This window comes from Cyprinus carpio, chromosome B4 (genome assembly GCF_018340385.1).
Source record: "Cyprinus carpio isolate SPL01 chromosome B4, ASM1834038v1, whole genome shotgun sequence".
Classification (NCBI taxonomy): Eukaryota; Metazoa; Chordata; class Actinopteri; order Cypriniformes; family Cyprinidae; genus Cyprinus; species Cyprinus carpio.
The window spans coordinates 25,848,579-25,992,757 of NC_056600.1; the positions used below are offsets into that span (position 1 = coordinate 25,848,579).

A 144,179-nucleotide genomic window follows, 5' to 3' on the forward strand; every position below is an offset into this window, starting at 1 on the left:
AGGTAATATTTGGTCTTTATTCAATTAATCTATTTCTTCCAAGCAAGATCCTTTTTATTCCTGTTTCTGTAAAAGTATGAAGAAGTATCATACAGCTTCGGGTATCCACATACAGCGACGATGACTTTGTCCTCCATTGTTGTTTCGTATTTTCCCTCCGCTCACTACGTCGTAATCACGTCACTACTAGAGCAAGCTCCTTATTGGTTAACGCGGCGCAAAATTTCGGTAAAGTTCACATTTTTCAACTTGCGCAAATCACGCGTTTCACGCGTCAAAAATGCCCGAAACACTCAATTTGCGCCGCGGGATGTCTTTTTGCGTCTTTGCATTGACTTAACATGTAAATCATTCGCGCTTAACGCTTCATTCGTGTCTGGTGTGAACTCACCATTAGGCTGGTTCTCTGCGTTCTTATTAAAAGTTAAGACAGAGCGTTTTTTGTCTGTCGTTCTTCAAACATTACAGTAGACATATTTTGGTTTACAAACTGTGTTGTTTCATCAGGCTAACGTATCCACCAAGTGTTCACAGTTTAGCAGCTTAACTTTAGCTGTGGGCATGATTTGCCAGCATAAGTGTTTTTGTATTTTATGTCATTATTATAAGAACGGATTGGAGCACTATATTACTGTTTTATGTAAAGGTGCTTTGTCAATGCTAGCGCTGGCTAACTGGCTCAAGGACTCCTCTCTGTGCCAATCACAACAGGCTTGGCCAGCTGACCAATCAGAGCAGAGTAGGCTTAAGGAAAGGAGGGGTTTGCTCAGAACTTGCTTGGAATGAATTGTTTCGAAATCATTGGTAAATGACTCTGTAATTTTCTCCAAATATACATTTAATATTAATGTTTTCTGACCTTAGATGCATTTAAACCTGTTGTTTGGGACTCAAACACAATATTAGGACACTTTAAAATACCATATGACCTTCTCTTTAAGTCACTCTCCCACACTTTAACTTATATTTAGGCAATGTGATTAATTGAATATACAGTCATACATTCAAAATCAGATCAGTTATCACACTAGAAACCTGTCACTCATGAATCATCTCATCTGTCTGCTCTGCTGATCCCTTGTGATTGGCTATAAGTGCAGCTGTCAACGTTAACATAAGTGCCTCTGCAGTGTGTGTGTGTGTGTGTGTGTGTGTGTGTGTGTGTGTGTGTGTGTGTGTTTAGTAACGTCTTAATGACTGTTTGGATGCAATACATGCACACTCGGGTTTGTTTGTTAACCAATAAGTCTATACAATTTAGATGTTTGAAAACTGCCAAACTGACCCCAAACCAGCCCAAATTTTGTCCACCCGCCCAAGCCAATTTTTACCCACACAAACAATTAAAAAAGTGCCCAATTGGGCAGAAATCCCACCCAATCTGGCAACACTGACCCCAAGGTCAAGGTCAGTTTATTTATATAGCACATTTAAAAACAGATAGTGTATGGCAAAGTGCTGTACATATACAAATGAAGTAAATATAGAGATTAAGAGAATAAAAAGAAATAACTCAAAACACAATCAATACAAAAAAACATTAACAAACATACATTTCATCCAAATGCCAAGGAATACAGATAAGTCTTCAGGTGGGATTTATAAACATTAAGGGAAGGCGCAGATCTAATGTCTAGAGGTATGCTGTTCCAAAGTCTAGGACCGGCTACAGAAAAAGCCAGATCCCCCTTAAATTTCAAGCGAGAGTGAGGTATATGTAAGAAGAGTTTATCAGAGGATCTGAGAGAGTGAGAGGATTGCTGATAGCTGAGAAGTTCGGACAAGTATGATGGGGCTAGATCATTTAATGCTTTATACACAAATAATAAAATCTAAAAATGGATCCTATGCTGCACTGGTAACCAATGCAGAGATGCTAGGACAGGAGAAATGCTTTCTCTCCTCAGTACCAGTCAGCAACCTCGCGACGAGATGCGCACGACAATCGAATGCTATTAATTGCACAGCCCTAGGATAAAATCAGATCCAGTGTGTGGCCATGGTCATGAGTTGCGCCAGAAAAATGCTGTGTAAGATTAAAAGAGTCAATGAGCTTAATAAAGTCCCTAACCATTGGCTTGGAGGGGCATCAGACATGAAAATTTAAATCACAGAGAATAATAAGACTGTCTGTAGTAGGCACAATGTTTGACAGAAAACCAGCAAAGTCCCGAATACAATCCTTATTGTAATTTGGTGGCCTGAAAATTAGAGCACAAAGTACTGGACAAGGCAACTGTAACTGGAGTAGTTGAACTTCTAAGGTATTATAATGATCCGTGGGCAGCAATCGGCACTTAAAAGTGTTTCGCCCCATAGTCCTAGGCAAACTAAACAACTGACAGTCATTTAGGGAAAGTTCAATTATAGGATCCAACTCACCGCTGCGAAGCCAGGTCTCCATTGTAAGTAAATAATCCAGGTCATGAGACGTAAAAAAGTCATTTAAGATGAAAGTTTTATGAAGAGATCTCAAGTTTACCATAGCCAGTTTAGTAACATGAGTAATTTCTTCAGGGGATATGATCGATGGCTTCGTATAATCCAGTGACCGGAGATTTAGTAGATTAGCACATCTTTTGATGATCCACTGTAGCGCAAACAGATGTAGCCACATCTGGTAGGATGGGCAGTAGACAGGTGTAATGGGGGGTCATAGTGCGCTGAAGAGAGAGGTTTTTATCCCACCTATCGACTCCACACAGATCCAACGAGCAAGACATGGATGTGTGCAAGGATCTTTTCAAAAATGACAAAAAGTTCCACACTCTTTTCCACGCCTTCTATTGCCTATTAATTTCAGATGAAATGAACAGCCGACATGGCAAGCGGCCTTCGGGAATGCTGAGAAAAACCGGGTGTAGAAGAATTTCTCTCCATTCGGATTTCGAGCACACATATCCATGACAGCGGAATATATTTTAAGAAGGGTTTGGGGATCATAGGAAATTAAGGTACTGATTCCTTGAGCACACACATACTGTAGATAGCACCAAAACGTACAGGAAAGACAGCAGAGGACAGGAGCGACGGCAAGCCAACAACCACAATGGCGCCATCTTTTTTCCAAAAAGGGGAGAGTACACACCCCAGAGCGAGTGTGGGGTGTGAGACTGGGATTCTCAAACCTGCAATAAAATCATTCAGGTCTTCAGCCAGTTTTTGATTTGTCACAATGCAGAGGGATGGTGTCTTGTAGCTGGTGATTGCTTTCAGGCCTTTCCGCACTGATGCAGGGTTGGCTGAAAACTGTATCTCTGGTCACTCTGATATCCTTTGTCGGTGTGTTTCTGGCCTGTTGTACAAGGTTTTTGTCCCCAATCCTGTATACATTCTTTTTGGCTTGACAAAGCTGTTATTTTTGCGGTTAACCATGGTTCATTATTGATATATACTAAATAAGTCCTAGTGGGAACACACGTCTTCACAGAAACTGATGTAGGATGTCAGTGTGTGAGTAAGCTCATGCAGATTAGTGGCAGCAGCTTTGAAAACACTGCAACTGGTTCAGTTGAAATTAGGGTTGGGCGATGTCTAGTCTACAATGAAACATTGTGATGGACAATGGCATCATGGGGTGGGGTGGAAGGTGTACCCTAGGCATGAAACAAATAACGCGTTCTGCGGAGCAACTAAAAGGTTAGCCGCTTCGTTACAGTACATGAAAGCTCACTTACCACATTCACAGAGTAAGGAAAAATATCTGATAGGACAATGGCAAATGATTTGCAGATTCTGAGGACCAGTGACAACCATCTAATCTTGTCAAATGTGTGGTAAGTACTGCCACTCAACATCGTGAACTCTATCAGCCATCGGCAATGGATGATGGCATAGTCTATAGGCCCAACCCTAGTTCGAAAGCCTGTTCAATGATGTAGTTTCCTGACATCCATCAACTGAACAGCATTTTGTTGACATGTTTCCGTGTTGTTGTTGCTCAGCAAAGGTGTAAAAAGTACTAAAAAAATATTTACTCAAGTGAAAGTACAAGTACTTAGTAAAAATGTTACTCAATTAAAAGTAAAAGTATCTGGCCAGAATCATACTTGAGTAAAAGTAAAAAAGTACCACATTAAAATTGTACTTGAGTATTAAAGAAGTAAAAGTAAAAACAAGAATGAAACCTAGAGATTCTTGTTTAAGCTTTTAATCTCTAAAAACATGAATGCACCACATATAAGGTGAATGAACCACATACAAGGTTTTATCCTGCTTTAGAACTGTTTGTATTTAATTGAATTTAATTATCAAACTATAAGACTACTATCTAATGACAGTATGCAACATGCTACTCAAAGTTGTAAAACCTCGGATTTAACTTGAGCAGAAGCTGATTTTCAAAATTGTGAGTGTCAAGCCTAGCTCTTTTGGGGCTGAAAAGCAATCCTGCAGTGCTGAAAAGCCTCTCACAAGCAGCCGATGCAGGAAGAGGTGTATTAGTCTTGATAGAGAGACTGCAAATAGCAGGGAACGTGAGCAGAGACTCCCTGGTGTCTGAAACACAGGCCAGATATCCATCCAACTCTTTTCTGGTTTCATAAGTTGTTGGTTTCAAAGAAGCGAAAAAATCTTCATCAGATGAACTGTTGGCCAATTCCTTAGTGTGATGCAAAGGCTCCAGATGCAGTCTGATGCCTACAAGATTGAGCAGATATAGAGAAAGGTTTGGGATTCTGGGAACAAATTTTATGGGTTGTGTCATTAACTACATTTACGTGCTGTCATCCACATCTAAATGTCTACAATCATGCAAATAACTTACTTTAGCATAAATTCAAACAGCATTTCTAAGCCACATGAGACATTAGAGTTTTGTTTCAAGAAACACTGAGGGATAACTACAACCTGTTGCATGAGTACTATACATCAATATTCATATTGAGATCACAGCCAAAGATAGTCTCATAATATTCCTAAAAAGTACCAAAAAAAACATTGGTATGGCTTAGGGCTGGGCGGTATGTTAAACGATATGGAATTAGGCAATACCAATTAAGTATTAAGTATAGGCAATGAATATCAATACTACAGTATATTTTGATACGAGCACATCTGAAAAATATCAGAGGATGCAGTGTGAGCTGCTGCAGTGAAAGTACATAGTACAATTTGTCCTAAACATGTTAAATAAATAACTGGTACGATATAGTTAAGTTTAAAGCAGCTTGTCTGGTGTCAGATGCTCTGACAGACTGTTGCTGACTGACAGACTTGCCCTATTGAATGCATTTGAGATGTGGTGCTTTCCTCAATGCTTAACTTACATTTTACAGGTATATTCTCCATCTGTAAATGTTAGAAAGTCAAACAAATGTCTATTTCACTGTCAGGAGAGGACAACGAGCTCCTGCAAGTGGATCTACGCTAATATTGAAGCTTCCGTGAACGCGCGCCGCTGCTTGCATGCGCGCCAAACAGACAGAGCACTATAGAATAGTAGCGCAATAATTCTGACTAAAATATACATATTGCTAAAATATTTGTTGGTGACAACAAATTTGCTATATGTGGAATTTTTAACCTACAAATATATTGAGTTTGTGCTTTTAATATTTTTTTAGTTTTAGTTTAGCCTTTAGTCAATAAAAAAAAAAAAAATTTAGATTGTAATGTTTCAATGGTAGAATTTAATGTGATTTTAACCTAATTTTTGCACATAATATTATTGCATAGCCTACATAACATTCACTAAATTTGTTTCCATATCCTTCAATATTAACATTGTTTGTAGGATATCATTGGGCAGGATGTGAAATAACATTTATAGAAAAACATAGAAAGTACCGAGATACATATTGCATATCGCCATTTAACCAAAAAAAAAAAAAACAAGATATTAATTTTTGGTCATGTCGCCCAGCCCTATGGCTCAAATGTTGCCCAGATTGGAAATCGTCAAGTGTATGTTGCTTGCATTAATTTACCTTGTTTTATGATGGTTTCATCATTTGTCCAAGAGGTCCGAAATTTAGGGAGAAGGATGGCAGCTGCGATGATCTCGGGATCTTCAAACATACGCTTGAATTGTGTTTGGATTCCTTGTTGTAGGGCATCCACAAGTGGGCCACAGTACCTGAGAGACTGGCGGATTCGCATAAGTTTCAAGCTCAACTGATGGACACTAGGCAGCAGCCACCCCAGCTGTGTATTCATTTCCGCTTGCAAGATGTCGAGTACTTTTGCAACAGGATGCATTGTGTTGGCCCACTCTGTCAAGAACAGCATTTCTGCTGGATTAAACCTAAAGGAGTAATTGGCATAATCAAAGAGTATACAACAACAACAACCCAAATTTGCATCAATAGAGAGGAAAAATACTTACATTGGAACCTCAAGAAAGGTGCATATATTCCTAAGTGTGCCTTCTCCTGCATCTTTGCAAATTTGAAAAATTCTGTCAACAGCTATGAAAGTTGAATTCCACCTAGTTTGGTTTGGCCTTAAAAGCTGAAGCCTGCTTTCTGCTTCAACAGCTTCAGCTGCTAGAGCCGATCGGCTGCTTTTATTCCATAAAGCTTGACACTTGCCAAAGACAGAAGAGTAGAGTTTCTTGTAGTGTTCATTTGAGAGAGCTTTTTGGGCATCTACGCTTGAGACTAAATTAAGTATGTGGCAGGCACACTTTTGATGTTTTGGTAGATGAAATTCGAAGCCATCATCATGGTCCAGAACTTGAGAGTCGTCTTGGAATTCCACGCCATCACTTCCCTCACCACAGCCTTCAGAATCAGTGTCATCATTTTCACACCTTCTTGCCTCAGTTTCGATATCATTGTTTTCCACACCAAAAACTCTGAAAGCCTTGAGGAAGTTGGAACCATTGTCTGTGGTTGTGCAAACAACCTTGTCACGTATTTCATACTCTGAGTGGATATCATTCATAGCACTGGCCAGTACCTCAAAAGTATGAGAGCCCTTTTATCTTTTGCAGGCAAGTGCAGCGGAATGTCTTTCAAGACTTTCAGGGTTGATCCAGTGAGCAGTTACACCAATGAATGACTTTCTACATGCAGTCCAACAATCCACTGTGGTTGCAATCCATTTAACTTCACTCATGGCAGCAGTCACTTTCTGTTTCATGATCAGAGCAGCTTCAGCTATCTTGGAACGTAAAGTAGGCCTTGTAATGACAGAAGTGCCAGACTGCAGTGTACTAATCAGCTCTTTAAATGATGGCAGATCAACAGTGCTGAAAGGATGAAGTCCTTGAATTATGTACCTTAATACAGCTTTTCAAGTGATTGGAGACCCATGTTTAACTGGGAAAACTGAGTCAACTTTCAGTTGCTTACTGCTGGAAGCATGGGTGGAGGTCCCAATCTTTCTCTTCTGTGCTGTCAATTTAGAGTAGTTTTTGAGGTAATTTGGGTGCATTCTCTGTAAAAACAACAAATAAATATTTAAAAAGAAGTCTTGTATGCAATATAAATGTAACAATTACACTTATACACTCTCTGATTACAGCATTAATAAAACTGCCATTTGCAAACTTTATGATGTTAAATACTTGTTGATTTTAGAAATACAGTAGCATTTAGTGACTATCAAACATGAATTTATTTCTGATTATACTGTCAAAAACACAGGACTGTAAGGCTGACATGACAGGGTGAATTGATTTCATTACATTAGTTTTGACAACAATACAACATGATTTTTGGTAATCCAGGTCTTGTAGCAGAAACACTTTTTTTTGCTTGGTCGATCAGTTCACGGATATCTTTTCTTGTGTTGTGCATAAAATCAAACACAATGAGAGTGTGGAACGATAATGATGATAAAAGAAATACTGCTATAGGCGCCAAATTTCCTGTGGACCTACTTACGTTACCATAGAAAATAATTTACAGACAATTACAAATGCATTCCTAACATTTTATTGTGTGAGCCTTATATTGTCAATCGCATGCATTAGTGAGAATAGGCCCACTACACATATAAAAGGTGTGCCGTAAAGGTAAAAACATGCACACACACACACACACACACACACACACACACAAATGGATCAGTAACACAAAATGCTTAACGTACTTACCTCAATATGCTTCCTTAAGTTTGATGGCAAACTTTTGAAGGCCGATATTTCTTTATTAAGCGGGAGACAAAGGACACATTTCATCTTGTATGAATCCTTATTAATACAACTAAAAGAAAAAAAATCACTAAGATACTGTGCTCTTGTTCCTGTAGCTGATTCTGGACTGTGTTCACAGCTGAATTGCGTTCTTCCTCCATTTTCTTCCATTATAATTTCTCTAATTTCCAGGTCAAGGTGCTGTGCATTGTGGTAATAGATGCGACATGACATCGCAAGGATCAATGAACATGTCTGACCAATTCAATGGAATGTGAAAACGAATCTCATTGGCAGAATAAATAACATTTAAATTAAACTGGGTATCAGCGCAATTCAATTGGCTTTGTAATAGCAAGGGAAAATAGAATGAAGTGATCTCCAAAAAATAAGTACTTTTTGACTGTAAATAAAATTGTAAGGAGTAAAAAGTACTCTTTTTTTTTTCCTTAAAAAATGTAATTATGTAAAAGTAAAAGTATTGATTTTTAATAGTACTCAAGTAAAGTAAAAAATCCCCCAAAATAATACTTAAGTACAGTGATCAAGTAAAATTACTCAAGTACTTTACACCTCTGTTGCTCCGCAAAGGCATGGACGTGATGTTGTCTGGGGGTTTGGCAAGTCCTTGGGGTGGTGACTAAAAGCGGTGACTGTTTAGTTCTGACGTCACCTTTTTACGGAAGTCACAATGGTTTGTGAAAAGGCACAGCTACTTTATGCAGGCTGTCTGCATTTGTCTGTGGATCGATTGTTTTGAAACTTATAATGTAGTTACATAGCCCTTAGACCTCAGTTATCATGAAAAAAGCCAGGAAATTTCAGTTTTGACAATATGGGACCTTTTAATCTTTTTTAAGCTTAAAGGAGCAACCGTATCTAAAATGCTAGAAAAGAGAGAGTCCATAGTTTCTGTTACATCATCAAGTTGTTCTGAGCTGTTGGATATGCTGAGGAATTGAGATAAATCAGGAAGATTACTTACAAAGCAATCTTTTGTGGTAGAAGTGATGTTTCTACGTAGTGTTGTCAAAAGACCCGGTACTTCGGGACCAAGTCGGTACTAAAAAAACGAAAATGTTACGGTACCAGTTTTTTATTAAGTACCGGTGGTACCGAGTACCTGGTCAACCCGGTTCTTGGTGCACTATCCGAAAGGTGCACAGATGCACTCATCTCTCACTGAGATGAGGCGACCTCAAAAGGAGGAAAAACACCAAACTAACAAAATAATTTAAAGACAGACATCCAGATCAAATTAAAGAGTTCAAGCAGGTAAGTTTCAGTGTTTCCCATACATTGGGAAATATCAAAACTGACCGCAACAAACAGATTTTCCAAAGGCGTTGACTTTGTTGAATAAAGATGAGCACTGCTCGTGTCAAAGTCTAAATCCGGTGCGGGTGTATTTATATCACTGTATTTCTGAAGAAAACCGACTGTCTTAAGAAAATTATGGATGTCATTTTCACTTAATCTTGCCTGTAATGCCTGAGCAGCGTTTGTGAGCGCAGTGCGGCTCAGCGCTTATTTGATTACAGCTGTTACTGGGGAAACCTCTCTCTTGCGCGCTCTACAAGCACCTCCTGCTGGCAGAGAATGAATTTGCATATGCCGCCGTGGAAAGCACCGCTTCTGTTATGAATATGATGAAATATTTTAATTTGAATGTTGGATTGAAATTAACGTTGTTATTAGAGTAGTTAATCTTTAGCATAAGTGCGGCTTACGCTAATATAATGAGCATTAGAATTAAGTTTCTTTATTAACTATTTAATGCTCCAATAACTTTTATTAGGGTAAAAAAAACTGGATGACATATTTACTATTTTTACACCAGATGCTTTTTAATGAATTGTGAATCTAAAATATACTTGTTAGAGAATGTACAAATTAACATTGTTTGTGTCATATCAGTCAGAAAAGCAGTTCTGGGCTTTTTTTTTAATTATTTTTTAGCTAACTTAGTTGTTATTCTTGGCTTTAAAATTCTAAATTCCTTTAAAATTAAATATGTACACAGTTTGGATTAAATGAAAGTATAGTGATTTTTTTAATTAGCATGTTTTTGTGTTTTGCTTTGTACCGAAATTGGACCCGAGAACCGTGGATTTTCACTGGTATTGGTACTGAATACTGAAATTTTGGTACCATGACAACAATAGTTCTACCATACTTGTAACAAAGATTAGAATTTACAGTTTTAGATATATAAAGTTTACACATGAGTAGATAATGATCTGTGATATCATCTTTTGGCTGCATAAATTCAACACCATCAACATCAATTCCATGTGACAGTATTAAATCTAGTGTATGATTTCACAATGAGTAGGTCTTGACACGTGTTGTCTAACCCCATCAGAGTTCATAATGTCTATGAATGCTGATTGCAATGCATCTTTTTCATTATCAACATGGATATTAAAATCACCAACAATTAAAACTTTATCTGCAGCCAGCACTAACTCAGATTGATACTTGAAACCTTCCCCTTTACCTTTTGGACATGGCTCATATTTACAAAAGTAATCTTTGGGGGGTAGACTCTTTTAAAATATTGTAATCATCATGTTTTAGCCTGGTTTCTGTCAAACAGAGCACATCTAGGTTATTATCAGTGATCATAAAATTAACAAAAAGTGCTTTTGTAGAAAGGGACCTGATATTCAATAAGCCAAGCTTTATCATTAGTTTATCCATATAACATATGTTTGTTTATTCATTGAACATCAATTAAATTGTTACTCTTAAATTGGTTTGGACGTTTTTTGTATTATCTAGTTCGGGGAACAGACACAGTTTCTATAGTGTGATATCTAGGTGAAAGGGTCTCTATGTGCTGAGAATTAACTGATTTCTGTGATGTGAGGCAGCTAGCAGACGTTCCCTTTAGCCAGTCTGTCTGCTTCCTGACCTGGGCCCCAGTTAGCCAAGTGCAAACTCTAAAACTATGTCCCATGTTTTAGATTAGATTAGATTCAACTTTGTTGTCATTGCACATGTAAGGTACAAGGCAACAAAATGCAGTTAGCATCTAACCAGAAGTGCAATAAGCGGTAAGTACAGAATATACAGTGTCTACAATATGTAACAAATGTACAATAAATATACAAATAAGGCAGTATTATGGACATAATTTACAGATTTTAAATACTATCAGCATGATATACAGATAGGTGTACTATGAACATACTATATAGATGGATTATGTATAAGTGTATGTACACTGTAAGCAGAAACTATGAACATATGAACATCATTTACACTAGTGCAATGGACAGTAAAAGTGCATAGAAAATATTTCAGTGTGCAAATGGATTACTCAGTATTCTGAATGAACAGACAGTAGTGCAAGTAATAACAAGTTTACTGTTTTTTGCTTGTTTGTAAATCAGATGTAGTGATGAGGAGGGGTGAGGAGTCTGTGTGTGTGGTGTTGGGGAGTGTCAGAGGGCAGAGTTCAGTAAGGAGACAGCTGTAGGGAAAAAGCTGTTCCTAAATCTGCTGGTCCTTGTCCGGAGGCTCCTGAAGCGCCTCCCGGAGGGCAGGAGGTTAAACAGTCTATGGTCAGGGGGAGAGTCACCAGGATGCTCTCGATCGCACAATGGTAAAAGTTCACCAGGATGGCTGAAGACAGCTGGTTCTTCTTCAGTGTCCTGAGGAAGAAGAGGCGCTGGTGAGCCTTCTTGACCAGGCTGGAGGTGTTTGTGGTCTAACATGATCTAACATGCTGAGGTCTGTTGGTCAGAAAGTCCATAATCCAGTTGCAGAGGGAGATGTTAATGTGCAGATCTCCAAGTTTTGTGGTCAGCTTGGCGGGAATGACAGTGTTAAATGCTGAGCTGAAGTCAACAAACAACATCTGTACATATTTGTTGTTATTGTCCAAGTGTGTGTGTACAGAGTGCAGCACTGTGCATACTGCATCCTCTGTGCTCCTATTTCTACGGTGAACAAATTGGTGTGGGTCCAGTGTGGGTGAGAGGCAGTCTTTGAGGTGTGCTAGAACCAGTCACTCGAAGCACTTTATGACAATAGGTGTGAATGCTACGGTAATCATTCAGGCACATTGGGGAGGAGTGTTTAGGCACTGGCACAATGGATGTGGACTTAAAGCATGTTGGCACAGTTGCTTGGGTGAGGGACAGGTTGAAAGTGTCTGTGAAGACCCCTGCAAGCTGCTCTGCACATGCCCTAAGCACACGGCCAGGAATGGCTCCACACGGTTGATGAGGGGTGAATACTTAGGGCTGAGAAACAAAGAAAGGTGATCAGACTGCCCGAGGTGGGGGAAGGGGGTCGCAATGTAAGCTCCATCAATGTTTGTGTAAACATGATCCAGAGTTTTGTCTCCTCTGGTGTGGCAGGAAACATGCTGATGGAATTTGGGGAGCACTGTCTTTAATTTGGAGTGATTAAAATCACCCGTGACAATAAAAGTAACCTTCGGGTGAGCAGTCTGTCGTTTACTAATGAAGTTCGTTCAAAGCAAGCTTGGCATTAGCATCCGGTGGAATATAGACTGCAGTTATAATGGTGGAAGTGAACTCCCGTGGCAGATAAAAAGGTCTACACTCAACCATGAGAAACTCTAGGTTAGCTGAGCAGTCTCTCCCAACAATGACAGTGTTCGTACACCAAGCTTTGTTAACATAAATGCACATTCCACCACCTCTTGTTTTCAAGATTCAAGATTTTTATTTGTCACATACACAATTATATAGAGCATATATAACCAGCAGTGAAATGTGAGTCAGGTCCGCTCCATGGACAGTGCAATAATTAAAGAATACAACACAGATGAAAATATACATAAATATAGCTATAAAAGAATGAAATAAAAGTAAACAATAAAAATATAAGAATAAAATATAAAATATATAAAAAGATGTATACTGTAGAATTAATTATATAGTGGAAAATAATGTGCATGAAAGTAAACTGTAGTCTTAAATAGGGTTGTCAAATGATTAATCACGATTAATCACATCCAAAATAAAAGTTTTGTTTACATAATATATGTATGTGTACAGGGTATATTTATTATGTATATATAAATACACACACATAAATTATATATTTAGAAAATATTTACATGTATATACATTTATATATTTATATTCTTATATTTTATATTATATATAAATATATTTAATATATAATCATAACATATTCTTCTTAAATATATACATGCATGTGTGTATTTATATATACATAATAAATTTACACAGTATACACACATATATTATGTAAACAAAACTTTTATTTTGGATGTGATTAATCGTGATTAATCATTTGACAGCCCTAGTCTTAAATATTAAGATACACAGGGATGTACAAGAGGCAATGTACATATGTGCATTATACTGTAGTCTTAAATATTAAGATACACAGGAATGTACAAGAGGCAAATGTGAAAACAGGTTGACAATGTCAGTATGTCAGTGTGAGGTAGTGAATGATGAATACCTTACTGATAAAGTGAATATTAAGTGGAGACATGAAGATGTTAAGAGGCTGGTTTTGAGTTTAGGAGCCTGATGGCCTGGGGGAAGAAACTCCCCCTAAGTCTCTCAGTTTTTGCCATCAGGCTACGGAAGCACTTACCAGATGGCAGCAAAGTGAAAAGATGGTTACTGGGGTGGTTTGAGTCCTTGATGATTTTAACAGCTCTGCTTTTGCAGCGTTTAACCCTCTGGAGCCAATTAACGCGTATACGCGTTTTGGGGTATTTTCTCCTGTTAACCCCGAAAAGAACTTAAATTACACTTTCAGTTTTGATCGTACAGATAAGAGCAATACATCAATCGAATCTGTAAAGGGTCTACTTTTTTTTGTATACAGACATAATAACAACAAAACTTTGTGCACTTATAAAATAAAGATAACAAACAAGGAGTGCTGTCTGCAGCCTTTGTCTGCGCTGATCTTCAGTTACAAATGCGTAAATAAAATGAATTGTAACTCAGTGAATACTCAACGAAGAGACATGAGAGAGATATCTATAGAAAGCCTGACATGTCTACTTTTAAACTAAACAATTGCTCCCAAAAACAAATATTCTGTGATAAAGTAATCCATATGAAAACAAAGTGATGTCCGTTTTTCACGAATCCCTTCATTATCTTCTAATGAGACCACGCCCCCGCGCCGAGCGCGCTATTCAAATTATGTTTCACTGAAGCGCGCGCCTTGAATACGCCCACACAACAGAAGACAACAGCGAGACTGTTCTTCAAGTTTTTTTATTTTACTGTTTGCTTCACGATGAGAGGAATAAGACATATTCACCCCAAAAAGATGTGATGTGAACAAGGATTTGAGATTTGGATTTCCTCAGAAAAAAGAATGAAGCACTTTATTCAGCAGATATCATAAAAATGAGTAAGTCTCTTTTTATTTATTTATATACTTGTACTAGTTTTCACATAACGTGTAAACATTTTACTAGTTAGACTTTTTCCAAAGACTTTTTCCAAACTATAATTCCTGACTAAATGTATAATCAAGTGAAATATTATGAAGTTTCAATAACAATATACACTACTATACCATTCAAAAGCTAGATGTAAATAATATAAAAGTAACAATAAATGTAACTGTAACAAAAGTAACAATCATTGCTGTTCTTTCAATTTATCCCCCCTAAAAAACCTGAAAAAAAAAAATTTTCAGCTCTTTTCAACATTAATAATAATAATAATAATAATGATAATAATAACAATAAATGTTTTTTTTGTAGAAAATAAGATTGTTAAAAGGATTTCTGAAGGATTGTGTGACTGGAGTAATGATGCAAAAAATTCAGTTTGAAAGTCAGCTTTGATTGTTCCTAATAAACTGTTTAACTGCACTCACAAGTGAATATTAAATTATGTTGTGGGATAATAAAATATATTTTAAATAAACTACAAACATAAAATTATATACATTTATTTTGTCCTCACATTCTTTCTTGTAACTCATCCCTCTCAGTGACACAGCTGACTGAATGGCTCATTATGCAGCTCATTATGCAGGCCTTTGTCTTCTCAGGTGTGAATTCATGATAGTTGACGCCTACTCGCATATGACTTTTTACCAACAAAAAAAGTGTCTTAGAAAATTTAAATCAATATATTGTTTTCTGTAAGTGAGTAAACAAGATGATTTTCACATCATTTAGAAAAAAAAATTCTAGACTACAAGCTCCAGTTCTCAAAAGTCCTGTGAACCAATTTTCTATATGTGTTTTATTGCCTTATTCGAGTGATTTAACATTTTTAGTTTTTCACTAACCACGCATAACATTTTTTTTTCTCAAAAACACAATCATGTACATACATGCTGCTCACATATTATTATAGCCCAGTTTGTGCTGATTACAGTGAGATTAGACTTTAGCCATTTAGATATTTATAAGAAACTGAAAAAAGCACAAATGTCAGGGCATGACAAAACTTCTCCAGGCCCCAAAAATACCCTTAGGTGAAGCTTAGACAAAGCCAAACCGGTGTCAGCTTGTGGTGGGATGTAAACAGCAGTAACGATGATCGATGAAAACTCCCGGGGCAGATAGAATGGGTGGCAAATAATAGATAAATGTTCCAGATGAGGCGAGCAGGAGTGCGAGATGTTCCTGGAGTCACACCATTTCTTGTTGATCATGAAACACACTTCTCCACCTTTGGATTTACCGGCCTCAGCTGTCCTGTCCATCCGTAAAACAGAGAAGTTTTCAGACGGCGTTACAGCAGCGTCCGGGACCGAGGGCGTGAGCCATGTTTCAGACAAACAAAGTATGTTACAGTCCCTAATGTCCCGTTGGAAACTTATCCTGGCTCTAAGATCGTCCATCTTAATCTCCAGAGACTGGACATTGGCGAGCAGAATGCTCGGCAGAGGAGGACTGTGAGCTCTTTTTCTCAGTCTGTTGTGGATCCCAGCGCATTTCCCGCTGTGTTTCTTGATCCGTTGCCTCGGGTGGTTATTCAGGTGGCCATTGTTCATCTCGGCATTCCGGAGAATCTCAGATGGCCACGATGGGTTGAGGGATAAAGTGTCCTGAAACAGGTTAGTGAAGCGGTATCCAATGTCCAAAAGTGTTCCTTTGTCGTAAGTGATCAGTGCAGAGGTTATGTGTGTAAAAAGAGAAAGCAAAAGCAAGTAAAAAAGTTAGAGCCCTGCACGGGCCTCAAATCTAGGCCCCAGACCGGCCCTGGCCCGAGACGCTCAGGCCCTAGCCCGACCCGTGTCCGACAGCTCATCAGAATTATCAGCCCGAGTCCGACATGAGCCCGTATATATATATATATTTTTTTTAATTACACAGCGGCAGCCTGCCCTATTTGCAGCCATTAAAATAGGTAAGTTTTGTTAGTTACGTTTCTTTTCATTTCTTTATTAAGTTAATTTAGACAAATGTTTGGAGCATTTTTATTTAAATGACGATTAAGCAGCCGAGCCGACAGCGAGTAAAACATGTTTGATCAATTTAGCCTCTCAAATCAACGCAATACTTTACTTGGCTACAATTAAATCCATAGATATAAAAACACTTTAAGCATATCACACAGACAGTTAGTTTAATAAATGTTTATTTATTAAACCACAGTGAGTAAAACAACATTTTTGAAATACTGAGGCAGGCTCAGGCTGCTCGCAAACGAAATGAGCAATAGCCTACAATCTATACAAATTAAATAGATTAAAAACATGCAGGTTATCTTACCTCAAAAATGCACCACGGAACATGGACATTATTTTTTCCATTAGTTTCCAACAATTAAACGAAAATAAAGTCAGTTAGAACAGTCTCTTACAGAGCATCGTGGAGAAAAAGAATAGCATCCACAGTGGAAGGTTTTAACCCAGTCATCCTCTCTTCTATCACTCTTCCCGCTGCGCTGAAGACACGTTCGCTGCTGCTGCTGCTGACGGGACACTAAACACAGAGCGAGCCAGTCTTGACAGTTGCGGTAGCAGGGTCTCGTGCTGTTTCCACCAGAGCAGCACATCTCGTCCATCACCTTCCGTGTTGTGATTGAGGCGCATGTATTGCTGTACTTCGTCGTCATCCTTGTCCTGCTCCTCAATATTTTCCCACTCTTCCTCAAACTCGGCCAGCGCTCTCTTCTTTGCTGCGTAGCCCGCAGCAACAGGTGCAGACACAGAAATGCTCGCGCCGCTGCATGAATCATCATTTACGTTTTAAGTTGGCCATCTAAGATTTTTCTCTTAATATTCTCCATTATTTGCACATGAGGTGAATCGCGGGTCCCGCTGACGGAAAACCTTCTGTGTCGTGCGTGCGTGAGACTGTCATGTCAGTCATATGTCAGTGTAATTATCAGATTATGAAAGTTATGAGGTTATGAGACGTCTTTCTATGTTTGTTTTTCTATCATCGACGTCAACTTCTCTCTCTTTTTTTTTTTTTTATTAACGTCTTACAAAAATATAAAAAGAAGGATAACCCAAAAAAGGCCCGAGGCCCGGCCCGCATTTGAACTATGACGTGAAAATTGGCCTGAAGCCCGGCCCTAGGGGCGTAAATAAGTCGGGGCCCGTCGGGCTCGGGCTGAAATGCAGGGCTTTAAAAAAAGTAAATAAAAACACAATCTAAGCGGAGCGACCTGGACGGCGAGCGAACTCGGCGGCTCCATCTTGATTACCATCCCATCGCGAGGCTTGGCGTTTTGCCGGAGTCATCTGCCGTTCTATCTGCCCGGAGCGTGTAGCGTCCAGCTAGCTCAATAGCATTATTGGGTACATCGCTGTGTAGCCATGTTTCTGTGAAAACCTGTGAAAACCTTGCAATGTCTTCTGTGAAGACATTGCAATCCAAATGTCTCTTACTGTGGGTGATGCGAAGTCGTAACTCATCCATTTTGTTCACCAGTGACCACACATTAGTGAGGAAAATGCTGGGTAAAGAGAGCCGGAGCGGTGTTAGCTTTAGCTTAGCTCTTAGACCTCCGTGCTTCCCCCGCCTTTGTTTATGATCTCGACGCCGCCTGGGAGCACTTCCGCCCGGCCAGGTAGAGTGCGTAGCCTCGGTTGTTCTGGAGATCTCAGGAATGAGTCGAAGATTGGTGATAAAAATTATGGAAAAGTCCTCACCAATATCCAAAAACTAACATAACCTATATGATCATAAAGCAAAGCTGTTCAGTATGAACAGACCCGAGATGAGCAGGAAAAATACTGCAAAATTGCACAAACTGGGGAGACGCCAAGCCTCGCGATGGGTACGCGCCGCCATATGAATCATATATGGGGCCTGACTGGGGTTAATGTGGGGCCCAACTGGGCAACACATATAAAACCCATATTGGTCCCACTTATGACCCAGCCAACAAAAAAAAGGTGGGGCCTGACTGGGGCTAAAGTGGGGCCTACCTGGGCAACACATATAAGACCCATATTCGTCCCACTTATGACCCAGCCAACAAAGCAAATGTGGGGCCAATGTGGGCCCCCTATGGGCTGTAAACATAGGGCCTAGATGGATTTGTCTGTGGGTTCCATGTGGGCCCTGGATGAATTAACCCATAAAGTGTCATATAGAACTTAAATGGGGCCCAACTGGGCAACATTCATAATCATACATCTGCTTACAATATACAGCTGCTTGACTATTCCACTGGTCATTCATCTACAAAATCACAAAAAAAAAAAAAAAATCAAATTAAAATGTAAAATTTAAGTATATCAAATACTTTATTATAATTCAGACATTTTCAATAAAAGTTTTTGTAAAAATGTTAAACACCAACATTACCAGTTTATTTTAAAACAGGGTGATACTGTCCCAACAGCTGGTTTTACATAACCAAACCTACGTAATATTTAAAAATATTACTAATAAAAAAATTAAAACAGTCAAGAAATGAAAACTTTGTCATTACGCACCCTCATATTACTCCAAACCCATAAGAAATTAAATCATTTTTGGAATTCACTCGAACAAAAACCTGGGATTTTTCTGTTGCTTCATTAAAAGTCACCCAAACCCCTGATCCTTCCACAGTAATAATAATAAAAAGAATACATATAAATAGAGCTTTTTAATTGAAATAGTCTGAAAAGTCATAAATAGACTTTCAATGGAGAGACAGAAATTTCTTAATTTCATTAAAAACATAACTTGTGTTTCAGAGATGAATGAAAGTCTTATGGGTCTAAAGAGGGGTGTCAAACTCCTAGAGGGCCACATACCTGCAGATTTTAGTTCCAACCCTGTTCCAACACACATACCATATAATTTTCAAATAAACCTGAAGGATTTGATTAGCTGGATCAGGTACTTTTAATTAGGGTTGGAGCTAAGTTCTGCAGAGCTGTGGCCCTCCAGGATCAGAGTTTGACACCACTGGTTTAAATCAATAGACCAGAAGGAATAGATTTTTACATTTTGGGTAAATGATCCCTTTTAAAATGACAACATAAAACTCTGTTTAACTTGCAATAAAGTATTAAAATACTTGGTCTCAACACAATTTGTACAGATGGACACACACAAAAATTATCACAGTCCTGAAGACTGCTGTGTAGGGCTGTGCGATTTGGGGAAAATACTTAATTGCGATTTTTTTTTGACTGATATTGCGATTGCAAAATTAAAATTAAATCAAATTCAAATCAAATCGCAAAGTCAAGCAACAGCTTAATATTGTCAATAGTGTGCAGCACAGTATGAGTATCATTGCCCTGCTGAAAAAAAAAAAAACAATAGAAATTCACATAAATTCTTATGGTTTCCATTAAAACAATAACAAAATTCCTTTTTGTAGTGTTTTGGGCATTATTCCAATAGGAATTACTGTTGTTCTATTGTTTCGCATCAGACAAATTACATCCCACCAATAGAATCTATCAAATACCAGTAGACACTACTTAAATCCATTAAATTTTCTGTTGTATTTTGGGAGAGGTTCTATTGTTTTGTTCAGCAGGGAATATTATAATGGTATTACTACTTTTACAGAATGTACTTAATTACTGAATTTCACAGGAAAGATTAGTTTATTTTGTGTAAATAAAGACCTGTATTACTTTAATAATTAACCTATGTAATACTTTAATAATTAACTAAAGTATTACATAGCTTTTGTTCTTAAAAAAAAAAAGTTTACACATATAATCATCTGAAATTTCCAGCTACATACTTTGGTTACATCTTATTTTATAGTGTCCTTGTCACAGTGTAGGTGTACATATAACTACTCAGTAATGTTAATCAACAACATTTTACTTACTATAGGGTTAAAATGTTAGTTCACCCCAAAATGAAAACGGTCATTTACTTACCCTCTTGTTGTTCCAAACCCATAAAACTTGTTTGTCTTCTAAACACAATTGAAGATATTTTTAATGAAATCTGAGAGATTTCTGTTCCTCCACTGGAATATATATCTATATATATATATATATATATATATATATATATATATATATAATAATGATGAAAGTTTTCATTTTGGGGTGAACTAAATGAATGCACATTTTTATAATAAGTACATGTAAAATGGAGGCTTTGAAAATTAGTGAGGTCTGGGGGACCCCTACAAATGCAACTCTCATTATATACACTATAAACAAAATATATAATCAAAACTTGTTAATACTTTACTATAGTTAGGGGTGAATAATTTTATCAGCTGTTTGTGATTCATGCAACAATATGTCAAGGGGTGATGAGCGACAGGCTTCTTGTCAAGGATGTTTCCATTTCGGAGTAGTTCCGGTGTGACACCTGGCCGGTTCCGGTTGCCACATGAGCTATGCTCAGACACCCGGATCAAATGAAGAAATGAGTAACAGGTGTGCGATGAGAGGGCGGCGATCGGTGATTGGGACAAGTAACGGGAATGTGGCTTATAAAAGGACTTTGGGGTGAAGGAAAGAGGAGGGGGTTGCGGGAGAGACTAGCGAGAGAGAGCGAGAGGTCAGGAAGAGAGGAAGCGTGACGGAAACAGATTTTCTACAGGCTGTGGATAGGAGGTAACGTCTTTTCTGCAAATAAGGATGTACAGGCACTGGAGAATGGATGTGCACATGTATACTTGGAACAAGTTAAGTACCATGTTTACCTTCTATATGGTTCTTTGAAGCTTGTTGTCCCCATTTGGATGTGATGATTGGATGATCTTTGGCTGGAAGCTAAATACTATGAAGGTCTAAACCCTTAATGTCAGCATGTTTGTGGTTGCCCATCACTCTCACTGTCTTTGAGTTGCAACTCTTTCGAAGCTGGATATTCTGTTCTGGTCTTTCTGCATCCGTGTGATGATTGTTTTGCTTCTAATCCATATTGTAATATTCTAACCTCTCGACGCAAGGGTATCTGTAGCTGTTCCTCTTCCCCGCTGCTTTATGTCTACAGCTGTTTATCCGTTGTGCTGTTTCTGAGTGGAAGGTGTGGAGGACGAAGATCTAGCTCCCGTATCCAGTGTTGTTCACTGACAACTATATTTCCGGTCGCCCACGAAACCTCCTTACCTTCAAGGATGAGGAACCGGGTTGGAGCCACGAGCAAAGGCCTTAATTCACTGTGAGTGTGTGGATTGTAGTGCTTATGGTGTAGATTTACACGTGTGAAATTCTTTGAAGTGTCTTGCTGAATACATGATTGTGGGGAGTGTAGAGTCCCGCTGGTGTTCGTGCCTTCGACCTGATTTGCCACCCATCCTGGAGGAGGGGGGCAACAGGTTTTATTAATCAGTGTTTGAGTGTATTATACAGAGCGGTGAGTTATGCATCCCCTGCTTTCCTGACTGCCTGGAAGAGGAGCCATACCCGCATACTTACCTTGTCCGGCCTGGAGCTGCCCTGTCAACGATAGGAGCCACACTTGTATACTCACCAGTATCTGGCCTGGAGCCAACTGTTGAACACGTGAAGTCATCCCTCCCTTGCTGTCCTGGTCTGCCTGGAAGAGGAGCCATATGCGCATACCCACCTTGTTCGGCCTGGAGCCAACTGTTGGAAACGAGAAGTCATCCCTCTCTCGCTGTTCTGGTCTGCCTGGAAGAGGAGCCATATGCGCATACCCACCTTGTTCGGCCTGGAGCTGCCCCGTTAATGACAAGAGGAGCCGTACTTGCATACTCACCATTATCTGGCCTGGAGCCAATTGTTGGAAACGAGAAGTCATCCCTCCTTCGCTGTTCTTGTCTGCTTGGAAGAGGAGCCATACCTGCATACCCACCTTGTTCGGCCTGGAGCTGCCCTGTTAACGACGTGAGTCATCTCTTCTTTGCTCTCCTTACCTGGTTGGAAGAGAAGCCACACTTGTAAACTCAGCCTTGCCTGGCCTGGAGTCAATTGTTGAAAACGTGACACTTTGCTTCTTTTGCTGTTCCGGTACGTGTGGAAGAGGAGCCGTACTTGCATACTCACCATTATCTGGCCTGGAGCCAACTGTTGGAAATGAGAAGTCATCCCTGCTTCGCTGTTCTTGTCTGCCTGGAAGAGGAGCCATACCCGCATACCCACCTTGTTCGGCCTGGAGCTGCCCTGTTAACGACGTGAGTTATCTCTCACTTGCTTTCCCTGAACTGTTTGGAAGAGGAACTATTACTTGTACACCCACCATTATTTGGCCTGGAGCCGATCTGTTGAAATTGAGAGACACCTCCCCCACCCCTCTGTTCCTTGGCCTGCTTGAAGAAGTTACTCCCTGCCTGCCTAACATTGTCCGGCTTGGAGCCGATCTAGTAATATAGAGGACTTGTATTCACGTTTTTACCACCGTACAGTTCAAAAAGGGGATCTTCCAGTCATATACTTACCCCGTGGTGTATACCTCAATTGGAGAAGAGGAGTACCAGGATTCTGAGGAGAAGAGGTCGACGAGTGATGATTTATTTAGGAAGTTACTTTTTAAATTAAAGACAAACTTTGTACCTTCTATAGACTTGTCTTGTCTCTGGTGTACTCTGATAGCTCCTCGAGGTGGTGCAGGGTATAGGGGCAGGGTGTAAGGTTCCGGTCCGCCCTGGCCTGTGACAAATACATACAGATGATAGACAACCAAAATGAGTAATACCGCCGCCGCAGGGCCGCGGCATTAACTGCAAATCAGTCGCGTGTTAAATTCATTCGCGAAACTACCGTCAGGTGGCGCAAAGAGACGGATTGCGAACTGAATGTAATTGTAAAATGAGATAAAAGGAGGAGGTAAAACAACAATAACATTATGATATAACATTGTACCATCTTTAAAAAACCATTAAAAAATGTACAGTGAGTTAATTTCAAAATGTAGGATAGTCTTAGGCTACAGTCTACTCATCAAAAATTAAAAGAAAGACCTTTACACAAAGGAACTTATGCTTGCAATTGTTATTAAACAGTCATTAAATAAGGCCTATATATACGGATAAAAAGCTAAATGTTTTCATTTCGGTTCATTCTTGGTTTAAAAAAATCCTTCAGGTTCCATTTGCAGATCGAAATGAGAACGGTCCAGCATTTAGCAATAATTATTATTAATTCTGTTATTATTCTTAATTTTTCAAACTGCTAACACTTTGCATTTTTGAATTATGCCTTTACTGTGTGACCATAAATTTTGTATTTTCTGTTTCAGCTGTTTGATCGCGCTGGTGCCTCGCGCACATTCATTGGAAACAGTATCCGTTCACCGTGCCCATTCGGCGCAAGCAGCTGTCCACTTTGGCATATTTTTGCTAATTATGATTTTTTTTTTTTTTTTCAGTCGATACTGAAACACGCTTGAACTACAAAGCCTATGTTTCCTAATGAATAATAGTTAAGCTTTAAATAGGCAACATCACTAATATGGAAACGTTTGGATTTCTCCCGAATGAGAGCCCAACCTTACCTTATGGTTCGCTTTAAATTATTATTAATTTTTTTTTTGTTTGTTTATAGCTAAACCTATATTATTATATACTGCAATTTTATTTATCCATTAGAATTATATATTTGTAATTATTGTTCTGTTCTGATAAATTTGTTAAATTTAAAGGATTTGTTGTAAAGTGAAGAGAAATAAAAATATCCTGTTGGCACATTATAACATTATTAGGCCAGCCGTTATTATTTCTGAATGTAATAAAATGCAACTTTTACATGACTTATATATATTTTTTCCTCTCACAAACTTTATTTTTTAGCCTGTTTTAAAAAATAAATAAATAAAATAACATGCAGCAAACGAAAATAGGCGATTAATCGGTTAAAATTTGTTACTGTGGGGTAATTATAATTATTATATACTTAGGAACAGAGTCTGGGCCTAATCTAGGCTATCCAGGGTTTTTTATTTTTTTTATTTTCTTTGCATCTGAAAATGACTTTGTGCAGCACATTCACTTCGCACGCTCAACCTGCCTCGCGTGTTGATCAGTTGTAGACGATTTAAAAATGTTTGATATAAAGGTTGCTGTCCCATTTTATACAGGAATTGTTCATTTAAAAAAAAAAATCGAATTATATTGTTAGTTCTAATTATATTGTTAACACAAGTTCATTTAGGCTATTTAACATGCACTGTGACATTTTACCCTTTTTAACTTATAAACTCCTTGAGATTTTAAAGTCAGTTTAATAGTATGGAAGTTCAAGTTTTTAAAAAAAAGTTTTAAATGCTTAAATTATTTCTATGAATTAATAATATGTTATCAGGTTTAATTGCTTAAATTATTTCTATGAATGAATAATATGTTATCATGTTTATTCTTGTAGAAAATAACTGTTTATTCTTTAAGAAAATAAGGGAAAAAATAAGGGACGATCCAAATATTATTCATATTTGTTTTGCTTCACCTATTTATTTAAGCTACAATTATTCTAAAAAAAAAAAGAAACATAATGTATTTAAAAGTGCCATCGGCCTGAGTAAATTTTACCATTATAGAATTGTGACTTTAAAGGTTAGTGATTTAGGAGGTGAAAATAGTGTAAAATTACAAATGTTATGGGATTTTAAAGCATAACAAATGAAGGTCTATGAAACGTTAGCCAATAAAGCATTTTTTTTAAACAATGGCACTTAAAGTTTTGAACTAAAATATTATTTCAACCATATAGCCTGTGAATAAACAAAATGCATACTTTTCAATGAAAGAACACTGAGAGTTTGCTTCTGGTGTTTGGATTCGTACTTCAATATAATGAGCTCCAAGTTTAGGAATAGCCAACACGGGTTTTTTTATCTCTCTCTCTCTCTCTCTCTCTCTCTCTCTCTCTCTCTCTCTCTCTCTATTTAACAGCATTAACTTACAATGAAATACATCTTCCTTCAGGTAGACTGGATGTTTTCCTGCCTTGCTAAATGTTGGGCTCATGATCAGTAAGTTGTATTCGCTCAAATTGATTTAGTTAAATCAAAACTTGCAGTTAGCGCGAGTCCCGCGCGCTGTGAAGCGGGAGCAGCTGATGGAGGACTCCGCTTGGTCTTAAAGCCTTCCGCAAACGCTACGTTCACAAATAACAATGATTTTCATAAAATAATGATTAATTATCAATTGATAATTTGTTATTAGTATGGTCTTTTGAAAACAATAATATGGGCTGCGGGAAAATAATGAATAAAAAGAGTAGGGCTGCTGTGAGTACAGGCATGTTTCAGCCCAGTAACATGAGAACACACCGTTCCTCACAGCCAAAAAACAGACCGAGTTCAGTTCAGCTCGAGGGGGTTGGGGTAGTCCTGTATAGCTTGTGGGGGTTGATATAAATGTGTGAATCTCTTGATCTTTCATATGCACAGTGTCTTATGGGGTATCAAACTTGCAGAACAGGTTTAGATAGGACGATTGCCTCGTCATTTTGGTTTTAGGGCAACTTTGAAGAAAGGTTTTGATCCACTTCAAATGTTGACTACTAGCGCAATATAGTTTATTGTTATTATAACTTAATTTCAGAGGTTCTTGCCTTAACTCAAAAAATAAATAAATAAATGAATAAATAAATAAATTTTATTTTGTTTCGTCTAAACAATATTTTTTAGACTATGAAATATAAATTCGCACAGAATGTAGCCTATACATAACCATTATATTGAACCATCTCTTTGTTTTTCTAAATCCCAAACAGAGTCCAGACATCAGTATGATCCGTCTATGATGTTTTATAGGCTTTTTTAGATTTGGGAATACACATGCGTATACAGACATGACAAAAAACATTTTGGAGTTTTTGGAGACATTATTATTATTATTATTATTATTATTATTATTATTATTATTATTAATTTATTTATTTTTTTGTAGCCTATTTACAATGCACAAACCAGAAGCAACAATATCTGCAGAGAAGGGCTGGCCATTCTCAAAACATAAAATATCAATTTTATTTCAATTTTCGTTTTTGTGTTTCAGAGGAAAAATCAATGTTAAGGTATCTCTCCATTACAGACCGTTCTGAAAGAAGAATTTATACAAACGCGTATAAAATGCTTAAAAAACTTTAACAGAGATGTCTAGAGGCTATTTAATAGGTCTGCCTCCCATGTAAGATTTTTCTAGTTACTAGTCATTCATTTGTCATTATTCAACTAATCGCAGGTTTATATTACATTTACATCTATAATCCATAATGAGCCTTAATATATTCCGCCCTCAAGCACATGCATTAAGTTTGCCCCCAAAGCACAGGCAGAAGTAGCCCAATAAATGTGAAAAAGGAGACATTTTAATTATTTATTAATAAACAAATGTTTTCTTGTCGGCTGCAAGATGAAATTCACAGTGCTGACTCTCTCCACATGAACGCCCCTTTAACCCTCTATGGTACGGAGTTGCCATATGGCAACAATTAATTTATACTCATTTCCTTGTTATTCTGAAAAAACTACGATATATCACATTATGGGAATTAAAAGGGTAGGCCTTAAGGTAGCCAATGATGTGCTGTTTTAAGTCACATGACAACTGAATGTCCTCCCAAAACTCCTTTTCCCACTGTCACCCTCACACAGAAGACACCTGTTGAAGTGCTCCAGAAATTGCTCTATTAACCTAATTTCTAAACATCTTTTCTCAAGGGGGATTTTTTTGCAACATCTTTAGTAAGTAAATTAGATATTTTCATTCATAAACCAATTTTGTCTAACATAGTTTTACTGTAAATTAAGAAAATATCAAGGTTGCCATATGGCAACTCTGTACCACTATGGAAAAATAGGTGTGTTGCCATATGGCAACACTGTACCACAGTGGAATTGCAGTAATGTATTTCCCCATTGGGATTTTTTATAGATAGTAGCATCAATAAAATTATCACAGTTATTTAATGATTTGAAGTGTTTATTGTAGTATAGTTGTATTTCTGTATAAATAACAAAATTATGTCTTCATTTCAGAAAATGAATACAGCTTTATTTTATGGAAAGGGCAATAGGAAGAGTGCAGACTTGGCCTGTCATGGAGAATAAAGGGAAGTGCAAAATACCCTGGCTGCAGGGGGATCGTCCGCATGAAGTGCAGCAAATGTGACTTGCACCTTTGCATCACAGCTGAAAGGAACTGCTTTTTGCAGTTTCATGGGATGTCATGAAATGTGACTTGAGTTTGGGACTGAGACATGTGCACAGTGATGGACTGGGAAAACCCACACTGAGGGGCAGCTGTGGCCTAAAGTCAGAGTGTTGGACCTAGTTACCCAAAGGTCACCGGTTTGAGTCTCGGTGCTGGTAGAGTTGTCGGTGGGTGGAGAGTGAATGAACAGCGCTCTTTTCCACCCTCAATACCTATGGCTGAAGTGCCCTTGAGCAAGGCACTGAACCCCCAGTTGCTCCCCGGGCGCTGGATATATAGCTGCCCACTGCTCCGGGTGTGTGTTCACGGTGTGTTCACATCTCACTGCTGTGTGTGTGCACTTGGATGGGTTAAATGCAGAGCACCAATTCCAAGTATGGGTTACCATACTTGGCAAATGTCACAACTTTCACTTTTCACTTTACTTCAGGGAGCCCCCTATCGTAATACCTGAATTTTATGTTTTTCATGTTCTACATGGTATTAGTGCATGTTCCATGCTACCATACATTTACTTAACTTGTATAAAATACTTTCAAAAAGACTTGTTTTGTTGTTGGAATCTTTGTGGATTTAAAACAATACAAAAGTTGATGAATTTGATATGCATATATGGTACAAAAGCGAATTTTTTGTCCGTTTTGCAAGCATTATTATAATACTTTTAAGTACTATTTTGAAGGTTAAATGATAGGAACCTACTTACTTTTGGTTTGCATGAGTCCCAAGTATAAAAATCTATCAATATCTAAAAGAAATGTCAATTTAAATAGAAAAGATAATCATAGTTTAATAAAAAACTACTTTTCTGGCCATTTTCCATTGTGGTACACTGTTGCCAAATGGCAACGTTTTCCTAAATACCCCCCCAAAAAAAATTTTTACATTTTTTTTTTTGGATTTGTATAATTGAAGCTATTTCATGTAATAAAAACTTATTTAAAAAAATATTTCATGGTTAGAACATAATGCGTACCATAGAGGGTTAAAGAGAAATACAACCTTCACAGATTACATAATGCTTTCGTTCTGAATTGATTCGTTTAAAAGACATTTCAAGCTTTCTGTAGATATATTTCTCATGTATGTGAGACACCACAATTTTAAGTTAATTCATTATCAGGAAAACATTCAAGTGATCTAGAGGGCGCCTCCCTGTCCTGCATGCGCATTAATAATTATCGCACAAACACTTAAATATAAATAATTATTCACATTTTGCGTATGCATTACAACGCAAATTATTTTTTACATGCAATTATCCAAAAAAAAACCAAACAAGATTTTTAATGAAGATAAAACAAATAAGAATAAATGCTGCGCGTGCACTCAGCATCACTCGCGCAAATCTGAATGACATAGCATAGACTTCTTCATGGCTAGTGTTTGCGCATTTAATTTCATTCTAATCTGTTGTACAGATCTGTGTACTAGTGTTAAATGCTACTGTTTTGACAACGTTGATTGTTTCTGACTGAATGTGTATCCCATCAGCAATAACCTGACCGTGGGCTTTTTGATTACTGTCAGTTTAAGATACAGTTGTATATTAGATACAATTGCTATATTGTTTTTTTTAACTAACCAAAAAAAGAAATTGTCAAATCTTTTGCAATTAAAATAATACAAATATAAACCTAAACTGCAACTTCCGACTTTATTAACTTTCTAAAGTGTAAAATTAAGTAGAAAAGACAAATCTTAAAAAGTGTATAATAGCTGAATCTGGCAACATGGAGGCTGCGCCAGTATGGCAGGCCGGAAGGTCCTAAAATAGGGCTACTGACTTGTCGCTGGAATACACCATACAATTGCCAGTAGCTACAGAGTTTACCACTGATAGGCCGGCGGTGCATCTGTATACACACTCTCCTCACGCAGCGAACGACTCACTTTCCTCACGCAGCGGACCACTGACTCTCCTCAGCCGGCGACTCACTTTCCTCACGCAGCGGACCACTGACTCTCCTCAGCCGGCGACTCACTTTCCTCACGCAGCGGACCACTGACTCTCCTCAGCCGGCGACTCACTTTCCTCACACAGCGAATGACTCTCTTTCCTCATGCAGCAGAGACCACTGACTCTCCTCAGACGGTGACTCACTTTCCTCACGCAGCGAATGACTCTCTTTACTCACGCAGCGGACCACTGACTCTCCTCAGCCGGTGACTCACTTTCCTCACACAGCGAATGACTCTCTTTCCTCATGCAGCAGACCACTGACTCTCCTCACCCGGTGACTCACTTTCCTCACGCAGTGAATGACTCTCTTTCCTCATGCAGCAGACCACTGACTCTCCTCACCCGGTGACTCACTTTCCTCACGCAGTGAATGACTCTCTTTCCTCATGCAGCAGACCACTGACTCTCCTCAGCCGGCGACTCACTTTCCTCACACAGCGGACCACCAATCCAACCCTCACCATTGATTTTGTATGGTGGGAAGCTGCGTCTTTGTCATTTCTGACTTATTATATAACAATATACACAACAATGTCTAAAAGATAAGCAATGAAAAAATTTAAAGGCACAGGTCAGGTCAAGGTGTACAGCAAACAGCTAAAACCACAGTACTACGTTTTTATAAGCTGTCGACCCCAGGAAACGTAATCAGCAACAGGAAATGTTACTTAAAAATAAATTATTAACCTATTAATCTTCACTTTAATTTATTTTATATTTATATTATATTATATATTCAAATTTATTTATATTAATTTTATACAGTGGTTGAATTGTAAAATGGTTTTAGGGGGGATAGTGTCAGTTTATTTTTCAGGGGGCGGGGGGTTGGTCCTGTAGCTTATTAAACATAATTACAAATTACAAAATCATAATTTTTAAAAAGGCTTTTATTTAATAAAAAAATTGCCTTATTAAATGAACTATTATTTATAAGCTTTTTTCCTTCTGGTGCCTGAAATGGATGAATTTGGTCAATATTTTGCTAAATATGTTTTTGTGCTGGTAGTAGTACTGGCACCTTGTCTGGTTTAGGCCTGTCATGGATAAATAATGATGACAATAAAACCGCCAGTAGGTGACAGCAAATCCATGTTTTAATAAATTATTTATTGAATCGTTCAAATCAAACTATTCATTCAAAACAGATGATTCAATTATAAAGGAAACAAGTGAGTCCATCTGAATGGACTGTTGAATCACTGGCTCACTCGATTCGTTCAAAATCTGATTCATTCAAGGAACGAAAAACACTAATTGTGCACTGTTGTATAAAATGAATAGCACATTTGTGATCGTAGCACATGTGCTGATATTCAAGTATTGCTTAATGTGCAATGAATATAAAAACGTAAAAACTCATACATGGGTATTTTTTTTTCTTTCATTGCTTGAATTATAAGGACATTCTAACTGTATTTATTCATTCTAACAGGCTTCATTGTGCAGTGAATGCTTTTGGACTCTCAGGACGTGTTTTTGTTTGGTTTTTGCAAAGTCTGTGACTCCAAATGTCAGATCTACTATCGTCTCTCAATCCGTCACAAACAGCATACAGCACAATAACATAATGTCTGGGAATGTCTTTAAATTATAATCAAGGAAAAATCATACATTTTCTGTTGTCTTCTTTTCAAAGGACTTCAAAAGTTGTACTTTAGTGATTTGTCATTCGTGAACGAATCGTTCTTTTTGAACGAATCTTTTAGGTGAACGACTCGTTCTCGTTCATGTAATCCACTGACTCATATTTCTCGTTCGCTGAAATTCCTCCCTCCACAGCAGCGCGGCGCTATTAGCAGCGCATGCGCAGCTCGCTGAACCGTAGCTCTGTGAACTGTTTCATCCTGTCAAACAGTTACTCAACCTCGAGCCAATAGCCTTCGAGTATGAGATGTGACTAAGCATGTGATTTGTTGAATGTAGTGAATTAATACGCCCTTCACTGAACGAGTTTCATATGAGTCTGAACGAAATCGAGAGATCTTATCGTTCGTGAACGAGTTGAATGATTTGGTACATCTCGTTCATGAATGAAATGACTGAACTGGTACATAGCTTATCTCGTTCGTGAACGAAATGACTGAACTGGTACATGTCGTTCGTGAACGAGTTTAATGAATTGATACATCTCGTTCCTGAATGAAATGAACTGGTACATAGCTTATCTCGTTCGTGAACGAAATGAATGAGAGTAAACCGGGTCAGTCGGCCATCTGTCAATCTCGCAAAAAGCAAAGTGTACTGTGCACATACGCTTGTTTTCATATTTAGCATACAGAACATAACTCCACGTTTAATCCCCGATTTATGAATGTGAATATATAATATATGAACTGTCTGACCAAAACAATTAAAATGTTAATTATGCAAGAAAACCTCGTGCTTTGTTCATCTGAACAACTTTAGACTTTATTTATTGAATGCGATTATGCACCCATTTTAATAAAGCCAAATCAGTTTTTTGTAACAAGTGAATACGTTCGTTGCCTTAAGACAACACATAAGACACTCTTTTTCGCCACCTGCTGGCGTATTTTGTGTAATATGAAGAAATGGTCACTGAACGAATCAGTGAACGAATCTGAACAAATCATTTTGGTGAACGAACTGAAAATGAACGAATCTCTTGAAAGAATCATAATTTCCACCACTATGGTACTTGAACCATTTTGCATGAAAAATGATGAGCAGCTTGTTACAGAACCAGGTTCTGATTGGTCATTCCCGGCTATTTAGTTTGTGAATTATCACAAGTAGAGAAACATTTCATTTGCATGGTAAGTTTCACACAATACACATTATTTATATAAAGGGGATGGTATGGGGGATGGTGGTTTTACCAAGGGGATGCATTTTTTCTCCCTTAACACAGTTCAATTTTAGTGATGTGGTGGAAAACAATGAGTTTATATCATATTTTTTAAACATGATATATTTCTTATTTATGAAATTGTATGAATATACATATGTTTAGATTATAATTCAGGTTTATTTTTTATTATTTTTTACAAAATATAGATTTTAAAATATAGCCTAGTGAGTCGCCCGCTGCGTGAGGAAAATGAGTCGCCGGCTGAGGAGAGTCAGTGGTCTGCTGTGTGGGGAAAGTGAGTCGCCGGCTGAGGAGAGTCAGTGGTCTGCTGTGTGGGGAAAGTGAGTCGCCGGCTGAGGAGAGTCAGTGGTCTGCTGCGTGGGGAAAGTGAGTCGCCGGCTGAGGAAAGTCAGTGGTCCGCTGCGTAATTCCCACGACAAGTCAAAAGCCCTATTATTGGAACTTCTGGCCCGCCATACGCCAGCGCCCTCCCTTACCACTCTCACAAGAGCTTCCGACATAAACGACATGCTTTAAGCCATACAGACATTTTTAGCGATTATGTGGTCAGAAAAAAATCATTATTTTAAAGGCTACATTATTTCTTAAGGTAATTTAAACGGTCAAAACAATGTTCCCAATACTTGAAACCTTGGATAACTAAATAATTTCTAGAAAATATACATTTTACCTGCTTATTTTCGCTCCGACTTGTCCTCTGTGAACTGTTAAAAAGTAGTGACTCCTGCCATGCTGCCGCTCCACTGTGCTTAGAAGAGACTGTATCTTTGCGCCAGCGCAGGAATTCCTTTTGTTCGAATATTTAAAATCTTTACAGTTATACATTTAAATGTATATTTATTTTTGGCCAAGATCAATGACATATAAAATATGATATAATATTATGTAAAAAAAAATCTAACTAAAATTTTAATGCAACAGAACTACTTGGTCAAGCGGAAGTTGTTGTCAGAAGATCATTTGAGAATATAGGTCCCATGTGAGACCATCTAGAGTTTGAAGGAAAAAAAAGAAAAGTTTAGCGTTTGTGATTGCCCATGCTAAAATGTGTGCAGTAAAAGAAAAATGCATTTTGATAAATGCATAGGCAGGGTAACACTGTAATATTGATAATTCACACATTTTCATTTAAAAAGTAGTTATTTTGATCAGATCCATAAAACATTAAGCTGTTATATTAATTGCTTAAAAAGTGGCTTAGTTTAAAGTTTAAAGGTGTAAAGATCTATTTTAAGTTTGAAATCATTTTGCCCACATAGATTCCATGAAGGTCCTATATGTTCAAACCTATATGGGACCCACATTGTGAAACACACATGGGACCCACATAAATTGCCCATCTTCAGCACATGCCCACATAGATCCCATGAAGGCCCCATATGTTCAAACCTATATGGGACCCACATAAATCAAGATGGTCCTCACTGCAGAACACAAGATCCAGGGGGTGCGGTTGGATCCAGATCCAACTCTTCCCACCTTACATATACCTAAACCTACCTGTTTCCACCCACTGATCCCTAAACCCACCCTTCTCCACCCCCTGGATGTGGATCCAACCACGCCCCCTGGATCTTGTGTTCTGCAGTGTGGGGGTACTGAATAAATTTCCCATCTTCAGCCCATGCCCACATAGATCCCACGAAGGTCCCATATGTTCAAACCTATATGGGACCCACATTGTGAAAAACACATGGGACCCACATAAATTGCCCATCTTCAGCCCATGCCCACATGGAACCCATGCTGGCCGGGTATAACCCATATGGGGCCCACATATCAATGCTGGCTGGGAAGTGTCCCCAACTAAGCAAGCCAGAGGTGACAGCGGCACGGAAACAAAACTCCATCGGTGACAGAATGGAGAAAAAAACCTTGGGAGAAACCAGGCTCAGTCGGGGGGCCAGTTCTCCTCTGGCCAGACGAAACCAGCAGTTCAATTCCATCATACAGCAAAGACAAATTGTTCATGTTACTGTGATTCCTGTGGTCTAGTTCCGTTGGCCGTTTAGGAGACAAGGTCTTCCCTGGGGATCTGTATCTGGGGCTCATCTAGTTGTCCTGCTCTCCACTGACATTCAGGGCTATACAGGTCCTCTCTAGGTGCTGATCCACCATCTGGGCTGGATACGTTTAACTACAGTAAACATCTGTTCTGATCTGAGCTGTCAGTCTGAAGGGCTGGCTAAGCAGCTTTAAGGGTATTGATGGAAGCAATCTTATCCATCAATGTTTTTATCATATTTCTGTATAGGATCCATACATACTCTTTGACTAAAATGCGATTATCTCTTATTTATTGTTCAAAATGTTGCCTTTCAAGTGTTGATAAAAATAAAAGATGCATGAAGCTAGAATAAAATGTTTATTTGTTTAAAAGCAGAGGCTCTGTTCTTTTGACATTTTGCATAATCAGATTTTCATACAACAAAGTATTTTGGGGGCCATGACAATTTTGTGAAAATTGTCTAAATTGCTGGCAGTGACTGGCAACTTTTTTAAAACATTGATGGGAAACAATGTTCTGGTGACATTTTAAATTGCAGAGCCAGATAAAACCTTTTTCCACACACACACACACACACACACACACACACACACACACACACACACACACACACACACACACATACAAACACAAAATAGAGTCTCACATCTGCATGACGTATTTATTTATTTGTGAATTTTTTATTTATCTTTTTTACAATCATTACAATTAAATCATTCAGATTAAAAGCACATGTGATTTTTTTAATTATTACTTTTTCTAAAACTCTTACTACACTGAGGAACAATGTAATATCTTGCCAGAATGAGTTTGCAAATGTTGTTTAAGGTCTCTTTGATATGTAAAACTCTTTTCACATTGAAGACATGAGAAAGGCTTCTCTCCAGTGTGAAGCCTTATGTGAGTCTGAAGGTTTCCTTTTTGTGAGAACTTCTTCCCACAATATTTGCAGGTGTAAGGGGTCTCTCCAGTGTGTGTTCTCATGTGGGAATCAAGGGATGGTTTATATGTAAAACTCCTTCCACACTGAGGGCATGAATAAGGCTTTTCTCCAGTGTGGATTCTCATGTGATTCTTGAGGCTTAATTTATGACAGAAATTTTTCTCACATTGATGACATGTAAAAGAGTCCTCTCTTGAATGAATCCTCAAGTGGTAATTAAGGGTTACCTTGCGTGTGAAACTCTTTCCACACTGATCACATGTGAACAGCTTCTCTCCAGTGTGACTTATCATGTGAGAATTAAGGTTGTTTTTGTGTGTAAAATTCTGTCCACACAGTTTGCACGTGTAAGGCTTTTCTCCAGTGTGAATTCTCATATGGACTTTAAGGTTTATTTTTTGAGTGAAACTGCTTCCACACTCTTGGCAGGTGAAAGAGCTCTCTCCAGTGTGAATTCTTGTATGGACTTTAAGGTTTTGTTTTTGAGTGAAACTTTTTCCACACTGTTGACAGCTGAAAGGTTTCTCTCCAGTGTGGACTCTCATGTGGACTTCAAGATTATTTTTTTGATTGAAACTCTTTCCACACTGACGGCAGGTGTAGTTAGATTTAGATTTGGTCTTCCGAACTCTTTTTCGTGAGGTCTTTTTAGCCTGCATGGATTTTTCTCCAGTCATGAAATCAAGATTTTTCTTATCTTTTTCTTCCATTTCACTCAGTTCTTGACTCTCCTCTTTCAGCAACATCAGGTCTAAAGCAAAAAAAAAATACAAGTTAATCCCAGTTTAAAGGTACACAGAAACAGACATCAAAACCAATAAAACCAATAAAGCAATGCAGTCATGTTTGCTAGATTCTATACTCACTAAGCTACTGAAAGAGGTTACCCAATATCTACCCAATAACTTCTTAAAATGAACTCTTCACACTTTTAGAACATGTCCAGAAAAAAAGTGAAATTCACTAGAATCATCTGTCATCTGAATATGTGTAGTTTAGAATACTCAGCTTCAAAAGAGAGACACGGTCTGGCAAGAAAATAGAAAAGTATTTTATGCTCATCAATGCTAAAAAAAAAAAAAAAACAAAAAACAAAAAAAACAGTTATCTTGCAAAATGTTATTACAATATAAAATAATGGTTTCTATTTTAATATCCTTTAAAATAAAATTTATTTCTGTGATGCAAAGCTGAATTTCCATCAGCCATTACTCCAGTCATTCTAATATGCAGATTTATTATTAGAATTATCAATCTTGGCAACAGTTGTGCTGCCAAATATTTTTTTTTTAAACTGCGATACTTTTTTCAGGATTCTTTGATGAATAAAAAGTTAAAAAGAACAGCATTTATTCAAAATATAAATCTTTTCTAACAATACAGATCTTTGCTATCACTTCTCAACAATTTAACACATCCTTGCTGAATAAAAGTTTTAATTTCTTAAAAAAAAAAAAAGAATAAAAATTTACCGACCCCAAACTTTTGAACTGTAGTGTATATTGTTAGAAAAGGTTTCTATTTTAAATAAATGCTCTTCTTTTTAACTTTTTATTCAAAGAATCCAAAAGTATCACAGGTTCCAAAAAAATATTAAGCAGCACGACAGTTTGCAGCACTGATAATAAATCAGCATATTAGAATGATTTCTGAAGGATCATGTGACACTGAAGACTGGAGTAATGATGCTGAAAATTAAGCTTTATTATCACAGGAATAAATAAGAATAAAATCCATAAAAAAACATAAAAAAACAATTTTACATCACAATAATATATCACAATATTACATTTTTTCCCTGTATTTTTGAACAAATAAATGCAGCCTTGATAAGCACAAGAAACTCCTGTAAAAAACATTAAAAATCATTCTGATCCCAAACTTTTGACCGGTAGTGTATACAAAGCCTTCAGGAGACCATCTTAAAAGGTAAAGGAGGGGAGGATCAAGGGGGATTGCATAAAAAGTGGGATTTATAAAAACTTGTTTGGAACATTTGCACACAAACTCTTTCATGGAGGGAGAAAATTAAACAATTTTAACCTCTGTTTTAATGCCGATATACACATTTATATTAATAGAGATAAGGACTGAAATTACATAAAGTCATTACGCATAGGTTAAACCAAAATTATATGAATTTAGACATATTTGTAGTGGATGCGCTTAATTTTCCTGTGGCATGCTACATTTTAATGACAGCAAGGAGGAGTGCTATTGGTGCGCAATAATTAATCTTTAAACTAAATTGCATTCTCATGTTATGAGAAATATTTTAGCGAGAACAATGATAAATGATGTGCACTTTCTTCAATATTATTTCCTTAGCATATCCAAAACCTCAGAACAACTTGATGATGTAACAGAAACTATGGACATTTTAGATACAGTTGCTCCTTTACACTTAAGGAAGATTAAGAAAAACAGTCTGACATATGGGTATAATGAGCACACTCGCACCCTAAAGAGAGCAGCCCGGAAAATGGAGTGCAGCTGGAGGAAAACAAAACTAGAGGTATTTCGCATTGCTTGGCAGGAAAGTTCTTTATCCTACAGAAAAACATTAAAAACTGCTAGATCAGATTACGTTTCATCTCTTTTAGAAGAAAACAAACATAACCCCAGGTATTTATTCAATACAGTGGCTAAATTAATGAAAAATAAAGCATCAACAAGTGTTGACATTTCCCAACAGCACAGCAGTAATGACTTTATGAATTACTTTACTTCTAAAATTGATACTATTAGAGATAAAATTGTAACCATGCAGCCATCAGCTACAGTATCGTATCAGACAGTGCACTATAGATCCCCTGAGGAACAGTTCCACTCATTCTCTACTATAGAAGAGGAAGAATTGTATAAACTTGTTAAATCATCTAAACCAACAACATGTATGTTAGACCCTATTCCATCTAAGCTCCTAAAAGAGGTGCTTCCAGAAGTCATAGATCCTCTTCTGACTATTATTAATTCATCATTGTCATTAGGATATGTCCCCAAAACCGTCAATCTGGCTGTTATTAAGCTTCTCATCAAAAAAACACAACTTGACCCCAAAGAACTAGTTAATTACAGACCAATCTCGAATCTTCCTATTCTGTCCAAGATACTTGAAAATGCAGTATCCTAAAAAATTCAATGACTTTTCGTCGATTAAAAATATTAAAGACTCAAATGCCTAAAATGTGACTAAGACTATTATGCATTTTCGTCTCTAGATAAAGACTAAGACTAAATCAAAAATGCCTGTCAATATTAACACTGCACCGGTGATTGATAGTTAAAGCAAAGCGTGGTTTAAACGGCTGCCCCTGCAGCTTAACTGGAAGTTTTGATTGGTTTTGCATCCAAGTCAGGCCTGTCTGTTATTGGCTGAAGCGCAGGGCTCCACTCCAGGAGTTTGAAAAGTGCCCGTAAAATGCTGGCTCGCTCTGTTTCTCCATCAGCGCCTTCTTTTTCCTTTTTTTATTTTATTTTTTGTACTTTGCAGTATTGGTGAAAAATGAATGTAGCGAAGTTGAATACTTTTGTTTTATTCTACTCAAGTAAAAGTAGCACAATTGAATTACTCAAGTACTGTAACGAAAGTATTTGTAATTGGTTACTTTCCACCTCTGGCTTTAATACAGTAAGGCAACTGCAAGCGACCATGTTAAACGCTTCTCATAGCTATGTGAAAATAAGTGTATAATTGGAACAGTTCATTGTTTAAGCTGAGCTGAATGAGAGAGAGAGAGAGAGAGAGATGCAGAGTGTGTTCAGAGCAGGGGGACGCGGGGAACAGTATTAAAAACCGCTGCTTTATAACATTTATTTTGAAACTTGTGAATCCATTAGAATCGTTAGAAGACAGAATTGCAATTCATATATTTGTACGTGCACCTCTAGTTTTCTTAAACCCAGGAAGTAACTTGCTGTAGTCCCTACCAGCTGTTTTTGTAGGCATTAAACTGCCTTAATTTTAAAAGAAAATATCTTCATTTGCATTGAACTTTCATCTTCATGACTTTGCAGATATTGTTTATACTCAAACGGCAACATTACACACTTACTAATGTTAAAAAAGTGAAATCGCAATCAACCACACCTTTACATTTTTCTTCCTCTAGTGGTGGTTGATGGTCTGTTAGACTGGATATTTGAACTAGATTCATTAGTATTAAATTATTGTTTACATCTATTTATTTACATATATGCCTAATGTGAATCATCAAATGTCTGTGCGAGTGTATGCTGCAAATGCAATTTCTCTACGGGGATAAATAAATACTACTACTACTTCATCCAACGCTGTTTTGTTCTCTGTTGTTTTCATCTGTGAGCATGCTCTTGATAGATGTATTTGACAATTTTTTTGAGGATAAAACGTGTGACACATTCATTCTGCTCGCTGATCATTTGGTCCTCAGAAAAAAATAAAACCTCTGTGCATACCCTTGGAAGAAATCCTGCACGCGCCCCTGACTAAATGTATTTAAAGAAAGAGCAACTTGTTCAGTAAACCACTGTTGTATCGAAATCATACCAAACCATGACGTTAAAACCGAGGTACCGTCATATTTGTGTTACATTACACCCCTAATATTAAAGGGGTCATATGATGCAATTTAAATTTTTACTTTCTTTTTGGAGTGTTACTAGCTCTTAGTGCATAAAGAAGATCTGTAAAGTTGCAAAGACTAAAGTCTCAAATCCAAAGAGATATTCTTTATAAAAGTTAAGAGTCAACCACACCCTCCTGAAACGGATCGTTCTAACACACCCCATATCTCTACTTCACTATGTGGGAAGATTTGCATAACGCCACCCAAATGTTTACCCAAAGAAAGAAGGTGTAAGTTTTATTCTCGCTGTTGTCCCTGCTGCCATGTTGTGAAGAAGCTGTGTGTTTTGTTGTGAAAGTGAAACTACTTTGTTTGGCCTTACAAAAGAGGACACAACTAGAAATCAGTGGTTAAGTTGTATCTACAACACTGTTCTGGAACAGTTCAACCCAAATATTCAGATGTGTGCAGCACATTTTATTGAGGATGAGGACTGTTTCCTGTGAGAAGCTGTTGCTATAAAGTTGGGCAGTTCCAACTCTGCAAGGACAGTCTGGCGCTTCTGACTCACAGCCTGTAAGTACGTTTTCATATTTAAATAATTTGCCACTGATGATTCGAATGCGAGTTTTGAGCAGTGTAGAGTATCGTTTGTTGTTTGTCATTTCTCCAATCTCAAATGCAGACATGGTAACGCATAAAAAGACAGTATAAGTCATTATAATCAGTAATTATTTCCCCACTGGATACAACAAATGCCTCATTTATAATGGGTTTTATCGTTTTTGTCTTGTTCCACCAGGAAGGTAACATTTCTGTCACACGCTTGAGGTATTCGGCCAATCACAATGTACTGGATAGCTGGCCAATCAGCATACACCCAGCTTTTCAGACCGATGAGCTTTGTAAAAATCCATGTGTTTCAGAAGGCGGGGCATAGAGGAGCAACAATAATGTACATTATGTGGAAAATAATGTGTTTTTTTGAACCTTAAACCACATTTCATTACACCAAATACACAAAATAATGTTATTTGTAGCAACGTCATATGAGCCCTGTAAGTACTCTTGTGTTGTTTGACTGCACTGGTTAAACTATGTCAGAGTTTGTTCTTACTGCCTCCGCCAAGAATTTGTTTGTCAAAGTAAATAAACCTTAAGTTCTGTCCTACCCTGCTTCATCACACCTGCCTGTACTTATATCCTAGTGCATATCCCAGCTGGAAACCCCCAAAGAAACATTAGCTGCATTTCCACTGTCGGGCCAAAAGCGAGCGTGCTAGTGCGTGCCAGGGCCAGTCGCGTTTCCAGCTGGGGCTAGAGGATTGGCTATGAACAAAGGTGGAGTTTTCATGTTTTTTGAATTTCATGTCAACAGCACCTTTAGAAATACATTTACTGGGGAAAATGGTGATGTGTTCTATACTTATTTTACCCACTGTATAGGTTAACATCTCAAAAAAAAAAAATGTGTTTTAGGGTTTCATGACACTTTAAAGGCTGCATTAGTGTTTGTCTGGTCATGTGATCTCAACATGTCAAAATTTTAATAAGGATCAAAGCTCACCTTTGAAAATGGAAACTAACCTGTTTGTTCATCAGTATCTTCTTGTTTGACTCTGAATGCTTCTTCAATCTTCACGTCTTCACTCTCCTCTTTAATAAATGCCATCTTTATAATAGTGTCACGTGGCTCTCAGTAACTTCACCAGGAGTTTTTCTGTGTGTGTGAACACACTGTCATGTTTGATACAAGAATAATTTACACTAATAAAAATGAATCCAAACAAAATCTAAAATTATGGATTCATCTCACTCAGCTCCCTAGTTCTGCAGTGGCAAGGAGTCAGTCAAAACAATGGTTTTCTTCATTGGCCTAATTAGCCAGCCACTCCCAAAAGAGCACTCAAAACAATCATTATAAAGCATTAAAATAAATAAAAGATTACGTATAATATATTAATCATTTATCGTGAAAACAAAAGTTTAATTAAAGTTGCCAAGCAATATTTTTTTATCGTTTCATTTACAGTGTTTTGAGCAGCATGTGTAGAAAGCGTGTCACTGTATTTATTTTTATTTTTTACCTCTTCTATGGCGTGCAGTGATTCGAGCGCTTCAAACCAGTGAATCATTTTGAGAAGCAATTGGTTCAGTTGACTCGGAGTTTGTTAAAGCTCCGTTTCTCCATCAGTACTTGCCAGTGCCTACATTCGTGTTTAAGGTAAACTGATTCACCATTTACATAGTTAGAGTGAGAGAGTTTTCTGCTTTCCACGCGTGTATGAGCTTTGTTCAAAGAAATAACGTTTATATATGTTAGTTAAATAAATTACTTGTTATTGAATGTAACGTTACAACATTTATCATTGCTTGTAAAAACGATAAAAACAGTTTGCATCGATTTAATTAAACTCCAAAATGCTCAAACAATTTAAAACGTGAACCTTTCTGCAGCAGAATCACAACAAACGCAGGAGCACGGTGCAGCCTTTTGACGTCATGTCAAAAGACCAAAATAAATGTCTTGTGTAAACGCTAGATGTCTAAAATCACAACCTTCGATCTTCAATCAGTTGAAGTCTTGGTTAAACTGTTAAACACTTTAACGTTAGACCGGTGGACAGTTTAAATTTTCATTTCATTTACGACCTAACCCTAAACGTCAGCTTAGAAGCGTGTGTGTGTGTGTGTGCGCGTAAAGCGTAACGTTATGTACTTTTATTTTGGTCTGATGAAATGACGCCATAAGCATGCGCTCATGTGCCGATGTGATTCTGCTGCAGAAAGGTTGGTGTCTTTAAGCATTTTACGTTTTTACAACAGTTCAAGCAGTTTAACACTTGAATTAACGTTATAATATTTAATTTACCGTTTAATGACGTTATTTGTTTTCGTGAGTAAAGCACATACACAAAAGGTGCGTCACATTTCGCTCCTTAGACCTCACGCACGCATTGTCAGGTCCAAGAACACACAATTTGCACAGCCTTCTATACTGATTTATTTATTTATTTATTATATTTGTATATTTGTATTTATTATTATTGTTAAATTTTACTGTCTGGCAGAGTTTAACTCCAGCCATAATTAAACACACCTCAACCAGCTATTCAGGGTTTTCTTTGCGCTGAAGCAGGTAGGAAACTTTCAGTTTCAAGTTAACTTATGTTGAGACATACAAAGGAACTAACTTCCATGCCTCTCAGGTCCATATGCAAACAAATATAAAACTTATATAAACATAGTGTTTAAATTTTTCTGGTGCAGTATGTAGGGGCTTGAGTGGGGTGATTGGAGTTCAACCACAAACCACAGTTGGTTTTGTTTCGAATCAGTGGAGCTTGTATTTAAGGCTGATGATTTTTTTACACACTTATTTTTTTCCGGTTATTTAAATGCATCATACAGGTATTTTAAGTGCACTTTCTCTTTTTGGAAATAATGAAGTATTTTAACTGTTCTGAATGTGGCTCAAAGATGCAGTAGTCCTCAGCACTTAAATAGTTCATTTGTGAAAAGAGCCATCTAAAATAGAAATAAACCTGGGGGGTATTCCAGAAAGCAGGTTATGTGACATACCCGGTAGGCCTGGGACGGTATTGAATTTTTCTTACCGCGGTTGAAAAGCAATAAATTCCCGCGGTATTGCGGTAAACCGCAACCCGCAAACCCACCACCGTGATCGACGGACTTTCACTTTCGCACACACACGGGAGGCAAACGAATATAAGGAACAGGTTTATTTCACTTTTTTTTTTTTTTACATTTAGAACATGAACATTTAGACAGAAATGGAATGATGTCTGAAATAAAAATTCTGCAAAACGAAATAATAGGCGAGGTTACCCTAGCCTTCATATTTTTTGGGGGCGATATCAGATCTGATCGCAATTCACAACAGAGATCTGAAGATAGAGCATCATAAACACAAACAAACACATTTTTATTTATCGTATTGAACAGTAATAGATATTAATTTCCATGTTTATTTTCCATATTTTTACTTTCAGATTAGGCTACAGTCGTCGTCATCAAACAATCACTTAAACTATAACGACTTTTGCGCGCACAGAGGCTAAGCAATTGAGCATAAGGAACACGTTTATTTAACATTTATTATTTCACATTTAGAATAAGAACATTTAGAACAGAAATTATGTCTGAAAAAAAAAAGTGCTGGCAAAACGAAAGGCGCTATGGTTTACATCCCAGCCTTCATATTTTTTGCTAGAAAAACTAGCATGTTCACTTTGTCAGGTTTAAGGGAGGCCCCTGAAAGACGTAATGACGTTACCTGCAGCACTGAACACACGTTCCTGAGGGAATGCTTGTAGCGCAAATTGACATATATTTTCGGGCTACTTTGGAAAGCAGAGGGAATCGGACACTATTGTCCCTCCACCAGACAAGAGGGTCTGCGTGGGAATCCAGGGCTTCCTCCTGCAAATACCTTCTGATCTCTGTGTCTACACGAATTCTCTTGGGGGTCGGAGTAGATGTTTTTTCTTTTTTTCCCCCAAGTAAGTCAGCCAGATTCGTTTTTTTATTACTTATATAATATATTAATTATATTTAATATGATTTATATTTTATATTACATATTTCTACATGTTTAGCTATATTAGCCTAATATTTATATAGATATTTCGTGTGCGCTTTTTTGTCTCAGTGGTTAATGAAGGCTATTTAACGAAGGCATATAGAGTAATATAAATATGTAGACATATAGGCTAAATTAATAGAAATATTTAAAAATCTATAATATAAATAAATATTATTTATATTATATATTTTTACATATTTATATTAACTTAGCCTATATCTCGTGTGCGGTTTGGTCTCAGTGTGGTTCAAGGCTATAATTTAACGAATGCTATTTAATTTAACAAAGTGTCGCTGCTCACAATATTGTGGTTGTTTTTTACTTATAAATAAGACAAATATAAATAATATTTATAAGTTAAAAAAACAATGACGGTATTGTGAGCAGCGACACTTTGTTAAATTAAATAGCATTCGTTAAATTATAGCCTTGAACCACACTGAGACCAAAGCGCACACGAGATATAGGCTAAGTTAATATTAATATGTAAAAATATATAATATAAATAATATTTATATATATTATAGATTTTTAAATATTTATATTAATTTAGCCTATATGTCTACATATTTATATATTATACATATAAATGCCATGTTTCGATGGAATATTAGCTTAAATGCGCAATTGTCGGCTGCGCAACCACGTGAGAGAACTGTGTTAAGCAGAATAAGCACGTGCAATTAAAAACTGAGGTCCTGCTTTTTTGGCTTTCTCATGAGTCATCCGCCTGTATTTTATGCTTTAGTAAAATGAAATGAAATTCAATATATAGGCTACAAGACATTACACAGGTACTCTAGGCCTAATAGTCAATACAAATGGAATGCTATTAGCCTATTAGAAGTGCATAGATAATTTTTTTAATCTAGATTAATCTCACTGTAATCTTGGAATTAATCTAGATTAAAATGGCTCATTTGAATTCTGCCGAAGGCATTCAGATGTGCAGGCCAAGGTGTTTTTTATTTTTTTTTATGCGGTGATGACGGTTACAGGTTTAGACCCGCGGTAGGCGTCACGTGACCGCGGTATTGCGGTAATGCGGTAACCGTCCCAGGCCTAATACCCGGTTATGTTTAAGAGTAAGTAAGTGGATAACCTCTACTTTCGGTTCCAAAAATGGAGGTAACTTTCAGGGTATGTTAGTAGTCACAGCAACTCACTCTCTGAACTTAACCTGCTCCGGAGCAGGTTATGTTCCAGGGTTAGTTCACTTCAGCGAGCCTTCAGTGGGCGTGACAGATAGCGCACAACATTATGTAATATTACAATATGTAAAATAGCCTATTATATATATATATATATATATATATATATATATATATATATATGTATATGTATATGTGTGTGTGTTAATGAGGAAGCGCTAATATAAGTAATAAATAAGGTAATATATTATTCTAATATGATTATTTATTTTATTGGCATATATAAGACTTATCTGTATAAATTATAAAACACTATGACAAGGTAATGTTTAACTTATATATATTTCTTTATTTTATTTATTACATGTTATATTATCTCACACATGCATTTTCCATAATCTAAATTCTAAATCAAAATACATATCTGATATGACTTAATATATAATTAGCATAAAACAAACAATATTATTCACATTCTCAAGGATTAAAGATTAAATGGAAAAAAATAAAAATGATTGCACAGCCATCAATTAGGTGGCGATATGCACTAAGCATGTAAACAACTAATGAACTAAAGAAGAAGAAAGACACAGCTTGGCGCGCTTTTTCTTAGCGTCCGTTTCCATAGTGACTCATCGATTCGTCGCTCTGTTGAGAATGTCTTGAGTCTTAACCGGGAACATACTCTGAGTTGAATGAACTTACTCCCGGACACGTTTTTGGAACCACATACCTCGAGTAAGCAAGGTTTGGGGTTAATCAACCGAGAGTTCAGGGTTTAGTTCATGGTAAGTTAACCCTGCTTTCTGGAATACACCCCTGGACACCTCAGTAGTGTGACACATCAAGGTTGACACAACAGCATCTAAATAAAGCAATAATCCCCAGTAAGCTGTGGTTTACAGTGAATTTAGAAATCAAAGGGCCATTGTTAAGTGTGACATGGAGCAGAGTGCCCAGAAGCCCCTTAAGAAGAAGCAGCCCTCCCTTTAAGTAAAAACTCATAACAAAAATCTAACAGTTTAAAACTTTGCATCTTTGGTGCAATGCTAATAGCAGAATGGTTGGCAAGCAACACAGTGACATAATACTACTGATGCAATTAAATCATGGATATGTATTTCTAGAGTAATTTAATAGCTTTGAACGTGGATCAACTATTTATAATCAAGTACCACAACTACTTGTTTCATAATCAATAACAAGCGCTTATGTAAACCAATATTCTTCAACATGTTTTATTCAATGTAATGAATAAATAAAATAAAAAAATATATATATATATATATATATATATATGCCCATGTGGGTGTGTGTTAGGGGTGTAGAAATTAATTGTTTCTACGATGCATTGCGATGCAGACGAGGATGATTCGATATCGGTTCAGTAATAGACCGTAACTGATTATAATGTACTAATGCTTTTCTGACATCATTTGCCAGCGATAAGAGAGCAGCCTGATCCTTATGCTTTCGAATCACTCTTGCAGTTGATGTTATACACTGAACATTCTGTGCGGCCCCGCTTTAAGTAAAATGCGCATAATGGCCTAGTAATTAAAAATGCTCCAACTACTTTAAAAGCTAACAGCTGGGCATGTTTTGGCTTTTATGAACAACCTGGTAAGCACGACCTGAAGAAAACATAATCTGTGTGTAAATCATGTCACGCACAATAAAATATGCAGGGGATAATACCACTAACTTGGGAAACCAAGTCAGGTACAGTTCATATATCTGACTGCTTGTATTTATTGACAGAATTGTATACATGTGAAGTAAAATTGAAAATCGAGGATGCAGTGCATTGATTGCAATATTGCTCACTTTGTAGCAGAAATAAAGTGCTGCAAAAATTGTTAGGTGCCATTCAAAATGTAACTGCATTAATTATTTCAAATGTGGTGGAGTAAAGAGTACATATACTTATTCAAAAATGTAGTCAAGTAGAGAGTAAAAGTTGTTCATGTCTTTGATTCTCAGTAAAATTACAAATGTAAGGGCTGCTTGATAAATTGAAATGAAATCAAAATCGCTATTAGACAGAAGCTGTGATTGTAATCATATCTTTCAGTGAAGCACAGTTCTGTGATCAGTAGTAAATCTCCATCCGAAAGCCAGAGGGTGCTCTCATGCGGAAACTCCAAATACACCCCGCAGAAGAAACCCAGGAAATCCCTATAGCAGCTGAGTAAACAGAAGATTTACATGTACAGTACATTTAGTAATTTAGCAGACGCATTTATCCAAAGCGACTTACAAATAAGGACAATAGAAGCAATCAAAACTAACAACAATATGTAAGTGCAAATAATAATAATAATTAATAATAATTACTTACATTTATATAGCGCTTTTCTGGGCACTCAAATCGCTTTACAATGAAGAGGGTAATCTCCTCAACCACCACCAGTGTGCAGCATCCACCTGGATGATGCGACGGCAGCCATATTGCGCCAGGATGCCCACCACACACCAGCTTATTGGTGGAGAGGAGACAGAGTAATGAAGCCATTTAGTGTATGGGGATTGTTAGGAGGCCATGATGGTCAAAGGCCAATGGGCGAATTTGCCCAGGATGCCGGGCTTACACCCCTACTCTTTTTTTTTTCCAAGGACTTCCTGGAAATTTTAATTATCACAGAGATTCAGGACCTCGGTTTAATGTCTCATCTGAAAGACAGTGCTTTTTGTCAGTATAGTGTCCCCATCACTACACTGGGGTGTTAGGACCCACACTCACTGCAGGGTGAGGGTGATCCTGCTGGCCTCACTAACATCTCTTTCAAATGACAAGTCTAGGTTAGCCTAAGGCAGTACACATAGCAAGAAGTTTTTTTAGATTTTATATATATAATACACACACACACATACAAAAAGAAAAACAAGTAGATAGAATAGAAAAAGTAGAAAGCTAGTGGTAGTTTTTTCTTTCTTTTTAAATAAAAAAGATGAAGTAGAATTAAAATAGAATAGAAAGTGCTAGAGTTAGATTTAAATGCTTTCATTGATTCAGCGTGACTAATAAACACAACTACAACAATACATGGTTTATCTCAGGTCTTATTATAATTTTCATTGTAATAAAGTGTATGTATGTATATATATATATATATAATGCAATTCTAATCAACATAGCCTTTATCACTGCTTAGAATAGTATAAAATATGTTGGGTGCCGTATTCTGTTAAGAAGCCACATCATCTCATAGAGGGATTTATTTCAAACACTCGACTGACGTTATGAAGTGAGTTAGGAGTAAAAACATGTTATTTAATGTTGTATTTTCCAAGCTTTCAGACACAGCAGCATTTACTACACAGAGCCGTAGTTCACGGAGAAGCTATGCAAACAGCTTTCATTATTTTCATTATATCGTCTGCAATTTTTTTGCGTAGCTTGTCAGGGAACTACGGCTCTGTGTAGTAAATGCTGCTCCATCTGAAAGCAGGTGATGGAGATTTACTACTGTAGGGGAATTTACAGTTAAAACCCAAGGACCAGATATGATAAATGAAGACCAGGAGTCAGAGATGCGTTCAATTAAAGAAAAATTTACTGAAGAACATGGTTTGCAGTTTCATCAGCAGAAGTCAGCATCAGTACTCTCGATGGAGTTCGTAGGCCACTCTGCGTACAACTCAAAATCACCAACAATTATACTCTTGACAGAGAACTAATAGCGTCAATGCATAAGTCAGCAAAATTCTGGTTTTAGAGGATAATTACTCCTCGTCAACCCCTGTTGTTTACAAAGAATAGTACAACGGCGAACACGACAAGTATAAAGGCCTCGTCTGTTTGGGAAGGTGCGTGTGCAGTCAGCTGAGGCTTGCGAAGCGGAGCCAGGCGAAAATATAAATCCCGCTTTACTGTAAAGATGTGTATGACAATCGCATTCGATTAATCGTGCAGTGCTTCTAATTATTCATGTCTCAGACTGCTCAAATCACTTCAATGCTGCTGGTCAAAACAGTGCATGTTTCCATAAATCTATAACATATACAAATTAGTAAATGCCAAATGTCAATCATAAAGGTGTAAATATTTTTTATGGCTATTCAGACCTTTTAAGACAATTAATTATCATTTTGACTTACCCCCTTACATGCTAATTTAGGGAGCTGATTGAGACACACCAGAAGATTTAGTTTTTCTTCTTGTTAATTGTTCTCATTTTAAACATGACAAATTGTCTAAACACACAGAGAAACTCCTGCTGAAGCAGCTGAGATCCACATGACATGTTAAAAGATGGCTTTTATTAAAGAGGAGAGTGAAGACATGAGGATTGAAGAAGCATTCAGAGTAAAACATGAAGATACTGAGGAACAAACAGGTAGGTTTCCATTATTAAAATGTTGAAATGAAATTTGGTGGGGGGTTCACATGCTTTCATCTTTCACCTATGATCAACTGGATAAAAAGCTTTGTTCTGATGAGTTCCAGTTCCGGATGCTCAGGGGCGAACTGGGGCTAAAAAGTGGCCCTAGACTTTTTGGCACAGAGAGGCCCACCACACCAAAGCTGCAACCTTCCGGTTTTCACTACTAGAATCTCTGGCTTCCGAAATTGTAAATTATATTTTTACACATCTCTTTTACATAGAGGAACAGTTTAATATACCTAAACTTAAATGCCTACCATAATATAAGTCCATATAACAATGCTCTGCTCTGTTCTAGAAGACTTGGAATGTAGTGCAATGTGGACTGTTGTTATTGTGCCTTTCAATTTCTTGACATATCCTGTCATTTATATAATAGAGTTCCAATTGTGGAAAAGAATATAATTTTTTTTATTGTGATGAAACATACAGTAAACAGTAGGGGTGGAACGATACATGTATTCATACAGAACCGTCACGGTAGGGACATCTCGGTACGGTGCATGAGGCCTTACAACGAATACAGGCAGTTCACCCCCAATCTAGAAGCTGGCGCCCGCAGCAGTGCAACGCTGTTTGATAACCGGCCGCCAACAGAAGAACAGTGAATGCTGTGAGTTATGCACTTGTAAACAAAGCCCACTAGACAGTGATCATGTGCTGACTCTGAATGTGTCTCTCACAGACTGATAAAGGAGTATACTTTAAAGGCTTGTGCACTCTGTTTGCGAAATGGAGCTTTGTGCTCGTGTGTCCTACCTTTCTCTTTCGGTGCAAATCCGAATATTCCATAATATTTCCATATTTGTGATGTAACGTATCTGAATGCTAAACTATTATTTATGTAAATTATAGGCTTTGTACTTAAGTCGCGTTCCAACGGTGACACAGAGGCAGGCGCGCTGATGTTTGGTTCACTGTATTTTGATAAAGTATCAATTGTGCTGTCAAGTTAGCAATGCTGGAACTGATGTGTTTTGTGTGTGTGTGTGTGTGTGTGTGTGTGTTCGCAGGTGCGATCACTTCAATTGTTTTCTTTTACCAGCAGAATCAACTTTAAACACTTATTGTCTTATTAATAATGCATAACTGTATAAAGGTCTGCTTTTATTTGTGTACACTCGCAATGAAAACAAAACATTGTGCTTTTGTAAAATAAAGAAAATAAATAGGATGTCACTTTTTGCCACTTGAATTTTCTTTCTGTGAACAAATGAAGCCTGTCACAAAAATGAACTGAAACTCAGCATCTATAGGCTACGTTACGTGTGTCGCTCTGTTTTTTTTCTTGTTTATCTGTAAACTAAATCAAATATATTTCAAGAATTTATTCCTTGTTATGTATAGCCTATATGCACAGCAGAATATATATATATATAAATATATATATATATATATATATATATATATATATATATATAAATATATATAAAAAACAATGTAATGATATTTAGTATTTTCACATCTAGGTTGAAAAAAATGTAATTTGAACTACTGTCTATTGAAAATAAATGACAAGAAACCAAGCATAGTTTTTTTTCCTGTTGTACTGAAATCATATCGAATGTGACCCCTGAACTGAGGTATGTACCGAACCGTGACATCTGTGTACCGTTCCATCCCTAGTAAACAGTAATATGTGAAATTTAGAATAGCTGTTTTCAATGCAAATATATAGTAAAAAATAATTTATTTCTGTGATCAAAGCTGAATTTTTAGCATAATTTCTTCAGTCTTCATTGTCACATGATCCTTCAGAAATCATTCTAATATGCTGATTTACTCAAGAAACATGTCTGATTATTATCAATGTTGAAAATGGTTGTGCTGTTCAATATTTTTGTGGAAAATGTTATATATTATTATTATTCAGTCTGGAGTAAGATTTAAAATAATATTAATAACAATGCGACTCTTTTATTAAGTCCAGTATTTAAAAGCAGGGCTCTGAACCGGTTCAAGGAACGAAAACGAAAACCGGAAACGAAATGAAATTAAATTTTATAGTTCCGAACAGAATCAAAAATTTGAAATGGCCATTAACCGGTTAATAACGCTATTTTATTGTTCCATATAAAATTTGAAATATGCTGTCAACCAATCACGAATTCCAGTAGTACGGCCAATGCAAATGTGACGCTGAAGCCAACGAGTGAAATGTCCGCTCAGCTGTGAACTCATCATGGGTAAGTCGCAATGGAAATGCACTGCCCTTAAGAGTTGTTTTTTTTGTTTTTTTCACTCTCAAAACACAATCTTATACTGTTTTTTTTTTTTTTTTTTTTTTTTAACAACGCAGCAAACATTTTTAAATATTTTAAAAATACTTTTATGTCTTTAAAGTGTTGATAGATTATTATTTTTTTTTTTTAAGTAGCCTACATTAGGCCAAAATCTAGAAAAGATGGCGCTGTATTGGCTGTGACTAAGCGCAGCGGGTTATTGGCTAACGTTACCAAATCTCTCGTTTTTTCTTTTTGAGTAAAGAAAATGCTGTACTTTATTATAATTATTAGGCATAATTATTGTTTTTAAAAAATAACGTTATTAACCGGTATTTCTTTCACCCGAACCGGTTTCGGAACGGTATTAATATCAGAGGAACGCAGGAACAGAAACGTTAAAATATCGAGTGAACCGATTGAATTTTTTTTTTTTTCGTTTTCAAGCCCTGCTTAAAAGTGATTTAATTTGAACAATAAAATAACGTGGCTGCTGCAAATCCATTTGTACTTCACGTCAGAAGTACCGCAAACCTTTGGAGTATGTTAGATATAGAATGGGCTATCAGTTTACTGTTACAGATTTTTCGATTTGCATTGCATCCAATGTAGACAGAATCATAGATTAAAATGGGTTCTATTGTCTTCAGTCATGTCGCTCCACTCATCTCTGTAGGCACTTACTAACTTCAAGGTAAATAAGGCATAGTTGTGTTTTTATAGGAAAATAAGGGAAAAAATAAGAAACACTCAAAATATTTGTACTGTACCACATAGTAAATGTCTGCAGTTAAGTATAAGAGGTGTAAAGGCCTAAGGTTCTAAGACAAACACATTTATGTTCATTTTAATTCAAAAAATAATTTTAATGTCATAAAAAAAAAAAAAAAAAAAACCTTGGCCTGAGCAAATTGTACCACTTGTGAATTGTGAACTGGTGTAGTAACATATATATAACTACATCAACACCCTTAAAATGCTACACTTTTTAAGTATTTTTTGTTTGTTTGTTTGTTTTTGTCAAGAAGATACATACAACAAGTGAGTGATGCCTCGTGGTACCATCAAAGAGGAAAATCACAACATTTTTGCTTACCGTTCCTGGCTGGTGGAATGATCTTCACACCCCCATCCGAGGCAGGCACTGGTGCTTTCTCTTGGTATGAGGCAGGCACTGGGGCTTCCAGACTGGACATGGCATGCAATGGTGCTTCCTCTGGGGAACTGGTGGGAACAGGTGCTTCTCCAAGGGATGAGGTAGGCACTGGTTCTCCTTTTGGAGTTTTGGCAGGCCTTGGTAGTGGTCCCTTTGTGCTTCCTGCGGGGACACATCTGCCACCAGTGCTTCCTCAGGGGATGGTGGGCCCAGGTGCTTTCTCTTGGTACAAGACGGGCACTGTTGCTGCTTCTGGGAATGAGCCTGACATGGGTACTTTCTCTTGGTACGAAGTGGGCACTGGTCCTTCGTTTTGGGTCAAGGTGGGCACAGGTGCTTCTCTCCTGGGATGAGGTATGCGCAGGTGTTTCCTCTGGGGATTTGGTGGAAACAGGTGCTTCCTCAGGGGAAGTGAAAGGGACTGGTGCTCCTTTCGCAATCTTGGCAGACCTTGGTGGTCCCTTTGGGGGCCTTAGGGCCAGTGGTGTCAAGATGACATCCCTTGTTAGGTAAAGTCTCATATTTTCAGGGATTTTTAGTTTTCTCCCCAGTTGGTGTCTGGCAGGCACAGGTGCTTCCTGCGGGGACCTGTCAGCCACCAGTACTTCCTCAGGGGAAGAGGTGGGCCCAGGTGCTTTCTCTTAGCTCAAGGTGGGCACAGGTGCTTCCCCTTAGCTCAAGGTGGGCACTAGTGCTGCCTCAGGGAATGAGCCTGGAATAGGTACTTTCTCTTGGTACAAAGTGGGCACAGGTCCTTCCTCTTGGGATAAGGTGGGGCCCAGTGCTTCCCTCTTGGGATGAGGTATGTGCAGGTGTTTCCTCTGAGGATTTGGTGGAAACAGGTGCTTCCCCAGGGGAAGAGACAGGGACTGGTGCTCCTTTCGCAATCTTGGCAGAACTTGGTGTTCCCTTCGGGGACCTTAGGGCCAATGGTGTCAAGATGACAATTCATGTTAGATAAAGTCTCATATTTTCAGGGATTTTCACTTTTCTACTCAGTGGGTGCCTGGCAGGAACAGGTGCTCCATGTGGGTACACGTCTGGCACAGGTGCTCCCTCAGGGGACCTTGCCGGCATGAGCTCTTCCTGTTGGTACTTAGGAGTAATAGGTGATTCTTATAAAGACATAAGAATACAAAACAACAAGAATGTCATCCCCAAACAAAACAAAATATTTGTACTGTACCACATATTAAATGTCTGAAGTTAAGTGTAAAATGTGCATAGGCCTATGGTTCTAAGACAAACAAACAAGCATTTTATTTCTAAAAAGAATTTTAATGTTGTATACAAAAAAAAACATTGGCCTGAGCAAATTGTACCACTTATGAATTGGTGTAGCAACTTGCATATAACTACATCAACACCTTTGAAATGCTTCAACCTCTCTTCAAAATACTACACTTTTCAAGGTTTTTGTTTTTTTGTCAAGAAGATACATATGACAAGTGAGTGATGTCTCATGGTACTATCACAGAGGAAAATCACGACATTTTTGCTTACCGTTCCTGGCTGGTGGAATGATCTTCACACCCCCATCCGACGCAGGCACTGGTGCTTTCTCTGGAGACCTGGCAGGTACAAGTACTTCCTAAGTGGTTGCAGTGGGCACTGGTGCTTCCTCTTGGGATGAGGCTGGCATTTCTTCGTCTTGGTATGAGGCAGGCACTGGTGCTCCCTCTGGGGAACTGGTGGGAACAGGTGCTTCTCCAAGGCATGAGGCAGGCATTGGTGCCTCTTTTGGAGTTTTGGATGACCTTGCTGGTGGTCCCTTTTTGCTTCCTGCAGGGACCTGTCTACCACCAGTGCTTCCTCAGAGGATGAGGTTGGCCCAGGTGCTTTCTCTTGGTACAAGGCGGGCAGTGGTGCTTCCTCTTGGCTCAAGGTGGGCATTAGTACTGCCTCAGGGAATGAGCCTGGCATAGGTACTTTCTCTTGGTATGAAGTGGGCACAGGTCCTTCGTCTTGGGTCAAGGTGGGCACAGGTGCTTCTCTCTTGGGAAGAGGTATGTACAGGTGTTTCCTCTGGTGATTTGGTGGAAACAGGTGCTTCCCTAGGGGAAGAGACAGGGACTTGTGCTCCTTTCGCAGTTTTTGCAGACCTTGGTGGTCCTTTTGGGGGCCTTAGGGCCAGTGGTGTCAAGATGACATTCCTTGTTAGGTAAAGTCTCATTTTCAAGGTTTTTTAGTTTTCTCCTCAGTTGGTGCCTGGCAGGCACAGGTGCTTCCTGCGGGGACCTGTCTGCAACCAGTACTTCCTCAGGGGGCGAGGTGGGCACAGGTGCTTCCTCTTGGCTCAAGGTTGGCACTAGTGCTGCCTCAGGGAATGAGCCTTGCATAGGTACTTTCTCTTGGTTCGAAGTGGGCACAGGTCCTTCCTCTTGGGATAAGGTGGGCACCGGTGCTTCCCTCTTGGGATGAGGTATGTGTAGGTGTTTCCTCTGAGGATTTGGTGGAAACAGGTGCTTCTCCTGGGGAAGAGACAGGGATTGGTGCTCCTTTTGCAGTCTTGGCAGACCTTGGTGGTCCCTTTCGGGGGCCTTAGGGACAATGGTGTCAAGATGACATTTCTTGTTATAAAGTCCCATATTTTCAGGGATTTTCACTTTTTTCTCAGTGGGTGCATGACAGGAACAGGTGCTCCCTGTGGGTACACGTCTGGCACAGGTGCTCCCTCAGGGGACCATGCCAGCATGAGCTCTTCCTGTTGGTACTGAGGAGTAATAGGTGATTCTTGTGGGGTCAAGAATACCCCACCACTGGCCTGAAGTGAGGTCCCCACACTCATTCATTCTTCTTAATAATAACAAAAGATCTTCTACCTCCATTATTGCCCACCACCACCCTGCGAGAAGGGCGGTGATGACCTCATTATTCTCATCAGTGGAGCTGAAGTGCATGGTTGACATACTCAGTATAGTGGATGTGTTTTTGGTGGTGGTAAGACAGGTTATCCAGAAAAGGTGTATAACTTTGAAAGGCTGTTCATGTGAAACAATTAACTGTCTGTGTGAAACACTGTGAAAGAAAGAGAAGAGTTATGTAAGCCCAGAAGCTGGTTGCTTAAGTGTTCAGACTATTATTATTATTTATTATTATTATTATTATCATTTTAACTATGGGCCAGGGGCGGACTGGGGCTAAAAAGTGACCCTGGACCTTTTGGCACAGAGCGGCCCACCACACCATGAACCCACCAGCTCATTAGTGCTACTTGTAACACCACTTACGAACATACAGATATAACACAATACAGAAATAAAAATGCAATTAATGAATGACTGCCATGCTTTTTTTTACATTATAATTTGTCTTTCCTGGTGTATATGGAATTGTAAATAATAATTTTAAACATTTTCATATAGACAGCTGAAATTACGGAAGAAATATATGCAGATATTCACTGTTATCTTACATCTGCTGAAAACATCTACGTTCATGTTTCTATGTACATTGTGGCAAATAACGTAAATCGCATTAAAATCTGAGAAATTCGAAAACTATTGCAAACTATTTTAGTCATTATACATACCACTGCATACATTTTCAATTATAAAAAATTGGACTGGATCTTAGACATTGTATAAGTTATTTATTTGAGCACTAGGAAAATACAATAAGAATAATTTTTGAGTAATAAAATAAATAAAAGAAGAGGAAAAAAAAGAATTAGCTTTGAATGAAAAGTACATACTCTGATTGACAATTTGAGTAAAATCAGCATCTCTGTCTTGTTAGCAAACAGCCAGTTCCTCTTCTAATCAATGACCTTGTCACTCTTAAAAGGAAATTTCCTTCTAATAAAAGTATCCTCAACTGTGTTTTGCATCAAAGTCTTAGCATGAGTTCAGTGAACAGTTCAGTTGTGGTGGATGCCCTCGGTGCGAAACGCTCAGTTGCTGTTGGACTGTTTTCATATTCCAATTTAAAATATTCCACAAAGCAGAAATGTTAACCACATATTTATGTTATTCTACACACAAAATCATGTTATTCTACAATTCTCCACCAAATTTATAGTTCAGGCTAAAAAAACCTGCGTACACAGGCTGAAGCCAGACGTGAGATTTGATCGTAGCCCCCGCTCATGACCATATTGATAGATTTCAAGTTTTGCATTTGCATGCTGTCAATCCCATCATACAAATGATTGGCATTGATAAATGTCATGCCCCTAAAAATGCCCCGGTTCAGAAGGCTTGTCTAAGGTGTAGCCACTTCATAGTGATAAAGGGCAAGTTTTGTGTGGAAATGGCTGTAATGTCCAATTTTCTATTGTACATGCATTTCGTAAATGAGGGCCACTGAGTCTTTTATCTCACTACATTTGGGTCCTTATTACAGACTTATGGGGTTCTTAACTGTAGAAAATGTAACAGTACATCAAGCAAGATCTAGATGCCTGGGGGTTTTCAGGTTTTTGTCTTTTGTCTTGTCAGAATTGAATGGAAGAAAATTACTGCCATCCTACATTAAATATCTTTAATAACCTCTGCTTACCTGGATAGCTGTGCAGTTTCATCAGGCTGTGAGGATATAGAAAACTATCAGCTGCACAACAATAAGTATCTTACAGATTTTTAGTCCTGGTCCTGCGGACCCACCAAACATTTTATGTCTCTCTTATCTGAGGGTGTATTCACACCTGTCTTGTTTGGTTCGATTAAATCCAACTCAAGTTCGTTTCCCCTCTTGGTGCGGATCTTTTTGGCAGGTGTGAATACAGCAATTGCACTCAGGTGCGGACCAAACAACCATACCGTGACCCAGCTGAAGAGGTGGTCTCGGTCCACTTCCAAACTAACTCTGGTAAGGTTCGTTTAAGGTGTGAATATGACCCAACCTCGATCCGACCTAATTGCAGAAATCATGCTCAAAAGCAGACAGCTCACACTTGTAGTGCTGTTGTTTGCATTTCAGTGACTTAAATCACTTGTTTTTAAACCACAATGCTTAAAAACACATGCAAATGATGAGTTTTCATGACCATGGCGCACAGCAACGTGATGTGAGCACACCAAATAGGCTAAAGCTTGCCGCAAAAATTACCATGATTATGTTGGGGGAAAATAGTAAGGAGATATTTGAATTATTCATTAATAAACTAGTGTTTTATGAGTCTGTGTCGCAATGAAGTTGATGATCCTGACTTGCCATCTGATCATTGGACGTGCCTTTAGATAGAAATGCATCTTTACTGATTACATAATAATAAGAGTTTTTGTTTTGGATTTGAATAATTTCATTTTGTGGACATTTAAAGCTTTCTATAGATATATTCATGTCTGTAAGGAAAATATTTGCTGAAATTCGTGCATTTTTGTGAAGTGCTCCTGTTCAAGACCGAGAAGTCAAGCGCATCCTATTTGTTTTCTTTAGTTTACAAAAGCACAGTGTTTTCTTGATATTGTGAGTGTACACAAATAAAAATAGACCCTTTACATTTCCGAAAGTTGTATTATTCTTACCTTTATGAGCAAAAATGACGGCGTATTTAATTTGGTTCCACTGATGTCCTGAAGCGAGCTTCAGCATCCACTCTCCGCACAAACGATTGGTTATGCGCCAAATAGAGCACATTTATCTAGGTTAAATGTTTAAAATAACATTGTGATATGCTTTAAGTATTTTATATCTATAGATTTAATTTGTGGCAAGTCATAATTAGAACATTGTATGACATTGTATAATATGATGCTCATAAGTTAATTCATATTGCGTTAGTATCTGATAACACCAAATCAGTAAAAAATAAAAATTGCACTACGAAAGATCTCCATGATTAGTCTGTTTTTGCACTTCCTGTTATGTTTCCAATTTCGTGTTCTCTTGCAAAAAAGGGCAGTGTCAAAGCAAACCACACCAAAAAAAACAAAAAAAAAACAACAACATTGTATTAGGTCTGGGCCAATGCAAATGAACTAGCAGACTTTTCTGGTGTGAATACACCCTGAGACACTCATTACGTTTTATGGAGCTCTCGGCTTAACAAGCTGATGATCTGGATCAGATCATATATAATGGATACAAACAAAATGTGCAGAGTGGTGGGTCCCCCGGACCAAGGTTGAAAACCACTGTCTTATTTTGTAAAGTAAAGGATGGTGTATACAGTGTACATGTTGTTGGTTTTGATGCTTTGAATCTCTAAATATTTTGATGTATTTTGCTTTGAGGCTTTAAACTGGAGTTAACATGTATTTGCCTTTTTTCATTTTAGACCTGATGATGCTGAAGGAGGAGAATCACAAGCTTAATGAAATGGAGCAGAAATATCAGCATGAGAGACATCATGATTTTATGACAGAAGAAATATCCAGAAAGACTGAAAAGACTTCCTCACAAAAAAGAGGTCAGAAGAAAGGAACTAAAAGGTATTTCACCTGCCAAGAGTGTGGAAAGTGTTTTGATCAATTTGGAAATCTTAAAGTACACATGAGAATTCACAAAGGAGAGAAACCTTTCACCTGCCAGCAGTGTGGAAAGAGTTTCAATGAAAAAGGAAACCTTAATGTCCACATGAGAGTTCACACTGGAGAAAGGCCTTTCACCTGCCAACAATGTGGAAAAAGCTTCTCTCAAAGAGGAAACCTTAAAGTCCACATGAAAATTCACACCGGTGTGAGCTCTTTTACTTGCCAACAGTGCGGAAAGTGTTTCACTGAAAAAGGAAACCTTAAGGTCCACATGAGAATTCACACCGGAGAGAGCTCTTTTATCTGCCAACAGTGTGGAAAGAGTTTCACTCAAAAAGGAAACCTTAAAAAACACATGAGGATTCACACCGGAGAGAAGCCTTACACCTGCAAATTATGTGGGAAGGGCTTCACACGTGAACTAGGCCTTAGTTATCACATGAACAGTCACACTGGAGAAAAACCATTCATATGTGGTCAATGTGGAAAAAGTTTCACTCGTAAAGTGACCCTTGATACCCACATTAGAATTCACACTGGAGAGAAGCCATTCGTATGTGGTCAGTGTGGAAAGAATTTTAGATGTAAAGAAAATCTTAATCAGCACATGAGGATTCACTCAAGGGAGAACTGTTTTATATGTCATCAGTGTGGAAGGAGTTTCACACACATGAAACGCCTTAAGAATCATTTAATAACTCACACTGGAAAGAAGCCTTTTATGTGCCATCACTGTGGAAAGAGTTATATAAATAAAAGAAATCTTCAGACTCACATGAGAATTCATTCTAGAAAGAGGTCTTTCACATGTCTTCAGCATAAGAAAAGTTTAAGATATGGAAGAGGCCTGAAACGTCATTTACAAATTCACTCTGGAGGAAAACTATTTAATTGCGATCAGTGTAATAAAAAATTCCTGTTGCCATTACACTTACAGATACACTTGAAAAGCCATGCAGTTGTGAGACCCTATTTGTGTTTTTTGTGTGGAAAGCATTTTAAATGGCCCAGCAATTTACTATTGCACCAGAAAATACGTGTCTGTGTAAAATTAAGGCTACGCTCACACCACAGTTGATGTGGGCCAAATATGATTTTCTGTTTTTTTTGTGAATCTGTTCACAACAGATAAACGCCTAAACAAGTAATGCTTCTACAACCACCACCCCATTTTTCAACTCCGTTGTTGCTTCATTTATTTGCATTAAACCTCCTTTTGCTTCACCATTTTATACTTTGAGGCTTCTTATTTTTTTTCGTCTGTATAAAAGCATCACTCCATTACTTATATTGATACTTTTGAATCAAAATAATAATTAAACTGTCTTGTTGTGAAATGCATCAGTGAAAATAAATATTATAAATAAAAGTTTCAAACTGAATGAAATATTGGACATTCCACTGCATTATAGGATTAATCTTTAGCGAGATAATGTAAAGTAAAAAAATGGTTAATTCTGTGTAAGAATGTTTTATAAAAAAAAAAAATATTAACAAAATACATGAAGAAAGCAGCTAAAATATTGATGCTATGGATGAAAATGTACTAAAAATCCACCGAGTAATCCATTTTTTTAAAAATCGATTTATATATGAATTGCGATTCTGTCTTCCAATGATTCTAATGGATTCACAAGTTTCAAATGTAATGTTCCAAAGCAGCGGTTCTTAATCTTGTTCCTCGCATCCCCCTGCTCTGCACATGCTCTGCTCTGCATCTCTCTCTCTCACCTGATTCAGATCATTAGTTTGTCAGCTCCAACAATGAACTGTGTTCCAATTATACACTTTAGCCCCTTTCACACATACAAACTTTTCCGGAAAATTACCGTTAAATTAATTCCGGCAATTTACCAGTATGAGAAGTTGTAAGATTACCAGTAAATTGCAAGAATTCTGCTGTGTGTGAACACAGAAGAAAAATTACCGGTATAAGCCACACGAGTTCAGAACGTGGTGACGTAAGACATCTACTCCAGGCCAATCATAACAATCTGACGCAAATGACGCATTCAGTCCGCACTGTTGTGTATTTGGATAGTCAAACCAAAGTTTTAAATGCTAAAACGGCTTGCGATACAAATGTCATCCAACTGGAGTGACAGTGAAATTAAAGCGCTTCTCCTTATCCGGGCGGATGAAGAAATTTGTCGTCATCTGAGAGGAACTGTTAGTAATGCAGTAACGTATGATAAAATAACTAACCGTCTCAGAGAGCAAGGCATTCACAGGACAAAAAGTCAGGTCATCAGTAAACTGAAAACATTGTGCCTTAAATATCTGAAAATAAACGAGAATCACAATCGAAGTGGTAGTGGAAGAATTTCTAAGTCGTCTATTACGATGTTTCTGTTACAAAAAAAGCTTCATGAATGCGAAAGTTTGAAACAAAAATTAAACCATCAACAAAAATACTGACCAGATATACTCCTCCATGTTTACAAATACAAGCGCAGCTGTTTAGAGGTTGATGATGTCACAGAATTTACCAGTATTTTGCAATGGATTAGTGAATGTTGCTTTTCCGGAAAAAAGACGGATTGTCATTGACCGTGTGAACAGCGCATTTTTGAATTTACCGTAAAGTCGTTCCCGTAATTTTACGGAAATTTACTGGTATTACTGTGTGAAAGGGGCTCTTGTGTATAGACAGACAGATATTTCTCACATAGCTATGAGCTACTGTGGTTGCACTGGTAACAAGCAATACATGCTGTCAAAAATGATACAACGCAATCATGTATTCTGCAATATCAAAGCTTTAATCAGGATAAAACCATATATTAGAAGCTAACATAAGCAGTTGCATTTACAAGTAACAGCATATTTAAAAGTATGAGACAATAACAAATATAAAACATACCATTCTGAAATGTCCTGTAAGAGACGTGTTATGGCATTATTTCCCTGTCAAATGTCGAGAGCGCATTAATGTAGCGCGAAAGAACATTAATATAATGCGCGAGCGCGAATCTCACTGCTCGCGCGCCGTGGAATATAATGTGCGGAGCGCGAATCTCTCTGCTCGCGCGCGGTACCTGGGCGTGTGCTCTCAGATACACGTTGCTCTTGTAAGAATTTTCTCTGGGCTCGCTCAGAGAGTATGCCTGCACTTAAAACGTGTTCAGTGCAATCGCGAATCTCTCCTCTTCGCTTAAAGTAAGCGTGTATGTGCTTAAACTGTGTCCCGTGCGTTCGCGCATGGCCAAGTACTCTTCTCTTCGATTTCTTTCTCTTTGCTCTTGGCATAAACGCTGTCAAAACGGCAACAACCAATCAAAAATAGGCTTCAACGACTGACCAATGAAAACGCGACATCGTACATGGAATCTTATTGGTTGATATTGAACCGCACATGGAACACATGGAATAAGTTCACTAAAGTTCAATCAAGACAAGCCGAGATGGATCCGCTGAATCGACAATCTCAGGTAACCAGTTTTATTTGTTTTGATGTTAAATATGTCAAATGTATCTTAGAAATGTCTGGGAAGAGGGCGATTGGATTATTTTACATATAAATTACATAGACTATCTATCTGCACAATATGTATTGTAAACATTGGTACTCCAGACTCTAAAGTTATCTGAAAGGAAATGATACAGGGCTGGATTTCCCGAAACCTTCTTAACTCTTTGTCGTTTTTAAATTATACCTTAAGCTAAAGTGGTATCTAACGTTAATACGTGTTTCCCGAAACGTTCTTGGTTAAGTATAACTTCTGTAAGTCATACGTTAGTAAGGTTGGTCTGGACCACTCTTAGCTATACCGTATCACTGTTGATATATACAAATATAATTCTGAAGCTGTAACACACCCAGTGTTCAATTAGGATTATGGCAAAGAATAAATACAAAGATTCACTGCTAAATTCAAATGTGCTTTTGCACTGAACCAGAGACAAACGCGCTCAACGCTTGTCATATTTCATACACAGATATCTCATTTTTTCTGTTCTACTAGTAGTACGTGGTGGTGGTGGTGGGGTACTGACATTCTGTTTAATTACTGACATTCTTCCAAATATATTCCTTTGTGTTCAGCAGATCAAAAAATGCATACTAGTTTGAAACTACTTGAGGGTGAGTAAATTATGACTTTAATAATTTTCATTTTTGGGTGAATATCCCTTTAAGCAACAATAAGGTATAGTTTGGGGAACACGTCTAGAAAAGGTCATTATAGTGTCTTTAAACCTGACAATTACTAGTAGTTCTGGAATTTTGTTATTCATTGTAAGAAATACCATTAGTAACTGTTATATTAGATGTCTAACATCTGCTTTAGATTTTATAATGACTAGCCTACTTTTTTTCCCCTACAGATCTTGCTTAGACGACTAATCTTGGACAGATTACTGAATAAGCTGCAGTATATTGTTAGCCATTCTGCCTCAGGCCTCAACCTCGATTATCTACATATGAACTAATACTCATTGATGCATTAGAAGAACAAAATGTTATCCCAGAATGCATTGTAAATGCCCTTAGAGACCTCTGTATTTTGGTGAGAGAGCAGGTTGAAAATAAAACACTTCAAATTGAGGTGGAGGCAGTCGCAGGAGTTATGGGACGACCTAAATTAACAGTTGAAAATAAGAAGATTAAGTCCTTGCTAGAGATTCAGCTGCCCGTCCCTTGCATAGCCAAACTGTAAGGAGTTCGTGAAAGTACAGTTTTCCGTTGGATGAGAGAGTTTGGACTGTCTGTGTCAGACTCCTACAGTACAATATGTGACCAAGAGCTTGATATGTTAGTGACCAACATCAAGTCTCAAATGCCTCATGTGGGCTATAGATTGATGATGGGAAGGTATGTTGCCTGGCTGGAGAAAGGTCTTCTGTATTAAAAAACGTCCTGGGACATATACTTCCAACAGAGTGCTGTCATGCATACCCTCGGGATATCACATTACATAATTATAAAAAATGTTTAACAAGAACCAACCATATTTACAATTTTAATTTTGTTTACACAAATACAAACCTTGTGTGGATCTGGGGGTGGATGAAGTCTAGTGCATGTGGATACCAACCACAAACTGATAAGGTAGGTTTCTAACATTTTTGTATAATTGTACATGAGACTGCAATAGAAATAATTAATACAATTAGTTAATTGTACATGAGACTGCAATAGAAATAATTAATACAATTAGTTTTCTTCCAACTAGATAAAACATTGTCATATTTGGGGGCATTGACGGTTTTTCCAGAACAGTAATAAGATGTGTTTGTATGTTTATAAATAATACTGTCATTACATATTTTGTTGTGATATCTACTGTCCATTCCAAGTAAACATCATGCTATGCATTTGCTCTCTTTAGATAATGTACTTGGATGCAGCTAACAACAACAAGGCATCAACTGCCTTTTCCTTCTTTTTACAATCCATTGAGAAGAATGGTGTGCCTTCAAGGTAATTGCTAGTAAAAATCTGTATTTTTTTATAAAGTACATTATAGTACATTTGAACCCGTAGTGTACTACAAGTGGTAACATTTTAGTTCATATTTAATGGTGTCTCAAAATAGCACAGTTGAGTACACTTAGATGTTCTTAAAATTATCTTAAGAAGTACTAAAGAAGAATTTCTGGTAAATGGAGCACTTGAAGTACATTATAGAAATGTACTTTTTTCACCTGGGCTATCATACTAAGAGACTAACACAATACTGAGACTAACATTTCCTTATGTGTTACATAGAAGAAAGTAAGTCATGCAGGTTTGGAACAACATGAATGAAAAATTAACTTATTGGCTAAACTGTTAAACCGATTGACTAATCTTTTACATTCATGCGAAGGGTTAGGGGTGATCAAGGAGTCGAGAACCTCAACATTGCACGCTTCATGTTCACTGTAAGGGGAACAGACAGAGCAAGTTTCATTTCTGGCAAAAGCGTACATAACCAAAGGTAAAGTAAGAAAACGCAGGTTGTAGGATAAGATGTTTCGTTAAATTTGTTTAATTTTCTGTAGCCATGCCATATTTAAATGTAGAATATACTTTGTTTTTCAATTATAGTCATGATTAGACTTTTCAAGCTATTTTACATAATATTTAGCTCCATTTGTGTTCTTAAGTATCACATAGTAATCATTCTTCCTGTTACAGAATCGAACGGCTCTGGCATGATGTGTGGACAGCAGTGACTTCCACATATTACGATACCCTCAATGGTCTTGAAGAAGGTGGCTTGCTGGACATCTCAAACACAATACACATTTTCCTTGCCCACTTTGTGTTTCTTCCCTGTCTCCGCAAAGACTTGCAGACATTTGCTGAGGGCTGGAACCATCACCCACTCCGCACCGAGGGAAATATGACCCCACATCAGTTGTGGGAGGTGGGACTTATGCAGAATAGCATCAGTGAGATTGAAAATTTAGAGGTATTTAGAGGTTTTATTTCTCTAACACAAATAATGTTTCTTAGAGGTTGCTTATTTGACTAAGAATTTTAATGATTACATTTCCCTAGGATGTAGAGAACTGTGACATAGACTGGGAAAGTGCCATTTTCCATGAGGAACCATTAACCGTATTTGGAGTTGTGGTTCCAGAACTCCTCCCCCCTCTAAATGAACAAGAAATGAGAAGCCTCCAAGCTGCTGTTGACCCTACAGTGACATCACACTCGAACGGTAGAGACATCTATATTCAGTGCTTTGATATTTTTCACTGACAAATTGTGAATACGCTTAATCTATTGTCCTTTGCTTGTTCAGATCTACTTGAGATGAAAACATGTATTTTCCAATTACACTTTATTGAACATCAGAAAAAATATTCAAATGTGAAAATGTGAAGATACAGTGAACTTATCGTAAGATTCAATATCACTCTCTTTTAGGGTGTCACCCTAAACTAAAACTGTAGTGATTGTCACAAAGAAGTATGTGGTGCTGAACAGTGTTGGTGGAATGCTTACCATATGACAGCTTAAACTCTTTATACTAACATTTATCAACTTGAAACTGTAATGTCATACAAGCAATAAATTCCTGGCAAAGAAATTGTGTCCATCGTTTCTAAACTTAATAAATTTCCATGTTAAATTGAAAAGCTTGTGCAGCTAAACCTTCAGAAATTCCTGGCCAAGAAAGAAACCCTCCATCAACACAGTTTTGAAGTCTTCATAGTTTAACATGTGTTTAACAGGTAGCATAATTGTATTGCTGCATGCTGCCACAGTTGGATAACATATCCTATGCTCATTATATTCTGCTTCACAGTTATGGTTGAATTGCACTGTGATTTTGAAATGTGTCTTCTCTTGAGACTCTTGATGTTCTTTAATAATCATCAATCCATCCATTCCATCTTCCATACTGCTTATACTATACATAGTCATGGAAGTGCTGAAAACAACCACATATCCCAGTACTGAAGACAGGAAAACATCCTGAACAGGTAGCGAGTAACAACAAACTGGGGTGCATTTTCCGCAGCCAACAAATCAACAAAACTTGTGACCGTAATTGGCTAACAATGCTTTTGGGAAATGCATCGCTGTTCAGTTAAAGCAGGGGTGGTGAACATTGATCCTGGAGGGCCATTGTTCTGCAGAGTTTAGGCCCAACCCTGAAAAAAAAAACTCACCTGCCTGTAACTTTTGTAATCCCGAAGACCTTGATTAGCTTCAGATGTGTTTGATTAGGGTTGAAGCTAAACTCTGCAGGACAACAGCCCTCTATAGGGTTAACGTTCCCCACCCCTGAGTTAAAGGGATAGTTAAAAAAAAAAAGCTGTCATTTACTCATCTTTCAAAATCTGTTTTTACTTTAAAAGAAAAAAGTTTTCTATATAACGACAGTGAAGAAGAATACCTTTTATGCAATATTTTCCTAAAGTAATTTAAATGACCACATAAAGAGGAAGACTTGGATTGTAGTTTAATAAGGAATGTGGTGCAGAATTGTTATGATACTTGCAAGCCCCTTGTCAGAATTCACTTTCATTGTATTGATAAGAGCAGCATGAATCAGCACATTTTTTTTCTAAGCCATGCAAGTTTAGAATGATGTGAAGGTGAGTAAATCACTATTTGTAATAAGAACTTTTATTTTAGTGTGAATTTTACATTCACTTTTAAGACAATATTGGATTTGTAGTTTTAGTGTTTTTACTTTGCTCCAGTTCCTGAAGAAGGTCTTGCAGATGGTTCATCATGGCAACCTCGACCTGTTCTCTGTATGAGCCCTTTTCACTGAACTCTGCCTGGCAAATGGAAATGACAAAGTCTGCATCCGCAACCTGTTAAGTAAAAGTTGAAAAACAATGAATTTTTTTTTTTTTTTTTTTTTTTAATTAAAGCATAGTCTTATCTAGAGCAGTGGTTCCCAAACCTGTCCTGAAGGACCCCCAGCACTGCACATTTTGTATGTTGCCCTTATCTGACACACCTACTTCAGGTCTTGCAGTCTCTACTAATGAGCTGATAAGTTGAATCAGGTGTGTCACCCTAAGCCTACTACTACTACTATACTTACTGCCGTTTCTGTCCCAGGAACAAACAGAGGCTGACAAATTTCTGGGTGTTTTTCCATAAGACCACCAATGCCATAAAGCTGCAAACCCTTCCTAATCTCTTGCAGCATAGGGATCAACTTAAGAGTGGCATGTAGGATAATAGCTCTGGAAAAATAGCATTGTGAGAGACAAAGTTAATTTCTATGCACACAAATGAATTTAATTCTGCCAAACCTCACTCAAATTAATATTCATAAACAATTCCTACATACCGGATAATTTCATCCTTCTTCTCTAAGCTGACTACGCCTAGATAGCCACAGCTCAAAATGTCTTCTGTGAGCTCTGTAATTGAGCTTTCTGTAGCTGATTCAACCTGTAATAATTGTGCATATCTCAAAGGTCTTCTTTAAAAAAAACGTGTCTATCATAATCATCTAAATAAAAATACCTGTGCTGTAAGATCACGAAAGGGCCCATCTCCCAGATAATTTTTTTCTAGGTGCGCAAACTCTAGAGAGCCACTACACAGGACCTTATAGCACCAATGTGCAATGAAGTTTGGGGCTGGGCCAAGCTGACCGCCATTATTTCTCCTATAGTCCTGAATAAGCAAAATAATTTTCTTTACTTTTTTTTTTCACATAGTAAACATTTAATAACAGAAAGTGAGATGAAATTATTGTCTTATAAAATATCAAAATACATACTTGAAATGACCTTTGTCCAGATCAGACAGAGAATACTTTGGTGCTCCTCCCTCAAAAAAACGCCCTTCAATGCCTCTGATAATTTCTTAAATGAGAAAATGGTTATTGTAACAATTCTGCATGACTTGTAAAAGTTTATCACATATACAGCACCAACCATTCCCGTTTGAAACCCAGCTAATCAGCTGATGAGTAAATTCAGATGTGTTAAAAATAGAGAAACTTTAAAAACATGCAGTGATCAGGAAACTCCAGGAATGTTTGGAAAAACCCTGATCTACAATTGCTGAATATATTTTTATTCATGTTATGCAATCATGCCTGTGAGAAATTCCTTGCTCAGTGCCCCAGTGTCTACTCCAGCTTCACCTATAAAGGCAACTTTCAGTTTGTTAATGGCCCCTCTCCAGCATGTTTTGTCTCGATACGGTGATGTCAAATCTATGCCCTTCTGTAATTACGGCCGCACTGATGCTTTTGAGAACATCTTCAAGGCTAGGTAAGAAGAAAAAAAACCAAAAATTACAGCTAAAATATTTAATACATATTAACTGCTGTAAAAAATGTAAAATTGTATATCCAAGTTAAAAAAAAAAAAAAATAGTCATACCTTTCGATTTTACAGCCAAATGGTTCAAAAATATCTTCCAGATCAGAAATCGGTGCTTTGGAATTCTCCAAACTGCATCAAACACACGTGCAACAGAATAAAACAACGAATTAAAAATACAGACAACTAAATTAATTAAATCCATTGTATTGCAATTTGTGAATTAAGTTACCTTTCACCGCAAAAGCTGGCATGAATTTCTAAATAATCCATTGGAAAATTATTTAGACACAGTGGACAGGCAGCCTAAAAACACAATAATGCAATCAGCCAAGAAAACAAATTACCACTAAAAAAACTATACATATCACTTAAAGCTAAAGTGCATATTATTTTCGATGTTAAAATACTCATATACTCACATTGTCATAATGTAGAAACTATAAATATGAAATTCATCAGCTGAATTCTTTGCTAACTGTACACATTGTCTCTTTATTGCTAAATAAATATTATCATTGCTATTTTTGTTTTAAGTGACCTGTCCATCTGAGTTTGTCTGTATGTTCATACAGTGGTGCAAAAAAAAACAAAAACACTTCAGCTATAATGATTAAAGAACTATGCTGGGTAGTAGTGGTCTGGCAGTATTGTTAATTTGATACCTCATTGTTTGATTTATTAGTGCTAGTGCTGGCTTCTGCCGAGGACAATCCAGCAGTAGTGGCTACAGGATAAGACTGCAATGAAAACATATGTATTAAGAGTCATCAGCAAGTCAATTTATCCACCACTAAATATCGTTAAAAAAAAAACCCAACAAATTAGAATTAGTGTTAGGTAGTACAATTTTATGGTAAATGCTATTGTTAATTTGATACCTCGGAGCTTGCTTTACTAGTGCTGCTGCCACCTTCTGAAATGGGTTTTGGTAATGCTGATCCATTGAATACAGGAAGAGGAGAAGACTACAATGAAAATATAAGACATATAATCACCTTTCAAAAAACATGACAACATTTTCCATTAAAGAACATTTAAATGTTACAGTGAGGTTAAAGTTTTCCTAAAAATGTAATTACCCTTCCAGAACTAGTGGTATCATCCTCAGTGGACGGTTCAATGGTATTGCATGACTTAACATGCATAGACAAGATTTGTAGTGGCATGGACAAGCTGCAGTTTTGGCAGGTTGCTTTTGGCATTTTCTGAAATTCCATGGCATCTGAAGGAAGAGGCATTGTATCTAGTTCCTCTTGAAGAGGAACTATAAACATGGTAATCTTTCCACCTCCACTTGATGATTTTAAATACTAGCCATTATAGCCATCAGCTTCTGGTGGGACAATCATCAGTTTTCGCTGTCCTGATCCACCTTTAAAGACAACAAATCCAACTAGATACTACTGAGGTTCTTACTCGGTGTCACACAATAACAACATGTTGTAATTTTTTCACATTTGTAAATTTAGAATACAATTTAGAATTTAGAATATTTTTATCTTAATTACCAAGAGGCTTGTACAGGAGCCACCCTCCAGTGAGTTTTGGATAGTGTTCCATCAGTTGCCTTGTTATCTGCACAAAAACAGATTTCTGGGTAACCAAAACATTCAGTAATACTCCTACATTTATTTTAAAAGCAGACATACTTAACACAAATGGTAAAAATGAATAGAATGTTAACAGTACTTTCAGTACATTACAACTTTAAAACTTTTTAATATACTAAAATGAATCTGCATACAATAAGTGGCGGTTTCCCGGACAGAGATTATGCCTAGTCCTAGAATAAAATGGCCCTCTAAACCAGATTAACAGAAATCTGCTTTCTCTGTCATGGTTTAAAATAGTCCTAGACTTAGTATAGTCTAGAGTTTAATAAGATGATTTCCTGGAGGAAGACTAGAGCTACTCCAGGACTAAATTGAGGCTTAAATTAAACCTACCAGGAGACAGGTTTAACTTCAGATTAACGTTGTTTCAAAGAAGACACATATATTACAGTGTATGTATATACATGTATATATACATATACAGTGTATATCAATCCATATATACTGTTCACTTTATTTAAACAATTTATTTTGATTTAACACCATTGTTTCTTGTTCAAATGTTATTGCTTCATTTAAAATTGACTTGAAATGGTTACTAGAACTCACTTGATGTTTTCATTTTGAAATAACATGTTTCGGTCAAGTAACCCAATCAAACATTACTTTCACTCCCCATCATGCTTTGCACCGGGCTGAAGTGGGAGAGTAAATGTTTAAAAAGTGTTATTTTATGCAGTTTTTAGAAAGATGAGTATATGGACAGACTTCTTACTATTAAATGTTCTATTATGTAAATGTTTTTGTTATGTTAATGTTTTTGGAGATTACTGTTGTAGAGTTTGTGTTTGGGTTGAGGACCTGATAACAACAATTGCCTTTTTTTAAAAATGAAGCAACTACTAAGATAGTCCTTTAGATCAAACCAGTGTCATTTCTAGACTGCCAACACTGATCATCACGTGTGTAAATAGTTATGTTAGTTTGTTGCTATGTAAAGGACAAAACAAAAGCCTCAATAATCATATGATTATTATACATATAGAATTATTCTATTTAAAAATAATTCATTACAAACAGATTTCCATGCATTTATTTTTTCACAGCTGGAGTATTTTGCTTGCTTTAAAATAAATCTCTTGTTTAGGTATGTTTTTATATTGGAGTCTTTTTTGCTGCAATTGTTTTCCTTGGATTTTCTTCTCAGTTCCCTGCAATTTTAAGCTTTTATTGGTTCATTCTATGTTTTCTAGGCAACCTCTCTCATGCTAATTCAGATTTGCACAGTTGGTTTTAAATTAATCTAGTTTATTTCAATTCAGGACTCCATAGTCCAGGTTTTAGTAATCTGTACTTAATCTGTGTTTCAGAAAGCCATTTTTTAAACCACAATTTACTATTCTGGATTAAGGCCTATCCTGGCTTAATTTAAATCCTGTCCAGGAAACCGCCCCCAACAACCTGATAATGTGCTATAATCTGAACAGAATTCACAATGGAATGCAAACAATACTGTAGTAAAATCGATTTAATATTAAACCTTTTTTTGATCCAGCTCACTTATGTCCTTTTCTAATTTACTTCAGAGTGGTCAGCATCTTCAGATAATTTAACTGTACACCTTCCCATTCCAGCAAGGAAAAGTGTCAAATCATCTGATGGTTTTGGTGTCTTTTCCACATTCTTATTGACTAAATAAAACTGCATGGACAGAGTCCTGCTGCTGGTGTTGACCACTTTACATGGAGATCGAAACCTTTTTCGTCCCTTTTGAGATCAAATTACAATCTTTCCTAAACATAAATAACCTGGTCATTTCTCTCTGCACTGGTGTCTGCTGCTGCTGAGCAGTTGTTTGAATCTGCCCTGTCTGTAGCTGGCTGTCTGATCTTATCTGATCACTAATCAATGTTATGAGATGACGAGTTGCTTCATCGATGATGGCAGACTGGAATAGTAATACAGTATACAGCATTTTAGAATTTTAAACCATAACATTTTATCTGGTAGATCAATATTTGTATATTTTAGTTAGGTTACAGAAATTAATGTTTCCATTAAGGGTTTTAGCTTTGTAAGGCACTGTATCTGTGTTTTTTCTTTTTTATCCAATACAAATAACCTGGTACTTAAGTCAATCTCAATACTATGTTACCAATCAACATCAACAAAAGCCACCTTAATACTACAAAATGTGTAACCTACATCATTTATGATATTTATTGCTGATTAATAATTTATAAAATAAAGAAAGAAAGAAAGAAAGAAAGAAAAAGACTGTGATAGTACATTCAGAATTAATTTAGTAAACAACTCCAGCGTTCTCCGTGGCGAGTAACGTTAATCAAAATGCCTCTGATTGGCCAAACTGCATTAACAGAAAGTGATGATGACACTTTTCATTAATTTCACATCACTTCATTCGTGACAGCCATAGATAACATAATATTACCTGGGCATTTTGCCCCCTTATCTTAGATTCCCCCGAAATATTTGTTCAGATTTGAATTTAGCAGTTGATCTCGCTACGTACTTAATGTTTAATCACTGGTGTGATTGCACGAGACAATGTGTTAATTATCAGACGTAAAATATTATTTTTGCCTTTTGGAATCGGCTTTCAAATCTATTTGGCTAAAAAATCTCACTTTCAATGGGCATGGCACGTAGTGTGAAGAGTGTGGTTGTCAGTCTAGGTAATTTATATGTAAAATAATCCAATCGCCCTCTTCCCAGACATTTCTAAGATACATTTGACATATTTAACATCAAAACAAATAAAACTGGTTACCTGACATCGTCGATTCGGCGGATCCATCTCGGCTCGTCTTGATTGAACTTAAGTGAACTTATTCCATGTGTTCCATGTGCGGTTCAATATCAACCAATAAGATTCCATGTACGATGTCGCGTTTTCATTGGTCAGTCGTTGAAGCCTATTTCTGATTGGTTGTTGCCGTTTTGACAGGATTTATGCCAAGAGCAAAGAGAAAGAAATCGAAGAGAAGAGTACTTGACCATGCGCGAACGCACGGGACACAGTCTAAGCACATACACGCTTACTTTAAGCGAACAGGAGAGATTCGCGATTGCACTGAACATGTTTTAAGTGCAGGCATACTCTCTGAGCGAGCCCAGAGAAAATTCTTACAAGAGCAACGTGTATCTGAGAGCGCGCGCCCAGTTCCCGCGCGCGAGCAGAGAGATTTGTGCTCCGCACATTATATTCCGCGCACGAGCAGAGAGATTCGCGCTCCGCACATTATATTCCGCGCGCGAGCAGAGAGATTCGCGCTCGCGCATTATATTAATGATCTTTCTCGCTACAATAATGCGCTCTCGACATTTGACAGGGAAATAACGCCATAACGTGTTTGCACAGGATCTGCGCAGTTCTCTTCACTAATATTCTCTGGTGTCAATCAGGCTCAAACTGATAACCAATATTGATGATGCCAGTGTTCACAATACAACCAGAGCACATGCCACTGAGGTGAGGGGCGTGACATTTAGACTCGCACTAGACTGTTTAGCGAATAACAACACATTTGGCCAGCAAACCAATTTGAGCCTATTGTGTATTTCTGAGGGAGGGGCTTCATAAAACCAGGAAATCATCAGCGCATTCATAAGGGAGGTGACAAGGGCAGTGTAGAATAAAGAGTAATAAATCATATAAGGAATAATTGACTACGGGCCATTGAATTCTTAGAAAATAATGCACACCCAAGGTTGTGACGTTACACCTCGGGTGTCTATTATTTTCTAAGAATTCAACGGATCAATTCAATTATTCAGATTATACTACAGTTACCACACCTTAAGACATTGATCAGATTATATATTTAAAGGTTTTTGTACTTAAAGCGCTATTGTGAGTAGGATTCATTTCTTCGGCATCTCATCTAATGCCCCCGTTGCTAATTCCAAAATGTAATTTTAGACCTAGTAACGGAGGCTTGAGCCGCTGATAGCAGACTAATGCAGCTAATAACTAAGTTATCAGAAAGAGAGAGAGAGAAATTAAGTGTGTGACTTGCCTCTCTGAGTCTGTGTGTCTCTCAAAAGTGTTCGGCAGCAATTTCTCTACTAATAGTGAAACTTTGTTCATTGTCTTCAGTTTGTCAGCCAATCAGATTCAAGCATTCAATGGCCCCATAGTATAAGTAAGGAATAATTGATGACAGGCTGTTGAATTCTTAGAAAATAATGCACACCTGAGGTGGTGATGAGGCCACGATGCGAAGCGGAGTCTGTCTAGCAAATGTTGTCAGGTAGAATATCAGGAGAATACATTCAAGACAGAGCATCTAGATTCAGAAACTGAATGGAAGGCTGGTGGAAGTTTTCAACTCTGCACATTTTATATGTCTCCCTAATCAAAAACACCTGATTCACTTCATCTGCTTCTTAGTGGAGATTTCAAGACCTGATGGAGTTCACAACTGTATGGCATGTATCGCTCTAAACTCAGGGCTGCAGAGAGGAAATGGCACCAATCAAGAAACTCTACCGACCTCAGTGTGTATCAGTCACTCCTCTCTTCCTTCTCTGCAAATGTCTTCACTGCTAAAGCAACATACTACCACAACAAAATTAACAACCGTTCTGACTCTCGCACACTTTTCAAAACATTCTCTTCTCTTCTTTGTCCCCCCCCCTCCCCCTTCATCATCTCTTACAGTTAATGACTTTGCAGTTTTCTTCACAAATAAGACAAGAACCATCATTGACCAATTCTCCACACCGCAGACTGATGATAACTTCATAAGAACTAATACACACTCTCTCTCCTCCTTCTCTCCACTCTTGGAGATGGACATTTCCAAACTTATCCTTTCCAATCATCCTACTACTTGTCCACTTGATCCTATCCCCACCCACCTTCTTCGGGGCATTTCTTCTTCAGTCATACCTTCACTTACATTATCAACACCTCGCTTCACTCTGGTACATTTCCCACAGCATTTAAGCAGGCTCGGGTAAGCCCACTGCTGAAGAAACCATCTCTAAATCCAGCACTTCTAGAAAACTACAGACCGGTATCCCTTCTTCCATTTATTGCAAAGACACTTGAGCGAGTTGTGTTCAACCAACTCTTTATGTTTCTTGTACAGAACAACCCCCTGGACAGCAACCAGTCTGGCTTGAAAAGCAGCCATTCAACTGAGACTGCCCTGCTCTCCATTACTGAAGCCCTGCAACTGGCGAGAGCAGCTTCCAAATCCTCAATACTCATCTTGCTGGATCTGTCTGCTGCTTTTGACACTGTTAACCACCAGATTTTGCTGTCCACCCTCAGAAAGATGGGCATCTCTGGAACCGCACTCCTGTGGTTTAAGTCCTACCTCTCAGGTAGGTCCTTCAGGGTGTCTTGGAGGGTTAAGGTTTCTAAGTCACAACTTCTTGCTACTGTGGATCCTCAAGGCTCAGTGCTTGGACCACTTCTCTTCTCCATCTACATGACGTCATTAGGATCTGTCATTCAGAAGCATGGCTTTTCTTATCACTGCTATGCTGATGACACTCAACACTGAACTCTACTTCTCATTCCAACCAGATGATCTGACGGTAGCTGCTTGCATTTCTAGCTGGATGAAGGACCATCACCTTCAGCTCAACCTTACTAAGACAGAACTGCTTGTGATTCCAGCTAATCCATTGTTTTATCAAAACTACTCTATACAGCTGGGATCGTCGACCATAACTCCTTCCATGACAGCCAGAAACCTAGGAGTTGTGATGGATCATCAGTTACGCTTCACAGACCATATTGTTACAATGACCTGGTCCTGCAGATTTGCCTTATACAACATTAGCAAGATCAGACTCTTCCTGTCAGAGCAAGCAACACAACTTCTTGTCCATGCTCTTGTTCTCTCCAGACTGGAGTATTGTAATGCTCTCTTGGCGGGCCTTCCTGCATGTTCTATCAAGCCTCTGCAACTGATCCAGAATGCAGCAGCGAGAGTTGTCTTCAATGAGCCAAAAAAGGCTCACTTTACTCCTCTCCTCATCAGGTTACACTGGCTACCAGTAGCCGCTCGCATCAAATTCAAGGTACTGATGTTTGCCTACAAGACGGCCACTGGCACAGCACCAATATACCTAAACTCACTAGTTCAAACTTGTGCGCCCTCCAGAAGCTTGCGTTCTGCAAGTGAACGGCGCCATCCCAAAGAGGTTCAAAATCACTCTCACGGACCTTTTCCTGGACTTTGTCCAGCTGGTGGAAGGACCTCCCAATCTCAATTCGAACAGCTGAGTCTTTACTCATCTTCAAAAAACATCTAAAGACATATTTTTCGCCAGCACTTGACCAACTAATACTAGCACTTACCTTTTCTTTTCTTTTCTTTTCTTTTTTCTTTTCTTTTCTTTTCTTTTCTTTTCTTTTCTTTTCTATTCTATTCTATTCTTGAAAAAAAAAAAACATAACTACGTGTTCTGTGCTAGACTAACTGAGACTTGTCATGGCACTTGTATACTGTTGTTGTTCTCTCGCTGGTCTGATTGCTTCTATTGTTCTTATTTGTAAGTCGCTTTGGATAAAAGCATCTGCTAAATGATTAAATGTAAGTGTAAATGTAAACAGTTAAGCAATTTATTAATGCAGCAAATCTGCACAAGGATCTGTTTCAAAGTTAACATCTTGAACGGCCATCTCATACGTGTGCAATTCAGGTGTCTGAAATCTAGAATAGGTCTGAGGGAGCCATCTTACTTGGGAACAAGGAAGTAGCGGCTGAAGAAGCCTGACTCAATTGTAAAAATTAACCCCAAGTTCAAAGGGAATCAAGTCTAAAGATTCAGAATCAACTTGATTAAAACAGTTTCAAAATTGATAGTTTACACTTTATCAACTATGCGTCCAGCCAAAGGTCTTAATACTGTACATGCTAGCAATATTTTTTTTCCTATGAGCTAGGTAACAAGATCTGGGCAAACGTTTAGCTTTATAAATACACAACACAAGACACTGCTTCTTTATAATGAAACAAGAATTTATTGTTTACTACTCTAGGATACATGGAACTATACTACTAAAAAGCACACACACATACAGTTCAGAGGATGAGAGTTACTGAGTTTGATTGAAGTCCCAAAAGTCTAGTATTTGCTACTAGTTCTTAAATTGCAACTTGAGAAAATCAAAAAAGCAGATATTTGGCTTATCTTTAACTGCTAAAGAAGATTCAGCACCAGTTTCAGCAAGGAGAAGATTTTGTCTGTTACTTGCATTTGCTGAGGGAATCCTGGCTCTTCTGGTTGGATGGCACTCAGTCCTTGGATTGGCAGTCCCAATTGTCCCATTGGCAGTTGCAGGTGACTACGAGAATGTGTGTCTGTGTTGTGCATGTTCAAAATGCAATAAAGTCTGTGACACTCTAACGAAAAGAGCTTTTTTCTCCTGCTCCAGCGATAACGGCTTCACATTCAGCCGTGAAACCGCCAGTAGAGTCTGGCTTGCAGCTTCCCAATGTATCTGGCGATACTCACGCCCCTATATCAGGTGTCGGACCTCCGCAGCCGCGGCTTGCTCTCAACACCTCACACAAACACATGTCCGTGGCACTCACACATTCAGCAGAAGGCTCGCGCTCCCCGTTAATCAGCGAGGCACAGCCCTCGCTAACATACAGCGGTCCCACTCGTCCCGTGAGCTTTCTGAACACGACCCTGGTATACAGCGGCGTTGCTCAGAATTCAGATGGCAAGGCACTCCGCGTTCTGTGTCTTTTTGCGAGCACATGGCAGTCCATTCCGGTGCTGGGGCAAGAATTTCTCAATCTCCTTGCGAAACACGGGATAGAAGTAGTTCCAACGAGCGAGAGAGAGAGCAGGTTTTACAGCTGGTACTTTCTCGTTCCAAAGAAAGAAGGTGGTCTCCATCCAATCTTAGACCTGAGACCCATCAACCGTGCATTTTATAAACGTGCTTTCAAAATGTCAACACTAAAGCTGATACTCATGCAGATTCGATCCGGAGATTGGTTTATTTCGGTGGACCTGAAGGACACATATTTTCGTATCTAGATCGCCCCTCGTCGTTTCCTTACAGAGAATGGAGACTGAACCCCGGGACAGTGAGGCTGATCTGGGAACGGTTCTGGAAAGCGGAGGTAGACTTGTTCATGACAGAGGAGAACACGCATTGCCCTCTGTTCTTCTCTCTGTCACGCTCTCCCCTAGGTGTGGAACACACACGATGCCATGGCCAAATGACCGTCTGTATGCGTTCCCCCCGCTGAAGATTTTGTCACAAGTGCTACAAAAAATCAGAGAGGAGAAGGCATCAGTGTTATTAGTCACTCCGTACTGGCCGAACAGTCCTTGGAAGAGGCCTTCCCGATTATCTACTGGTAATTCTAATGGCTCCTCCGTGGCCGATCCCTCTGAGACGGACCCCAACCCCGAATGGTGGAAACTTCAGGTGTGGATGGTGTGTGGACATGCATGATGGACACGATTACAGAGGTGCGAGCCCCTTCTATGAGACGCCTGTATGCCTGTACATGGGCAGTGTTTGAGAGATGGTGTGAATTTTATTAGCACTGTAGGCTGATTAAATAGGGGATAAACTGTAAAATGTCACTGAAGACACTTTGGAATCAATCTGATTCTTTCGTGAAAGTACAACGCAGAGCAACTCTCCAAACTTAAGAACGCGGACGGCCAGCCCGAGGAAGAAAACGAGGCATACTCTCGGACTGCCAACTTGACTGAAGACGCTGTATCTAGCATTTTTGAAAGAATGTCAGAAAACATGAAACTATGGAAACATCACAAGCCAATTGCTGACATGTCTGCAAAAATCGATATTCTACTTAGTAGACTAGGTGACGCTGAGCAGCGTTTTTCTTATCTTGAAGCCCAGACCACGTCGATGGTTACCTGGGTTTCAGATCTAGAAAATGCCGGTTACGTGATGCTGGTATCAGATATGCATTTATGTACGCATTAAGGTGTTTGACTCTCCTACAGCAAAGGCGGTGTACCTTTACAATACAATGGATGTGGAGACTTTTCTTAACCTAATTTAAGCTCAACTGAACACTGAAGCAACTCTGTAAGTCAGAAATTATGACTATGTAGCTCACTGGACTCTTTTGGAAAAGACTTATTATATTGCAACAGGCCTACTTCTTCTTTTTTTGTTGTTCTTTAATTTGTAAGATACTGTTATTATCATTATTATTACTAATACTGTCTTATCTTTTATGGTTTATATTTATATTGAAATAGAAGTTCAAGATATGTTTTGGAGATTTAAACTTTGTTGTGCTTCTTATCTTACAACAGCCAGTGTGGTAGTTCAACATGTGTCTTAGTTTTTGGTCTACGTCTTTATTTTACGTTAATTTATTTTATTTGTGATTTGTTCTTTGGGACATATGTAAGAAGCTCCCAGAATAATTTTTTTTCTTTTCCTTATTTCTTTTTTGCTTGTAATATACACCTAGGTTTGGATGTTAATTATGTAGGTGTCCGTTTTTAAGGTACTTTGGAAATGATTTAATGTTTTGTCTATGAATGAACTGCGTGTGGAACATATTTTCTAGTGATTCTTTTTGTTTTAGAGGGGCTGTTGATTCAAGATTCAAATTCGTCATATACACGATTATATATAGAGCATATATAACCAGCAGTGAAAAGTGTCAATTAGCATTGATTTCTGCAATGCTAATGATGCATTAGAAAGGTTCTTTGAATATGGAAAATAGTTTATATATGAAGGTACGCAGCTGGAATCTTAAAAGGGTAAATAATGTTATTAAAAGAAAGAAAATATTAAATATATTAAAGAGGGATAATATTCTAATTGCTTTGTTACAAAAGACCCATCTAAATAATAAGGAACATTAAAAGCTTTGTAGGGATTGGGTAGGGCGGATTTCTTCTTCTTTTTCTACAAAAACTGTGGTGTCTGTATATTACTACATAAAAACCTCCCGTTTACACTAATAACACAAGATTCTGATGAAGAAGGTCGAATTATTTTTTATAAAAGGTTTACTTTATGGTAAGGAAATTGTTATTGGATGTATATACGGCCCTAATAATCTAAATGAGATTTGTTTTGTGCAAGTATTCAGTAGATTGGCAAATTTAGATTGTAATAATGTTAATTTGGTGATTTTAATTGTTTTCTTAATACTACCATGGATAAATTACCCTCAGTTACTTTTGCACTACAAGTTTCTAGTCTGATTTGTGATGCATGTTATGAACAGAATCTTTTTGGTATTTGAAGGTTTCATAATCCTACTTCTAAAGAGTTCACTTTTTTTTCTCACCCGCATCAAGCTGCCTCTCAAATTGATTATATGTTTACTTCATGTCATATGGCTCATTTGGTCAGTCAAGCAGATATTGGTCCCATTACCATCTCTGATCATGCCCTGGTCACTATCTCTATACATTTAATAGATAGTTCAAAAACTTATTTCTTCTGGAAATTATAGCCTTATTATTTGGTGGAATATGTAAAGGAGAAAACAGATTATTATTTATTTTGTAATGATTTAAAAGATACTGATCCCAGAGTGTTATGGGATGCCTACAAAGCTTATATTAGAGGTATGATAATTTCTTATATAAGTACAAAGAATAAGGATAGAATATCTAAACAACTTCAGTTAGAAAAGCAAATATCCCACTTACAAAGGCAGTATTATATCTCAAAATCAGAAGATAAAGCAAATTAGGACGTTATTAAATGATTTGTTGACAGCACAGGCTGAGAGAGATGTTTTTTTTTGTTTTGTTTTTTTGCTAGACAACGTTTATTTGAGATGGGAAATAAACCCAATTGTTCGTTGGAAAAACTTATAAAGAACAGACCAGGTATAAATTGTATCTCAGCGGTGAGAGATGGAGAGGATAGAAGGTGTACTGATGACAAAGAAATTAACAGTGTATTTAGACAGTTTTATGTTGAATTGTATTCATCAGAAGGTAACTCATACAGTCTAAAAGGTTTTTTTTAGTTATTTTTTTTAAATGTATTGGTCCCAATTATAACTACTAGACAGCATGACTTATTAGAATCCTCTTTTTCTTTGACAGAAGTTAAATCTGCTATTTCTTCTCTACAGCCAGGGAAATCCTCAGGCCCCAATGGTTTTGCTGCTGAATTTTTTCAGATATTGCATTACAAGCTTGGTGGTTACATTTTGAGGGCCTTTTCTAAAGCTTTTGAAGAATCATCTGTTTCTGATGTTATGAATACAGTAATTTCACTGTTTTATGGGCTCATACAGGCCCATAAGTTTATTAAATGTCAATATAAAAATACTGGCTAAAATGTCATCAAAACGATTAGAATCGATTATTCCTAGTATAATTAACCCTGATCAGACAGGCTTTATGAAAGGCCATCAATCTTATTATAATACCCAACATTTATTTCATATTATAAACTATCTTGAAAGAACTTCTAGTGTCAATTGATGCAGAGAAAGCATTCGATAGATTGGAGTGGGTTACCTGTTTGAGGTTATGAAGAAATTCAGCTTTGGAGTTAACTTCTATAAAAGGATTAGTTTGTTGTATACGAATCCTAAAGCCTCTATAATAACTAATAATAAAATAATAAATAGTGCAAATTTTAAATGTAAATAAGTATGTGTTAAATAAAATCATGTATAATAGGTGTTGTGTGTTCCAAGTGCATCATGCAAAGGATCATGGGAGCCCAAAGTGTCCATCAGTTGTACCCTTCGAAATCCTTCATTCCGAAGGGCCCTTTGAAGTGGCCAGTTTTGAGCACTTCGATTTGGAATGACCCTTCAATATGGCTGCCATGATTGTTTTCACTCCGAAGTGCCCTTGGGAGGGTGATATATCCTGTTTGGAACACACCGTCAGTCGGAAGTAGTGATAGGTCGTTCTTTAATGATTCGTTAATTTTGAACAAATCTTTATTGTGACTCGGGATAAACGAGTCGTCTCGAGGAGTGATTCATTCAATCGCGCATGCACAACATGGGTTCTGTACTGAGACAGCATAGGTTTAGTTTAAGGGGCTGTCACGTGATGAGAGAAAGATTCAGACTCGAAAGGTGAACTAATCAATTCTCTTTCCGGCTCAGACAGCATAGGTTTAGTTTATGGGGCTGTCATGTGATGAACGAAAGACTCAAGCCCGAAGACTTGTCAGATAAGAGGTGAGTTGAGCTAATCAAAGGCTAAAGACCCAGGTAAATAATGATTTAATCTTTTCTGTTTCTTATAGCATTATAGTTTTGTATTGTTTGTATTGTGATCAACATTTGCGTAAGTAGTAGATGTGTTAGGGAAGTAACATGTAACATTTTAATAACATTTTGCTAAATTTAACAAAATGAACTAAATTACTTGAAAAAACATTCGTTCATTTTGCTGAACGAGACTCAAAGGTCCGAGTCGGTAAAATAATCCAAACTTTGGAACTAGTCAGAAGATTCAGAGTTTATGCCGCCAATACGGCACGTTATATAGCGTCGGGGGCCCCGCCCCTATTCGCCGTCTTGGCTGGCATTGGCCAATGAGAGTTGCAACTTTACTGCTGTTGTGCAATAAGATTTCAGGTAGGTTAGTAAGGAAGGGAGTCCCCAAGGCATTAATGCAATGTTTCGTTCCCATCTCTTAGGGAACTGAGGTTAGGACAGTAACCAGACACGTTTTGCCAAGCACGTGTCTGCTTTGGTGGCGCATCTAATAAAGGGTCGCAGCGACCTTGGTTCGAATCTAGTCGGCAGTGTTTCCTACATTCATTGTTCAAATGTCTGTCCCCAGTGTGTCACTGACGTTCTCGGGTGAGTGAGTTAGCTGGTATGGTTAGTAAAAGACGAATTGTAAAACTGTGCCATAATTTATAAAGATTCATAATTTGCATTAAAAGCACACAATAATGATGTTAAACACACTTCAAGATTACTTTGAATGCCATTGCAGTGCGTTTTAAACTTACTAAAAGTAAGGGACAAAAAATAAAAAACTTGAAGAATAATTTTAATTAATGCATGTTTAACACTCTTAAAGTGTAATTGTAATGTCAGAGAAATACATTTGAAGTTTATGCAGGATGAATTCTGCATTTCAAAACTTAAATACAAGAAGGAATATTTAAAGTGTACTTAAGTATACTTAAAATAGTTCCACTTTAGCACAAATAAATATATTTATTACTAATTTAGTTGTACTTAAGCACTGCTTTGGCACTAAACTAAAATGCATTTAGTACAAAATTAGTTGTCCCAATTTAACAGACTTTAGCCTATACCAATTTATAGTGTGCCACAAATACATTTAGTTATATTAAAGTATGTACGAATAAATTGTGCTTAAGTATACTATTTTTGCACTAGGGAATAAAAAAACAGTATTCTGTATTTCAAATATGTATTTTAAATAAGTGAAGTTAATAGTAAACAGTTTTGGGACAATAAGCGTAACATTTTTCAAAAGTAATTTTTGAAGGGGAAGTGAATAATACAGCTAAAACTGTACTTGTCAGGATTCATGTACACAGAGGAAAGCATAGATATTCAACTGCAGCAATCTCAAGATCTGCCACGATCTGATCGGAGGAAAACCCAAAACGACAGTAGATCTACAATATCAGTCCAATATCAGTTCACAAATAGGCTTATCGTCATTTGTATTAAAGAGAAATGAATCACTTCATTCAAAGGTTTAAATGAGTAAAATAGACTTACTGGAGTTCCACAACTGCTGCAGAACTTTGTTCTCTCCCACCGGACTTGTGTGAGGTAAAGGGGGAAAGCAGTGCAGGCAGTGGATCAAAGCACTGTGAGGCAAGGGAGATTTTATTTTCTAAACATAAGCTTATTGAATTTGCAAAGTTTGGAAAATAACACCCTGGTCAAATCTTTCATAGCAACTAAAATAACAACAAGCAAATAAAAGTTATAAGAAGTTATATGATGTGTTTGTGTGTGTATGTGTGTGTGTTGCAGTAATTTTTATTAACAAACCTTGATCACTGTGTAATAGTTAAATTACCTTTCATATGGCTCTTCCAAAAAAGGCAGCAAACTTTTTTTTTTAATGGCTTCTTGACCCCTTTAGATAGACTCTCCCATCTTAGATATGCTGCACTCCCTCATTGGTAGTTATTTTTGGCACATTATGGGTCAAACGTGTATTTAACCATTTCTTCACAAATAAAACTGAAGACCTCTGACATACGATTTGTATGTCTGACTGACATATGCGTTTACCTTAAATTTATCGCTTCTCACTTAAATTTCTATTCGCTAGTATGTACTTTTATTTTGGGCTGTCTATGTGACGTCATAAGGCTGCGCCGCGCTCCTGCTTCTGTTGTGATTCGGCTGTAGAAAGGTTTGTGATTTTTAAGCATTTAAAGAGTTTAAGTTTAACAGTTGTTTTTACAAGCGATTTAATATTTATCGGATGTAACATTGTAATATTTCGGTTGAGGAAAACGAATCTACTAACAGAAAAAGTGCGTCTCATTTTGCGTGAAATCAGTTTATTGTAAACTGTTGAAGGCTGCAAGAAAATAAAAGAAAATCTTTTATTTTAAGTCGTTTATAAACCTTATCACAGATTTCATTGTATCTATTGGTGTGTCAAAATCTGTTTTTCCAGGGCCAGCCCCTGCAGAGTTTAGTTCCAACAGACTTATGTGGAAGTTTATATTAATTCAGATTTTTATTTATTAATGTTTTATGTTAAATATGACAATGTGTCCAAACACACAGGTGAAAAAAAGACTGCTGAGATCTACATGACATACAGTTATAAAGATGACGTTTATTAAAGAGGAGAGTGAAGACTTGAAGATTGAAGAAGCATTCAGAGTCAAACATGAAGATACTGAGACACAAACAGGTTAGAGTTCATTCTCAAAGCTGAAATCAATAATTTGATCCTTATAATGTTTTCTTTCAGTAATGGTAATGATATTTTTGAAGTATGTCATATGAGTGGCTTTAATTAAAGTGGCTTTATACTTGATATAGAGCAGGTTGCATTGTGGAAAATGGTGTTGCGATCACATGACCAAACAAATACTAATGCTGTCTCTAAGTGTACCTGAGAAGCATAAGTTATTATAACATACCATGTAATAAATTTGGGGACACAGTGGAAATAGTTTAAAACAGTTCAATTTAACCCAATATCAACTTCTGAACTATGCAGAACAGAATGCAAACCATTCATTTCTGTTACTTAAAGGGGTCATATGCAATTGTCACAAGCTGTTCGTGCATATATAATATCTGTAAAGTTGCAAAGACTAAAGTCTCAAACCCAAAGAGATATTCTTTATAAAAGTTAAGACTCATCCATGCCCTCCTAAAACACCCCCACATATCTATGTCACTGTGCTGGAAGATTTGCATAACACCGCCCAAATGTTTGTGCAAAGAAAGAAGGCGCAAGTTTTATTCTTGCTGTAGTATTGTTGCTGCCGCTGCTATGTCGTGGAGACGCTGTCTGTTTCCAAATATGGTAAGGGGCGTAACATTTCTGTCACACGCTTGAGGCATTCGGCCAATCACAACGAACTAGATAGCTGGCCAATCAGAGCACACTGTGCTTTTCAGAATGATGAACTTTGTAAAAATCAATGCATTTCAGAAAGGAGGGGCATAGAGGAGAAACAATAATGTACGGTAAATGGAAAATAATGTGCTTTTTGAACCTTAAACCATGTAAACATTGCATTACACCAAACACACTAATGTTATTTGTAGCCTTGTCATATGACCCCTTTATATATGAAACGGTATCTAACAAAAGCATTTATTTTGCACAAATCAGACTGGCTGATTGGAAATGCAAATTCATTATCTGCCAGTAGTTAAATTCAAATTCATTTGCTGTCATCTAAAAGCAGCTCTGCACTCATAGCTAGTTTGAAACTTGCAGCACTCATATTTATCCAATGAAATCATAATAGTCTATTGAAGTTTAATCGTCACATCACAGTAAGCCATATTAAGGACAGTTTCTGTTTTTCATCCCTAAATTTAAGACCTCTTGGAAACATAATTTAACTTATACCATTAAAGGTATTTAAGACTTTTTAAAGATCCGCAGAAACCCTGTAGTAAGCACTCTCTTTCTGTTGTGCTCCATCTGTTCCTGTACTTTCGTGCTAATGCTCATTCAGAGACTTGCTTGCTGTCAGAATAAGCCTTTATCCAAAAATGAACATGTACACATATTTATAAAATTAAAAAAAAAATTGCATATAAAGAAATTGTTAAAAGGTTTTGCATTGGGGAAAACATGTTTAAAAAGCATTAAATAACACACACATGTCTAAGCACCTGACAGGATCTTTATGATTTTGTTTGTGCTTAAGCTTTAATATGATGCATTTACATGTGATGAGCTGCACTTTCTCTACAGCAGTTCACCCTGTGTCCTTTAAAATGCATTATTCTTTTCTGTAAAGTGACAAGATTGTTGGATGTTTTTCCATGTGCTGTTTGGACACCATTATTCAATCAAATTTCTTTGAATCGAATTTCTTTCAGTTGTACTGATTAGTGAATGCAGTCTGAACATCAGTAATTCAATTTGCTAAGTTGGTGAAGCTATATGATAGAGCTGCACAAATAATTGAGATTAAATCGCAAAGGCAGTAAATCACGATGAGGCAGAAGCAGCGATTGTCATGCGTATCTTTCAGTGAAGCAGAGTTCTGTGATCAGTAGTAAATTTGTACTCTCTATTCTAAGTGAGTTAGAATAGAGAGTACAATGGAGTGAGTTTGGAGTAAAAACGTTATTAAATGTATTTTCATATGCTCTCAGATGGAGGAGCATTTTCTACACAGAGCCGTAGTTCACTGAGAAGATACGCAAACAGCTGTCATTATTGCGAATGATTTAATCGATTTCATAATCCTATGACTGTATCGTCTGCGAGTATGAATGTGATTTTGCAAAGTTTGTCAGTGAACTACGGCTCTGTGTAGTAAATGCTGCTTCACCTGAAAGCAGGTGATGGAGATTTACTACTAATCACAGAACCGGCTTTACTGACAAAATGTGCATGCAATCGCTATTAATCGGGTTCGATTAATCGTGCAGCCCTACTATATTGTTAGTATAGCAAAACCATGGTTAATGTGTGGTTACTTTAGTTTAACTATTTTATTTATTTTTTCATAAAGAGATTCATTGTGCAGTTAAAAGTTTTCATATGTGTGAGCTCAGTCAGTTGCGCTATAAAGCAGATATGAAACTATATGTAAATCTCACAAGTATAGTGGCCAAAATTATCATGGTATTGTTAAAATGTGCTACAAATGTTTGAAAAGCACTCATAAGCCCTATTTGGAGTGGACTAGTTTTTCCAGGGGGTCGTTAGAGAAATTTGTGTTTAACAGACATACTTTGCGATTTTAATCCCGTTCGAAAAAACTCATTGATTGGAGAAAACTACATTTACATTTACATTTGTGACCCTGGACCACAAAACCAGTCATAAGTAGCAAGGTTACATTTGTAGTAATTGCCAACTATTCATTGCATGGGTCAAAATTATAGATTTTTCTTTTACGCCAAAAATCATTAGGATATTAAGTAAAGATCATGTTCCATGAAGCTGTTTTGTAAATTTCCTATTGTAAATTGATCAAAACTTAATTTTTGTTTAGTAATATGCATACATGCATATAACACACACAAAAAAAACAAGTTGATATAATAGAAAAAGAATAGAATAAAGAGTACAAGTGTTATAGGGTCAATCAACAAAATAGATAAAATAGAATTAGAAACTGGGGGTGCACATCATAGAGGATCTCACCTGGACCACCAACACCATGTCACTCTCCAAAAAGGCACAACCGCGCCTACACGTTCTCCACCGGCTGAAAAGAGCAAGTCTCCCTCGACCCATCCTCACCACATTCTACAGAGGAACCATAGAGAGCACGCTGACCAGCTTCATCACTGTCTGGTACAGGAACTGTAGTGCAGCAGACCGCAAGACCCTCCAGCGGACATGAACACAGCTGCAGAGATCATCGTTGCCCCTCTCCCCTCCATCCTGGACATTTTCCTCACACGATGCTCCAGCAAAGCCAACAGTATTGTGAAGGACCCCACCCATACCTCCCACAGTCTCTTCCAGCTCTTACCATCAGGAAGACTGTACCGGAGCATCAGAGCCCGCTCCGCCAGACTGCTCAACAGCTTTTTCCCCAAGCTGTGAGAGCCCTGAACTCAAATCACCCCGCCCTCCTCTGAAACCCCACACAAACCCCATACCTCCTAAAACATGGACTATCTCACTTCCTCCACCCCCCCAAACCATACCACATCACAGAAAAACTGTCTGAAACATCTTTTTTTTTTTGTGAAATTCTCCTCTATGCGCCTAGACACTTTTCGCACACACTGCTGTGTGTACATAATCCCACAAAAGACTCAAATATGTTTACATGCTCATGCGCTACAAATCATCTTGTACTGTTCCCCAGCCAGCTGCTTGATTTAGGATGTTTCCCTTTTCACATGTACAGTATTATGTGAAGCACTCGTATAGTCTATATATTTTTGTCCTTTTCAGTTTATGTATAGGTAAACATTTATATATAGTATATTCATATTCAAAATCTGTCAGCAGGTTAGTTGTATATAGGTACAGTATTTATGTGTAGCATTTGTATAGTTTGTATTGTTTTTTGTTTTCGTTTATGTATAGATAGACATTTATAAATAATATTTAAAGTCAAAATCTGACAGTAGGTTAGTTGTGTATAGGTATAGTGTTATGTGAAGCATTTGTATAGTCTGTATTTTTTAGCTTATGTCTAGCTAAACTTTTATATATAGTACATTTATAGTCAAAATCTGACAGTAGGTTAGTTGTGTATAGGTTTTTACTGTTTTACTTCATAGTTGTATGTCTGTATTTATGTAGCACCGTTGTCCTGTGAGGCACGACATTTCATTCCACTGTATGCCCACACGTAGCGGAATGACAATAAAGCTCAACTTGAACTTGAAGTTCCACAAGCACTTCTGTCTTGGCATGGTTGAGTTGAAGTTGATGATCTTTCATCCAGCAAGAAATGTCTGTTAGACAAGCTGAAATGCGAGCAGCTATTTGAATCAAAACTAATCCCATCCAAATGCAAATGTCTGTGATTGCTGACAATATTTTTTTTCACAATGCATTTTCTTGTGTGTTTTGGCCAATGTGAACTACCGTAGACACTCTCACTGCCGCATGTGGTTTTGATATGTGTGCCTCCCGGCAAAGAAATAAAAAATAAGTAAATAAATAAAATCAAGAGCCAGATCACATAAAATGTTAAGACTAGCTACTGTAATATCAGTGTCTGGTAAGATTACTCGCCTTCATTTCTGCACTCAATTACATTATGGTTTAATTACACATGTACTTTTACAAAAAGTAAACATTGTTTTCCTACAAATAAATGAAAAAAAAAAAAGTTTAAACTAAAGTAACCATGGTATTTGTAGAGAAACTGTGGTTATACTAATGGAAATCAATCTGAATGACTATGCAGTGCACATATACAAAGCACAGGATCTCTGCAACGCCCAGAGACCGATTGCGGCCTGGTTGTTTTGCCGGAGTTTGTTGGCGATTCACCTGAGATTCCCACAATGGCCACTGGTGATCAAGCCAGGGTTAACTGTGGTTTGGATGTGTTGCCGGAGTGTATTAGAGAAAAAGCATGATACTGCTTTAAAAACAGCTATAAAATCTGGTTTGCAACAAGATTGACTTCTTTTTAATAGTTTAAGAAATAAGGTAGTTAAGACATTACGGCAGGCTAAGGCACTAATTTTTGTTTATATTTTAAATGAGGCTAAAGGCAATAGTAAAAGGGTATGGCAAACTATTAATAAATTAATAAAGAAAAACATTAAATCATGTAATAAATATTTAGAATTGGATTTTAATGTAAGTATAATGGATAAACCCGATGAAATTGCTGATGTATTTAATAATGACTTTGTTGACTCAGTTCAAAATTTGAGTGATAAATTTGGAATAAGACACAAAGAAATTAATTCAGTGAATTTAGTAAAACCTGGATTTCATTTGACAATAGTTACAGAGTGTATAATTCAGGATATTATAAAATATTAAAAAAATTCCAATGCCAAAGATATGGATGGTTTAGACTGTAACTTTAAAAAAAAATAATAATAGTGATTTCATTTTTAGCACCAATTCCAATTTATCAATTAGACAATCTACATTCCCAGGTTGTTGGAAAATGGGGTTAGTTACCCCAGTTGTTAAGATGGGAGATACAACTAATGTGGCAAATTATAGGCCGATTTCGATTCTATCAGTAGTGTCTAAAATAGTAGAAAAAGTAGTAACTGAGCAAATTGTGTATCTCGTAGATATACAAAATAATTTATTGTGTCCTATGCAATTTGGGTTTCGTAAACCGCATTTGACAGAAACTGCTGTATGTTATTTTATTGAGCAAATCCGGTCAAAATTAGATAAGGGTGGGGTTGTGGGTGCTATGTTCCTTGATCTACAAAAGGCATTCGATACACTAAATCACAGCATTTTATTATCTAAATTATCACATTTTAATTTTTTGGAAGATACAATAAAAATGGATTGAGTTTGATCTTACATCAAGGAAACCGTGTACCCGGAATAATACATACATATCTTCTTTAAGAGATTGTCCCACAGGGGTTCCTCAGGGGTCAACCCTAGGGCCATTACTCTTTAGTTTGTATTTGATGTACATATTCAAATGTACGCAGATGACACTGTGATTTACATGACAAAACAAAAGAAAAGGTGGCACAAAAAGTATCTATCGCAATGACAAAAAGTTTAGATTGGTTTACTCAGTGCTGCTTAACATTAAATGTTGTTCAAAGTACATGTGTGTATTTTGAAATTAAAAAGGAGGCGGTCCAAACAGAAAGTTAATGGTGAAAAATTACAAATTGTACCAGATTTTAAGTATCTTGAAGTTATTTTAGATTCTCATCTAACATTTGAAAAGCATGTATGAAAAATAGACTGTGCAGTGACACCTCAACTTAGAAATTTTACATTTATACGGAGTCAACTTTCAATAGAAGCGTCAAGAGTCTTTTTGAATTCTTTGATCTTTTCTCATTTCTCTTATTGTATTACTTCATGGTCTCAAGGAAGAAAATCTACTCTTAGACCTTTATATACTTTGTATAAACGTACTCTAAAAGTATTTGACAAGAAACTTTACAGGTATCATCATTGTTTGATTATTAATAAGTAAATATATATATAATTTTTTTTACTTTTCACTATTTTATTGTTTTATAATTGTTGTTTGATGTACAAAATTGTTGACAATCTTGCACCTTAACCCTTGAAGGAATTTGTCTTCTTGTACTGAAAATATAAGACAAACTAGAGCTTCGTCAAGAGGTGATTGCGGCGTAAATTTTAGAGTTACTGATTTTGGTCGTTCAGGTTTCTCTGTAAGGGCTGTTAATAACTGGAATAATTTACCAATCAATATAAGACAGTGTTCCACCTTAGCACAGTTTAAGCAACATTTGAAAATATGGTTAAAGAAGAGTCTGGTGTGTGGCCATTGAGTATTTCTGTATTCTGAATGAAACTTTGGTGAGTTGTAATTTTTTTTTTATAATTTTCCGTAGGATGATGCTTTGTAGTATTAATAGGGGATATTTTATAGAAATTTGGATTGTAGTTTCTATGTGGGGGATTATATTTTTTTACCTGTTATATTTTGGGAGGATTTTACTGTACATGGTATTATACTGATGTTTTTGTCACATAATTTTAGTATTTTCCTGCCCAGGGACTGCAGATGAAATTTAGCTCTGTAGCTAATTATGGGGCAGTTTTCCGACTGTCTATCGTCCCTGTCAAATAATGTATTAAATAAAAATAAAATGAAAATCATTGACATCGTGTGATAAGTATCAAAGCTCAAACATAGTTTAGAAAACTAGTCCCGTCCGAATAGGGCCATACACTCACTGAAATCATTTCACCAATTTTAATGTTGAAAACCAACAAACAAATAAAATTATCAACACTAAGCACTTTGTTTGTGTAAACATTAAAATTACATAAAAAATCACGGCCAGATTAAAAAATATATATAAAAAATTGGTTGGGCGGCTTAGAACATAAAATGTTATCTACAAATATGTACTAAAATTTTCAAATAAAGTTTGGACAGGCTGAATGAGAATCCACTGTCTGACAGTAGGTGGTGCTTATGGAACAGCAGGTATAGAGCTGTTTCCTGCTAACTTCTGTAAACCAAGCAGCACTGTGCTTTAAAAAAAAAGCATTACGCAAAGCAACGATGAAAAGCAAATGCCATCTGTATTTCTCTTAAGACAGTTGGTTCTCCCTCATACATTCATAGAATTCATTCATTCATATGTTCTTTCATATAATTTCTCTCAGCACTCTGCCTTTCATGTTTTCACATATGTTGCACCTACATGAGATTGTTACTAAATTTGCTTAATGCTGAGCGGTATTTACATTTTAACGATAATTAAAATATGAAATGATAAAACCAACCATTAGGATTATTTGTCATGGTTTGTTGTCAAATTGGTAACCATTCCATCCCTACTATAAAGAATCACTCTTTTTTTTTTCGCTTGAAGAAAGGTTTTGTTCGTCATGCAGACAACCAACATCCACGTAAACTGATGAGTTTTAAGAGTGGCAGACACATTTAATTACAGGAGTGAATCTGCTAAATTCTTCTGTGAGTCATTCCTGAAATTGTAATAACCGAAGCAATAGACTGGACAAAACAAATCTATATCAAAATAAACCTGTGCAAACAGATATTTGATTTAAGTTATTCAATGTATTATTTAAATAATACATTACCCATTATTATAAATAAGGAATAACGTATTTGTTTTGTATATTCATCTAAATAACATGAGACAGTGACTTACCCTGCACATGCTATACTTCTTACTTCAGTACAATAAAAGTGCTCAAAATAGTTAAAACAGTAATTTTCTGAAAATCCAAAAGCAAAAAATGAGAATAATTTGCAAATGAGGTAATGTGTGATCCTCTGCATCCATCTACTGGCTATAGTGGTAGTTTAGTGGTAATTTCATGACAGCTTTATTTCGTAAGTGTTTGTTTTGCACAAGGTTTCACATCGCAGTTTTGTTACCTTTTTCTCTCCAGTGGCATGTAGCATGAAGCGAATTGAACAAATCCAACCTGGTTTATAGTTATAGTTTATCAGCGGGCTGACAAAGCTCGATATAAACGTTTTGTCAACTCTGGAGCGCGTGCATCAGAAAGTGTGACTCATTCAGCAAACAGCCAATCACAGGGAATGTGCAGAGCATCAGCAAAGCGTCAGTTGGATTCACTTCTCGCGAGAGTCAGCGCAATTCTCTTCTCTGCTGAAGATTAAACAAGGCAGGAATAAACACTTTAGCTGCAGCAAAAGTTTGAGAAGGCAGCAGAAAGAAAATATATGACTGTGCAAAGGAATCAAATACATTTATAAAGTTTCACACAGAGCTCAAAAGGAAAACATATAAGTTTAGTCATTTTAAAAGTTGGATATATTAAAGCTTATCTATATGTATCTATGTTTAATTTAATTTAACCTGCAGTCCGTAACCTTTTTTGGGGTTAAAAATGATACGAAATCAGTATATAAGCAAGTAAATAACCAGCCAGTGTTCAAAACTATCTCCTTACCTTAGTCCGAGTTAACCGATCGCTAGATTTGGTCACCATTGTAGCATGATTTATTGTAAAGCTTTTTACTCAGTTAGTTAGAACAAAAGTGTCAGACTTTTTTACTTACTCTGTTGGATGACAATATCTGGTGAAAATTTTGATTTGGGTCATACTTCCAAGACGTAAAATCTGTGATTCCGAAGTACAGTGAATATCCACACCGGGTCGGCACAGAGGCAAAATGTATGGACTGCAGCTTTAAAAGTAAAGCTTAAAATTTATTGCCACTTCATATAATAAATATATGAATGTATGATATGAATTATAAACAATTATAATATAAATATACAAGTAGCCACAAAAGTCTGGTAATTTTGTGTCTTCGATGCATCAGATATATGTCACTTTGCTCACAGCTGATTGATCCAGGTTGGGTTTGTGATCTCTAAACCAGAATAAAACCTGCTCTGGAGCAGGGAAGCCATGTAGCATAAGTTACCATGGTGATGAAACCCGCTCAAAACCAACCCACCTTCTTGATCCTGAAAACTTAGAGTTTGCTCAAACTAAACGCAAACTTAACTGAAAACGGCTTCGTGCTACAGGCCTCTGATGAGTTTGTGTTGCTATAAACAACAGTTCTTCTTATTTTGTTGCTGGTGCATAGAGTTTGAAGTATAATGTTGTTGTGAGGTTGAATTATAAATGGATGTTGTTTGGATTGTGGTACTGGTCTATATAAACAAAACTGACAATGTCAGGAAATGGTTCAGTTTCTGCAGTCTGCCACTTTGGGCAAATAATATGTTTCTCTGAGAACATTTCTTGGACTTTGTGTCCTGTATGAAACATGAATGTCTTTTGCCTGTTAATGCTTGATTAAACTGCACTATTTTTGGTTGATTTTTTTTTAGAGATGTAATTTTAGAGATCTTTAAACTTTCAAACTTTGTAGCACTAGTGCTATGCAAAAAATGTACAGCCCTGGTCTATGTTGTCAAAAGATCTAATAGCACTAAAAGAGAGATGTAACTGTAATATGCACAGTTTCTGTGTTACAATGGGGCTTAAATTCTGACTGAAACAGTTTACAAATATGCAGGTGCATCTCAATAAATTAGAATGTCGTGGAAAAGTGCAGATGTGTGTACGAATCTGAAAATAAGATATTGATTTCACAGTGTTAACAGTTTCAGTGATTTTAATGGGAGTTTTTGAGAGTGATTGAACTCTAGACTCTCAGTGAAAATGTTCTTTGATCATGTAAATGTTATTTGCTCTCTTTTTGTACAATGAAAGATTAGTAGCTGTTTTTATATCACATTAACTTTCAATGTAAAATTCACATTTAATATAAAGTCAGTCATATTAAAAATATTTTATGGCATGACACCCATATCTGTTACTTAAGTAAACAGACAGGTTTTTATACAGTTAATAGATTTTAGTTAATAGATTACATTATTAGGCTACTTTGACATCGCATATTATCTAACATAATCTAGGAAGGTGAGAATCGAGATATTTCATGATGTAGTTCATGCGTCTGGGAATGTTTCTAATAAAAATGAAAATAAAAAATAAAAATAATGCTTAATAATATTTAGCCAATATTGCCAATATGCATACATTACATACATTTTATCTATATATCTAAATAAAAATAGACTATAGATATTCAGTAAATGACCCAAATTAACTAGTAACTAACTACTTAAGTAGTTTTTTTTTATCCGATACTTTTTTACTCTTACTCAAGTAACTATTCAGACAAGTACTTTTACTTGAGTAAATATTGCTATAAGTAGTTTTACTTTTACTTGAGTACAGTTTTTGGGTACTCTACCCACCTCTGCATGGAGGTGATCAGTTTGTGGCACTGCTGAGGTGGTATGGAAGCCCAGGTTTCTTTGACAGTGGCCTCGAGCTCATCTGTATTGTTTGGTCTCTTGTTTCTCATTTTCCTCTTGACAATACCCCATAGATTCTCTCTGGGGTTCAGCTCTGGTAAGTTTGCTGGCCCGTCAAGCACACCAACACCATGGTAATTTAACCAACTTTTGGTGCTTTTGGCAGTGTGGGCAGGTGCCAAATCCTGCCGGAAAATGAAATCAGCATCTTCAAAAAGCTGGTCAGCAGAAGGAAGCATGAAGTGCTCCAACATTTTTTGGTAAACGAGTGCAGTGACTTTTAAAAAACACAATGGACCAACACCAGCAGATGACATTGCACCCCAAATCATCACAGACTGTGGAAACTTAACACTGGACTTAAAGCAACTTGTGCTATGAGCTTCTCCACCCTTCCAACAGACTCTAGGACACTGGTTTCCAAACTAAATAAAAAAAACTTGCTATCATCTGAAAAGAGGATTTTGGACCACTGGGCAACAGTCCAGTTCTTCTTCTCCTTAACCCAGGCTCAGACGTTGTCTGTGATTCAGGAGTGGCTTAACAAGAGGAATATGACAACTGTAGCCAAATTCCTTGACACACGTCTGTGTGTGGTGGCTCTTGATGCCTTGACCCAAGCCTCAGTCCATTCCTTGTGAAGTTCACTCAAATTCTTGAATCGATTTTGCTTGACAATCCTCATAAGGCTGCGTCTTTTTCTTCCACACTTTTTCCTTCCACTCAACTTTCTGTTAACATGCTTGGATACAGCTCTCTGTGAACAGCCAGCTTCTTTGGCAATGAATGTTTGTGGTTTACCCTCCTTGCGAAGGGTGTCAATGATTGTCTTCAGGACAACTGTCAGATCAGCAGTCTTCCCCATGATTGTGTAGCCTAGTGAACCAAACTGAGAGACCATTTTGAAGGCTCAGGAAACCTTTGCAGGTGTTTTGAGTTGAATAGCTGATTGGCATGTCACCATATTCCAATTTGTTGAGAATTGGTGGGTTTTTGTTAAATGTGAGCCAAAATAATCACAATTAAAAGAACCAAAGATTAAAACTACTTCAGTCTGTGTGCATTGAATTTATTTAATACACGAGTTTCACAATTTGAGTTGAATTACTGAAATGAACTTTTCCACGACATTCTAATTTATTGCGATGCACCTGTAGTTTCTCGTACTAAACAGTTTTTTTTTTAGTTTGATAATTGACAAATAGCCTTTTTGGCCTGCAGGTTTTTCATAAAGGCCTAAAATAAACAATACTGAAAGGTTCTGAGATTTCAGTTGATTAATCCTTGAAATCTAACAAATCTTAGTGCATAGGATCTAACATACATGTTGATTTTGATGCTTTATGGTGATTTTGATTCTTTAATGCTTTTCTGTTTGTTTTGATGTCTGTTGCTTTATGCCATTAAATTGAGATTAACTTGTATTTGTCTTTTTTTCACTTTAGACTTCATGGCTTTGAAAGAGGAGAGACAAAAATTAAATGAAGTGGAAGGGAAAGACCAGTGTGAGAAACATCATGATTTCATAAATGGAGAAAAATCTTTTAGCTGCACACATACATCTTCACAAAAAAGAGTTCAAACGAATGGAAGTAATTTCACCTGCTTTCAGTGTGGAAAAAGTTTCACTCGAAAAGGAAACCTTAATGTCCACATGAAAATTCACACCAGCAAGAAGCCGTACACATGCCCTCAGTCCGGAAAAAGTTTTACCTTTAAAGGAACCCTTAATACCCACATGAAAATTCACACTGGAGAGAGTCATTACACCTGCAACCAGTGTGGAAACAGCTTCTCGCGAAAAGGAAGTCTTAAGACTCACATGAGACTTCACACTGGAGAGAAACCTTATACATGTCCTCAGTGTGGAAACAGTTTTACACGTAAAGGAACCCTTAATACCCACATGAGAATTCACACTGGAGAGAAGCCTTACACCTGCAAACTGTGTGGGAACACCTTTTCACGAAATGAAAGTCTTAAGACTCACATGAGAATTCACACCAGAGAGAAGCCTTACGCGTGTCCTCTGTGTGGAAAGAATTTTACACGTAAAGGAACCCTTAATGGCCACGTGAGATGTCACACTGGACCTCACTTCTCACAAAAAGAAGGTCTTAAGACTCCCATCAAAATTCACACGGGAGAGAAGCCAAGGTGTTTCACAAACAAGAAATGTCTTAAGAATCATGTAGGAACTCATGCCAGAAAGAAGCCTTTTATGTGCCATCACTGTGGAAAGAGTTTCACACTTAATGGAAACTTCAAGGTTCACATGAGGATTCACACTGGAGAGAAGCCTTTCACATGTGATCAGTGTGGAAAGAGTTTCAGACATAAAGTAACGCTTAATTACCACATGAGGATTCACTCGAGAGAGAACAGTTTTCTGTGTCGTCAGTGTGGAAAGAGTTTCACAGACAGTAAAGAACTAAAGAGTCATGTAATAACTCACCGTAATAACACTGGAGCAAATACTTTCATGTGCCATTACTGTGGAAAGGCTTGCATTAACGCAGCAAACCTTGAGATTCACATTCGAGTTCACACTGGAGAGAAGCCTTTTATCTGTCTCCAGTGTGGAAAGAGTTTCTCACTTAAAGGAAACCTTCAGACTCACATAAGGGTTCACACTGGAGAGAAGCCTTTCACATGTCTTCAGTGTGAGAAGAGTTTCGCATATCAAAGAGACCTGAAAGGCCATATGCAAACTCACTCTAGAAAGAAATCGCAGAGTTCTGAGTGTGACAAGAAGTTTCGAAAAAGAAGCGATTTTAAAAATCACTTGCACATTCACTCTAGAGGAAAGAGATTTAATTCTGTTCAGTGCAACAAAGTTCTATTGCAATCACACTTACCGATGCATCTGAAAAGTCATTCATATATGAGACTCTATTTGTGTTCTATATGTGGAAAGAGTTTTAAATGGCTCAGCAATTTAAAATGGCACCAGAAAATATGTATTATGTGAAATTAATTTCAATTGTTTCAAACATCACTCATTAATTTTTCATTTGATTGAGTTTAAAACCTCCAAAATGTAAATAATTATTTTTATTAATATTATAAACAATTAATAATGTAAAATATTAGATAAAGTTGTAGCTTGCTGTGAAATGCCACAATGTTCTGTAAATGAGCAATCATAAATGAAAGGACATAAATGGAATGAAATAATAAACATTGCATTATCTGATTCAACTTGTGTTGTAAACGTTTTCAATCTGAATCTGAATTTGGCTATACTGTTGGGTTTCCTGTGATGACATTTTGAAGCTGGTTCCAGTCGTGGGTTGCCTTAGTGAAACACTGTCTCACACAATCTTATGTTGCAGCCTGATGCTAAAGTGATTTAAACCAAAGACTGTAGAAATACAGAGACGGTTCACTCCTATACTTACGAATGATAGAAACTGCAATGCTAAATATGGCAGAATAGACCCGCCTTCTAAATGAAAGAGCCAGTTGCTGATTGGTAAAATCATTGCATCACTGGAGCGGCCATTAGAAGCTCCAGTTCCCATAGAAACTGGAGGCTAGACCAGCCAATGCACATGTGCCGTTCTGACTGCGCATTCACATTGGCTGGTCCAGCCTGAAAAATAAGCTTTTTAAATGACATTTGAGCATAAGATACAACATTCATGAGGCAGTTTAATTCAGATTTTGTTGCTCATTTGAAATACATAATTTAATTGCGAGTTCAGCAAGCAGTTTTTGAGATTTCAGAATTGCCCCATTCATTTAGATAGGACTTGATCTTGTTTGAGCTGCCTGGAGGCAATGCAAATATGGCCGTAGTACATAGGCTTTCCTTGAAAGGTACTTTGTTTAAACACCCCACTTTACGACTGCCTAACGTCTTCTGTGTCACAGTATTGTTATCTTGATTACAGTCTCTCTGCAGCATGTTCTCCTTTAACTGAACACGAATCCTTGATTGAACTCAGGGCATTTAAGAGACAAGATGGGAGAGGAAAGGCAAGTCTGGAAAGAGCTAATGTATTACTGGCCTTAGTGCTCAGTGAAGGAAAGAAAACATTTTGTCAGTTGAGACCATTCAGGTTTGATGAAGATAGCTAGATTAGAGGGTTTTTTTTATTTTTAACTAGAATAAAGGGAAATGATTTTACCAGCTCTGCTGCTTTTGTCCTATGAATACACCATATGAATGGCCATATTCACTTAAAACCTGGATGTTAAAGTTTCTCCTAACAGAAATCTAGGAACAACTCTAAAGGGGCGCGAGGTTCTCAGTTTTTTTTTATCTAAGAATAATTAAAGTATATTAACATCGAATGTAACTCTTGACCCCAGAACAGCTCAGAAATCCTTCTGAGGACTTCCATATACCTAAGAGTGGCTGAAAAATGAGGCATGACTGCTACAGTAAATCTGCATCAAAACCGAATGAATATATTTAAATATTAACTTTTTAAAAAGGTATCACCTCGATTACGGTGATAAAAGGTGTGTTTTTTTTTTTACTCACTTTAAAAGTAAGTTTAAGTTCATTTTAAACTTATTTATTGTATTTTCAATTGCATTTCCACATGTGGATGCATAAATTCTTACATTGTGGGGAAGTCGTGGGCTAGTGGTTAGAGAGCTTAACTCCTAACCCTAAGGTTGTGGGTTCGTGTTTCGGGCTGGCAATACCACGACTGAGGTGCCTTGAGCAAAGCACTGAACCCCCAACTGCTCCCCGGACGCCGCAGCATAAATGGCTGCCCACTGCTTCGGGTGTGTGTTCATGGTGTGTGTGTGTTCACTGCTGTGTGTGTGCACTTTGGATGGGTTAAATGCAGATCACGAATTCTGAGTATGGGTCACCATACTTGGCTGTATGTCACGTCACTTTCACTTTCACTTTCATAATCCAAATGCAATTGCAAATCTTGCATTACTGGTTGTGTTTTCACTTTTGTGATTACACAGTGACTGCCAAATTTCAAATGAAAAAGCAAAGTTAATTTGCAATTGCATTTCCAGTGTCTTACGAGTTATGAGTCTGTTATATTTAAGCAGTCTTCGGTCACTTCTGACCGGAGAATTTTACATTTAGAATTTTTTTTTAATTGTTGCTTCACCAAAATGGCATGAAACTTGGTGACTTTTATGGCACTTGGCATGTGAACACAAACACACAAGATACTGAGGGCATGATTCAAAATACAGAAAATTTTTGTATGTACAATCTACAAATGTAAAAAAAATTGCACAGTGAAGGGGTGAAACTCTTAATACATCCTGAGTGCAAAATCAACACTCACTCACACACTTATGAACTGGTATGACTATAACACAGGAACTATGTAAAATAAAATCAATAATTCAACTACAAAGCAGTAAAAAAAAAAGGTTGACAGCAAGGAAGGGGTTACAATCAAACATCAAACTGATAAGTGTAAGAGTGTAAAACTGATACATCCACTCACACACTTACCTACACACACACACACACATACAGATTTATACACCCTCGAATGGCTATAACCATATATCCAAAATGAGTCAGAAAACTGAAACAGATCTGACCCAGAAAGATTGAGCTCTGTTAAAGCATTTTGGTTCATTTTTGTTACGTTTTTATAGAATTAAGATGTTGTGTAACAAAATGATTTCTAGGTTTGAATGTAGTAATTGATATGTAAAAACCTACACTTCAGATAAACATTTAAAACAACAAAAAGTAGTCTTTGAGAATGCCTTAATATAAATTTAAATCCACAACCTAATAAAAGTAAACAATTATGTATAAAAACAACTAGGGAAATACTGTAAAATATCATAAACATGCATGTATGTATTTAAGAAAAATTTTATGTTTATATGTTAAAAATTTAGATACAATATAAAATATAATATAAATGTATATACATGTAAATATTATTTTAAATATATACTGTATGTGTGTGTGTATTTATATATAAATAATAAATATACACAATACATATATTATGTAAGCAAAAACTTTTATTTTGGATGTGATTATTCGTTTGACAGCACTAAAAAGTATATATATTGTGGGTGTTTTAATTGTTATATACTATTTGTAAGTATACATATATTTTTAATTACACCATTTGGAAAGAATAACAATTTATTTTGTCAAGGAGAGGAACACAAATTCACCTATGAACACCTATAGGGCTGCCCTAGACTAAAGATTTTTCTGGTCGACAGTTCATTTTAAGCATTAGTCGACTAATCGCACGTTTATTAATAAACCATTTAAATCATGCTAATGAGCCTTTGCCTACATAGCCTTTAAGCGCTTAAGCGGACGCATAAAGCTTGCCACAACACACCGGCAGAAGTAATAATGATCAGTGTTGGGGAAAGTTACTTTTAAAAGTAACCCATTAAAATATTGCCTTACTCCCTAAAAAAGTAACTAATTACGTTACTTAGTTGCTTTTTATGGAAAGTAATGCATTACATTACTTTTTAAATATGAGCAAGGCTTGATTGTTTTTAATATAAGAAGTTCTATTTATAACAAATATAAAAGCCCAGTCACACCAAAAAGTGTAATGAATAAACCTCAGGCTGAAGGAAAAGTAAATTCACATCTGTACAGTAGAACACAGGAGAAGAAGGTTCAACACTCTTCAGCAATAAAAAAAAACAACAAAGCACAATTGTTAGTTTATCTAAAGTCCTTTTTGCTTATTAGTACGGTTGAACTGGATCATCAAAGGTCAGCAGCAAAGACATTAGTTAATAAAATGGGATTAGATACATTTGTGTTATTTAACATATTTAATTATTGCAGGTTTGCATCATATTCTGAGTTTGCATTTCACTGTTTTAATTGATTTTGATGAATACTAAACTTTTTTTTTTTTTTTTTTTTGAGAGTGGGATGAATTAATGTACGTTCACATTTAGTCTAGAACTACGTCATGTTCACAGCGCACACAACACTTCTGTACTTCCGATTTCTCCCAATATGGGGACTTGTCAGTCAATAAATGGGAAAAAGTAACTGGCGTTACTTTTTTGAAAAAGTAACTCAGATATTTTCTTGTAAATTAAAAAGTAATGTGTTACTTTACTAGTTACTTGAAAAAAGTAATCTGATTATGTAACTCACGTTACTTGTAACACTGATGATGATGAATGTGTCAGGGAAAAACAGTAAGATTAAACCGCATTAACATTTTTTATAATCTATTGATAAATCTATTGCAAGTCTCATACGGATTACATAATATGAGAATATTTGTTTTTTTCCTTCAGATTTTAATTGTTTCATCTGAAAGTAGACATTTCACTCTCTATAGATATATTTTTCATGTCTGTAAGGCAAGTATACACAGAGTTTCATGCTCAAGGTCACAGAGGCTAAGATGTCAGAAAGCGCATATTGTTTGCTTTCATTATTTTACAAAAGCGCAATGTGTTGTTGTTTTAGTGAGTGCACACAAATAAATGTAGAGCCTTTACAGATTTGAAAGATGTATTACTCTAATCTGTATGACCAAATTGATAGAGTATTTTAAGAGCAAGTGTGCGCACCGGCACCTCCATCTGTCCTGCAGTGAGCGCGACTGTTCCGCTTTCACACTCCGCACAGACACTTGAATAGCGCACACTTTTCTAGGTTAACATTAGATTGAGCGGCCATGTGAAGTTGCTACTACTTACACATTTCAGATGATAAGCCATATTTGAGGTCGATGAATGAGGTGAGCGTTTGGATGTACTGTATTACCACAAAATCCAGCATTAAATGATCTGTCCATCACAGACTGTGTGACCTCACCACTTTCTGTGGAATTTTTTTTCTGCGACTAAGCGACTAATAAAAATTTGGTTGACCAAGCCTCTTCTCGTCGACTAAAGGTTGGTCGACTATTAGGGGGCAGCCCTAAACACTTATGAAAAGTAAATGTGAGTATTGTGTCAGGAATTTTTTTTATGGGACTGTAAGTGCTTTTTATGCAAATATGAGTTTTACAGAATACAAACAGCATAGACAGAATATGAACAGCATTTTTTTTTCTCCTACAACCCACCAGAAAGTACATTCCAGCCTCAAAAATTATCACATGTAATTAAATGTAAATTATCACAGTCCCTTGGCCATGTCTAGTTACCACCCTCATTCCCTGAATGTTTTCAGGTTCTTGTCCAGGGGATGTACCAGTGCATACCTGCATAGTCCAGGCATAGATGGACTGTGCATCACATGCGGCCCATATTTTATTGTTTGAAGGGACAGCAGTCAAGAAATGGAACCAGACATTCATCCACAGTGATGTGGGGGCCTGGATTTAAAGAAAGTGTAATCGCTGGACCCACTTGTCCAGTTTGTCACACGGTCGTCAGCCCTGTCATGTTTCTTTGTCATCAAAGCGTATGACACCGGAGAAAACATGGAATGTCTTTAGAGACATGGTGGCTGGAAATATTGACCTTATAGTCTCTGCATGTCAAAGGCTTGCTCTTGCTTCTCCTTTTCACTTGAGCAACCCAATCTAGGCTTGCAAGTCAGTCACATCAGAGTCCCCATACACCCTCCTCCCCTCTAAGTTTGTCATTTCAAGCATATTTTTTTCAACTGATGGTGTAATGAAAAGCTCAAATGCAGATTTCATATCTAGGACATGGCTGACAGCATATCTGGCGGGCCCTGGAACCATTACTTTAGCAGCACTAAGCTTGTCATTCAAGTGGGGAGCAGGACTAAAATAACTTTCCATTTTTGGAAGGTAATGTGTCTGCTGGTGGTTGAGACACAACAGGAGGATCAACACTAGGAGCCTTATTCTCATCTGAGGAGGATGCCTCATAATCAGGGTCCTCCTCAACATTATCGACTGTCTCAGACACATTCTCCTGTCACTTTCATTGTCAAAAAATGGGACAAAATCTCATTGACAGAAAACCTTTGCTTAACAGCCATTTTCAATAGAGAAAGAGAGAGAGCATAAAGAGAGAGCACAAAGAGAAAGGGTTCAGAAGGCTTCTGTGCAAGCTTTTATATGTGTGCTCTTCTCCTGTAAACCACGGGAATTATGTTTTTTGTTTTATATTATTATTATATATTATTAATATATTAAAACCATAGTGAATATTATAAAATTATAGCATGTTATAGTGACTTCGATATCACCCAAATCAAACGTGTAAAATGTTGATATTTCTTATATTTTATACAGCTAATAGAGCCTGAGGTCAAATTGACCCCAAAGAACACCGATGCTACAAAATGTGTAGAGGACATTGGAAAAATATCATCATGTTAATTTTGTTTACTGAGTCTCGTCGCTTCATAACGTTACGGTTGAACCACTGATGGCAGATGGACTATTCTGATGATGTCTTTCAAACTTTTCTGGACCTTGACAGTGTAATTTATTTGGCAGTCAATGGGACAGTCACAAGCCTCTCGATTTTCATTCAAAATATCTTAAATTGTGTTCTGAAGACGAACGAAGCTTTTACGGGTTTGATTATAAAATCTTTACTAATAACTTCTATGCCATCATTAAATGAATGTATGTATGCAAAAAAACAACAGAAACCTACTGAATACAAGTGCATGGAATATAGACCGTCATGTGATCCAGTGACACTCTCCTCTAAAAAGGATAAATCCTTATCCAAATCATGTTGAATCCTCCCAGTCAATGCCAAATATGATATACAATATATGCAAAAATTTAGCAGATAAACTATGCTTAGAAGTTTTAAAAAACAATACAAATAACGCTTACAATGCAACTTACAAGGCATTTCGAATGTCATTTAAGTCCTCCACACTGATACTTCTTCATTCAAATTTACTGATGATGTAATGAAAACATTACAGAGCTACTGAAAAATGTTAAAAAAAAACAAAACACAATTGAACAGGAGAGTTTCGTAACACGACGGTATATTCTGGAAGTTAAATCAATAATCATTAGGTTGCAGTCACTGATGTCAGATGCTATAGGACTCAGTATAACAACGAGTAAAGTTTGCAGTGTTGTCCCAGCTAACAGGGAATGTCCTCAGAACTTTGAATAACGTAAAATTGTTAGCAAAGGTAGTGTTTATTCATCTACTATCCCTGGTTCCAACTCTCCTGTAGCTGCCAGTTTGGTGTAATGAAGCTCCTCTATTCCGTAGATAGCAAACGTTAGATAAAGTTTTCATGATCAGGTCCCTATATGAGATGACAGTAATCTGTTACAGATGTGACAAAATGAAGGGGTCACAATGATGACAAAAAGAAAAATCAGATTTTGCTTGTCTCTGTACTTCCATAAATTGTGAGTGTTGGTAGTTATGTCGCTATAATGTTGGTAGACTGCAAGTCTGAACTTATCTTTAAAAATGTGATCACAGATGACATATATTCATGGTAAAATTAAGATATACAGCTCACGTACATCATCATCGCTGTAACAATTCACTGAGCAAGATAGCTTTGTGCCAACTTTTGGATGCTGTCTCACTTTTTCTATTTCTATTTCTATTAATTTACTGAAAACTTCAGGGTTAGCTGCTAACTTATCAATTAAAGCCAATATGGTGTTTTGGTCGATTTCTGTTATAGTCCTCTCTTTTACTCAGGCCTTGTTTTGTAAGATTTAATCATGCCTGATTCTTCAGGAGTCTGTACTGAACTGAAATTAGATTAAAATAAAATAAACAAACTTCTAGTCATCATTTAGTTAATCTCATGTCATTCAAAACTAATAAGACAACAAAGGAGGCATGAAAAAGAAACTTGCAGCAGTGTAATTCAGACAAACCACCACAGGAGGGAATTTTAAATGTATTGTTGTAGCCATTTATTAAAGTGTATTTTTATTTTATATTATTTATAAAACAACTATGGTTGCAAGTTCCTTTGTTACCAACAGAGTTCAATGGAACTAACAACCACAGTTAGCTAACGATGCTTTTGGGAAAAACGCACCCGTAGAAGTCCGGGGGCACATTGTTAGGACCAAAAAAGGCACTTTAATGTTGTAACAATGTAACATTTAGGATTCATTTAAAAAAAGTCAAGGAAATATTTTTCACAATTAATAATAACATTGCAATTTGTTGCCTATTGATTGTTGCATATTTGTTTGTTTTTGTGTCGTGTTTGGCCTAATATATATTTTACTTACAATCCTTGTTTGTTGCATAATAGTTAAATATAGATTTTTGCTATTTCTTTAAAAAGACTAGAAAAAAAGATTAATGAAACTTTTTACAGAAAAAGAAAAAAAGGGCTACAGACACATGTTATAAATGGTTGCTGCACCCAAACATGTTTTCTCTTATAGTCATTTTCAACACACATTTGTTTATTTATATAAATTTCTATGCGTGTAGACAGGACTTTTCTTTTGGTGTAGACGCGTGACGTCACAACTGTGCGCGCGATCTGCATTTATGATTCGGTTGAGCAAAGGTATGTTTTTTTATGATTTAAAGCGTTTAATCCAATGCTAACAGATTTGTCAGTTTCGTAGAATTAATTGTTATTAAATGTAGGACTATAATGCTTTAGCTAACATTAATGAACGTTATTTTTTGTGAGTAACAGAAAAGGTGCGTCTCATTTCGCTCCCTTTATCGTTAATCAGTTTGTCTGAAGTAAATATGAACTGTTTATATTTTGTGCCATTTCATTAATTTATAGTTACAGTTTTGAGTATTTTAGGCTAATCAGGAGGACCACTGACTAACACTTTGATAGACACTCTTGTCAGGAGCTGATAGGACCGGGATTTTATCAGTTAATTATTCTCATATTACTCATGACAAATTGTCTAAACACAGGAAAAAAATTCTGAAGATGCGACTGAGCTCCATGTGACACACCGTTATAAAAATGGCGCTTATTAAAGAGGAGAGTGAAGATGTGAAGATTGAAGAAGCATTCCGAGTGAAACATGAAGATATCGAGACACAAACAGGTTAGTTTTTCAACCATCATACGGAGGAGGAGTAAAATTACATTTCTACATTTCTAAATTACTAAAATGATCCTGGCAGAAGAATTGCGTGCAAACTTGTGTCTGTTCCGTCTGTATCATCTTAGTGAGCTTTTATGATGTTTTACACGTGTGCAGTAATATAAGGCGAATTTAATGTTTTTTTTTTTTTTTTAAACTTTTAGAAAACACTAATGTTGATGGAGAGTAGGGATGGGCTATATATATATACATATATATATATATATATATATATATATATATATATATATATATATATATATATATACATATACATACATACATACATACATACATACATACATGTATATATACAATATTCAATATATCTCAATATGTTTGCATTTGATTTCAGATTTTTAAAAAAAATCTAACTAGCTTTCTAATCTTTTTGTATTCTGTTTTCTTTTCATTTAGTATACAATTAACAAATGCAAAAAATAAGACCTCTAACACTAGCTTGCTCTATTCTTTTTCTATTCTATCCGTTTTCTTTTTATTTATTATATTATTTAAAAGCCCTTGCTACATGTACTGCGTTTAAGCTAACTGAGACTTGTTATAGCACTTGTATATCATTGCTCTGTTGTTGATTTTGATTGCTTCCATTGTCCTTATTTGTAAGTCACTTTGGATAAAAGCGTCTGCTAAATTACTAAATGAAATGTAAATGTAAATAATAAAAATACATGATTTTCTTTTGCCTCCATTAAAAAAAAACAAAAAAACAATTTAGATAAAACAGCTGTTGTTACAAAGTAAATACAAAATGTTTAAGCAAATTTAAGCAGTTAAAAAAACAAATAAAATAGACAAAGTGATCACTTACTGCTTTTCATTACATAAATTAAACTGGGATATATATATATATATATATATATATATATATATATATATTTAAATTTTTTATTTATTTTTTTATTGTTTTGTATACAAGTTTTTAGTTAAGAACACAAGACTGTCAACTGTCTCTGAGAAGCTCTATGGCACAAAACTATGTTCCCACAGGCACTAAAAACCCTCTTAGATGGGGAGCTAGTTGCTGGAACATTAATTCAGCGATCACAATCGCAAACAATAATCGAGATCTCACATACTGGTTGAGTGACAGTTTCATTTTGATTGCAAAACTCCAGCTTGTGTTTTCAGATCATCATCGGTGGCTCGTCCGCAATGAGGAGGCTGCCAGAAAGCAAAACACAGGGCAGAAAATGTATCCTTATACAGTAACCGCGAAGCTCTGATTTGGGGATTTGAACTCTTGATATCTGGCAACTGCACTCATGAAAGCTCACATAGTAGAGGCATGTAGAGCAGTCAGCAATAACATTTTGATGAAAATACAGAGTAGTTTTTGGTAAAATTTTTATTTTTTTTAAAATACATTTTAGTCTCTAATCTTCTTTCGTCAACGAAATTGCATGTTGATATAGTCATAGTTTTCACTTATTGACCTTATTGTCGTCTCGTTCATACCAATGATCTGTAAAGTATACAATGTTGAATTTGTGAATCTGCACCACAAACAAAGCATAACACTGCATGATAGACAGAGTCCGGTTCCCCTTCGATTCGGTCACACTACATTGCTATGGGAATTACCCTTTTCTCCAAATACTACTGAAGCCTTATTGAATCATGCCAGTGAAACTGGCCAATGGCGTTAAAGTGCGCAAAATATGAGGGGGCCCCCCACTCTACATAAAGCAGCGCTTGTACGTCATCCATTCAGAATCTTTTTCTTTAGCCAACCTTCTACAAGAAGTAAGAAGCCTATCAACAAGACTACTCACCATGATCTACACGCTGCAGCGGACACGCCTTCTCTTCCCCTGCTGTGTTCCGGTGAGCTTCGGAAACAAGGATGACTGGCAATTGCCTCTCCTGCGCAGAGCCAGTCGAACTCTCTGATGGGTCATGGCCACGCAAAATCGGTGCTTGGGGGGGTCGGACTGGCCTCACTGCGGAGATATGAGCCTCTGGACTCTCAAGCTCCATGTGGCCATCGTCCAAGGTGATGAACTCGCCCAACAAGCCCTGCCGCACTCTTCCTCTGCAGCCTCTTTCGAGCCAAGGAGGAACGTGCCGTGAGCTTCTGATGCGGATTTGTCAGGGTCAGGTGAGGAGCCCGCGCTAGCTCAGTGCCCACGTGCTCCTCACCCCCCTGTTGCAGGTCCCCTTCCAGTGGGCTTAATGACCGCTGTTCTCTGCCCCTCCCCCATCACTCAAGATATGGTGTCCTTTGGTGCCATGGAGAGCGCTGAAGAGGAGGATGATGCCATTTTGGTGGCAGTGTCTGCAAGAGAGGAGTGGTCTAACAGCCCGCTGGATTACACTGCGCCCCACGGCAGTGATGTGGGTGACCTTCATCATAATAATGTTGAGCTCCTTAGTGTCCTGTCCAAGGCAGTTGATGAGCTCGGTTTGGAGTGGGCCCCTCCTGCCGAGCTGGCCAGAAGCCGTCTGGACAAGTTGTACCTGCAGTTGGATCGCGGCCGAAAGCACACGCCTCTTACCAGTCGAGTGCACAAAACCCGGGACCCTGTCTTCTGTGGACGGCATTGACCAAGTGGGGTATGTTAAACTCCCCAGTGGAAGAAACCGTCGCTGCCCATCTCTTTCCTTCAGCTGCAGAACACTCTCATGAGCTGGAGGATGAACAACGTGTCTCTCCCCTCTAAATCTTGTCGCACCACTGCTAACTTCGCTGACAAGGCTTTCTCCACAGCTGGCCAAGCAGCTTAAGCAATGCACATGATGGCGATATTCCAGGTGTATCAGGCCAAGCTGCTCAAGTCTCTGGATGAGAACGGGCCGGACCCTGAAGTGTTCAAAGAGCTCCGACGTGCCACAGATCTGGCCCTCAGAGCAATGAAGGTGACAGCTCAACAATCGGCCACAACATGGGGAATCTTGTGGTGCTAGATCATCACCCGTGGCTGGACTCTGGATGCTCCCGTGAATCCCTCAGGTCTCTTCGGAGCAGCGGATGTTCATGGAGCGCTTTGTTGAAGCACAGAAACAGTTGAAAGCCAAAGCGTGCCGACGAAAACCTTCCTGCGCATTCCCACTCCTCCTCAGCGCAGCGTGCGGGAAGACCGCATCTTCTGCTGCTGTTTGACACGAACATGAGCCGGCGGTGAGACCAAGAAAGCCTTGGCCGAAGCGCCATCAGGGCCAGAGACCCTGCCCTGACAGAGACGACAGGCCACTGGCACAGGAATCAAAGCCGCGTTCCTGATGCCGTCTCGAAGCGCTTGTTCAAAATGATTACGCTGAGACAAATCCTCTCACACATCAGACTGAGAGATTGGTTTATCTCTGTGGATTTAAAGGATGCTTATTTCACATTCAGGTAGCCCCTCACCACAGGCATTTTCTGAGATTTGCATTCAAGGGGATAGCGTACCAATTCACGGTCCTACCCTTCGGCTTATCCCTGGCTCCTCGTAGGTTTACGAAATGCATGGATGCCGTTCTATCTCCTCTGAAACGGAGCGGAATGCGCATCCTGAACTATCTCAATGATTGGCTGGTCGTAGCCCAATCAGAGAGCACACTGCTCAGTGACAAGCTCAGACTCCTCGCTCATCTTCAGCGCTTTTAGGGCTGACTGTATATGCAAAAAAGCATGCTGGTACCGAACCAGAATGTTTCTCTTTTAGGAGTGGAGCTGAATTCAATCAATATGCGAACGTGTCTGTCGGAGGAGCGCTCACAAAAACTGATCAGTTTTATCGCAGTCTTAAAGTTAGGGCACTCTCCCCCACTGAAATGCTTTCACTGTCAATTGGCAACTCATGTATTGAGTTCAGACAGGTGATTGCAGACTCAACTTAAAGCCTAGGAAGGGTTATGTGTCTAAAGTGCTCATAGTTATAGTAATTAGAATATCATGGAAAAGTTATTAATTTTTTGTAATTCAATTCAAAAAAGCAAACTTTCTTATTCTAGATTCATTGCTCACAAACTGAAATATTTCAAGAGTTTTTTGTTTTAATTCTGATGATTACAGCTTACAGCTTAGGAAAATTACAAATTCAGTATCTCAAAAAATTTGAATATTCCATTTTGAGCTTGATTAGTTTGATTAATTTTGAGTATAAATACTGGGTACCTCCTGGGATAGTTTAGAACATGCAACCACAATTATGGGAAAGACTACTGACTTGACAGTTGTCCAGAAGACGATCATCGACACCCTCCACAAGGAGGGTAAGTCAAAGAAGGTCATTGCTGAAAGGGCTGGCTGTTCACAGAGTGCTGTATAGAAATATATTCATAGAAAGTTGACTGGAAGGAAAAAGTGTGGTAGGAAAAGGTGCACAAGCAATGGGGTTGAACACAGCCTTGGGAAGATTGTCAGGAAAAGCCGATTCAAGAACTTGGGAGCGCTTCACAAGGAGTGGACTGAAGCCAGAGTCGGTGCTTCAAGAGTCACCACACTCAGACGTCTTCAGAAGATGGGCTACAGCTGTCACATTCCTAGAACCAAGCCACTCCAGAACCAGAAGAAAATGTAAAAAGCATCTCACCTGGGGAAAGGAGAAATAGAACTGGGGTCTCATTTATAAATGTTGCCTACGCACAAAATGGGCATATTAACATGCGTACGCAATTTTCCACGCACATATTGTGATTTATAAAAACTAAACTTGGCGTAAATATGTACGCACCGTATGGACATTCTAGACCATGCATATGAACTCTTTTTCCTGGAGTGAGAAAAATAATTAAGTAAACAGTGATTTAAAACTGTTTTCATGTCGATATACACATTTACATTAAATACTTCACTCGCATTAATGGAGATAACCACTGAAATTACATAATTTTACAAAAAACATAATTACATAATTTTATTAACAATAAGCTAAATAATTTTCCTGTGGTATGCTATGTCTTAATGAAAATAATGAGTGCTATAGGTGCACAATAATTCATCTTTAAACTAAACTACAGATCACATGTTATGAGAAATATTTTAGCGAGAACAATGATCAAAGATGCTTATTTACTTCGATATTATGGTGGACACTGCTGGATTCAGTGGTCAAGCAGTCCATTGTCCGGTATAGGACCAATGATAATAGCTTACTGTACAACCGCAGCTCAGCTGCACGGAGGTGTTGATGTCGTGTGAAGGCATCTCAACAACTTAATGAAAAATACCACTATACAGGTGCTGGTCATATAATTAGAATATCATCAAAAAGTTGATTTATTTTACTAATTCCATTCAAAAAGTGAAACTTGTATATTATGTTCATTCATTACACACAGACTGATATATTTAAAATGTTCATTTCTTTTAATTTTGATGATTATAACTGACAACTAAGGAAAATCCCAAATTCAGTATCTCAGAAAATTTGAATATTGTGAAAATGTTCAGTATTGAAGACACCTGGTGCCACACTCTAATCAGCTAATTAACTCAAAACACCTGCAAAGGCCTTTAAATGGTCTCTTAGTCTAGTTCTGTAGGCTACACAATCATGGGGAAGACTGCTGACTTGATATTTGTCCAAAAGACGACCATTGACACCTTGCACAAGGAGGCCAAGACACAAAAGGTCATTGCAAAAGAGGCTGGCTGTTCACAGAGCTCTGTGCCCAAGCACATTAATAGAGAGGCGAAGGGAAGGAAAAGGTGTGGTAGAAAAAAGTGTACAAGCAATAGGGATAACCACACCCTGGAGAGGATTGTGAAACAAAACCCATTCAAAAATGTGGGGGAGATTCACAAAGAGTGGACTGCAGCTAGAGTCAGTGCTTCAAGAACCACTACGCACAGACGTATGCAAGACATGGGTTTCAGCTGTCGCATTCCTTGTGTCAAGCCACTCTTGAACAACAGACAGCGTCAGAATGGGCTAAAGACAAAAAGGACTGGACTGCTGCTGAGTGGTCCAAAGTTATCCTCTCTGATGAAAGTAAATTTTGCATTTCCTTTGGAAATCAGGGTCCCAGAGTCTGGAGGAAGAGAGGAGAGGCACACAATCCACGTTGCTTGAGGTCCAGTGTAAAGTTTCCACAGTCAGTGATGGTTTGAGGTGCCATGTCATCTGCTGGTGTTGGTCCACTGTGTTTTCTGAGGTCCAAGGTCAATGCAGCCACATACCAGGAAGTTTTAGAGCACTTAATGCTTCCTGCTGCTGACCAACTTTATGGAGATGTAGATTTCATTTTCCAACAGGACTTGGCACCTGCACACAGTGTCAAAGCTGCCAGTACCTGGTTTAAGGACCATGGTATCCCTGTTCTTAATTGGCCAGCAAACTCGCCTGACCTTAACCCCATAGAAGATCTATGGGGTATTGTGAAGAGGAAGATGCGATATGCCAGACCCAACAATGCAGAAGAGCTGAAGGCCACTATCAGAGCAACCTGGGCTCTCATAACACCTGAGCGGTGCCACAGACTGATCGACTCCATGCCATGCCTCATTGCTGCAGTAATTCAGGCAAAAGGAGCCCCAACTAAGTATTGAGTGCTGTACATGCTCCTACTTTTCATGTTCATACTTTTCAGTTGGCCAAGATTTCTAAAAATCCTTTCTTTCTATTGGTCTTAAGTAATATTCCAATTTTCTGAGATACTGAATTTGGGATTTTCCTTAGTTGTCAGTTATAATCATCAAAATTAAAAGAAATAAACATTTAAAATAGATCAGTCTGTGTGTAATGAATGAATATAATATACAAGTTTCACTTTTTGAATGGAATTAGTGAAATAAATCAACTTTTTGATGATATTCTAATTATATGACCAGCACCTATATTTGAAGGATATAAATAGGGGAGACCGGTAAGATTTGCACGGTTCCTTTTTAATATACTTTGCCAGTGACGAGCCGAATCAGACAATTGTATTTACACTGCAATAAATATGGGCCTATCTGTTTCCACTAAAAATAGCTAAAAGATGTTCATCAGCAAAACTGCATACAGTTTTTGATTTGAATTGTTTAAAACAATTGAATTGATGTCCCCATCTCATATTTCCTTAATGTCTCTGTGTTAAACATGGTGTCACGTGCATGGGAATATGCATGGAAATGATATGCAGATGAGGTTATGCATAGTAAAACTAGGTGTTGTAAGCTCCAAATATAGTTATTTCGGGGAGGAGACGAGGTGGAGATGCACGTACGCACAATCTTCCCCTGACTGGGATTTATAAAGGGATTTTTGCATTCGTTCTGGCATACGCATGAAAACTTTTGTGCGTACGCAAAATCTAGCTTTTGTGCCTACGTACACTTTTAGGATGAAATCTACAGAGAGTTTTATAAATGAAACCCCTGGACTGTTGCTCAGTGGTCCACAGTCCTCTTTTCAGATGAAAGTAAATTTTGCATTTCATTTCGAAATCAAGCTCTGGAGTCTGGAGGAAGACTGGAGAGGCACAGAATTCAAAGTCCAGTGTGAAGTTTCCTAAGTGATGATTTGGGGTGCCGTGACGTCTGCTGGTGTTGGTTCCTTGTGTTTTATCAAGTCCAAAGTCACTGCAGCCATCTACCAGGAGATTTTGGAGCACTTTATGTTTCCATCTGCTGACAAGCTTTATGGAGATGCTGATTTCATTTTGCAGCAGGACTTTAGCACCTACCCACAGTGCCAAAACCACTTGCAAGTGGTTTGCTGACCATGATATTACTGTGTTTGATTGGCCAGCCAATTCACCTGACCTGAACCTCACAGAGAATCTATGGGGTATTGTGAAGAGAAAGATAAGTAACATCAGAAAAACAATACAGAGGAACTGAAGGCCGCTATCAAAGCAACCTGGGTTTCAATAACACCTCAGCAGTGCCACAGGCTGATCACCTTCATGCCACGCCGCAATGAAGCAGTAATTCGAGCAAAAGGAGCCCCAACCAAGTATTGAGTGCATAATTAAACCTATTTTGGAGATCTTAAACATTTGTTTTGTAAATCTTTTTTTGATTGATCTTTGAGAAAATATTTGAATTTTTTGAGATTTTTCTAATTTTTCTAAGCTGTAAGTCGTAACCATCAGAATTAAAACAAAAAAACTCTTGTTCTCTGATAGGAAGACAATCAAGCTGTGATCCTGAGTACAAACAGATACAGAAATTCATATTTAAAATAAAATGTATGACAGTGATGACTGAACATCTAAGATTTAAATGCTAAATAAGCAAGCAGGATCTTCAGTAAACTTCACTAGACTTTACTGTATGAATTCAGTATACACTGATTCTAATCAAAGTTAATCAGTCAAGAGCAGTGAACGATTCTTTTTTGTTTGTTTTTTTAGTTGATTAACATTAAATCCGTGCAATTTCATTAATGTACTTACACGCATCCAGTTTTCTGTTTACATTCACTTAGGACGTAAATTACTGTTTATGTAAACCTTGAGTGAATCGACAGTTTAAAGGGGTCATATGATGTTGCTAAAAAGAACATTATTTTGTGTATTTGGTGTAATGAAATGTGTTTATGCGGTTTAAGGTAAAAAAAAACAACACATTTTCCACATACTGTATATTATTATTTCTCCTCTATGCCCCGCCTTCTGAAACGCGTTGATTTTCACAAGGCTCATCTCTCTGAAAAGCGAGGTGTGCTGTGATATGCCTAGAGTGAGCCGCGGCCGGCTTGAATGAGCAGAGGCGGGCGGCTTGAGAACGGTGCGGCAGGTGGATTCTACAAAGGAGCGTACCTTGGTCTTGCAGCAACCACATGTGACGACCCCAGGCTGGACACCACTTCGTGCACAGTGAAAACCAATCCGGCAATCCACAGTGCAAAGTTGATGTATTTCCTCAGCCACCAGCACGGATCAGCTCCAGGCATGACGAAGCGGATATCGTCCTCTTTTGGAAGGCAACAAAGTAGTTTCGCTTTCACAGTGAAACACACAGCGTCTATATGACATGGCAGCGGCAACAACAATACTACAATGAGAATAAAAGGTACGCCTTCTTTCTTTGCGTGAACATCTGGGCTGCATTATGCAAATCTTCCCACATAGTGATGTAGATATGTGGGGGCGTGTTAGAACGAGCCGTTTCAGGGGGCGTGGACAAGTCTCAACTTTTATAAAAAATATCTCTTTGGATTTGAGACTTTAGTCTGTGCAACTTTACAGATCTTCTTTATTCACCAAGAGCTTGTAACACTCCAAAGAGAAAGGAAAATTTGAAATTGCATCATATGACACCTTTAAGAGCAGTTAGCCATGAAGATCTTGGTTCTGTTTTCGCGCTGTGTGACTTTGCATGTGAGTGCAGAAACGCTTATGTCAGGACAGCACGCGAGTAAAATCATTCGAAGGTTAAAACTGTAATGGCTTTAAAAAGCCTGTCTATCGATATATACGCCCAGAACTACTGCTACAAAGTTAACATATGATGTGTATATTGAACTGCCACTGGTAATGTTACAATATCAACTGTAGCACGATTACGATCAAAGGCAGACTGTGGAGAATTATTATTTTTTTGTTCATGATCTAATACCGCACCTTAATTTAATTTTTTTTGGGGTGTGTCAGAGGGTGAAATATAACTACTGTGGACCATCCTGTTTTCGCATGGACCAAACAATCTGCCAATCACCAATATTTAACATTTAACATAAATGTATCCGTACAATGTGTATTTTGGTCTCACAAAAGTTGTGACTCCGGCGTGCACCCTCATGTTTAAATGTTAATTCCATATATAGTAAAATATATGATAAAGAAAAGCTCTACTTATTTCACATAACAGCCACTTACCTTCACAGTGGATGAGCAGTCCTCTTCTGAGATCTGGTTTTCTAAAATGGCCACCAAAAATTGCGCATTTCAAAGTTAATCCAGTCCATCACGTGGCATCTGCTTGGATCATAAAAAATTGTTAATTTGACAATTTTTTTGAGTATTGTTGATTTTACTCAAAATTACTTGTTTCTTTATTAAAGTAAATCATCAACTCAATATTTTATGTAACAGTTGTAGCTTCAACTTAAGTAATGTGCAAAACTAAATTTTTTAAGTAAAATCTATTTATTTTAATGAGCCATATTTACTGAGGGCAAATAATTTTTTACAGTGTACTCTTTCAATGATTGTACCATCTAACGTTAAAATTTTCCATATCTTTTGTCTCATGAGTATGACTAAAAATCTAATATTTTGTCTTTTTTGAATTTAATACCAGTTTCAACTGTAACAGTGAATGTTGTATTGCAATAAATGCATTCTGTAAATTCATCTGCATACAGATGTATATTAGCGGAATCCACTCCAAGGCCTAAATCATTCCTTTTTTGACTTGATAGAATAGGGAACTATAGTTTTCTAAACATGCAGGCACACACACACACACACACACACACACACACATAGTTTCAAACCATTTTAGAGCAGCTCCACTAAAACCTAATGACCTAAGTTCCTGAAACCATAGATTATGGTCAACAGAATCAAAAGCTTTTGAAAGGTCAACAAATAATGCTGCACATGACTTTTCTTTTTTACTATGTATAGAGTTTATAATGTCATTTGTAACTAGCAGAGCTGTGGTTATGGTGTTATGACCTGCTCTAAAACCTGACTGGTGATCTTTAATAATATTATTTTTAGTTTAAAAAAATATGTATTTCAAATAATTTAGCTAAAACTGGCTATATACCATTGTTTGAAGCAACTGCATACCTTTTTATGAAACTAAACAAGCTGAAAACACTCCTTAAAAACTTTTATTGCTTTTCTATAGCATTAAGCCTCAAATGTCAACTACACATTGGTTTGAATTGTTCTTTAAAAAAAGTAAAAATATTCATGGTATCATAATGTTATACTAAAGCTAAAATTAAAGGGGTCATATGATGCAATTTCAATTTTTCCTTTCTCTTTGGAGCGTTACAAGCTCTTGGTGCAAAAAGATCTGTGAAGTTGCAAAGACTTAAGTCTCAAATCCAAAGAGATATTCTTTATAAAAGTTTAGAGTCAACCACGCCCTCCTAAAACGGCTCGTTCTAACCCCACATCTCTACGTCACTATGTGGGAAGATTTGCATAACACCGTCCAAGTTTTCACGCAAAGAAAGAAGGCGTAACTTTAATTCTCGCTGTTGCCGCTGGCACCATTTTGTGGAGAGGCTGTGTGTGTCCTTGTGAAAGTGAAACTTTGTTTGGTCTTCGGAAAAGAGGACACAACTAGAAATCGGTGGTCAAGTTGTATTTACAACACTGTTCCAGAACAGTTCAACCCAAATATTCAGATGCAGTGCATTTTATGGAGGTCTGTTTCCTGATCCTGGGAGAGTAGACTACAGTGCGGCTGTTCTGACTCACAGACTGTAAGTACGTTTACATATTTAAAGGATTTACCACTGATGATTCAAACATGAGTTTTGAGCAGTGTAAAGTAGAGCTTGTTGTTTGTCATTTCTCCGATCACAAATGCAGAGATGGTTTTATGTTGTATGTTTCTCTTATGGCTTCAGATGTTTGTTCTATTCGAACGTAAGTACCCTGCGAAGTGGACATCACAGGATATTTCGCCATGATTCCAGTATAAAGCAAACGTATATCTTCCATTCAAAGTGCATTGAAGTGTGCCATATTTGAATTTAAATTGTATTTATTTACAGAGGTATATGATGTCACACTTGTCCGTGTGTGCAGACGTTGCGCAGCACAAATCTGTGAATGAATGTTCCGAAGTGAAGTAAACTTCAACAGTAGGGAGCAATGAAGACTGTGTAGGGACCATGTCAATGGGAACACAGTTCAGGCACGGAGCTCACTTCTATCGAGCTGATTATCTGAATAAGGTGTGTTAACAAAGAGAGACATGCAAAATATGCAGAGCTGGGGGGCGCGAGGACTGGAATTGCGAACCGCTGGTATTGTCATTATAATCCGTAATTATGTCCCCACTGGATGCAACAAATGCCTTGTTTATAAGGGGTTTTAATGTTTTTGTCTCGGCGCTCCGGGACACACGGCATCACAGTATAGTAAGGGGGATAACATTTCCATCACACGCTTGAGGTATTCATCCAATCACAACACACTGGATAGCTGGCCAATCAGAGCACACCTCGCTTTTCAGAATGATGAGCTTTATAAAAATCTACATGTTTCAGAAGGCGGGGCAAAGAGAAGAAACAATAATGTACAGTATGTGGAAAATAATGTGTTTTTTTAACCTTAAACCGCATAAACACACTTCATAACAACCAAATACACAAAATAATGTTCTGTTTAGCAACATCATATAACCCCATTAAAACAACTGAAAAAACCCTTAAGATAACCTATAGAAATAACACACACACCTTTAGCATGCTGAATAATGCTAGTGAACTTTTTTCTTTGAACAATTAAATAATTGTAATTGTGCAATCCTAAGAGAATTAACTTTAAGCACAGTATTTCTGTTACAATGGGGCTTAATTTCTAAGTGAAAACTAAACTATAAAACTGAACATAGTCGAGAGGATTAACTTTTCCCAATTATTATAGAAATAAATGGTAGATATGGGATTGGTCTATAATAAATCAATTCTTCTGGGATAATTGGTTTGATATCTGCCAGCTTTTTTTATTTATTTTTTATGAAATACAGGTTGTTGTTGTTTTTTTCAGGCGTGTCCTTAAAAATTTGAAAAGTTAACATTGAGAAGAGGTTCTGAGATTACAGGATGTGTATAGGATCTTGCATACATGCATTTGGTTTTGATTATTATTTTGATGTCTTGTGTTGATTTCAATGTATGTAGCTTTGTGCCATTAAACTGGTTAACTTGTATTTTATTGTCTTTTTTTTCACTTCAGACCTAATGGGTTTGAAAAAGGAAACCCAAGAACTGAATAAAATGGAAGAGAATCAGTATGACAAAGATCAGGATTTTATGACTGGAGAACATTCCACACAAAATGAAAAGACTTCCTCACAAAAAAGAGGTCAAAAGACTGAATCTACAAGTTATTTCACCTGCTGTCAATGTGGAAAAACCTTCAATCAAAAACAAAACCTTGATGTCCACATGAGAATTCACAATGGAGAAAAGCCTTTCAGCTGCCAACAGTGTGGAAAAAGTTTCACTCAAAAACAAAACCTTAAAGTCCACATGAGGGTTCACACTGGAGAGAAGCCTTATACTTGCACTCAGTGTGGACAGAGTTTTACACATAAAGGAAACCTTAATGCCCACATGAGAGGTCACACTGGAGAGAGTCCTTACACGTGTAGACTGTGTGAGAAGAGCTTCTCACGAAAAGAAAGTCTTAAGACTCACATGCGAATTCACACTGGAGAGAAGCCGTTCATATGTGGTCAGTGCGGAAAGAGTTTCAGATGTAAAGAAAACCTTAATTGCCACATGAGGATTCACTCAAGAGAGAACAGTTTTATGTGTCATCACTGTGGAAAGAGTTTTCCTGACAGGAACCACCTTAGAAATCATGTAACAACTCACATTGGAGAGAAGCCTTTCATGTGCCATCACTGTGGAAAAACTTGCACAAACAAAGCAATCCTTGAGATTCACTTAAGAGTTCACACTGGAGAGAGGCCTTTCACATGCCCCCAGTGTGGAAAGAGTTTCACAAATAAAGGAAACCTTAACATTCACATGAGGCTTCACACTGGAGAGAAGCCTATCACATGTCTTCAGTGTGGAAAGTGTTTCACATACCACACAGACCTGAAACGACATTTGCAAACTCATTCTGGAAAGAAATTGTAGTATTCCTCAATTTTACAAAACTCACCTGCACATTCACTCCCCAAGTGAAAAAAAGTGCACTTCCATAATGTACTTAAAGTGTACTTGTGTAGTGTACTAGTGAATGATAGTTGGGTTCAAGTGTACTACAAGTGGTAACTAAATAATTTTTTTTTAATACAGAGATAGTATGTTAAAAGCATATTTTAATTCATATACATGGTGTCTCAAAATAGCACAGTTGAGTACACTTAGATGTTCTTAAAGGGTTACTCCATCGCAAAATGAAAATTTTGTCATTATTCACTTACCCCCATGTCGTTCCAAACCCGTAAAAGCTTTGTTCATCTTCAGAACACAATTTAAGATATTTTGGATGAAAACAGAGAGGCTTGAGACTGTCCCATAGACTGCCAAATAAATAACAGTGTCAAGGTCCAGGAAAGTATGAAAAGCATCATCAGAATAGTCCATCTGCCATCAGTGTTTCAACCGTAATGTTATGAAGCGTCGAGAATACTTTTTGTACATGAAGAAAACAAAAATAATGACTTTATTCAAGAATTCCTCTACTCTGTGTCTCTCCAAATCAGCCTAGCTGAACAGTATGCAGATGGCGTACGCTCTTCTGTGTCAGCCGCGCTGCGCCGATGCGCTGTTTGCTTTCAAACCAAAGCATAAATACACATAAAAAAACATATCCTTATGGCGCGGCTGACACAGAAGAGTGTAAGCTTCCTGCGTACTGCTTAAAATTGTCAAAATAGCACCATGCTGATTTGGAGAGACACAGAGGAGAGGAATTGTTGAATAAAGTCGTTGTTTTTGTTTTCTTCATGTACAAAAAGTATGCTTTTCATACTTTCCTGGACCTTGACACTGTTATTTATTTGGCAATTTATGGGACAGTCTCAAGCCTCCCTGTTTTCATCCAAAATATCTTAAATTGTGTTCCGAAGACGAACGAAGCTTTTACGGGTTTGGACCAACATGGGGGTAAGTGAATAATGACAAAATTTTCATTTTGGGATGGTGTATCCGTTTAAGATTATCTTAAGTACTAAATAATAGTTTTTATTATATTAAGTACAAAATTGGTGTGTAAACAGAGCACCTTAAGTACATTATGGAATTATTTTCACCTGGTTTTAAAGGAAGACTGTTTTATGTTCTTTGTGTGGAAAATGTTGGCTCAGCGGTTTAAAATGGCACCAGAAAAATATGCATCTGCGATAATTGTTTTGAGGTTTAACTTGTATATTTGATTCAGTTTAATACGTCGGAATCAACACATCTGCTTTAAAAATTCCACAATGTAAATAAAATACAAATGTAAACAAAGGATATAAGCTAAACAAGTTTGTTGCCGCCTTATATTTAAATGCTTTAACTATGGCACTTAAATAGTCTCAGAATTAATATATTTATGAAATATTAGTAACAACTGCATAAGCTAGGACAGTATAATAAAACACCTATTCTGAACACCACTGTGGCAGCAGTGGAGTCCTTCAGATTCCTGGGCTCTACCATCTCTCTGAACAATCACATTTGACTCAGTTGCCCAGCAGAGGTTATACTTCCTTCACCAGCTGAGGAATTTCAAACTACTGATGCAGTTCTACACAGCTGTCATTGATTCTTGCTTCTGCCGTTCTGTAACAGTCTGGATTCGCTCAGCTGTCAAATCAGACATCAGAAGGCCACTTTCGGCTGCTGAGAGAAGTACTGGTGCTGCCCGGAATGCTATACATTCAAATTGAAGAAAAGAGAGCTTAGAAAATCACTCTGGATTCCTCACATCATCTTTGAACTTTTGCTGTCTGGCTGGCGGTACAGAACATTGAACACTTTAACAGCCAGGCATAAGAAAAGCTATTTACCCTAGGCAATGAACAGTTCATATGGCCTATTGTCCCCACTGTGCAATAAAAACTATGTGCAATATTTCTTATGTTTAGCAATACCCTACCTCTATAACACTATTTGTTTATAGCACTTGTATATACAAGTATACCTTGTTTTGTCTGAGTTAATGCACATTCACCAAAAAAGCTTGCTTATTTGCAAACCATATATAATTTGCTATTAAGTACATAATCAGATTTACATCCAAGAATTTACAATTCCCAAATGCTAAACACAAAGTATGTTTGCACATTTCTGAATGTTTCTGCATGTTCAGGTACATCTCAAAAAATTAGAATATCATGGAAAAGTTATTTATTTTTTGTAATTGTAACAATATAAAAACTCCATAATCACGGGAAGAAGGAGGCGGGAACCGGCGAACATTCAAATAAAACTTTAATCACAAAATAAACACAAAACAGCGCGACAGCCCCTCACGGGCGACTGCCGCACACGAACAAAAAACAAACACAAAATAAAGCCCAGGCCTGGTCCTCTCTCGTCCGTCACTGTCGTCGCTCCTCTTTTGTATCCTCCCAATCTCCTCCGTGGGACTCGAGACCGGTGAGTGGAACAGGTGTCACTCATTTCCCAATCACTCCACCGGCCTCGATCCATTCCAACGGCTCTCGGCCCCACCCCACTTGTCACAGTAATTTAATTCAAAAAAGCAAACTTTCTTATTCTAGATTCATTGCACACAAACTGAAATATTTCAAGAGTTGTTTTTTTTTTGTTTATATTTTGATTGTTACGACTTACAGCTTAGGAAAATGTAAGATTCAGTATCTCAAAAAAATAGAATATTTTCTCAAAGATCAATCAAAAAAAGATTTACAAAACAGAAATGTTCAAGATCTCAAAAGTAGGTTTAATTATGCACTCAATACTTGGCTGGGGCTCCTTTTGCTCGAATTACTGCTTAAATGCGGCGTGGCATAAAGGTGATCAGCCTGTGGCACTGCTGAGGTGTTATTGAAGCCCAGGTTGCTTTGATAGCGACCTTCAGCTCCTCTGTATTGCTTTTCAGATGTTACTTATCTTTCTCTTCACAATACCCCATAGATTCTCTGTGAGGTTCAGGTCAGGTGAATTGGCTGGCCAATCAAGCACAGTAATATCATGGTCAGCAAACCACTTGGAAGTGGTTTTGGCATTGTAGGTAGGTGCTAAAGTCCTGCTGCAAAATGAAATCACCATCTCCATAAAGCTTGTCAGCAGATGGAAGCATAAAGTGCTCCAAAATCTCCTGGTAGATGGCTGCAATGACTTTGGACTTGATAAAACACATGAACCAACACCAGCAGACGTCACGGAACCCCAAATCATCACTGACATCAGAAACTTCACACTGGACTTTGGATTCTGTGCAGTCTCCTGTCTTCCTCCAGACCTTAATTTCCAAATGAAATGTGAAATTTACTTTCATCTGAAAAGAGGACTGTGGACCACTGAGCAACAGTACAGTTCTTTTTCTCCTTACCCTAGGTGAGATGCTTTTTAGGTTTTTTGTTTTTAATTTTTTTTTTTCTGGTTCAGGAGTGGCTTGGTTCTAGGAATGTGACAGCTGTAGTCCATTTCCTAAAGACGTCTGAGCGAAGTGACTTGATGCACTAACTCTGGCTTCAGTCCACTCCTTGTGAAGTTCTTGAATCGGCTTTTCCTGACAATCTTAGGCTGTGGTCATCCCTGTTGCTTGTGCACCTTTTCCTACCACACTTTTTCCTTCCAGTCAACTTTCTATGAATATATTTCGATACAGCACTCTGTGAACAGCCAGCCCTTTCAGCAATGACCTTTTCTGACTTACCCTCCTTGTGGAGGGTGCTGATTATCATCTTCTGGACAACTGTCAAGTCAGTAGTCTTTCCCATAATTGTGGTTGCATGTTCTAAACTAGCCCAGGAGGTAACCAGTATTTATACTCAAAATTAATCAAACTAATCAAGCTCAAAATGGAATATTCTAAATTTTTGAGATACTGAATTTTTAATTTTCTTAAACTGTAAGTTATAACCATCAGAATTAAAACAAAATCTCTTGAAAGATTTCAGTTTGTGTGCAATGAATCTAGAATATAAGAAAGTTTGCTTTTTTGAATTAAATTACAAAAAATAACTTTTCCATGATATTCTAATTATTTTAGATGTACCTGTAAATATTGACTCTGCATTTGCAAGTCATCATGTGTACATGTATTTGCTACTGTAAATTTGAGGAACTTGAATATATTTAAAGCAATTTAAATAAAAATTAAAGTTTGTACTTTTTTCTCCACTACATTTGTCTGACAGCTTTAGTTACTACACAAGTTATTTTTCTCGTAACTGGTGGCATGAAGTTTGAATGGTTTTGCTATCTTTGTATGGACAGGGATTTGACTCTGAGGTTCTTGCATCTGTGTCTCGAAATGTTTTGAGCAGTTGTCATCTAGTTGGCACCATTAGGACCTTTAAGTATCTTTAATAAACATGCCTTAGAAAAAAACATTACTTGTGTGCATCTTGAGACAAAACAATGGCACAGGTTTCCATCCAAAGTTGCGAATTTAACTTATGCGCAAAATTGGAATATCACACAAAAAATTTTTGAACAAGCACCATTTCCATCTAACGAGTCAAAGATAATAAAATCGTCACTTCCTAATAAACTGGCACTATACATCACAAAGAAAAGTAGGAGAAGCTACTGAATATAATAATTTTCCTAAATAATAAATTATTGCACCTCAGAACGAGCAGATGAAACAGTGAATGTGGTCATTGCTTTCGGAGGTGGATGTTGCTGTTTGGGAAAGCAGTTGTTTAATAGTTGTGGGAGGCAGTTATACAGAAATACTTTTATGACAAAATTTGCTCAGGCATTTCCAAATGACCATATAACAACATTTCAGATGCTGTGGAACAAGATCGGTCCGCTGGCTAGTCAGGATTTACCGTCCCATAGCGCAAAGTCACATGACTTTTTTGATGCGCTTTGAGGAATTTATTCGCAAAATGCATTTCCTTCTCCCATTATTCACAATAACCCTTTTTCGCACAAGTCAAACCCAACCTCAAGCGAGCGTAAAAACTTCGAATCAAGGCATTTTTATTCGAAATTCAGCGTTTCCATTACTCGATTCTGATGCGATACTTCAAAATGCGTATAGAAGCAGGGTGATGGAAACCCAGATCAGTGCAAGTTTCTTTCAATTAAAACAGCCTAGACATGAATTTTAGTTTGGGGCTAGGTGTAAGCATCGTCTGTGAAACTGGGGTAAAAGTGTTTCTATCAAAGTGAAAGACATTTTAGTGTTAATGCTGTTATGTTTTACATTTAAAAGAGTTTCTGTTTTAAAGTTTGCGTGGTTAGCAGCATTGTGCTAAAGAGTAGTGCTCATTGGTTGTGGGTGGCTATCCATCCTGTTACCCATCTACCCAACATGTTAAGTAAGTTACATTTAGCATGTGCTTTGCTAACTGTTAATTTAACTTTTCTTGTAAACAGCGGATCGCTTCAAGAAAAGGTTTTATAGTGGGAACATCTGCTCCTGCATCAACACAACACGTCATGGCGTTCTTATGAACACGCATCAGAGAATGATGCAGAAGTGAAGAAATTGTTAAATACAGTCATTATTTTTTTTGTTGCACAAAAAGCACTCCCATGACCTCATAAAATTAAGGTTGAATCATTGGAGTCACATGTATTACTTGAATTATGTCTTTACTACTTCAGTAGGGTATACTGTATGTCCAATGTCACCTGGCCAAACCAGGAAAACAGGGCTCATCGCTTCTGCTTGTCGGAGAACAGTTTAACAGCTTTTTTTACTAACTGTGATATCTATGGTCTTTTAAGGTAATCAGTTAAACTAGCTAGCTGTTTTTATCGTTGACATTTTATTCAATTTTTATATCTAAATGTTGGTGAAAAGAATTCAGTTTGCATATGTGCTGGACATTTTTTATGATCGTCTTTGAAGGCATCTTGAGTAAAACAGCTTCATATTTAACAAAGCCGAGACCCATTTAACAGAATACAGAAGTCTGTTGTGTATAATACATATTATGTCTTCACAGCCAAGTATAGTCTGGCCTCGGGAAAACCTAAAATAAATCTGTAAAAATAGTGCACAATGTGCTATATTAATATGAAGCAATTTTCTGCATTGATTTTTGTTTCCTTTTTTTTTTTTTAAACAAGGGCTTTACCTGAATTTTTTGCTAATGTTTTTTAATGGACTTTGTTAATGGATTCTGTTGGAAATTAATGGATAATGTCCTGGTGGAAAATTACCAGTACATTCATTCTTTTTTTGTACAACTACAAGGAGGTCAGATGTTTTTACAAATCTACGGTTATAGCTAAAAAGGCTATTGCTTTTACAAAGAAATGTGCAAATATGGCATTTTTGTGGCAACAAAATTTAGTAATCACATTGCAACATTATTACACACACACACACACACACACACACACACACACACACTCTGCACAAGCAATAATAACATATAGCATGTTGTCTATTTGGATGGGCTCTAATAAAGGTTTAATTTAGCTGACAATCCTTGTTTATTGTAAAAAGTGAAAAAAGTGAAAGTGACGTGACATACAGCCAAGTATGGTGACCCATACTCGGAATTCATGCTCTGCTTTTAACCCATCCAAAGTGCACACACACAGCAGTGAACACACACACAGCAGTGAACACACACAGGGAGCAGTGGGCAGCCATTTATGCTGCGGCGCCCGTGGAGCAGTTGGTGGTTCGGTGCCTTGCTCAAGAGCACCTCAGTCGTGGTATTGAGGGTGGAGAGAGCGCTGTACATTCACTCCCCCCACCTGCAATTCCTGCCGGCCCGAGACTCGAACTCACAACCCTTGGATTGCAAGTCCAACTCTCTAACCATTAGGCCACGACTTCCCCTGTATAGTATTTCTGCTGTATAGTATTAAACAGCAGTTTAACAATCTCACATATTACATGTGGTACAAACAATTCTTTTCAGCACATAATTTGACAGCAGATGATATATTTCACCAAGAATTCAGCTCTGAAAACCACTGATATATGTTTTTGTGTGTATGTGTGTGTACTATTTGAATGTTGTTTTATGGTTTTTTTTCTTAATCACTTCTATATTTAAAATGTTTTTATTTTGGTATGTTTTTATGACGTCACATGTCTGTGCCGTGCTCGGTCTGATTCGGCTGTAGAAAGGTTTGTTTTTAAGCATTTAAAGTGTCAGTACACCTCTTTACAAGCGATGCAAAATGAAATGAATGTAACATTGTATCGCTTTATCCAACATTAATAAATGTAACTTTTGTGAGAAAAAAACCTCCGCACACGAGTAACAGAAAAGTAGAGTCTTATTTCACTACATATATTTTCTAAATTAGTTTGTCGTAAACACAAATGATTTTTTCTTCCTTTTTTTTTAAATTGAACAAATAAAAAATACATACAGGGGGTACAAATATAACAAATATCATTTAAGAGAACAGAATAAGAAGCTTGAAGTAGAGCAAAGCAATAGAAAACGTTTTCAAACAAGATACAGTAAATAGATTAGAATACAACAGAAACAACGAAAGCAACAAATAATTGACCATAAAAAAAATAAATGAATTAAAATAAATAAATATGATGAATACACACACACACACACACAGCAAACACAAATAGTGATGAGAGAACAGTCACGTTTCCTGTGTAGTGTTAAAGGGGGTAATGTGACATTGCTAAAAAATAACATTATTTGTTTATTTGGTGTAATGAAATATGGTTTAAGGTTCAAAATACACATTCTTTTCCACATAATGTACATTATTGTTTCTCTTCTATGTTTCTCTTCCATGTCTGCATTTGTGATCGGAGAAATGACAAACAAGTGCTACTCTACACTGCTCAAAACTCGCATTTTAATCATCAGTGGCAAATCCTTTATATTTGAAAACATACATACAGGCTGTGAGTCAGCATTATTTGTAAGGATGCATCAATCTGGTACTCAGGATCGGTATCGACTCTGATACTGGAATTTTCAGCCGGATCGGGTATCGGTCAGAGGACGCCGATCCAAATCCGATATTGTGCGTATACTATTCTGTATTATTGTTGAGCCCCACGAAAGGCACAAAAACATGATAAAGCACCAAAAAGTTTCATGCACTCTATTTCAAGTGTTCTGAAGCTGTTCCACAGTTCAGTGTGAGGTAAAGATTAATATTTCAGTCATTAAATTCAAGTTCACATAAACTCTTTCCGCTGCGGCTGTCTGTCATCCTCCATTCAGCATTCAAACTGCGTGGTGCGTTCGGTTACTACAGTCAAATCCATGAAACTCTCTTCAAGAACACACAGTAACTGAGGTTTAAAACTGTTCAAAGAAAAGGCTCAATCGCACGTTTCAAGCGCACATCATTCTGCGCACGGGATGCGCATAAGCACTTTGTGCCGCTCTGTATTGGAGCCTTTAGTATTATAATAATTTTCTATGCAATGAAAGATTATAAATAGTCTTTCTTGTTCTGTACTATCTATCATATGTTGCTGCCTTTATTACCCTGCTATACATTTAAAAGAAATGTCATATTAATTTTATAGTATATATTTATATATAAATGTATTTAATTGTTTTTTCATGAATGTATTTTACAACAATACAAAATGCAATGTGTAACATTTGACCAGATTTTAGACTTATTCACTTTTATTTGTAAATAAAAATGTTTCACTAGATTTTATACAATTATTGTGCACACATGATTTTTCTAGAGTATCTTTTGCTGCTGACTTATCCACTAACCTATTTTATAAAAGTATTTTTGTCAGATTATGGTTGTATATTTTTTACATTTGTTATTTTTCTTTAAAATGAAGAGGTCTACATGTAGTAGATTGTGTTTAACACACAAAAGAGTGACGATCAGGTCAACACGGAGAAGTATAGAAATTCTACATTGATTTAAAAAATAACTGCACTGCTATCGGATCGGTATTGGCAGAATTTTTGTTATCGGATTGGATCGGTTCTGAAAAAATGATATCGTTGCATCCCTAATTATTTGTCAGAACACCGGCATTGTAGGCTACTGGTTCAGGAAACAGTCCTTGTCCTCCATAAAATGCACTGCACACTGTGAATTTCAAATATTTGTCGAATTTAAAATAAAAATCCACACAAATTTTAGGTGTGCGTTACACTCCTGAATATTTAGTTTGAACTGTTCTGGAACAGTGTTGTAAATACAACTTAACCACTGATTTCTAGTTGTGTCCTCTTTTGGAAGGCCAAACAAAGTATTTTCGCTTTCACAACGAAACAGCGTCTCAACGACATGGCGCCGGGGACAACAGCGAGAATCAAAGTTACACCTTCTTTCTTTGCGTGAACATTTGGGCGGTGTTATGCAAATCTTCCCACATTGTGACGTAGACATGTGGCGGCGTGTTTAAACAAGGCGTTTTAGGAGGGCGTGGACAAGCCATAACTTTTATAAAGAATATCTCTTTGGGTTTGAGACTTTAGTCTTTGCAACTTCATCTATTCATTTTCTAATCTATGCATTGTAACACTCCAAACAGAAAGGAAAACTTGAAATCGCATCATATGACCCCTTTAATGTGCAACAACAGGGCAGTGTGCAGCGCTTTGCTTGCTTCCACTTTCGTTTCCATCAAAAATGAAATTTGGGCGCTACCCTGGCTAAAGTGTATAAGGCTTGAAAAATGGCATATCATAAATGATAGATGGTGGGCGGAAACAATTTTGTCAGTCCTCTTTTTTTGGAGATTGTCTCCTATAAATTGTCCACAGGCCATGTCATTGGCATAAGTGGGATTAACATTCAGCTCTTTCTTTTTCATCAGTATTATTTGTGATTTGAACTTTGTGAATGGGTGTTCATTTTTTGCTATGTTATAAGCTGTTAAATTTTATAATTATTATAAAATGTTTATTATATTATAATTTAATAAGTATAATTTCCTTGAGAGATGACTCTCTTCTAGCCGCTGAAAGAAGTAGGGAGAGGCTCTGTGTTTCGTGTGACACACCGTTCCCTACAGGTTTTAAAGGGACAGGTCACCCAAAAATGAAAATTCTGTCACTAAATACTCATCCTCATGTCATTCCAAACCCGTAAGACCTTCATTCATCTTCGGAACACAAATTAAGATATTTTTGATGAAATCTGAGAGCTCTCTGACTAGGGCTGGGCGATATATCGCATGCGATTTGTCACACGCATCTCGTCAGTAAAGCCGGTCCCCTGATTAGCAGTATATCCCCATCACCTGCTTTCAGATGGAGTGGCATTTAATAGACAGAGCCGTAGTTCACTGACAAGCTACACAGTATCATGTTCATTATAGAAGATGATTCATCTGCGATAATGAACGCGATATTGGATAGCTTGTCAGTGATCTATGGCTCTGTCTATTAAATGCCGCTCCATCTGAAATCAGGTGATGGAGATTTAGCGTAATCACGGAACCGGCTTTACTGACGAGATGCGTGTGATGATCGCGTTCGATATATTGCCCAGCCATATCTCTGATAACGGAAACGATAATGGTGGCGTTTTTGGAAAAACTTGCACTTTGAAACCTGTTTTCAAAAATATGTGTTTTCAGTCCCCAAAATGCTGTTGTCTTGTAAACGAATAGGCAAAACGCATAAAAAGTTTTTGGCTTAAAATGTTGTTGTGTAAATGGCCCCTAAGTTTGTTTTTCTGTTGATTTATCCTATTAAACTGCAGTTAACTTGTATGTGTCTTTTTTGCCTTAGAGCTGATGGTGTTGAAAGTGGAGAGTCAAGAACTGAATGAAGAGGAATAGAAAGGCCAGTATAAGAAACATCATTTTAGTTGCTCAAAGAGTGAAAAGACTTCCTCAGGGAAAAGAACTAAAACAAGAAGTTATTTCACCTGCTCTCAGTGTGGAAAGAGTTTCAGTCAACATCGATACCTTTAGGTCCACCTGAGAATTCACACTGGAGAGGAGCCTTACACATGCACCCAATGTAGAAAAAGTTTCACTCAAAAGGGAAGCCTTCAAATCCACATGAGAATACACACTGGAGAGAACCCTTTCATCTGCCAAGAGTGTGGAACGAGTTTCATTCGAAAACAAACCCTTAATAGCCACATGTGAATTCACACCGGAGAGAAGCCTTATGTATGCCCTCAATGTGGAAAAAGCTTTATACATAAAGTAACACTTAATGTCCACATTAGAATTCACACTGGAGAGAAGCCATTCTCATGTGCTCAGTGTGGAAAGAGTTTTAGAGGTAAAGTAAACCTTAATTGCCACATGAGGATTCACTCAGGAAGGAACTGTTTTATGTGTCATCAGTGTGGAAAGAGTTTCACAGACAAACATCTTCATCTCAGTAAATATCTTAAGAATCACGTAATAAGTCACATCGGGGAGAGGCCTTTTATGTGCAATCACTGTGGAAAGACTTGCACAAACAAAGGAAATCTTGAGGTTCACACGAGAGTTCACACTGGAGATGAGGCTTTCCCATGTTTTCAGTGTGAAAAGAGTTTTACATAGCAAACTCATTCTGGAAAGACATTGCAGTAGTATACATCCTGAAAGTCATGCGGATGTGAGATCTATGATTTCTTTGTGTGGAAAGGGTTTCACAATTATATATATATTTCATAAAAATAATTGTTCTTGTAACGCAAAAGGCAAATTAATGTTCCTTAAAACTGGTTCTCTTTGAAATACAAATCTTGTGTAATTCCATGTATCTGTAATCAGGTGCACATTTAAAACTGGAATATAATCTAATTTCAGCCACTCATGTTTCATTAACACATAATCCTTTCTGGAATACAATCCGTCTTCAAAATAATACGATTAATTATTCCAGTTGCTGTCAGCAGCATGCTTATATTTCCCACGAAGTCCTACCAGTACCAATTATACTAGAAAATATTATTACAAGCTTACCATTGTGAATTGGACTAAGGTAAGGAGATAGATTTGGAGATAGGTTTAACTCCTATTCACTGAGAATAAAAAATATATAATTCAGACAATACAGTGACATAATTTGGGGGAATCCCCAAGTACAACTATGTGTAAACGTTATTTGGTGTTTTTTTTCTTGGAAAAGCAGCTATATGTTTTTCTAGCATTCGAATAACTATGGATAAACCTAAAACGATAGAAGAAAGATTGGAGATGAATTTAATTTACAAATACTGTAAGGTAGGAAATGTGCATACTTTTGAATTGACACCTGCTATTGTGTTTCCGTCTTTGAGTGTGTCTTAAAAGCCAATGAGGAGGGGGGATCTTAATCTTAGCACTCAGCATACCCAAGTCACTGCTTGCCACTGGAGTAGGGTTAGTGCCTATAAGGAGTACTTCAGTCTTACTGCCATAAAGTTTAAGAAAATTGTCAGAGAACCATATGTTTATTTCATGAAGACAATAAGACAGATGAAGTCAATTAGCTATTAAAGAAATTAGTTTTCAACTGTTGCTTGAAAATAGTCAGGGATTCAGCATTCCTGATAGGGGTGGGAAGATCATTCCACCAGCCAGGACTGGTGAACGAGAATGTTCTGGAAAGTGATTTTGAGCCTCTCTGTTATGGCAACCAGGAGGTGTCGCTTACTAGCGGATCTCAGACTTCTGGAGGGGATGTAGATTCGTAGTAGTGAGTGGAAGTAGGCGGGTGCTGAGCCTTTGGCTGTTCTATATGCAAACATCAATGTCTTGAACTTGATGCGAGCCGCAACCGGTAGCCAGTGCAAGGAGATAAAGAGAGGAGTAACATGGGCTCTTTTGGGCTCTTTGAAGACCAGTCATGCCGCTGCATTCCGAATCATCTGTAGAGGTTTGATCGTGCTTGATGGAAGTCCAGCCAGAACATCATTGCAGTAGTCCAGCCTAGAAATGACAAGGGCCTGGACAAGAAGTTGTGTAGCATGCTCCGTTAGAAATGGCCTGATCTTTCTGATGTTGTGCAATGCAAACCTGCAAGATCGAGCAGTATTTGCAATGTGGTCTTTGTAGATCAGCTGGTCATCAAAGGTTACACCAAGATTTCTGACTGAAGTTGATAGTGTACTTGTAGAAGAACCTAGCTGGATGGAGAAATCATGCTGTAGAGTTGGAGTGGCAGGGAAGACAAGAAGCTCAGTCTTTGCCAGGCTGAGCTGTAGGTGATATTCTTTCATCCATGCCGAGATGTCCGCTAGGCAGCCTGAGATCTGTACAGCTACCATTGGATCATATGGTTGAAATGAGAGATAGAGCTGTGTGTTATCAGCATAGCAATGGTAGGAGAAGCCATGTGTCCATATGATGGGACCCAGTGATGTAGAATAACTGATCCCTGAGGAACCCCAGAGACCAGCTGATGTGCTTTGGATACCCAAGCCACCCTGAAAGACCCACCATAAAAAGATTAAAGATCCAAAACATACCAGTAAGATAGGATTCAAACCAGCGAAGTGGAATCCCTGTGATGCCCAGTGATGAGAGGGCAGACAGGAGGATCTGATGATTGACAGTGTCAAAAGCACCAGATGGAACCAGCAGAATAAGATGTCAGATGATTATCAAATGAGTTGGTATGGGATCAAGTAAACATGGAAGAGTTAGATTTGTAAATGAGATGGGAAAGTTCTAGTTCAGATGGCAAGGCAAAAAAAAGAAAGAAGAGTAAGAGGGCAATCAGTTGAGACACTGTATAATGAATTACAATATGGGTTAGCCAAGGAAGCTAGCTGCCGGTGGATAGCACTTATTTTGTCACTGAAAAAATACATAAATTCATCAGTGCAGTAGAGATGTGCAGAAAGGCTGTCAGGTGGTTTCAGAATACGATTTACAATGAAGAACAATGCTGTAGTATAACTATCTCCAGTATGTAAATAATCAGCATATTAACAAACAAAAATAAAATAAAAAAGTGAAAAAGAGTGAAATGTTGATTTTATCAGCTTAAAAAAACAAGTAAATAATATTGAATAACTAAAATAAGACAGTTTTAATATTCAAAACTAATGTTTGTTTATCTAGCAGCTTTTTTTAACTAATGATATAGTACCTGCTTATTTACATTATTAGTTTAGTTATCATTTATGCAATAAATACTTTCCTCAATTATATATATCTGCTCTTGAAGTTGAAGGGGGAAATTTTAATACACACACATAAATGTTTTTCCACCAAGATTTCAAATACGAATACCTTCGATATATGTTTTATTTGTGTTTCCAATCTGTGCACAATGTCTCTGCACCTGTGTGATTTTAGACAGCAGCGTGTGAAAATTACTTTTATTTTGGGTGACGATGTGACGTCATACGTCAGCGCCGCTCTCCTGCATCTGTTGTGATTCGGTTGGAAAAAGGTGGGTGTTTTTAAACATTTAAAGTGCTTAAATCGATACAGTCCATTAAAACAAATATATATTTTTTACCCGCTAAGTAAGTGAGTTAACTGTTATTGAATTTAACATTGTAATGCTTTATCTAACATTACAAAACGTTATTTTTATGAATAAAGCCTATTCGCACATGAGTAACAGAAAAGGTGCGTCCCATTTCGTTCCTAGTATCATAAATAAGTTTATCTTAAACGCGAATTCGGTCACTGGCAACCAATGATGGGAGTAACTGAGCTTTTCGGAACTCCGAGTCAATTGAACCGATTGCTTCGCTAAATGATTCACTGAACCGAAGCGCTCGAATCACCGCAGACTGACGGCACCTGTTGGTCAGAACAGTGTAAATGACAACACAAACATGAACACTAAATATATACAAATAGAAATCATAATCATATATAAAGTGCATGTATACTTTTTGTTCTTTTATTAATTTACATTTTTTTTGTGGCTAATTAGTCAATTTTGTCAATATGACTGACTGCTTATCAGTGTGTTGACTACTGAACTAGGGGGCTGATTGAGATGGACCCAGAGATTTAGTTTGGGTTTTATTTCTGTCCAATTTTATTTGCATCTTAAACATGATAATGTGTTCAAACACAGAAAACACCCTGATGAAGCAACTGAGATCCATGTGACACTATTATAAAGATGGCATTTATTAAGGAGGAGAGTGAAGACATGAGGATTGAAGAAGCATTCAAAGTCAAACACGAAGATACTGAGGAACAAACAGGTTGGTTTCCATTCTCAAAGCTGAATACTGATGTTTATTGAACTGTTGTGAGATGTTTTGTAATGTCATATGAGCACATGCCCAGCCAAATACTAGTGCTACCTTCATAAGCTCCTACTTCAAAGCTGGGCATTCATTATTACAACTTGTCACACATGAAGAAATACAGATAGAACCCAATCTCTACTTCTACATTGAAAACCAAAAATATAATTCATTGCTGTCACATAATTATGCAACAGTATCTAACAAAAATATTATTTTTGCATAAAGCAAACTGCAAAAGGTGAGTGATCAATGTTACGCTTGTTGTCTATAAGTAATATTTTGTTCATACTCAGAAGTGCTCACTATATCAGACCAGATCGTTTTAAGCACAATTGTATTTCCAGATGGACATCTGTGTGCCCTTTACTCCTGAAAGTACTAACTTTTAAAATGAATTTATGTATATATATACACATACATACATACATACATACATATATATGTAGTGTTTCCCCACAGCCTAACACTTTATCTGTGGTGGCACTCCCCCGCCCCCCATATATATATATATATATATATATATATATATATATATATATATATATATATATATATATAAAATAAAAAATTAAATCATAATTAATCGCATTATTGTCCGCGATTAATTGCAATTAATCGCATTGTTATGTACAAACTAATGCATTCAAAAGTAGTGTATTGTGCACTTTTTTTCATTTAAAAGTAGGCCTACTGCTATATGAACAAACGTGTAATAATAACTTGGTTTGCAAACACTTTGACCCCCAAAGCCTAGTTCGTTCATTTGGTTCATGGTTCATTTGACTAGTGTGATCGTTCCGTTTAGCAGTACCTAGCTCGGCTGGAAGAGGTGGGCAAGAGTGCGGTTCAGTTATATAAAGATCAGTGAGTGTGAGCGCTAACCACGCTGAAGTGCAGATCTGATACATGCTGCATGATTGCAAAAGTGGCAAAAGCGATAGAAGCAATATATTGTGAGAGGGACGTGTGTTACCGCGTCCCAAATTATAAACCACAACAAAACGATTCACTCCACTGTATTGAGCGAGAGAGTGCTTCTCTGCTGTCTTCACGTGTTATCGGAAACTTCCTATTTCCAACTTATAAAGTCATGATTTGTTGCATTATTTTCTGTTAAAAAAAAAAAAAAAAACAGTGGACAGTGGTTTGTGAATGTTGATGCTTAAGCCTAAATAATTTGATCGGGAGCATCCCCTCCTGTGACCCATGATTTGTCCGTATGTGTATTCAGAGCCAGTGAGCAATGACTCACAACGATTGTCTTTCCAACGATTGTCGGGGTTAATCAATAAATGCGTTAATGCGATAACGCGTTAACTTGCCCAGCGCTTATAAAAAACACAAATACAACAAAATATATATAACTTAAATTAAAGGGTAAGTTCACCCAAAGATGAAAATTAGCCCATGAATTACTCACCTTCAAGGCATCCTAGGTGTATATAACTTTCTTCTTTCAGACGAATCCAGTCAGAGTTATATTTAAAATTGTCTTTGATCTTCCAAGCTGTTCAATAGCAGTCAGTGTCTGTTACAGTGCATCAGTCTAAAAGTGAAGTAAAGCGCATCCATCCATAATAAAAAGAGCCTCACACAGCTGCGGGGTCACCTGTAGCGAATCGATGTGTTTTTGTAAGAAAAATAACCATATTTAAAACGCAATAATCAATTTAATCTAGCTTGTGCTTACTGTTGTAAACGGAGGCAGCTCCGGGCAGATGACGTCGGACGCTGGCATTGCGCATGCACCGCTCAGAAGTGACAAACCGGGAAACGCAGGGGAGAGATCAAAACATAACAAGAGTCACGAAAAAGAAGTACAAAACAAGGATGTTCGATGATTTTGATATAAGCCAAAAGGAGGTTGGTTTTCCTTTGCTAAAGTAAGGAAACTCTGCTTCCTTTGCTCCTGTAAACAGACGTTGGTTTTCATGAGACTCAACAGTGCATGCGCAACGCCGACATCTTACGTCATCCTCCTGGAGCTGCCTCTGTGTACAACTGTTGGCGCTAGCTACATTAAAGTGATTGTTACGTTTTTGAATATGAATATTTTTTCACCACAGGAGGCTTTTGTTTACCCCCCGGAGTCGTGTGAGGCACTTTTTACTATGGATGGATGTGCTTTATTTCACTTCTTTTGGACTGATGTACTGCAACACCTGCTGACTGCCATTAAACAGCTTGGAAGATCAAAGACAATTTTTAATATAACTCCGATTGGATTCATCTGAAAGAAGGAAGTCATATACGCCTAGGATGGCTTGAGGGTGAGTAAATAATGGACTAATTTTAATTTTTGGGTGAACTGTCCCTTTAAGAAAATAAACAAGGTAACTGTGTAGGGCAAGCAAGCCATACTGCAAAACCAACAGGGGCAAGTTTATGCAGGAAACACAGCTTTTCCAAATGTAAACATCTAAAGTGAATAAATAATACTATTTTTTTTTTTTTTTTTTCAAAATCTGTGTTGTATATTTTCTGGTAATCAAATGAACATGCAGAACATGAGGATTCATATTTAAAATAGTTTTTTACAGGTTAATATTCAAAGACACTAGTCTTTATCACGATTTGATTAAAGCGTACTTACGTGTTTTTTATTTAGTCATCAAAAATTAGACAAATTCCATGAAACTCAGTGTTATACATCAAATTCTGTTTTTATGAATGGATTCCATGATTCTTTCGGCTCTACAAAAAACTACTGAGAGGTTTGGAAATTTGAGACTGGAAAAGTATGGAATTTTGAAATGGAAAATGTGTAGGAACCCTGTATACATGTTGTTTTGATGCTTTGTGTTGGTTTAATGTTTATTGCTTTTTGACATTAAACTGTGTAATTATCTTTTTGTCATAGATCTGATGGTGTTGAAAGAGGAGACAAGAGACCAATGTTTCATAACTGGAGAAAAATCAAATAGCTGCTTACAGACTGGAAAGACTTCCTCACAAAAAAGAACTCAAAAGACAAAAACTAAAAGTTTCACCTGCCAACAATGTGGGAGAAGTTTCAACCGAAAAGGAAACCTTAATTACCACATGAGAATTCACACTGGAGAGAAGCCTTACACATGTCCTCAATGTGGGATAAGTTTTATTCAAGGAGTAATGCTTAAAAGGCACATTAGAACTCACACTGGAGAGAAGCCTTTCACCTGCAAACTGTGTGGAAAAAGTTTCATTCGAAAAGGATGCCTTAAAAGTCACATGAGAACTCATACTGGAGAGCAGCCTTACACATGCCCTCAGTGTGAAAGGAGTTTTGCACATAAACAGACTCTTAATGCCCACATTAGAATTCACAGTGGAGAGAAGCCTTACACCTGCCAACAGTGTGGAAAGAGTTTCTCTGAAAATGGAAACCTTAAAGTCCACATGAGGATTCACACTGGAGAGAAGCCTTTTACCTGCCAACAGTGTGGAAAGAGTTTCAATCAAAAAGGAAACTTTAAAGTCCACATGAAAATTCACAGTGTAGAAAAGCCTGAAAACTGTGTGGAAAGAGCTTCACAGCAGAACTAATCACTACAGTGCGTTCACACCGTCGCAGGCAAGAGCGTCAAAGTGGCTGGAAATCATTCATTTTCAATGTGAGCCGGTGTTATGGATCAACTGGGGATCGTGTTAACTGGGGATGTGCGCGTGCATGTGAGCTATTTTACGTCCCATTCCAACAGATTCGTCAAAAGCGACCGCAAAGCTGTAATGAAAAGACGTTGGTACATTCTTAATGTTATTAATAAATGTTGGTGCAATTCTTATGCTGTGTTGTTTCCTCAATACCTGTTTTAATGCATGTGACAGTTTAAGTGTCATTTTAATATGATTTCATGTGGTGATATGGACTTTAACACAATCTTTTTTGATTTATTTGGCTAGATATCATATAAACATTGACACTGGAGAGAAGCCATTCAGATGTGATCGGTATGAAATATGTTTCACACATAAAAATAACTATTTAAAGGGTTAGTTCAACCAAAAATGAAAATTCTGTCATTAATTACTCACCCTCATGTCATTCCAAACCTGTAAGACATTCGTTCATCTTTGGAACACAAGTTAAGATATTTCTGATGAAATCCATGAGCTTTCCGACTAGCTTTCTATGCTGTCACACTTACAGATACACCTGAAGAATCAAGCCCAGGGGCCTCAAACTTAATTCCTGGTGGCCCGGAGCCCCGCAGAGTTTAGATTCAGCCCTAATTAAATGCACCTTGTCCAACAAATCAAGTCATTCATCCTTATTTGGAAACTACATGGTATCCACTTGTTAACTGTGATGTCACGCATAACGTACAAGCCATTTCCGGGTCCAAACACAGATTCAGATCCCAACAGCTAACAGAACCTGTTTACGATAACTTCATTCTTTAATAAGGCACCACTGAGAGTTAAAAAGGGCCTGAATTCTTTCAACTCCAATAGAGTGATGAGTGTAGCTGTGTAGCTCACATCAGGTGATATACAGGTCCTTCTCAAAAAATTAGCATATTGTGAAAAAGTTCATTATTTTCCATAATGTAATGATAAAAATTAAACTTTCATATATTTTAGATTCATTGCACACCAACTGAAATATTTCAGGTCTTTTATTGTTTTAATACTGATGATTTTGGCATACAGCTCATGAAAACCCAAAATTCCTATCTCAAAAAATTAGCATATTTCATCTGACCAATAAAAGAAAAGTGTTTTTAATACAAAAAAAGTCAAACCTTCAAATAATTATGTTCAGTTATGCACTCAATACTTGGTCGGGAATCCATTTGCAGAAATGAATGCTTCAATGCGGCGTGGCATGGAGGCAATCAGCCTGTGGCACTGCTGAGGTGTTATGGAGGCCCAGGATGCTTCGATAGCGGCCTTAAGCTCATCCAGAGTGTTGGGTCTTGCGTCTCTCAACTTTCTCTTCACAATATCCCACAGATTCTCTATGGGGTTCAGGTCAGGAGAGTTGGCAGGCCAATTGAGCACAGTAAAATACCATGGTCAGTAAACCATTTACCAGTGGTTTTGGCACTGTGAGCAGGTGCCAGGTCGTGCTGAAAAAACGAAATCTTCATCTCCATAAAGCTTTTTCAGCAGATGGAAGCATGAAGTGCTCCAAAATCTCCTGATAGCTAGCTGCATTGACCCTGCCCTTGATAAAACACAGTGGACCAACACCAGGCAGCTGACATGGCACCCCAGACCATCACTGACTGTGGGTACTTGACACTGGACTTCAGGCATTTTGGCATTTCCTTCTCCCCAGTCTTCCTCCAGACTCTGGCACCTTGATTTCCGAATGACATGCAAAATTTGCTTTCATCCGAAAAAAGTACTTTGGACCACTGAGCAAAAGTCCAGTGCTGCTTCTCTGGTAGCCCAGGTCAGACGCTTCTGCCGCTGTTTCTGGTTCAAAAGCACACGCCTGTGCACGGTGGCTCTGGATGTTTCTACTCCAGACTCAGTCCACTGCTTCCGCAGGTCCCCCAAGGTCTGGAATCGGTCCTTCTCCACAATCTTCCTCAGGGTCCGGTCACCTCTTCTCGTTGTGCAGCGTTTTTTGCCACACTTTTTCCTTCCCACAGACTTCCCACTGAGGTGCCTTGATACAGCACTCTGGGAACAGCCTATTCGTTCAGAAATTTCTTTCTGTGTCTTACCCTCTCACTTGAGGGTGTCGATGGCCTTCTGGACAGCAGTCAGGTCGGCAGTCTTACCCATGATTGCGGTTTTGAGTAATGAACCAGGCTGGGAGTTTTTAAAAGCCTCAGGAATCTTTTTGCAGGTGTTTAGAGTTAATTAGTTGATTCAGATGATTAGGTTAATAGCACGTTTAGAGAACCTTTTCATGATATGCAAATTTTTTGAGATAGAAATTTGGGGTTTTCATGAGCTGTATGCCAAAATCATCAGTATTAAAACAATAAAAGACCTGAAATATTTCAGTTGGTGTGCAATGAATCTAAAATATATGAAAGTTTAATTTTTATCATTACATTATGGAAAATAATGAACTTTTTCACAATATGCAAATTTTTTGAGAAGGACCTGTAAATCTTCTTTTTCATGGATGCCTGAATTCTACCCTTGATTATGAGATTGAGGTGAGGTTGAAGTTAGCAGCAGTAACCAGCTTGCTAGTTGACACTTAAAGATAAAAGATGATTTGCCTTGTTCTTGCTAGCCTATTTAAAAAATAATAATAATAAAGAAATGTACACGAGCTTCTATAACTTTGGACGTACGCAAAGGTGAAGCATTAACTGTGTACCAGTCAGGGTTTTGGAGGGATAGTGAAGTTAGGCTATGTTAACGTTAGTTGACAGCCCTAGCTACAGAAGTACCGTAACGTACCATTGGGCTAATATAAACACATCTCAGGCAATGTTTTAGAAATGTTACACAGTAAAATCAACAGTGTCAATTTGACACTTAAAGTGTTCATTTTAACACTACTAAAGATCATATATGGTCCCAATCTGTCAAGAGTTAAAAGTACACTGTTTGTAGTGTTGAATTTACAGTGTTAAAATGGCACCTTATAGTGCTGAAAAATGACAGCGTGTAGATTGTTACACTTACTATTGTTATTAAAGTTTTACACTGGGGTTATTTAACACCTTTTGGTGTTTACTTTGTTCTGTGGTGTCAATGTACATTATCAAATCTAAAATCAAGAGTCTTCAGACAGATATAAT

The 144,179-nt window shown here is 37.4% G+C and overlaps 7 protein-coding genes, 1 long non-coding RNA gene and 1 pseudogene across 16 annotated transcripts; 6 read left to right on the forward strand and 3 right to left on the reverse strand.

Annotated features, from left to right (window-relative positions):
* Positions 1-4,242: 4,242 nt before the first annotated feature.
* Positions 4,243-6,413, reverse strand: LOC122137070. The gene is made up of 2 exons (XM_042722490.1): positions 5,928-6,413; positions 4,243-4,638 (listed from the first exon to the last, which is right to left on the reverse strand). Exons 1-2 carry the CDS (start codon positions 6,226-6,228, stop codon positions 4,292-4,294), a joined length of 648 nt encoding a protein of 215 aa, XP_042578424.1. The 5' UTR covers positions 6,229-6,413; the 3' UTR covers positions 4,243-4,291.
* Positions 6,414-35,029: 28,616 nt separating this feature from the next.
* Positions 35,030-42,400, reverse strand: LOC109096785 (gastrula zinc finger protein XlCGF8.2DB-like). 2 transcript variants are annotated; one of them, XM_042722469.1, is made up of 3 exons: positions 42,318-42,400; positions 41,458-41,590; positions 35,030-36,074 (listed from the first exon to the last, which is right to left on the reverse strand). In XM_042722469.1, the coding sequence occupies exons 2-3, from the start codon at positions 41,540-41,542 to the stop codon at positions 35,152-35,154; spliced, it is 1,008 nt and encodes a 335-aa protein (XP_042578403.1). In that variant the 5' UTR covers positions 41,543-41,590; positions 42,318-42,400; the 3' UTR covers positions 35,030-35,151. The 2 variants fall into 2 exon arrangements, with proteins under 2 accessions (XP_042578403.1, XP_018965983.1); XM_019110438.2 differs by having other exon boundaries at positions 41,958-42,373.
* On the forward strand, positions 41,968-62,831 carry LOC109050173 (gastrula zinc finger protein XlCGF52.1-like). 5 transcript variants are annotated; one of them, XM_042722449.1, is made up of 3 exons: positions 41,968-42,094; positions 49,837-49,967; positions 59,614-62,831. In XM_042722449.1, the coding sequence occupies exons 2-3, from the start codon at positions 49,883-49,885 to the stop codon at positions 60,885-60,887; spliced, it is 1,359 nt and encodes a 452-aa protein (XP_042578383.1). In that variant the 5' UTR covers positions 41,968-42,094; positions 49,837-49,882; the 3' UTR covers positions 60,888-62,831. The 5 variants fall into 5 exon arrangements, with proteins under 5 accessions (XP_042578383.1, XP_042578382.1, XP_042578384.1 ...); XM_042722448.1 differs by lacking the exon at positions 41,968-42,094 and adding an exon at positions 42,511-42,660; XM_042722450.1 differs by lacking the exon at positions 41,968-42,094 and adding an exon at positions 53,263-53,494 and having other exon boundaries at positions 49,835-49,967.
* A 2,095-nt stretch (positions 62,832-64,926) lies between these two features.
* Positions 64,927-68,217, forward strand: LOC109049637. Its single transcript, XM_019067301.2, has 5 exons — positions 64,927-65,029; positions 65,140-65,231; positions 65,620-65,730; positions 65,931-66,207; positions 66,297-68,217. Exons 2-5 carry the CDS (start codon positions 65,143-65,145, stop codon positions 66,498-66,500), a joined length of 681 nt encoding a protein of 226 aa, XP_018922846.1. The 5' UTR covers positions 64,927-65,029; positions 65,140-65,142; the 3' UTR covers positions 66,501-68,217.
* Positions 68,218-68,270: 53 nt separating this feature from the next.
* On the reverse strand, positions 68,271-68,873 carry LOC122137076. The gene is made up of 3 exons (XR_006154588.1): positions 68,739-68,873; positions 68,560-68,663; positions 68,271-68,452 (listed from the first exon to the last, which is right to left on the reverse strand). It is a non-coding gene; the product is annotated as an uncharacterized LOC122137076 (long non-coding RNA).
* A 16,442-nt stretch (positions 68,874-85,315) lies between these two features.
* On the forward strand, positions 85,316-99,923 carry LOC109048060 (gastrula zinc finger protein XlCGF57.1-like). Its single transcript, XM_042722447.1, has 3 exons — positions 85,316-85,455; positions 85,839-85,968; positions 98,168-99,923. Exons 2-3 carry the CDS (start codon positions 85,884-85,886, stop codon positions 99,691-99,693), a joined length of 1,611 nt encoding a protein of 536 aa, XP_042578381.1. The 5' UTR covers positions 85,316-85,455; positions 85,839-85,883; the 3' UTR covers positions 99,694-99,923.
* An 8,135-nt stretch (positions 99,924-108,058) lies between these two features.
* Positions 108,059-122,630, forward strand: LOC122134138 (gastrula zinc finger protein XlCGF7.1-like). 4 transcript variants are annotated; one of them, XM_042722473.1, is made up of 3 exons: positions 108,059-108,129; positions 108,501-108,637; positions 121,481-122,629. In XM_042722473.1, the coding sequence occupies exons 2-3, from the start codon at positions 108,553-108,555 to the stop codon at positions 122,392-122,394; spliced, it is 999 nt and encodes a 332-aa protein (XP_042578407.1). In that variant the 5' UTR covers positions 108,059-108,129; positions 108,501-108,552; the 3' UTR covers positions 122,395-122,629. The 4 variants fall into 4 exon arrangements, with proteins under 4 accessions (XP_042578407.1, XP_042578408.1, XP_042578406.1 ...); XM_042722474.1 differs by lacking the exon at positions 108,059-108,129 and adding an exon at positions 108,154-108,269; XM_042722472.1 differs by lacking the exon at positions 108,059-108,129 and having other exon boundaries at positions 108,289-108,637.
* Positions 122,631-132,787: 10,157 nt separating this feature from the next.
* LOC122134463 lies at positions 132,788-135,248 on the forward strand (annotated as a pseudogene).
* A 484-nt stretch (positions 135,249-135,732) lies between these two features.
* LOC109090074 (gastrula zinc finger protein XlCGF49.1-like) lies at positions 135,733-141,727 on the forward strand. Its single transcript, XM_042722487.1, has 3 exons — positions 135,733-136,661; positions 137,304-137,436; positions 140,345-141,727. The coding sequence occupies exons 2-3, from the start codon at positions 137,352-137,354 to the stop codon at positions 141,007-141,009; spliced, it is 750 nt and encodes a 249-aa protein (XP_042578421.1). The 5' UTR covers positions 135,733-136,661; positions 137,304-137,351; the 3' UTR covers positions 141,010-141,727.
* Positions 141,728-144,179: the final 2,452 nt, after the last annotated feature.

What these genes read in the sequence shown, in the direction of transcription:
- LOC122134138 (XM_042722473.1), top strand. Translation starts at nt 108,553, where the DNA reads ATGGCGCTTATTAAAGAGGAGAGTGAAGATGTGAAGATTGAAGAAGCA. An exon ending in AGATATCGAGACACAAACAG is followed by an intron (nt 108,638 to 121,480) that starts GTTAGTTTTTCA and finishes TTTTCACTTCAG; the next exon opens with ACCTAATGGGTTTGAAAAAG.
- LOC109096785 (XM_042722469.1), bottom strand. Translation starts at nt 41,542, where the DNA reads ATGGCATTTATTAAAGAGGAGAGTGAAGACGTGAAGATTGAAGAAGCA. An exon ending in AGATACTGATGAACAAACAG is followed by an intron (nt 36,075 to 41,457) that starts GTTAGTTTCCAT and finishes TTTTTGCTTTAG; the next exon opens with ACCTGATGTTGCTGAAAGAG.
- LOC109048060 (XM_042722447.1), top strand. Translation starts at nt 85,884, where the DNA reads ATGACGTTTATTAAAGAGGAGAGTGAAGACTTGAAGATTGAAGAAGCA. An exon ending in AGATACTGAGACACAAACAG is followed by an intron (nt 85,969 to 98,167) that starts GTTAGAGTTCAT and finishes TTTTCACTTTAG; the next exon opens with ACTTCATGGCTTTGAAAGAG.
- LOC109090074 (XM_042722487.1), top strand. Translation starts at nt 137,352, where the DNA reads ATGGCATTTATTAAGGAGGAGAGTGAAGACATGAGGATTGAAGAAGCA. An exon ending in AGATACTGAGGAACAAACAG is followed by an intron (nt 137,437 to 140,344) that starts GTTGGTTTCCAT and finishes TTTTTGTCATAG; the next exon opens with ATCTGATGGTGTTGAAAGAG.
- LOC122137070 (XM_042722490.1), bottom strand. Translation starts at nt 6,228, where the DNA reads ATGCTGTTCTTGACAGAGTGGGCCAACACAATGCATCCTGTTGCAAAA. An exon ending in TGAAACCATCATAAAACAAG is followed by an intron (nt 4,639 to 5,927) that starts GTAAATTAATGC and finishes TCAATCTTGTAG; the next exon opens with GCATCAGACTGCATCTGGAG.
- LOC109050173 (XM_042722449.1), top strand. Translation starts at nt 49,883, where the DNA reads ATGGCTTTTATTAAAGAGGAGAGTGAAGACATGAGGATTGAAGAAGCA. An exon ending in AGATACTGAGGAACAAACAG is followed by an intron (nt 49,968 to 59,613) that starts GTAGGTTTCCAT and finishes TTTTCATTTTAG; the next exon opens with ACCTGATGATGCTGAAGGAG.
- LOC109049637 (XM_019067301.2), top strand. Translation starts at nt 65,143, where the DNA reads ATGTACTTGGATGCAGCTAACAACAACAAGGCATCAACTGCCTTTTCC. An exon ending in AAGAATGGTGTGCCTTCAAG is followed by an intron (nt 65,232 to 65,619) that starts GTAATTGCTAGT and finishes ATTCATGCGAAG; the next exon opens with GGTTAGGGGTGATCAAGGAG. An exon ending in AAAAGCGTACATAACCAAAG is followed by an intron (nt 65,731 to 65,930) that starts GTAAAGTAAGAA and finishes TTCCTGTTACAG; the next exon opens with AATCGAACGGCTCTGGCATG.